Here is a 144,179-nt window from a genome sequence, read left to right as displayed (position 1 = left end):
CAAATTTCAGACAACTTTTTATATATTCTGTTATTAAAATTTAAAAGATCAGTAACTTTTTGCTATGACAAGGTAGTTCTTTTCCTTTGTCATTTCCTACTGGTTGAGCTCCACTCCATTGGTTAAGTGGTACTTTTTCATGAACATCTTTATGAACAAGAAGAGTTCAATGTCAACTTACAATGGGTTTTTATATTATATTCTTAGATATCAAAGTATACTGGACTGTTTTTTAAACAAATCAAATAAATCAAATGAGATTATAAGAGTCCTAGGTGTTTAGAGACGGACCAAATTAAAGTGAAAATAAAGTGATATTCCCATTTTATTTCCCACTTCTCTATAGAGAATATCAAGGTGATAATAGTGATAATTATCAAGTTTCTCAACATATCCAAACAGTACATAGGAACAGTATATTTAATGTTTATGAAGTGTCCATTTCTAAAACAAATATAGAAATACAGCCATTTTCATAAGCACTTTCCACCCTTGCACTGCAGAAGTGTATAGACTTAGTAAAAATAAAGAGAAACAATATACTGCTTAACAGCTGCCAACAAGACATGTTTACTCAATCCTCTGCTGATTCTAGTCCAATACAGCCTTTTCCCCCAGATCTCACATGGTCGGAATACCACAGAGCTCCTGGTATCATTTACATGCTGTAACTTCAGATTCTGCATACAAGCCATTTCTAAATTCCACACAATTACTTGAAAAAATTATTATTCCAGGGTTGTTCTTTGATGGTAGTGACATGTAATTCTCATATTCTCTAAATTTTTTCTTCATCTTATAAACAATGAAATGTTCTCATTTATGGAAGGAAGTGGAATTATTGGTGTTGCGGGTTCTGGAAAGACTACTCTCTCATCCTTTCCCCTCTAGGTTCCAATGAATTTGAAAAACAGATAAAGGATACTAGAAGGGTATCAAAATAAACCACCAAATGGTACTTAGCATTCTCTGGTATTGGCTATGTTAGAGCAGTAGTTAAGTTCCTAATACATGTCTCACTCTTTTCCCAAATCTAGACTTTGGGGCCTCTTTTGAGGAAGGCTCAATCTGCAGCGGTCTCTTAACCAAACTGCACGGAGCCTCAGGTACACCTCCTTGGAATGCCAGAGGGAGGGTGTGCGTGGTGACTTCCCCCCACTGGTCGTCACGAGCCAATGAAGGACTTCTGACCTCATCTCTCCTGTCAATTATGTCATTTTCCTTCACATAGAATAAAACTAGTAAGGGGTGCAGAGAAAATCGGACACTTTCCCTTCACTGCTGCCCTCCTTTCAGGGTGAAGGGCACAGTCCCCCTCGAGAAAATATAAGATGACTGTTCCCCAAAAAATTAATTTTGGGAAAATTTATTATACTTTAATTTGCTCATGTTCTTTTTTTAAAAAAATCTATTGTTTTGTCACAATACTTTCCAAAATTAATCAATTACACAAGACTGTCTGGCCAGTTTGTTTTTCTTCCCCAGTAAAAGGCACCTACAATTATGATAATAAAATCAGATGCCTGTTCTGCTGACTTGATGGAACGTCATCATAGGATGTGCAAATTTCATGAAGTGTATCACCTCACACATGCATTTGAGTATTTGTCTAGTGAGAGCCCTTGTTTGTTAAACAGCAGCTGATACGATCCTGAGGAATACTGGCCCGCAGAAAACGGCTGGAGGTAGCCCTCTTACAAGGTCACTTCATACACGCATTCACCCACCACACACCAGTCAGCATTCCAAGTACTGGGGCATCAAAGTTCTCATAGGCTTTTATTCTAAAAGGTGTCTAGAGTCAGTACGTAGAAGAAATACAGAAGCGAGATAATTTTATGGAGTGATAAGGATAACGAAAGACACAGAAACTACTTGATGTGATTGATTGTCACTGGAGATGCCCAACGAAAAACTGGAGAAGGGGAAGATTTTGGATGAAGTGGTCAAGAAAAGCTCTCTGAGGAGAAACCATCTGCTCTGAGACTTCAATTAGATGAAGGAGCCAGCCAGACCTGGACTAGAGCAAGTTAAAAATTATAAGACATACAGAAAAGCCTAGAAATGAGAAGCTACAGTCTCAGTTTTTAGAGAATCCAGCCTATTTTATGCCAAGAAAACTACTTCGTAGATGTTAACACAGAGTTAAACAGCTTACTCCGTTGTAAATAACACATGGTAAACCAGTGGGAAGTGGCATACGACGCCCGATGAACCCTGAGGTGTTGATCCAATGAGGGACGAATGAATGAACACGCACCCGGTGAGCCTACTAAATTCCAGGCACTGATCACGGTTCTTCCACATTCTGCTCACTTTGAACAAATGCTTCCATCGTTCATTCAGCGAATTTGTCTGGAGTTCCTCTACGTGCCGGGCACTGAACTTGGCATAAGATTCCATTATGAACCTGACACGGTACTCCCTGCCGGGCACTTATGCTCCGCTGAGGGAAGCTGACAGTTCAACAAACAATTGTGATATAGTTCAGTCAGAGCTTTCGAAGGAGTGAAACTGAAGTACCATAGGTTCACATGGAGTTGTTCTTAGGCTTCCTGGATAAAATGACATTCAAACAAGGTTTCACAGATGAGCAGGAAATAGCCAGGCCAGGCAGCTGAAAGAGAATTACAAGTGCTCCTCCATGTCTGGAGCCGCAGAAAGTGAGGAAAACTGTTAAGAGATAAGACTGAAGAGTCAGCAGCAGCAGATCACACAGAGCCCAGCATGCTGAGCTGAGAAATGTGGACTTTACGTAGAGGGAGTGAGAACTGATAAAGAGCTTTAAGCAGGGGGGCCACGCACAGGTTTGTGAGTTTTTGGAGAGTCTCTCTAGCTTCAATGAGGAGATTTCACGGTGGGAAGGCAAAAAGCGGTTGAACACGTAGTGAACAATCCATTCAAAAAGTTTGCTGAGAAAACTGGAAAGCCTCCACTGAGCTGGGTTTCCACCTGGATCTCACAGTACATTACTTTTAATGAGCTTAAACCTTACTTATAAACTTTTCTCACATTTTTAATACTCAGGTGCTGAATTTAATCACAGAAGGTTACATTGTATTACTTACTTCATGTGTTTTGAAATGTGAATTTTTCACTGAGTCAGCATGGCCGTATCGCTTAGCTCAGAAAAACATCTCAATCCTGTGCTCCGCAAAACTGCCATTAACACGCATGGCCTCAGATGATTCCAGGTGACGTGAAATTGAATCATGACTTTTTGCAACGTATTCTAATCAGCTACACCATTAACTGTTTTCAAATGGTAATCAACTCAGCTCCTAATGAATTCAGCTTGCTCCATGAATTCTATGAATGCATTTACCAATACAAGGTATAATTATATTACTTTCAGAAATCATTTCCAGCAATCGAACAAACTAAGAAAAATTCAGAGTCTTGTGTGACAAGGCAATTAAACAATATGAACTGCAAGACTCCCATTTCATATTCTGAAATTTAGTTATGAAGTTTTTTCTGAAAAATGATATACAGTGTCCAGCAGAAGTAATGCCTGCTTGAGTGTGGTTGGTAGTGTAATAATATGGGCGTAATAATTTATAGTTTTAATTTGAACATTTCTCCTAAAATGTCACATGGGGTGCTTGGGTGTGATATTGTTATGTTACAGAATTACATGTTTGTGATTTTGTAGTAAATGATTTTGTAACTAAAAGGGGGCATTATTTTTGCCAGAACATGTAATTGGAACAAATACAGATATGAGCATTATAACTTTAAACTATGGACCACCGAGCAAAATTGTCAGTCAGTACTTTACATCTTGTTATGTGCCATATTGCATACATTTCTCTAACAGAGAGAAGTCTTCTCCCTTTTGATAAGAAGGCAGGTAGCAATGTCTGCAGCAAAAAGACTACTTGGGAAAAGATAAGTAATACTTTTATAGCACCTACTGTGTGCCAGGCCCTGAGCTAAGGATTTTATGTATTTGACCTATGTCATCTATTTCATCCTGAATACTTGATGGAAGAACTCATCTTCCTCTAGTCAGAATCCTTTCATTTGGGGTAGGTAATTATAAACGGGACTACAGAGTTATTTCAGTTCTCCATTGCTGCATAACATACCACCCCCTAACTTTAGAAGCTCAAAATGAGCATCATTTGTTAACTTTCATGATTCTGTGGGTTGACAGGCAGTTCTGCTCTGAGGTCACTGCTGAGGCCCTGGGTTAGATGCAAGGTCTCCAGTGACCTTGCCCCTGGGCAGGGAGTTGGGGTTGGCTGCTGTGTGGCAGCACAGTTGAGAGTGTTGGCCAGAGGCCTGGGTTCTTCTATATGGAGGCCTCTCTACATGGCTGCTTAGATTTCCTCTTGGCATAGCAACTGGGGGCCAAGAAGCAACATTCTATCAGTGAGTATTCCAAGAGCATAAACTCAGCATCATTCAAACACTTATTGGGATAGGTAGAATGATGGCTCTCCCCAAAGATATCCCCCAAATCTGCAAATGTGTTATTGTACACGGCAGAAGAGATTGCATAGGTGTTACTAAGTTAAGGTGAGATGGGAATGTTAGCCTGGATTATCCAGGAGGAGCCAATATAATCACAAGAGTCCTTACAGGAGGGAAGCAAGTGTAAGAGAGATTTGAAGATGTTATACGAATGGCTTTGAGAAGTGGGGGAAGGGGCCATGAACCAGGGAATGCAGGCAGCCTCTAGAAGCTGGACGAGGCTAGGAAACAGATTATCCCCTAGAGCTTCCGGTAGGAATGTGGTCCTGCTGACACCTTGATTTTTAGCTCAGTGAGACATTTGACCTATATAACTGTAAGTTTGTTTTGTGTTAAGCCAGTAAATTTGTGAAATCTGTTTTTTAAAAAAAGCACCATAAAACGAATACATTTGTCAAGCTGCTGTTTTTACCCCATTTATTAACATCGCATGGCTAACATCCAGAGTCATTGGACTGTATTTACGGAGGCATGGTTTGTTGTAACAGTGCACCACCAAAGTAACAATCCGACACAATTGCCATTTCCTTCAAAATATTTCCTGTGATTTAGCTTTCTGCTGCTGCTGTAATCACCACAAACTTAGGGACTTAGAACAAACATATTTGTCACAGAGTTTCTGTAGGGCATATACAAGTGTGACATGGGTTTTATCGAGCTAAAATCACAGTGTTAGCCGTGAACCCTCACCTGAGGCTCTGGGGCAAGAATCTAAGTCTAAGCTCATGCATGTTGTTGGCCGAATTCAGTTCCTGGAGGTTGTAAGACTGAGGCCTCTATTTCCCTGCAGGTCCTCACCTGTGACCCCTTAGCTATCAGAACCACCAATGGCCCATCAAATCCTCCTCACTGGAATTCTCTGACTTCTTCTTCTGCTGCATCTTCCTTCAGTTGGACAAAGGATCATGTGATTAAATTAGATCCACCCATGATAATTTCCAAGTCTTCATATCTATCACCTTAATTACCTCTGCAGAGCTCCTTTTGCAATGTAACGCAACATTCACAGGTTCCAGGGACTAGGGCGACTTCAGGAGGCCATGATTCTGCCTACCACCGTTCTCCATAACTGGGACCTTCATGCCAAGGAGAGGAGAGAGGTACAGTGCCAATCTACTCTGTGCCTTGTGTAGGAATAAACCCTCAAAGGCACAATTAATTAGCTCAGATAAACTCATCATCATTTTGCTGTCCACTTGCTGCAATAGCATCTCCAGAATACAATTTATTTGAGATGTTACTCCTCCAAAATTAGTCACAGTTGGGTATTTCATAATGGGCTCTGCTCCCTCATTAAAGGGCCAGGCTTTCCAAAAGAGCAACAGTGCTGTTTTTGCAATAACCACATGACCTGCCTTCCTTGACATTGAAGGAGAACAATCTGAAAATCAATTCAAAATAATCTCACAACATAACATGGGGGACTGTATACACACAGTGGTGGTTGTATCTTCACATCCCTCTTAACTCTCCAAAGATTTGAGACTTTTTTCTGTTCTCAATCTACTAGTGGCCTCTTCACTGCCAAATGCAAGGTAATGAGAGCATTTGGGGTGAATGGTGATCATCCAATGTTTTGAACATGTCTCTTACTTATCAACACGTACATAGAGACTAAGATGGATAGGTAGGTAGACTACAACTTGTCGTGAGCAAGGGAGCATCCCCGGAAGGAGTCACTCACACACGTTTGTGCCTTTCCACAATGCCAGGTTTATTAGAAGAAACCTCCCCAATAAGCCAATAGAGCCACACACAAGTTACGCAAAAAGGGGGAGCTTACACAACAAAAGCGGGTGGCATGAGCTTCTGGCACGAAGTCCTGGTCACTGGCAGTGTCCACAAGTGGAGAGGTGGGCATCAATCTCAAGTCAGGTGGCTACAGTGGTGACAGGCGTCCAGTGGAGTGGAAGTCCGGCAGGGCTCCAAGCGTGACCAGTGGCACAGCCAACCTTGAGCATTGGGAACTCTGAGTCCTTATATCCCACAAGAGGTGGAGGTCCCACTCATCCTGGTGTCCAGACGGAATCCTTATCCAAGTGTATGAACTTGTGGCTTTGGGTGTTCTGGGCCCCTCGTGAGGATGTTCCTATTGCACTCCATCAGTCTTGACACAGCACTTGACATGACTGTCATGGCCAACAGGGACTCCATATTGGACTGTCGAAAGTGTCCAAAATCTGTTCTGCTCTTGCTCTATACACAAACATGCATACTTTTTAAAAAATACACATGCCTTATAAAATCATTTTAAAATATAATATTTTAAAAATGTTGTATTAGAGATTCAAGAACAATTCAGAAAACAAAGCCACAAGAATTAAGCTAAGAAATATTGAGAAATCCGAAGTTAATGAGGAGAATTTTATCCCAACATTGTTGTTAATTGTTATTCAACTAGGAGAGAAATACATGAATGAACTGGGGACTGGAAAGAACACATTATATTCAGTAAAACCTTCCTATCTGTGATGCAAATTTAAATTCTGTTCCCCCAGGGAAAATTTCAGACTGCTGACCCCAGCCCACCACTGATAGAGGAGGCTTGGGGACTATTAGGACTGCCTGGGAAGGAGTAAGTTTAGAAGCTTTTAGGATAACTTTACACAGTGAGGGGGAAGGGAGCCTCCTTCTGGTCAATTCCACAGAAGAGAATTTTGTCTTTTGCTGAAAGTTTTTCTTTGTCTATTTCACAACTGAAATTGCAACCAGATTCTCTTAATAAAAAAGACTGTGCAGTACCAACATACAAAAAGCAAAGAAAACACACTCTGAACTCCCTCAGCAGAGATGTGCCCCAACATACACACACTTCAAAGTGCAGAAAGTTCTGCACTGCTTCAATTACTAGAGAATCATTCTACACAACAGCTCACTTCCAAAGAACACACAGCCCACACATTAAATGTGTTCCCGAATTATGTGTAGACTTAGGACAAATCCTATAAGCTAAATAGCTTGAAAGTGAATTTTTTAAATGATCTTTATTAAAATATTCATTAATTCATTGTAGTCTAATATAGGTTTCTGTTAGCCTAATGTACCCTTCTAATACAATGTTTGAAATACGGAGCACTTCACAAATTTGCCTGCCATTCTTAAGCAACGGCTATACTAATCTTGAACGCATCATTCCAATTTCAGTCTGTGTGCTGCCAAAGCGAGCACTAGACTTCTAATATTTACAACAAGAAATGTACTATAGAAGCATAAATCCTGATTCACATATTTTAATTTACAAATACATCGATTTGATTAATGAAGTCATGTTTCTGTCCAAATCATGTTAAATTATATCCATAGCCAAATCCCTGAAATAAATTATGAGCTCATTCAGGAAACACCCTGCCAAGAGAGTATTTGGCACATAGTAGGCAGTCAATAAATATTGAAAATAATAAACACGTATTCTATCAAGGCACACATCAGATAGAGATTTTCAACAATGTGGTAACTGTTCAATTGAATGGTGACAACAGTCCAGTTAGTACCTTATCCAACACAATTAAGAGTTGCCTCCCTTTTATTAATTGAAATGCATTCTGGAGAGATACACCAATCAATGTTAATCAAGCTTACTATAAAAGGACAATAGTGCCATGGCAAATGTACTCTGAAGCCATATAATAATGATTTTAGAGTATAGTATCCCTTGTTCCCTCGGTTTATACTCATATTGAATTGTATGTCATAATGTAGGAATAATCATTTACCAAAAAGGATGAGGGTGGGTGGGGTTCAGACGCATCCTTTCCCATAACTGGAACAGCTTTCTAAATTCTCATTCACAGATGTTAAATGGGGAGTTTCCCTGTACGAGGCACTATGCTAGGCACTGGGTATACAAAAGTGAAAAGAGGTGTGATTCCTGTCCTCCATAAACTTCTATTTTAGTTGACAGAAGTTTAAAGTCATACATGCAACAAAGTATTATCAGTGCTGAGATACAAAATGAAAACACAAATGAGAAAGTTACCAGTTCAGAGTTAGGTCCAGAGAAGAAAAGCTGGTAAAAGTTCCCCCATTATACCTGGCTACATGGTTCCCTGCATTAAAAGGCATCTGAATGTCTCCAACTGCCACCGAGAACTGTAGGAAATGGTAAGGAAAATTAATGCAAGAAAAGAAGGCCCTCGAACATCTTGAGAAAGACTCATAATCATAGCCCTGTTTGCAATAGGCCAGGGGTGTCAAATTCATTTTCACTGGGGGCCACATCAGCCTTGAGGTTGCCTTCAAAGGGCCAAAATAATTTTAGGACTGTATAAATGTAACTACTCCTTAACTGCTAAGGAGATGAAATCATGTTCAGTCCTTTGAAGGCAACCGTGAGGCTGATGTGGCCCCTGGTGAAAATGAGTTTGACACCCTGGCAATAGGTCATTCCTTAACCACCAGGCAAACGCTTTCAGATACCAGAATGTAACACATGGGCACGCCTATACACACATGATACACTGCCTTACACTGCAGATATGTTTTCACTTTCGTTTTCAATCACCAGTCTCAGAAATAATCAAGGGCTTGGGACTCTGTATCACTAGGGCTGAAGCCCTCCTCTCTCCTACTCAGTTCTCCAAAGAAATGTGCTTGTCCCGTGTAAATAAGATCCCTGCAGATATGTTCTAAAATCTCAAATTATCTGAGTTCGAGGGGCCATGAGCTCCCTCTCTCAGCATTGCCTCCTTGAAGGCCACTCCCAGGCAGTTCTGACCATTACCAGCTGGGCATGTCGTCCACAGCAAGAATCCTGTCTCCTACTTGTTTCTTGGGATCTTCCATGGCTCCTGCCATAGTGCTGCACAGGGAGTTCATTAGGTGACTGGTGATAAACAGGATGAAACAACAAACAGAAACCCTCCAAAGATGTCCAGAATGGTAAAAGTCCCAAGATTTTGTCACAGGTTAGAAGTTCTGTGAAAAATCTGATTGGTAGACAAGATGGCCTATTAAATGTTATATACATTTCATATTCCCATTCTCTCTTTTTCATAGTACCTGAGGCAATGGAGGGTTGACTAGCTTGTATGCTCTCTATTTGTGCTCCCAGGAAGAAGTACAGAGACTCCTATTGGTGCCAAATAGGCATTTGATCTGATTAACATAAATCACTATATGGAGCAGGTTCTACCTGAGGCCTGACTGGGTGAAGTCCAAGTTTTTGTGAGACCTTATATGCAATTTATCCAGGGTTCTGATTTACCAATATCCCAAGGTGCAGCCATAGATGCCAGGTCTGGTAGGAGAACCAGGCACAAGAGCCCCAACTTCTGTTCACTAAACAGAGGGGAGCCTTTGATCTCAATGGGAGGTCACAATTCTGTTGCTCACACCCTATTCTGGATCCATAAAACTCATATTTGTTGCAAGAGTATTCAGATAATTAAGGGGCAAAGAGCTTATTTGCTTTAAGAAAAGCAAAGAACTTAATTTCAATGTCTCTGGTTATATGTCTCTGTTTGCTTTTTTCTTTTGTTGATTATGTTCCAGTTAAAGGTGAGATCATATGGTATTTGTCCCTCACCACCTGGCTTATTTCACTTAGCATAATGCTCTCCAGTTCCATCTATGCCATTGCAAAGGGTATAAGCTCATTCTTTCTCTCTGCTGCGTAGAATTCCATTGTGTAAATATACCATAGTTTTTGGATCCACTCATTTGCTGATGGGCACTTAGGTTGCTTCCAGTACTTGGCTATTGTAAATTGTGCTGCTATGAACATTGGGGTGCACAGGTTCTTTTGGATTGGTGTTTCAGGGTTCTTAGGGTATAATCCCAGCAGCGGAATTGCTGGGTCAAAGGCAGTTCCATTTTTAGTTTTCTGTAGAAACATTGAAATTAAGAACAATGTAACAATATCCAGAGGGAGTGGGGAGGGGATAGTGGGGAGAGGGGTCTATAGGAGCTACTATAAAGGACACAAGGACAAAATCAAGGGGGAGGGTAGAGGTGGGGGAGGAAGGTGGGACTGGCTGGGGTGGGATGGAGAGATGGGGTGAAAATGCAGATAATTGTAATTGAATAAAAATTAAAAAATAATTTTAAAAAATAAAATAAATAAATAAAATCTTTAAAAAAAGAAAAGCAAAGAGCAAGCTCAATTTATGGCAAGTTTTATTTGACTACTAGGTCAGTGGTTTAATTGTGCATGTTTTCAAAAATGTAACTGACAGTGTTTCCTGTGAGGATCATCTTGTAAACTAAATGTGCTGGCAGAGGAAAAGCAGTTTGTGGCACCCAAGACATTAGGGAAATTGGCAGCCACGGAAAACACCTGTAAAGCATCAGAAAAGGAATCCCCTTGCTCAAACGCTCTCCTGTCAAGTGGTCAGCTCTCTGTTGACCATGACCTTCTGGTAAATTTCAATATCAAGAAGTTGGAATAACAACAGCACTTATCCCAGTGCCATTTTGTTGAAGAAAAATATTATCTAACTCAGTAATCAGCCTTTGGTGTCTCGTGTACTCCCTGACAACAGCAACTTAAGGAAGAACAAAGTAGATGGGCAAACGCTTGGCACGGGGCGCAGGGGTTCACATGCCTTGTTTTCAAGTGGCCAAGACCTACACATCAAAGTGTGCTTGTGGGAACTGCAGAGCCTTGTGTGTTTACCTCCCCCCTTCAGGGATGGGACATCCAATGGTGCAGACGGTCCCCAGCTGAAGTTGCTGCTATTATGGTCCAAGTTGGTGCTGTCATTAAATTGACTCAAGACAACCTCTTCCCCTGGGATTCCCTAATGGGGCTATCAAGGTGCTCTGACAGGACTTCACAGCCGCAGCTACTGCTTGGCTGGGACCTACCCGGTAATGACATTGTACTTGGCATATTACCTCTAATCCCTTTCCCACACTGCTGAATTCTTGCAGGACATATATTCTTATCCTTATCTGTAGATCAGGAAACTGAACCTCAGAGAAGTTAAAAAGTGGGGGAAAAATGATTGGTAAAGCTAAATTAATCTGACTTGAAGATCAGTCTTTTTCCTCTATATGCATAGCCTCTGACTTTATACACTGCTAGGATTATAGCCAGGTACCCAACCTTCTTTTCAAAGAAACCCTGCTTTTCTGGATGGTTAATACTCTGGAGAGACAGTTGCTATACTAATGGTTTTTCCCAGCTAGAGGAAGACCCAATAAATTACCCACTCTGCTAAGCAAGGACCAGAGAGCATGGCATCTCCCTCAGACCTCAGGAGGGGAGGAACGAGGTTTGTGGAACACAGTAGAAATCAAACTTCTCTCAGACACCTCTAAGAGAAATCTGGTGTGCATCACTCATTCATTCATTCAACAAATACTTACTTAGCCGTTCCTCCATGCCAGGCACTCTATTATATGCTGGACTTAATTAGTAAGAGACAATGCCGGCTCTCAAAACACCATATCAGGAAGACAGACTAGCAAAAGCCCTCCGATGGGGGACTCCAAAAAAACACCCGGAATTATCTTCTGGAGGGCAGGCCCTTGTAGTACAGGCTTCTCCACTAGTTAAGTGTTCTAGGAACCCAGCTGTATCAATGTACTAGCTGGCATTGTTGTGAGAGGCTGAGTTCAGCTTCAGTGAGTTTTTTTTGAAGACTCTTTTAACACCTTTGCCCATTTCAATTATGGGTGATTTACAAGCCCACCTGCCCACACCGTGCTGAGTATTCAGCAGTTTTTGACCAAAAATGGCAAGAACCCCATGCCCTACCCTCCCTATTCACCTAATCTCACCCTGAACAACTTTTTTTTGTTTCCCTGAATGAAAAAAAGTCCTTAAAGGGAAACATTTTGCCAATGTGGAAAAGGTGAAACAAAAACGGCAGAAGCACTAAAAGACATCAAAATTGACGAGTTCAAAAACTGTTTGGGCAGTGGAAAAAAGTCTTGATAGGTGTACTGCATCAAATGGAGAGTGCCTTGAGGGTGACTGAAGTTTAAACATGTAAGAATAAATACACAACTTTTCATAAATAAATTCAGTTTTTGGGGTCCCCCCTTGTATTTCCACTCAGTGGCAAAGCTACTATTGGAACAAGCACGAGGTTATTGGACACAGAGCAGGGACAATCACTTGTCATGAGTGTTTAAAACAACTTCCAGGAGAAAAATAGCCCCTGGGCAGAGTCCTAAAGAACAAATTAGGGTGAGGCTGGCCATTGAAGGGTGGCAATTAGGAATTTTCTAGGCAGAAAAAAGAAACAAACCAATGTACAGAAATTTAGATGTAAGAGAGAACCTGCTTGATCCAAACCTACAAGCTCTCCTGTGTTACCAGAGCAGGTAAAGGGAGAAAATAATGACACAGGAAAATTATAAACAGCACAAGTCACAGAGGTCCTGGTGAGATGTGTTAGGTCTTTATCCTGGAGGGAACGTGCTCCTTCAACAAAAAGTTAAACTTTAGAACTTTTAGCCATCCAAGTAGATTGTCAGGGAGCTAGAACATTGCTCACCTGACCCATCTCAGGAGCAAAACACACTTGTACAGTTTGTCCCCCTGTGCTCCTCACTCAGCCCGAAGGAATGACTGTGCAGTTTCCCCCCTGGCAGGGATGTGATTCTCTGGCAGTCTCATGAATACTCAGGAGGGAACTGAGGAGAACAAAGCAAGGGAAAGCTGGTGCCAAAGAGGATTTCATTCATTCATTCATTCATTGGCGCATTCATTTGTAAAGTCATGCATGTAATCCAGGCAATACATAAATAATGGTTTAAAGCAGGGGTTGGCAGTCTACCACACGTAAAGTCAAATGTGGCCCGCCTGTTTTTGTAAACAAACTTTTATTGGAACACAGTTGTGTGTGTTCATTATATATTGTCTATGACTTTTTTCCAGTCCAAGAGCAAAGGTGAGTTGTTGCAACAGACGGTACAGGCCACAACGCTGAAAATATTTACCATCTGACCCTTTACAGAAAAAGTTCGCTAACCTCTGCTTAGTGGGTTTAAATACTGACTTTGTCACTTGGGTTCTGAATCTCAGCTTCATCTCCTGTAAAGCAGAGGTGATTATAATGGCATTACTTAATAGATTTGCTGTAAGGATTAAATAATTTTTATGTAAAAAGTACCCAGCACAAAGTAAGCACTGAATACATAGTTGTTTTTCTTTACTCTTTCACTAATGTTGCAGGAGTGGTGAGGAGATCGGGGCAAGGACTGTGCTGGGTATTGTATCCAGTCTCCATGGCTGCTGGGCTGTTTGAGATGCCTGTTACCTGGGCACATGGGCAGTAGGTATCCAGATGTGGTATACAGGTGGGAGTCAATCACATATGATATATTTAAAGCCACAGACCTGGATAGAATCACTGGGGGAAAAAGTATATGTGGAAAGTAGAGGAGGGTCAGACACCAAATCCACTGGAGGTTTGTGATCATAAATTTAGTTAGACTGGGTAAGCATTGTTGCATTTTTTTTTCAGCTACATTCAGTTGTGTTGATTCATGAGGTTGAATAGGAAGGAAGCTGAAATTACTGAGGGTTGGAATTTTTCCAGGCAAAACCAGTAAGAGAAATGGGGCAAGAGAGCTGAACATGTGCACATGGAAATTATTTAACAATAGACCGAGAAATCTTAACTAGGTAAAGACAGATGTTGGCCAGCGAGTGAGTAGTAAGGTTAATGGGCCGGGTTTCCTAATGGTGTTCAAGAATTACTGGAGCAGAGACACCAGAGTAAATGAACTAGAGAGATAAAAAGAGGTGGTCAAAGAATAGCATCCTTGACATGTAAATATTGGAGAACATAGAAGTAGTAATGGTGAGAAATTTAGTAAACTAATGGAGAAAATCCTTGGTGCATGGGGGAGTGATGGAGAGGGAAGTAGATGAATATGTATACATACAGGAAGTGGAGCCCGAAGTGGTATAGCCTAATTTCATGTGCTTCAAAAGACCAGGTGAACTGGGGAAGGGGTAGAAGTACTAGTATGGCAGGAGCCTTGAAGAAAAAGGTGGGCACCTACACTTCATAACTTCAGTCACACATAAGCAACTGACACAGAAAGCTTAACAGTAGCGGCTAAATGTAAATAATGTCAAGAGAGTATGATACTAAGATATCACTAGCTTAACTTAATAAAAGTTTATTTCTTGCTCAATAAACTCAATAGAAGTTTATCTCTTAAAAGAGGCAGGGCTTTTTCCATGTAGTTGTTCATAGACTCGAGTTGATGGGGTTCTCCCATCTTCAGTGCCTGGGTTCTAAGGCTGCTCTGAGTGTTGCTATCGAGACAGCAAGAGAGAAGGAAGAAGAGCACTGCATTATGGGTCATGCCTAGGAGTGGTTGGCATCAGTTTCTCCCATGTAATTAATATATATAAATATATATTTACATATTTACATATATACATATGTATGGTGGGGCAAAAGTAGGTTTACAATGGTGAGTATGCAAAACACAGTTTATTCTTGTATTATTATTAATTATTGTATTATTTCCCACATGAACAACTGTAAACCTACTTTGCCCAACCCTATATACATATAATTTTATTATATATATAAAACAAATGTAAATATATATAATTTTATATATTATAATATAATAATTTGGTGAGGAGTGGGGTTTGTATTTTGTGCCCAGATATAAAGGGAAATGAACTTGGTGACTTGCAGTAGAAGTCTAGGGAATACTCTAGTCAGCGTAATTTGGTAGAACTTTACCAGAAAAAAAACATAATACATTAAAAAAGTCATGAACTTAGAACAATTTGATTTCAAAATCAAGTTTTACCTATCATATGCTGCCCTATGACCTCGAGTAAGTCATGTAACTTATTCTTACTTATAAAATTGGGAAACATAACAGTTCTTCTGCCTCAAAGGTACCGTGTATTAAAAATGTCCTAAGCATTGCATAAATGTCAGCTATTATTATTATTATTACTACTGAGAACATAATTGACGTCTGCCCTCTTCTTGCTCCTTTAAAGTAACTACCCATCCCTGGACAAACTGGGATTATAATTCTGTAAAATGCTGCTTCAAATACCAACATTCCTGATCCAAATATCTGCATACAAGCATTCCACTTACTCACCCGAGTCTTGGCTCTGGGCAACCTCCCAGGTCCCCACTTTGGTAGCATACTTAGCTCTCATTTTCTGCCTATCTCATAATATTGAGACCCAAGTTCCAAGTTTCCATTTGTTTTGGCCCTCTGACACATCTGCTGCACACATCTACTTCTGTTAGTTCCTGTGCCTTTACAGTCAGTGACTCAGCTCACCGCCATTGTGCTTTTGAAGGATTTTGTGTACAGTTGTGCAGGTTGCGTACTGCATAACCCTAGAGGCCATCACTCACGGAGATGACCAAGTTATCACTGACCAAGTGTTTTGCTCTATCAGGACTATACACTGCCAGAGAGAAGTCATGTGTCCTAAGGAAGAGACCCCTTTCCCTCCATCACACTGAGGTGCCATGTGGAGTTGGTGTGGCGCCTCATGGGAGGTCTTCTCCTGCCTAAGCAGCAAAGAGAATCACGTAAACTGTTCAGTAAGATTAAGCACAAAACTCAAGAAACCAGAACTGGGTCAGGGCCTTGTCTCTTACAAACCATAGACACACAAAATATTTACTAATCCCTAATGACATGGAATTGTTGATTAAAAGAGCAACGCCACAGTAAAACACATATTGAAATTTCTTATACATGTCAGTGCATTCGTTATTATTCATTATTACATTATTACATAAACATGCATGTAGATTTCCCACTGTAATGCTTTGTTTCTTTAAAAACAACAACAGTGGGGTGGATTGACTGTGGTGGGGGGCAGGGTAGAGGTGAGCAATGGTGAAAAGGGAGGGGCAACTATAACTGAAAAACAATTTTTCTTAAAAAGAAAGAAAAATAAACCAAAGACAAACATTTTATAAAAAAAAGAAATCATACAGCTTATTTTGCTGAAAAATTTTAAAAGTTCATTTACTTAATATAGTTTAAGAAAAACAACAACAACAAACGGTGTTTCAAAGCCAAGTTAAAACACTCCATTCCGTTCCAGTTAGAGGAAAAACGAGTGAGCCCAAGTTCCTTCTGGGCCAGAGGCAGGTGCTGCTTTGTCCTGTGGACCACAGCTCACACTGATGAGTCCTACGTAACTGATGCCCAAAGATCCTCCTCGAGTTGAGAACTGCAGGTTGAGTCAGATGCAGACTTATAGCAGCCAAAATGCATATTACCTAAGAGGAAATTGCCCCTGAAGAGAATAAATAAGGAACGTAATGCCTGCGTTTCTGCCTATCTCAGTACAGGTAAGAAAACATACCCTTTCACAGTATGTTAACCCAGTTAGTTATGTAGCTACTTTCACCTCTGCCTAAAGACATGGTTGAACATCTACATTCTTCTTAAAAGGACAAACACTGTAGGACCCCACTTATGGCAGGGATCTAAAACAGTTAAATTTATAGAACCGGGAAGTACAATGGTGGCTACCAGGGGCTGGGATGAGGGGAAAAGGGGAGTTGTTTAATAGGTATAGAGTTTCTGTTTTGCAAGACAAAAGAGTTCTAGAGATTGGTTGCACGAAAGTGTGAGTACACTCACCAATACTGATGAACACTTAAAAATGATTAAGATGGTAATTTTCTTTTTGCCATCACATTGTCCATCTCAGAACAGCAAAGACTGGATCCGACTGTATCATTCATACCTGACTATTTCTGACTTAGTACTGTTTTCTTAGTACTGCTCAGCAATACATTGGATATGCCGCCCCAATCCACCCAGTGCAGGAAGAAGGAAAGAGCAAAGGGAAGGAATCCTCAGAATTTTATATGAATTTATAATATTCTGTGACTTTACTTAAGCATCTTGCTTTTTCCATCATTCGGTTATAATGGATAGTTTGTCATTTTTCACTTTCCAGCTTCTGAGCTACACCAGAAGGAACAATCTAGCAAAGAGGGGAAAATGATTGAGTGGTACGAGGCACTAATTTCTGAAGTGTAGCATTTCTCTTTGCCAAATCCTTTCCCTTGTCAAGTTTTTGCTGGAATCAATCAGTTATTTTTGGAATTGTTAAACATAGTACTAAAGCAAGGAAATTATGGCACAAATAATATCACGATACTATTCAGAAAGAAAATAATAGATGATTAAATTCCTCAATGCAGTCATCCTAGGATACTGTTTTCTAAAGAATTATATGATGTAGATGTTTAGGAAACCATCTTCTCTCCAGAGGAATGCTCCTCTATTAACTTAAAAAAAATCAGAATGATGCTCCACACAAATAGGACATGTTCTTGGTTTTCAAATAAGTGTTTTTCATTTGAATAACAAGAGTACAAGGAGAATAACATTCAATATCTAATTTCATATTTTTGAGGACTTCTCTCACTTTGATTCTCTTAAATCTTCAAAGAAAATCCAGTTCCTTCTTGCATCTTTATTTTAATCTTTATTGCTTTTTCTGATTATAAGAATAATGCAAGCTACCATATAAATTCAAATATCTCAGAAAGCAAAGAATCCTGCAGTTACTCAGAACTGCTATCCTCTTCTAAAATCTCTAACTACAGCTTCAAATTTTCTCAATCTATTAACGCTCTTCTGACCTCTCTCCTTCGAGATCAGCCCAGTGCCTTTTTCCACGCTACACCCCTACCTCTCCATGTGCAGGCAAACATGCCCCATAATGTTAAAAATGCCCTTTGGCCCCTCAGTCCCTTTTAGGACTATAAGTTTTCTCTCTTCTCTTTCTCATATAAATATCTCCAGAGTAAGGTGTATTCATGTCTTAGATCACTATGATCTGATTTCTTCCCCTTTTATTCAACTGAAGTCACGAGGTTCTAATGTCCAAATATAATGAATGCATTTATTATCTCAGAAAACTCTCCAAATTTAACACTGCTGATATCTCCCTCCTTAATCTGATTACTTTTCTCTGTCCTTGTTCTCTTTCTACATCCAACAATGCTTTCTTGATCTCTTTTATTAATTTCTCTTCCTCCGCTTGTCCTTTTTATGTTGATGCTTTGTCTTTGGCCCTCTTTCCTTCTCACTTTACGTAAGTTTTCTTATCTGATATCTAACTGGTCTCATGGTGTTTACAACCACCTATTACAGACTGGTAAGTCCCAGATCACATTCACCTCCAGGCCTTACCAAGATCTTCAGACTCCATACTCCTGCATGTACCCATATTTCCCAAAGGCACCTTGAAACCAACATTGTCCAGAATGAACCCATCATTGCCTCCCCCTTCCCCAAGAGACCTCCTCCTTCTGTGTTCCCGGCATCAGCCATTGGTGACATCACCCACCTGGTCACCCAAGCGAGAAACTGGGCAGTCATTTCTACTTTTCCTCTTCATTCTTCCCATAGACCTAACCATTCACGATATTAGAAATCCAGATGGTAGGGGTTTTTTTGTTGTTGTTCTTGTTTTGTTTTTGTAGAGAAAGGAGGGCATAATAATTGGACACTGGTAATATTGTAATTCTTGATATGAACAGGGCTTACATGGAAGTATTCATTTTAGGATCACTTGTCCAGCTGTATATCTATAATTGTGCAAATTTTGGTATGGTATGATATACCAAAAATATTGTATATTTCAATAAGAAAATCCTTTATAAAAAGGAAAACAACATCTACATCTTAATAGAATGTAGTATTGTATATAATTGAAAAGGGGATATCAATATACAGCTATATTTTAGAGAAGCAGTTCTGAGAAACTGGGTATCACAGCACATATGCCTTAAAAGCTATTACCACTAAATTACTGAAAAACTATCAACCACTGACAAGTGTCCAAGGCATACATATTTACTACCACAAAGAACTCATGCAGAAATTTTTATTTAGACACAATTGAAAAGCTTCTCTTTGTGTAGAATATGCTTTACTTTTCAAATAAAGCCAAAATCAGAAATGGTTCTAGGTCATTTTTTTTCCAGCTGACATTACTTGGGAGTTGCGATTCAATTTCATTTGTTTTAGAGCCTGGTGAATGCTTCGGTCCGAGGGTTCTGGAAGGCTCTTCCTGGACTTTGTTATAGACCTTTACAAAATTTCTCACTGTGTATGAGTACCTGGAAGACATTCTAAGGTTTTATCTTCATATTCTGATGCAGAATGAGAATGCATAAAAAATTCTGTGCCTTTCATAGGCCAGAAATGGTGTAGCAGCTTCCAGGTGTTTTTCTGTGTGTGTGTCTTGGGGTTCAGGATTTTATATTGAAAGAGCTTTACCTTTAAAAATAAGAACCATCAGCCCTGGCCAGTGTGGCTCAGTAGGTCGGGTGTCATCCCATAAACTGAGAGGTCATGGGTTCAATTCCTGGTCAGGGCACGTGCCTAGGTTATGGGTGTGGTCCCTGGTCAGGGCATATATGAAAGGCAACCACTTGATGTTTCTCTCTCATATCAATGCTTCTCTCCCTCTCTTTCTCCCTCTCTTCCCTGCTCTCTAAACCCCCTCTCCCTTCCTATCTCTCTAAAAGCAATGAATAAATGTCCTTGGGTGAGAATAAAACAAACAAAATTTTAAAGTACCATCAATATTAGATCAGTGCATTTTGATGGTAAGATTGGTATCCGAATGAGCCACATTCATCTGGTGGTCCAGCAGGAATAGCAAAAGAGATAAAAGTTGAACCACCTCTGGCTACCTGATGCCTCCACTTGTAGTTACACATGGCAGCAGCCAGTTGCTCCCCTATCTTCCTCACTCACAGCTACTGTACAGGTTTCTTGGGCAGCCATAGCAGGGTGGCCGCAGCTTGTGACAAAAGGCAGAGAGCCCATAGGTGCTTTTCTTCCCAGAGATGTATAAGCTCCCCACTCTGTCACCTCCTACAACCAAGTTTTAATATATTTATTAATATATCCATAGATACATTCTCCCTGACCTCATAGAATTCTAAGCCTAGGTAGGAACTCAGATATTGGAAAACCCCCTTACTCTGCAATTTTGATAAATTGGCCTTTGCCATATTCTCCCATATACAAGTTTCTACTTCAGGAAATTACTTAGATCCACAGTTCCTATAAAATGTTGTTTCTCCACTTACTCTTGTCAGTGCCCTTCCAGGAACCCAAATCTGCCCCTTAACCCCTGTCAAATGTTACTGAAACCTTTCCCTGAAGTTGGCTGTTTACCTACTAGCTTGATTTTCTGGCTGCCTGTCTGCCTGGCCGCCTGGAGTTATAACTGAGTTGTGCACTTCTCACTATTGTGTTTCACCTATCAGTTGGAATATGATTATTTTCTTCAACTGGACTCCCACGTTTATTTTTGCTTATTTTTTAAGTTACAGTTGACATACAACATCGTATTCGTTTTGGGAATACAACATAGTTATTAGACATGTATATATCTTACAAAGTGACCACTCCTGCTTTTGCAGCGTAAGCTCCCTGCCACAGGGACTGCGGTCAGGAAGAGAGGACTTGTCCATAGTTCCAGCAGTCCAGTCTAGAGTTTCCCTGAGGGACACACACTAAGACGGCCCGTTATCCTTGCCTCCGGGCATTCACACCTCTGTGTAATTCTCTCTTGGGTGTAATTAGAAACAGTGACTTGTTTGGCACCAGCAGCAATCAGCAAAGGTGATGTGCTGTCATACCCCTGATTTGCATATGATTGTAACTTCCACCTTGCTGGGAGACTCTGTTGACTGTCTCCCTCATTAGCTTTGGTGAGGCCAGCTGCCATATGGATGCCCATGTGGCAAAAACCTAAGGATGGCCTCTGGCAAACAGCTAGAATCTGCAACTCTTCGTCCAACAGCTCACAAGGAACTGAATCCTGACCGTGAACCCGGAAGAGACACCTTCCTCAGTCAAACGTCAGCTGAGACCCCAGTCCTGGCCAATAACCTTGGTTTGTGAAAGACCCCGATACAAAAGGCCCAGCCAATCCATGCCCAGACTCCTGAGTCATAGAAACTGTGAGATAATAAAGCTGCATGTTGTTTTAAGTTACTAAATTTCTGGTAACTTGTTACATAGCAGTAGATTATTAATATAGTTTCCAATACCTACCCAACTCCCAGAGGTCACTGAATTTAAGTGGGTTAGTCCCAGGACAGTCCCAAGTTGTCACATTTTTAATAATAAGCCTTAAACTTGATAGGCTTTTGAGTGTGAGGAAAAAGTAATATACCTACAAAGATCAATTTCTAATGCTTTTAAATTCTGCTCTTTTTGAGTTTCTAGGTTGAGTTAGTGAACAGTTAGTGAATTTCCAAACATTTCTTTCATTACAATTGGCAGAGACATTGTTCATTGTCATACATCACAGCAAACTGTATTTTCCAAAGATTGCTGCAATAGAATCCCACCCTGTATGCTCTTGTGCGATGGGACCTTGCCGCCGATCCATCAAAGATGGAGTCTAATTCCCCTCCTCTTGGATCTTGGCCAGGCTTCATGACATGCTCCCAATCAATAAAATGTGCAGACGTGCAGAAGCAATGCTGCATGATTTTTTTGTTTGTATTGTTGACACTATTACAGATGTCCCCATTTTCCCCCAATGCCACATGATTTTTGAGGCTAGGTAGGTCACAAAAAGCCACACAGCTGCTGCCTGGTTCTATTGTTACTCTTCCTCTCAGGACCCTTCCTTTCAGCTTGTTCCCTGTCAGAAGCCAGCTACCGTGCTGTGAGAAGCCACAGCCAGATGGAGAGGCCACATGTAGGGCTCCAGATGACAGGTTCAGCTGAGCCCAGCCTTTAAGTCAGGTAGAGTGAAGAAGCTCCCTGATGGTTCCCCCATGGTTCCCCCATGGTTTGGATCATTCCAGCCATTTGAGTTTCCCCAGACAAACTCCCAGACGTTGTGGAGCAGGGACAAACTGTGATGGTCAGTATTACAAATCAAACACTAATCTAGATGTTGCTATGAAAATAATTTTGTAGATATGATTAACATCCACAATCAGTTGACTTTATGTAAAGGAGATTATCCTAGCTAATCTGGGTTAGTCTGATCCAATTAGTTGAAAGGCTTTAAGAATAGAACAGACTGAGGCTTCCCTGAGGAAGAGGAAATTCTACCTCCAGAACGCCTCTCCTACAGCCTGCCCTGCAGATTTCAGACTAGCTCAGCCAGACTCACGAACCTGAAAGCTGATTCCTTGCAAAATGTTTCTTAATATACATGAAGAATATACACATCTCTTTCTCTGGTGGACCCTGATACTAAGCCGTGTGGCCATACCCTGTCTGAATTCTTTACCCACTGGATTAACATCATAATAAAATGGTTGTTTTTTATGTCAATAAGATTGAATTGTTTGTTATCCAGCAATCAACACCAGAAAACTTCCTGTTACTTAATTGTCTTTTAAAAAAATTATCTAAATCATGGGAGAGCACTGACTGTGTGTACCTTGAATCTCTTTCATACTTCAGGCAAAATAAATGGAAAGTGGAGTACAGTTCCTGAATCTAAATACATTTTCATTCATTATAACATTTAACTCTAAATCTAAAAGCATCTTTCTATCTTTACCCAAGACTGCATTAAAAACATGCAAGACAAAAAGCTTCCTAACTTATTCTTAGAGAAGGCAACTACATTTGTAACCCTTACTAATATTGGCCCTTACTAATAGATTTCCCTTACTAATATCAATGTGCCGGGACCACATAAATAATATTAATTATTATATCATATAAACAGTCATTAGCATGATCTAAGTTGTAGCCCTACCTTCTTTTACAGAACATCTATTCTATAAAACCACCCCTTCCCTATCACCAGCTTTTTTCCTCTGAGAATGCCCATTTGAGCTTCCTCTTGAATAAGCATAAACATCTTTCCACTTCCACCTGATACACACCACTTCCCCCCATATACCTTTAGCACTGTTTCGAGGTATCTAGTGCTGAACCTCTCATTGACTGTGAAACTTGGCAAGGGTGGTGCCCAAGCACAAGGCTGGAATCAGCTGTCCATGGTGCTGATTTCTGTGCCAAGGACACTGTAGTCCAATAACACAGCAAACTGTCTCATGCTACTAATGAAACCATTGACCCTGGCTATGGGAGCCAGAGACTCAGACACTAGATTGTTCAGGTACTGCCATGAAAGGTGTTGAGTGTTCCTATGGTGCCAGAGGCAGGGTTTGTTTAAATCTCCTAGTGACATTAATGCATGAGTGCCCTGACTGTATACATATTCCCTGTACGCACCCTATTCATCCCTTCACTTTTTGCAACATGCTCCTTTGAATGGGCACCAATGCAATGCTGCTCACTGACTTAATATAGTACTAAGTTTTTAGTGAAAATGGATTTTTTCCATTTTTATCATCAGCCCTTGGCCTCTTTGAGACGAATTCATGATCATCACTCTGAAAAGCAAATTTCAATAGCAGGCAGAATGTTACACTCAAAATTGGTCCTTAATTCCAATTCCCAAGCTTGCTTGTTAATTCTCTCTTCTCTTGGAATAAACTTGTCCTCAAGAGTTCTCTCAGACCTTTCTCCAAACAGACCCCAAGTGAACCTGCCCTGATGTGTTGGATTCTAAAGGGAGCAGCACTTAGGCCTCACCTGGAAATGCCCACCGCACCACATTTCTTTAATAATTTAGTTTATTTAAGGAAAGTTGTAAGTTCTTGTTTCATTCTGAGAAGTGAAAATCCAGAACTTCAATTTTAAATAAAATATTTTATTTTTGTGTGTTGGCTTATTTACTGATTCTAATCTTGCAAATAGTACAGTAGATAAGAAATGGACTTTGGAGCAAGACTATGTGAGTCCATCTTAGTTCTGCCAATTACTAAGCGTGAGATTGAAAAAGTCACTTGATCACTGCCTGCTCCTTAGTGTTCCTAGCTGTAAGATGAGCTTACTAATAATGCATACACCACAGGGCTCCAGTGGGGATTAGTTCACATTAATAAGTAACATTGGCCTACAACAGTTGATTGGTATATAGCAAGCACCATATAAAAATTTGCTAATATTATTGAACAATTGCTTAGTTGCTGTAACTACACCAATCAGCACCCATGCAAAGAGCTTCTCATTTCGTGACACTGCATGAGTAAGAATGGATGTGCCAGGAATTTTATTTATCTAACACTTCTGTGCATTCTGAATTGGGGAAGGGAGGTAATTATTGGAAATTGTGCAAACGTTTGTATTTATTTGCAATAAGGCATTCATTCTAACACATGTCACAATTGGAAGAGTATGTTGGTTAGGAGCTAGTTTACAAGCAAATGTGTTTTATTGGCATATAGACATTGTTCCTGTGTAAATACAGACATGCAGCTTAACCAGAAGCTGGCGCAGCGATACGGTGTTCATACATTAGCTTTATACGTACCCAATGTCAAGCTCCTGCGTGTCAGGCTACGTTATTTAATTATATTCCACTGGCATAAATGTCAAAATCACTCCTATTTTGACCAAGAGGAATATCTCCCACAAAGGATCTCCATTCACTTCTAATTTGTATATTTTCCTTATTCATTAGCTAAAAGTACTGAGTACCTCTAATGAATTAAGAAAATTTAAAACTAAAGTGTAAATGAAAACTTAAGATTTATACACATATATATATATACCTGAAAATTCACAGAAGTTTAATTTCTAAAAAGCCAAAAATTGGAAGTAACCAAAATTCTTTTCAATAAGTGAAAAGGCAAACAAACTGTAATACAGCCAAATCATTAAGTCTAACTTAGCAAAAAAAAAAGAAATGAACTACTGATATGCGCAACAAATAGGATGACTCTCAGGGGAGGTGTGCTGGGTGAAAGACAGTCAAGCTCACAGGCTTACATACTATATGATCCCTTTTACATAACATTCATGACAAGATGAAGTTACGGAGATGGAAAATTAACTAGTGGTTACCAGAGGCTGAAGACAGAAGGTAGACGTGTGGCTATAAGAGGAGGCACGAGGAACCCTTGTGATGACATCTTGGCTGCGATGGCTTCACAACGGATCTACACATGTGATGAAACTGCACAGAACTAAATGTGCACACGCGAGTGCATGGAGTGTTGACAAAATATGAGTAAGATTGATGGATTTTATCAGCATCCATCTCCCAGTTATGATACTGCACTATTATAAAAAAGAAGGCATACCTGAGATCCGGCCAAGATGGAGGTGTAGGTAGAAACCCTTCACTTCCTCGCACAACCAAAAGGAGGATAACAACCAATCTAAAATCAATAAACAACCAAAAGTGCCAGAAAATCACACTGCATGGAATTCCGACAACCAAGGAGTTAAAGAAAAAATCAACCAGAACAACCACACTGGTGAGCCAAGACAAAGAAATATGGCCCAAATGAAAGAACACAGCAAAACCTCAGAACTAAGCGATGAGGAAATTGCGAACCTATCTGATGGAGAATTTAAAGCCCTGGTAATCAAAACGCTCACAGAACTGATTGAGCTTGGTTGAAAAATGAAAGGACAAATGAAAGACACCCAAAATAAATGAAATAAAGCAAAATATTCAGGGAACAAACAGTGACAGGAAGGAAACCAGGATTCAAAGCAATGATTTGGAACAAAAGAAAGAAAGAAACATCTAACTGGATCAGAACGAAGAAATAAGAATCCAAAAAATTGAAGAGAGGCTAAGGATTCTCTGGGACAACCTGAAATGTTCCAACATCCAAATTATAGGGGTGCCAGAAGGAGAAGAACAACAGCAAGAAACTGAAAACTTATTTGAACAAATAATGAAGGAAAACTTTCCCACTCTGGTGAAGGAAATAGACTTCCAGGAAGTCCAGAAAGCCCAGAGAGTCCCAAAGAAGCTGGACCCAAAGAGGAACACACCAAAGCACATCATAATCAAGTTACCCAAGATTAAATATAAAGAGAGAATCCTAAAAGAGGCAAGAGGAAATGAGAGAATTACCTACAAAGGAGTTCCCATAAGACTATCAGCTGATTTCTCAAAAGAAACCTTGTAGGCAAGAAGGGGCTGGAAAGAAGCATTTGAAATCATGAAAGGCAAGGACCTACATCCAAGATTACTCTACCCACCTAAGCTCTCATTTAGAATGGAAGAGCAGATAAAGTGCTTCTCAGATAAGGTCAAGTTAAAGGAGTTCGTCATCATCAAGCCCTTATTATATGAAATGTTAAAGGGATTTATCTAAGAAAAAGAAGATAAAAAATATGAACAATAAAATGACAACAAACTCACGACGATGAACAAATGAACCTAAAAGAAAAGAAAAACAATGAAAACAAAAACTAAGCAAACAACAAGAACAGGAACAGAATCAGAGAAATGGACATCACACAGAGGGAGTTCAGTGAGGAGAGGGAAGGGAGGAATAGGGGGGGAAGGTACAGGGAAGAAGAAGCATAATTAGTAGGCATAAATTAGATGGGGAAAGATAAAAAAGGTGTAGGAAACAGAGGACTCAAAGAACTTATATGTATAACCCATGGACATGAACTAAGGGGGAGGGGATTGCTGAAGGGTTGGGGGGCAGGATGGAGGGGGTAAAGAGGGAAAATTGGGAAAACTGTAATAGCATAGTCAGTAAAAAATACTTTAAAAAAAGAAGGTATACCTAAGAATTTTTATAAGGTATTATATAAATATCAACTTAAAAATGAGAAATCTAAATCTAAAGGTAGTGTGATTTCATTACTTGAGACTCATAATGCTATTTTTAAAGCACAGGTCGATGATTCTAATTCAATAAGTATTTATCAGTACATACAGCCTACTGAGCTCTATGCACAATTATAGGCATTTCAGCATAGAAAATATATGATCTTCAAGAATTCTTTTGTAGTTACTACAATCCCCATTTTACAAATAAAGAAACAGATTCAGTGATGGAACTCGCCCAAAACCCCACCTTCAATATACAGCAGGTCTGGCATTTGCCTCTGGTACCGTGCTTTTCCCAGCACTAAATCCGAGTGCCCTCTGCCATATAGAAATGTCCTTTGTATAGAAACCAGCAACTATTTAAAATGAACTTAGAAACCTAAATGGTAAATCTTGTGTTTCATATCATTGTAAGTAGTTAACTAGTTTATTCTTGCTATAATCTGTGAGTTTGTTTTACTTTTGTCCCCTGGCCACAAGAAAAACTGGTCACTCTCTTCCAACATCTCTAAAGATCATCCTACTTCTTTCCCCACATCCATCCCTTCAAATATCAGCCTATATTCAATCATTAAACCCTCTTTGTCCACCCCAAGCACTGTCGTGCTGAGCTGTTGAAGACAGGACAATCGGAGACAGTGGTACCACAGTAAAGGCCTGACCTGCAGCCTGCTGAGCCTCACTGGGAGCCACAGTCTGCTTTCTGGCCAGATTGACCAGCTGGTCCCAGCCCGGCCTTTTGATACGTAAAGTGCAAATGTATTCCCCTTTTTCACGACATTACTCAAATATTTGAAGTGAGCTATCAAGTTGCCCAAGTCATCTTTTCTTCAAGCTGCTGAGCACAGTCCAGTTGACCCATGTCTCCTTTAAGGCATGGTAACCAGAAATGACTGTAATGGGACTGCAGATGGGGTCCGCCCAGAACAGACCAGTCTTACTCTCCTCATCACTCTAAACAGTGATTCTTACTAACGCAGACAGGTTTCCATTAGTCTCCTTGACATCCAGCCGCTACTTATAAAATGAAAATTTACATGCCACTCCCAAGCCATATTTCCCTGTTCCTGTAATTGTGTGAGTGTTGTTTGTTTCTTTGTTTCACCTTATTTTTTACCAAGGTATACGTCATTTCATACATTCAACAAGGATATTAAATACCTGTTTTTATTTGGCATTTTTATTAGTGCTAACATTATAGAAATGAACAATCACTACTTCAAAAAGCTCATTGTTGAGGAGGATGAGGGGAAAGGACAGCCGAACAACCTGATTTTCTCAGTGTGATGAGAGTTATAAAAGAAGTAAGTGTAAGAGTGTTACTGTATTTCAGCAAAGAATCCTCAGTCAGCCTGGGGGAGGGGGAGGTTGAGAAGTGGTTTACAGGTAACAGCAACTCTCAAGCTGGTCTCGGAGAACCAGAAGGTAGCAGAAGTGTCAGCGAGGAAGTGATCAAGAGGACATGCTGGTAGAGCCCCAGCGTGGGCCAATGTGAAGCTCAGGTTCTCGGTGTGATGGGAAGAGTTCCTGATGAAGTCCACCCTGTTCTGCCCAGGGCTCATTGCGTAATATGTTAGTTATCTTGCCAAACTTTACCCACAGATTTGATAAGCATGTCTTCTTTTTTGCCATCCAACTCTCTGATAAAAAGGCTGCTCGTCCTATTGTACAATTTAAAATACTACTCTCCGCCAAAAGGCGATTATGAGGGATGTTACCAAATGTCTGCCTTAAAGTCAGACCATTGTGACCATTGAGTTATTTTGATCAGTCACACCAAAAATTGTCAAAAACACTTGTTATTTTGGCGGGGGAGGACTGGTAGTGACCATCTTAATGGGCATAGTGTGGTATCTTCCTGTGGTTTTCTTTGCATTTCTCTAATTGCTAGTGACATTGCACATCTTCCCTGTGCTTATAGGTCAGCTGTATATCTCATTTGGAGAAATGCCTCCTCTAGTCATTTATCCATTTCTAATTGGGTTGGGTTTTTTTTTGTCATTGTTGTTGAGTTGTAGTAGTTCTTTATATATTCTGGATATTAATCCCTTATCTGTATACTGTAGGCAAAAACCAGGGTTTTCCCAACGAGGAGCTTATGCTTACCAGTTCTCATATAGTAGGTGTCCGGGCGTATTAGCTGTTTTGTAACTCTTTAAACTACGTCAGAAAGGTCTTCAGAAGACTGTGTGACTCATCCTCACTCTTTAAAGAGACGTCACTATTATTTGCAAAAGTTAGCACAGCTTAAATCTAATTTTAAATTCTTAAAATAGCAGAACAGGTCCACCAAAATTCTCTAGTCCAGCTCATAGTGAAAGAATGATGCACCCTTGGTGTAAAATAATAGATAATGGCAGTAATTAAGATAAGCCTAATAGAGTTTTTGACCATTATCAAGCACTGTTGCCAAATTCTCTAATTTTATCAAAAGAAGCCCCAAACATATATTTTATATATCTCCCAAATTTTTAAAATTTGGGAACTAATTTATTTTAAAAGAAACAAAAACACTGTGTAAGTCAAACTAAATACACCTATGGGTCAAATGAGACCTATAAACTGTTGGTTTCTTAAAAATCTCTCCTCTGGATTGGTTGTAATACTTTCCAGTCACTGAGGGCTTACTTTGAACAATGCCCTGTGCTACGAATGTTTCAATAACTATATGATTAAGTTTGCATTCTTATGATCTGGGTTCCATTGATTGGAATAACATTAAAACACCCACTTTACATTTAAATAAACTGAGACGCTGGGAGATTAGGTTACGCACATCATATGACTTTGTCAAACATACCACATTCTCAAACTCAAATTTTTAATGGCTGCAACATAGAAATGCCTTTAAGTCATGTGCAATTCCGAGCACGTTGTTATTTCACTTCTTTTCTCCCATTGGTCTCCAAAATACCAGGTCAAGAGAAAATCAAGGTTGGGAACTGCTGCTCTATAAGACAAAATTGAGTAAAATTGCGAACGTTTGCTATATACTCTGTGAAAATCCTACCTTAAGGTTACAACTTTTAGTCTTACAAACCCACTGCAATTTTTGAACAGAAAAAAGTCTTAAGTATCTTTATTTAAATATGAGATTGAAGCTGGGAAGAACAGAACAAGGTGGGGGGCAGGTAAGTAAGGTAGCACAGACACTTGGAAAAGATAAAAACCAATACTACACTCACCAAACTTTTCTGAGTATTGACTATATTAAAAGCTCTGTGCAAGAAGTTATTTTAATAGTCTAGCGACTATGATGATGTCAGATTTGAGGACATTTTAGATCTAGAATCAATAGGAATTGGTGACTGATATGAAGTGGATGGTATGTGAAAGAGAATAATCAGTGACAATGACTCAGAGGGCAAGAGGAGAATGGTGGAGTCATTAACCGAGATAAAGGAACACAGAGGAAAGAGCAAAACTTGGTGCAGAGTATATAATAGAGCGCACTGACAATTGGAGAGGGGTTCCAGGGGACAGTGCAGGGAACATATGCACAATCAGTAAAACAAGAGACAAGTAGGGTGAGGTCCAGATGGATAGAGATGAGATTTGGGAGAGGAAGCACTGGAGGCATCCTTACCTTCTGGGTGTTAATCATGAGTCCCAAGGAGAAGAGTGAGAAAATTACCAAGTTGCCTGGAGGGACATGGTAATAACAATGGAGTAGAAAGGACAATGCATAAGAGTCCAGTTCCAACATTCCAAATGGTACTTGGCTATCACAGTTCAATAACATCTTTCTAAAATAATATTTCCCTAGATTTCTCATATTGAGTGAGCTGTCATTGTGGTTCAACTTCATGGAATCATTGCTTGAAGTTTAAGATATAATCAAGGGCACTGGATTTTCAAATGGTACTATACAAAGTCCTAAAACTCTGACGGAGGGGCTTTGGGACCCACTGCAGGGAATGAGTCTGGGCCCTACCTTAATCTAATCAGTGAAATTCCCTCTTAATTTTTTGTATATGTTGGGCTTTTCAGATGCAGGTCACTGCTAAAACAATTCTACTGTTAAGATTTTTTTTAAAGAAAAAAAGCTTTAAAAATTCACTGAAATTTCTCAGTCAAGTAAGAATTAGGTAATTTGTTAGGCATCATAAAGTAATGAGGTTTATAAATTTCCATAAATTACAGCACATTTAAAGGCATCCCATTAATAATGTCACTCTCACTAACATTTCTAGTTGCATTCTTGAGTGAGTAGAAAAAGACTAATGATATTACTAGTGTGCTGGGAATTTCCCCAAATCCAGCTAGACTCATGAGAGTGTGTTGTTAATGTGAAAGGCATTCTTCATAAGTGTTGGTGGGAACAAAGGCTGAGAACTGCTGATCTTGATAATATCCAAAGTCCTTAACACTTACAAGATATCTAACCCTGCGTCTTCCATTCAGAACCAGGGAAGAATGATGGCTTACAAAAGGATCAGAGAGTGAGGTCCTTCCCAAGGGCCACAAGTCAGAGCTGGGATGCCCTTATACGACAAAGCCATTTAAGTGTTTCACCAAGATGAAGGGACAAACTAGGCTAAAACCTATTCAGAAAATCCAAACCAGAACAAGAACATCAAATTAGCAAGGAGAAAGCATGAAGTAAGTGGAAGTGAGGGTGAGGATGAGGGTGAGAGTGAGGGTGACGAGGAAGGAGACTGACTCAAAGCAAATGTAGGCCTTCAGATGTGTGAAGCATAGGGACACTGAACTGTCTTCAACACCTGAAGTAGGTAAATGGATGCTCACACAGCATTTATTTCTTTAAGCCTCAGCAACAATGGATTTTTAAAAACTATGTCTTATCTTAGTTGGTTGAAGCATCATCCCATAACCAAAGGGTGGCAGGTTCAATTCCAGGTCAGGGCACATACCTAGGTCGAGGGTTCGATCTCCAGTCCGGGCATGGATGATCCCCCTGTCTGGATGTGTAGGGGAGGCAATGAACGGATCAATGCGTGTCTTTCACATTGAAGTTTCTCTCTCACCCGTCCTCTCTCCTTTCCCCTGTCTCTAAAAGCAATGAAAAAGATGTCCTCAGGTGACAATAAAAAAGTAAAAATAAAAATAAATCAATAAAAGTTGGAACTTATGTAAGAACTCATGGGAAGTTATGAATAGGCATGAACAGGACAGAAATACACAGCGGGGGGAATGCTTGGGGTGGGGCGGATGAAATAGGTGAAGGGGATTAGAGGCACAAGCTTCCAGTTTAAAATTAAAAAGCCATGGGGACATAATGTACAGCATAGGGAATTTAATCAATAATATTGTAATGGCTTTGTATGGTGACAGATGGTAACTAGACTTATTGTGGAGGTCATTTTGCAAAATACATAAATATCGAATCACTGTGATATACCCCTGAAACTAACAGGATATTGTATGTTAATTATAGTTCAATAAAAGAAGATTTGATTAACAGTATGATTTCACTCTACCCTTAGCCACAGCCTTCTGTAAAAACCATAAAATACCTGTTATATCTATATTTAGGGCTGTGTTTCTGTGTGCATTGTCCCAGCCCTGTCACGTAGGCATGATGAGATTTGCAAAATAAATACAGACGGTGCAGTCTAGGGAGAAAAAGGGATGCCTGGCCACCAGGAGTTGGAACCGAACTTTGCTGACAGGACACAAATTTAAAAGTCAGCAGCAGCAGCATCTTTGGGGAGCAAGTCACTTCCCCTTACACACTACAAGGAGAGTTCCGCGGAAATGCAGTTGCAAGAGGGCATGACAGTAACAAAGCAAAGACTGAGCCAGCACTTTCAACCAGAGGCAGTAACCATAGGAGAGGAGTTCCCTGAGTGCTAAAGAAAGAGGGTTTAGTACAGTGAATAGACCAACACTCATTCAATTCCAGGTATGGAGTGAAAGTTTATTAAGCCTGTTGGTAAGAATCAATGTAGAGACACCAGGACTCATTTGTCATTTCAAGAAAGTCTTGTTCCTCCTGTCATACCTCCTCCACTCATATGCCTGATAATAAAAATATTATAATAATTTAATACCATCATTTAAAAATGTATGAAATATTTATTGCTAGGCATTATGGTAAACTTTTAAAATATATCATTTAATTAATGCTTATAATAAATCGACATTGTCCTAGGGATGATGGTGTCGATGAGTATCTTCACCACATACTCGTGCACACACACAGTCACCCTCAGCCACGCCCATTTGCTTTAAGGACAATTGACTTTCTTTGAAAAGTGCTATGTAAACTCAGCGTAAACTCCTCTTCCAATCAGATTGCAGTGCAAGCCATTTCTGACTAGAATTCAGAGTTCCCTGATTATGACCCTACAGACAAAGAGTAAGGCTGAGAAGCTCGGTGACAAGGCTGCAGGGCACACAGCAAGGGTTCAAACCCATGTGTTCCATCTGACCACAGGGGTTTTGTGAAGCTTTCTGCTTAAAACATATAACCAACAGGTTTTACACTTGATATTAATTGTTTATGACAATTAAACCTTCTACTATGTGAATAGAATATCCTTCAGGCTACAAGATACAGCACTCAGTTTAACCCAGTAGTGCGGTTGTTGTAAGGATGCCTAAGGAAATAGAAGACCCAGAAAAAGCTTTCATAGCCACTCAGTTTGACCTCATAAACCTGGTAAGTCATTCATTCTCAGTCAGCAAAACAGCAGTCATCCACAGCTCCAGCAACCCAGGAGTAGCCCTGTGTGTCAGCCCCTGGGTGCAGTCATTAGCTGTGGATTCATTCCTGTGATTCAGCTTTCCTTTTTCTCAGCGCCTGTTCAGTTTTGCTCCCCCTCCACCACTGCCACTACTCTTGCTGTGTCTCACCTCGAACAAAAGTGAAACAGATTCACAGACACAGTACAGTCTGATGGCTGCCAGAGGGGGTGGGGGGTGGGCTGGGAGAAAAAGGTGAAGGGAGTAAGAAGTATAAGTGGGTAGTTACAAAGTAGTCATGTGACGTAAAGTACAGCGTAGGGAATACAGTCCGTAATATTGTAATAACTGTCTGTGGTGCCAGGTGGGTTCTTGAAATATCGAGGGATCACTTTGTATACGATTGTCTAACCACCATGCCGTACACCTGAAACTAATGCAAAATAGCATTGAATGTAAACTGGAATTGAAAAATAAAACTTAAAGTTCTTTTTTAAAAAAAGCCCCCAAAAGAGAGGATCCAAGTTAAATGGTAGGTCACTATCCAAAATGGAACTTCCCTATGGTGCGTGATAAAGCGTTTGAGGAGAGCATCTGATGTGAAATGGACAAAAGAGGGAGAGGAGAGCACATTGGCGAGACTGAGCGGGGGAAAGGAGCCCCCAAAATGTATCACTATAGTCAGGGATTTAAAAAATTCACAAAGCAATAGCATGGTATAAAAAAAGGATACTTAGAAATTTATAAAAAGAACTCTTAAACATTATTAAAAGATGGTGGTACAGCAGTAGTAAATAAGCCAACAGTGGGAGCAAAATGAAACACTAGAAAATATTAAATTAATACCAAACTGGGCAGAAAAATATGAAAAATGAACAATGATTAATGGGACAAATAGAAAGTCAATAGCATAACTGTAGACTTAAACCCAACCAGATAATTACATTAAATGGAAACTGCCTAAACACTCCAATTAAAAGGCAGAGATTATCAATCTGTATTTAAAAAGACATAACAATATTCTATGTACAAGAAGGCACTTTAAATGTAAGAATAGGTTAAAAGTAAAAGGATGAAAAAATGTACCATGAAACCCTTCAAAGGAGCACAAGAAAATGTTTTTGGTATAATTGAAATGGTTCATACATGGATTGAGCAGGATTGTCAAAATGCATCAAACTGTACATTATATTGTTGATTATTAATCTGCCAAAAGTTTTCAATACAATATTATAAAGCCTTGTTGGGAGGATGGGAGAATGGATGGGTGGGAAGTATATATTGGTGCAGACAGGGAAGGAAGTGAAAGAGAGCTAAATCTTCACCCTTCATAAGAGAAAAGCAGCACATAATATCTAAAATGGGAAAATCAAGAAATAGCAATATATTCAGGCTCTTTAGAGGTGTACAGATATGGAACAACAACAAATTATCTGAAAATAAGTGACCGAGTTTGCCTTTCGGTAAAGGGGGATGTGGGAGGGAGGTGGGCAGTGCCATTGGTGGGGCTGGTGCTTTTCACAGTGAGCCTGATAGAACTATTTGACTCTCTAAACAATGGAAATGTAGTACTTTGAGATAAGGAAAAATGTGATTTAAAAAGTACTTAAAAGCCTAAAAACAGTTTTTAACAAATGGGTAGGAGTGACTACCCCATTGCCTCTCTCTGAACCCCTCACTCATCCTTTCACTGAGTAGAGGTAGCATGTAAAAACAGGACCAGCAGCAGTGAGGCCAGGTCCCCTCATAACTAGTTCCATTGCCTGTGGGACTGACATACTCTTTCCTCTGAAGAGTTCAGCTGCTGTACTGAACATATTAAGCATGGAATGTTAAAATTTATTTAAAATAATGGAAGTGCATGGAAAGAAAAATAAGAATGAGAAAATGCAAATAGCAAATGACATCAAGTGGTAATTAAGACCAAGCCCCTGAGTAGTTCTGTAGCTTCTCCAGGATGCTAATGATAGAAATTGGTAATGTAGTATTTTTTAATGAACCATTCCCACAATATGTCACTATTTATCACTTCTGCTTTTGTTTCCCTGAAAATACTCAAATACTCCTTCACCATCTGAAGTTATCAAAACACCAACTTATGCCAGTGCGGACTACCAGAATTACCTGCGTCTGATTTGGGGAACTGTGTAATCAGGACTGCCCACGGCTTAATCTCTCTTTGCTCTGTGCTTTCATTGTCCTTTGGAAGGATGAATATTAACTTAAAATAATCACTCAGTCCTGGATTCCTGGAACTTCTGATTCAACCTCTACTGGACATTAAGGCGTGGATTTGTGAAAAATTGGTAATACCTGATTATAATATTGACTCTTTGGGCTCAACACGTATCTACTATTGAACAGAAGTAACTAAAAATCATTAGCCAGAGCCAAGACTAAGTCCTCATTCTCATTATGAGCTGGCCTGCTGATCTGTTTTCAGGACTCCCTTTTCTGAGACTTAAAAAAAGTCTGGGCTTAGAGGAGAAAATAGTAGTAATTTTATTCTGACTTTAACTTTAAAATATGAGACCAGAAATAAATTTAATCAGAGAGGACCTGACATTAATTCTCTTTTATTGTGCACGTTCTCCACACTAGCCACCACAGTAGACCTTTTATATAATATTGTCTCTAATTTAACACAACTATGCAAGGTGGCTATTATTTCTTCCATTTACAGGTGAGCACTCGGACCTTTCAACACTGTGACTTTCCCTAGACCACGCAACAACCCACAGAAGCAATGTGACTGGCTGGGATCCCATCTTCCCATAATTATAACCTTGCACTGACTTTTAAGGGGGTGTGTCCTAGTAACAACAAATTATACCTACCCCAAAGTTGTCACAACAATTAAACAGATAAAATAATACAACTCAAGTACTAAGACCAGTGCTCTACACATATGCTTAACACATATGAATTCCTTTCATCCTCTCCCAATAAACACTGCCCAGTTACAGGTGTGTTTTCTTCCCTTTTTCTCCTCACATGAACACCTCCACAGCTGGACCTGGTTAAATGCCACTGCTTTTCTGAGCCAGTTCCTCACTTCCCTTGCCCAGGCTCTCTGTGGATGCACAGCTGCCATAGGCTGCCCATCTCCTCCTCCTCCTCCTCTTTAGGCCTCTCTTGGAGTTTGTTCTAACAACAGTGTGAGAAGGGAGTTCTTCCGTCCCCTCCTCAAGGGTCTGGGAAACAACACGTTGTTGCCACTCTGCACAACTATTTTCCGTAATCCTGGCAGCGCAATTCTTCTGATATTACAAAATAGCCCCATAAGATCCACATGTGTACACATTCATTCATCAATATATGAATCCATCCAATAAAAATACCCTAGTTACCTGCTATGTGTTACCCCCTGTGGTGAATGCCAGAGATACAAAGGTGAGTCATGTGGAAAATGGATTAAAGAGGAAGGTCCTAACTAGTTCAGACAGTTCATACAATATGGCAGGTAGTTTAGGCAAGAGATGACAAGGTCCTCATTGAACCAGAACAGTGACAGAGGAGCTAGGAAGCGGTGACTGAGACAGTCGTTGTAAGGAGGGTGTAGCAGGAGGAGGTGGGTATTTATCTGGCTTCACTTCTTCTACGGGATATTTTCTTTTCTCCCTTATTTTTCTTCATTTTTGTCTTTGTTTTTGCCGAATACTTCTTTTGTACTACTCAGTTGGACTTTCTTGTATCCTTTTTAGCAGTCTGAAATCATCCCTGAGACAAAATGTACGGTGTAGAGACATGAGTCCTCAGCCTATAAATGGAAGTCACAGAGGAGAGTGAGATGTCCACTGAGCACGTACAAAAGGAGAGAAAAATGGATGATTTTCATTTTAGGGTAGGAACAAAAGAAGGAACTGGCAAAGGAGACTGGAAGGAAATCATGAGATGACCCCGAGAGAACTGTGCCACAGGAGCCAAGCTGGCTGTGGGCCAACTGCTGCAGACAGATTAGCAACGAAGGAGTCTGAAAACAGCCCATTGCACTGGATGATTAGGAGATGATGGCCAGAAACGGCAACTTCATTGCCCTGGCGGAATCAGTTACCTGATTCCTAAAGAATGCGCCAAGGCAGAAAGTAAAGGTAATTCGCGTGAGGCATTTGGCTCAGAATAGAATAGGAGATATGAGGAGATAACTAGAGGTCACGGCTTATCAGGGATGAAGTTTTTCATATATATATGAAAAATATATATGAACATAAATATATAATAACTGGGTATGTTAAGATTGCAAGGAAGAACTGAAGTGAGAGAATAGAATAAAAAACAGGAAAGGCAGTAAGAAGCAGTGGGTCAGGTTCTGGGGGACTGAAGACTAGGGGTAAACACTGAATTAAAGGTTTCAGAGGCAGGCAGTTGGAATACGGAAGGTCAGGAAGCTTTGACACTAAAGTATTGAATTCATCATTCACATAGATAGTAGAGCCACCCAGGATCATGGCAGGACTTGGAAAACTGTGATCTAGATGACAAAACCCTCAACAAACGAGGAGTGACCTCAACTGTGTGACAACCAAAACAAGGTTAGATGGTAGTACGAACAGAAGGCAGAGTCCAAAATGCCTGGGGGTTTTGCTTAAGTGTGAAAGGGAGATGGTAGGCTGGGGATGATGGCAGCATTGAGGGCAGTCAGTGCTGCCTTGGAGCCCAGGGGCCTTGGAACCCAGGGGCCCAGGACGGTGGGAGGCAATGTGTAAGCGTCCCAGTGTGACCCCCGTGTGGGGAAGGCGTGGAGGAGGGATCCCGGCCAGAGGAAACCTGAGCTCCCGTTAGGGCAACAGGGTGGGAGGTTAACTGACACTCTGATGTTTACTGCTTGGAGGAAGGTTAGAGACGGAGGGTAGAGGAGAAAAGTTCACATCCATCCGTCCCTCGTTTCCTTGGAAAAGTGAAGATGACCACAACACACACAAGCCCCGGAATAAAGGCCTAGATACCGCGTTAAGGATGTCGAGCCTGGAAAGCAGATCTGAAATGTTCAGTGTTGGCCGATTCCAGGAAGGTTACTTGGCAGAGGAAGAAGGAAAGAGACCAGTGAATAAGATGACCACATCGCCAGTGAGTGTCTAAGGGGTCAGCATGGGGGATGGGTACAAAATAATGGGTAAAAAACCAATGTTTTTTAAGGCATTAATATATAATAAATTAACAATCAGAGACACAGGACACCCAATTCTTCCTTTTTTATTAAGAACTCATGGCAATGAACTGTGTGAAGAGCTCTACCATTGTCCCGGGGGAAGAAAATCTGAACTTGTTTGTATCATTTCATAAATCAAAGGATATCAAATATATTTCACTGTCTTGCTTTTTAACTTTTACTTTTTAAAAATTAGTTTCTTTCATGTGGTGCAGCTAAAGAAAATACCTGTTACTAGCTACAGTCACCTTGATGTTATAATAGTTCTCAGAGAATATTTTTAAGTGAAATATAGAAATCAATTAATGTTCCACATGGGATTCACCTGGGCATTTGGGGCAAAGGAGGAAATCCAAGTAATAAAATATTTCTTTAAAGATCATTTCATATTGCGTATTATCACACTTACATCTTAAAGAGTTTTAACTTGGACTTTTGAATATTGTACAATCTGAATAGCAGCCAGACTGATACAATTAATCTTAATGTTGCTAAATTAAAAAGTCAGTAGCTACTTGCCAGATAAATTTTTGATCGGTTACATCAATTTTTGCATAAAAACTATGCCCTCTAGAATTCTACACTTTTACAGCTCTTTCTTGTACTGAATAGTGTATAATCAATGCAATATTGAGTTCTGACCTTTTTGCTTTAATTTTTCACATTTGTATAATTTTCCAAGTGCATAATTTTCTAAAAAGCTAAGAAATGGACTATTGCAATGGTTATTTCCGTCAGATTAAATGTGCATTATAAAAACAATTATGATACTTAACACTGTTATCTTCCCTTCACCAAAATAACCCACTTTCTGTTTAGAATCTGGAAGAGGCAAACGGCTTTAATATTGCTATCTTATACATTTGATTTACAATAGTTATGTTTTCCCCATCATTAACATCTAACTTTTAAAAATATAAGCACCTATTGAATACATGGTTCAAAGTAGAGGCAATCCTTTAAAATGGCATCAATAATAGTTTACCCTTTTGCAGCAGGCAAAACATTGTTCTTAATACTTTTTGTAGCAACTCTATGCGGTGTTGACCACTTTATCACCATTGTATAGATGAGAAATTTGAAACAGATAAGAATTGTCCCAAGGTAGCACACTAACCTGCTCCCATCTGCAACATCCACCTTGTTCTGAACTCTGTCCTGTTATGAATCCCTCAGTTGAAATCACACTTCTAATTTCCGTAGTTTTCTGGGACATTTCAGCATTGACTAGGGAACTTGCCCCTCACTGTTCTGTTCCTCTTTTCTTCCTATTCTCAGTCAATCATAACATAATTTTCACCATTAATTTGAAAGTTAATATATATTTTTGAATGGAATTGTAAAAAATTTACAAATTTGGAGGACTTTACGACACTGAGTCTTCCCATCCAGGAACATGCCAAGATTCTTCATTTACCTGGATCTTATATTTATGGCTTTCAATAAAATGTTATGGTTTTCTTCGTATACATTTTACAAGCTTCTTGCTAAATTTATCCATAGGCATTATCTATTTTTTTCCATATTTTCCACTATATTTCCCATCTTTCACAGATTAAAACATCAATCAGAAAGCTCTTGGGTTTTGTATATTTCTCTCACATCTTACTGAATTCTCATATTCATTTCTAATGGATTTTCAACCGATTCAATTGTATTTTGAGGCATATATCTTCTGAAAAGAATAAATAATTGTGTTCATTTTTTTCAATATTTGTACTTCTTTCTTTTGCCTTTGATTAAAACCTGCAGCCCTGGCTGGGTAGCTCAGTTGGTTAGAGCATCATCCAGATACACCAGGGTTGCAGGTTCAACCTCAGGGCACATACAAGAAGCAACCAATGAATGCATAAATAAGTGAAACAACAAATCAATGTTTCTTTCTCTCTCTCTCTCTCTCTCTCTCTCTCTCTCTCTCTCTCTCTCTCTCTCTTCCTCCCCACCCCACCTCTCTCCCTCTTCCTTCTTCTCTCTCTAAAATCAATTTAAGGAAAATCTGCAGAACAATATTAAATAAGGTAATGAGGCAGGAAGTATTGGTTGTCCCCCAGGATACTTTCTTCATCCATAGGAAACCCTAGGTTTTAGATGAGCAACACAGCAACTTAGAATAAAGACTACTTTCCAACGTTCTTTGCAACAAAATAAGGCCTTGTGACCAATTACCGGCCAATATCAGAAGTACCATGTGGCAACTTCCATGGGCATTCTTTAAAAACAGCAGATACCACATCAGCCTTTTCCTTCTTTACCCATTGTCTGTTCCTCCATGTTTCTGCCTTAAACACAGATATGATATCTAAAACTTGAACTGTCATCTTAAAATCTGAGCATAAAGACCACACCCAAAGTGGCAGAATAAATCTTCGTACCTAAAGAGCCCATAGAGTCAACGCACTTGACCAGCCTTAACTGCCTTTCTACAGTTTGCTTGAGCAGAAGAGGGCCACACCTAATCCTAACAGACAAAATTGTGATAGTGATAATCACCCTTTTTCCTGAACCTACGGTAAATACTACTTGTGTTCACTACTTAGTATATTTACCACTGGCTTCTTATATATGCTATTTCTCAACTTAAGAAAGTTTCCTTCTAACTCTAATTAACAAAAGTTTGTAAATAAAAAATTACTATTTTAAAAAATGACTCAGGCATCTATTTAGATCAGCACTGTCCAATAGAACTTTCCACAATGATGAAAATGTTTATATCAGTGCTAATACCATATCCACAAGCCATATGTGGCTACTGAGTACTTGAATTGTGGCTACTGGAATAAAGAACACAATTTTTAAAAATCATTTAATTTTAATTGAATAACTACATGTGGCTAGTGTCTCCCATGTTAGAAAGAGCACACCCAGATGATCATAGAGGTATTATTTTTAAATCTATTATTATAAGATATTGAAATAAGAGATATTGTAATTCTAAACCATCTTTCATTTCTGGAACTAAACCTACTTAATAATGTTCCATTGGACTTGCAAATGTTGTTATTAATGTATTAAGATGGAGAAAATTGCATTCACTGGGTTTCTTAAAGAAAGCACTATATTTGTTCAGAAGAAATGCTTCATAAGGTCTCTTAGGATGGTATATAAGTCCTTGAGGGAATGTGAAAATAACAGGGATAATGAAATTTGCTCTCCATAATGAAGGAGTATAGAATTTTAAGTCCCAAACAGAAAAACTGAGAGTGATGGAGTGGAGCCAGTGAGGCTGAGAACTGCAGGAGGGAAGAAGGAAAGAGAAATGAAATATTAGTGACACTATAGAAAAGGAACTAGGAAAAAGAGGAATTTCAGAGGAGGATTTTCTGCAAGATTCTATATACCATGTAATATATTGAGTTGGCCAAAAAGTTCATTTGGTTTTTTTTTTTCCAGAAGATGGCTCTAGTAGAGCTTAGTTCTCTTTCACTTCATTCAAAACAATTTTTGTAGATTGTATTGTGACAGCTGTCATATCAGTATGCATTTTTAAAAAACATTAAAATTGGTGAATTTTTGTAGCCATTTTAATATTAAAGATGGAAGAAAATACAAAACATTTTCAGGATACTATGCTTTATTATTTCAAGAAAGATAAAAACGCAACTGAAACACACACACAAAAAAAAGATTTGTGCAGTGTGTGGAGAAGGTGCTGTGACTGATCGAATGTGTCAAAAGTGGTTTGCAAAGTTTCATGCTGGAGATTTCTTGCCAGATGCTGCTCCATGGCGGGGTAGACCAGTCGAGGTTGATAGTGATCAAATTGAGACATGAATTGAGAATAATCAATGTTATACCATGCAGGAGACAGCTGACATACTTAAAATATCCAAATCTATAAAGTCATTGGTGAAAATGAAAGATGTGTCTTTTATTTTATGGAAAAAACTAAACAGACTTTTTGGCCAATCCAATAATTCTTCCTTCCATCCCCACCAATTTCCAGTAAACTTCACCAAGATCATTAATATTGCAGTGTGTGTGGGCGGGGGTATTTATCAGATATGTTCACAGATACTTTATGTCACTGTCTTTCCAGACACACCAGGATTTAATATCCTCAATCACTTAAAACTAGTTGTGACTTGCATTGACCAATAAATGTAAGTGGAGGTAACACAGATTATTTCTAGACAGAAGCCTTCAGTGCCCATACATAGTTTTCTCCATTCCCTTTTCCCTCTCATGGCTACTGGCCACGTTCCACATAATGGATAATGGAACTACATAGAGCAGACCCATAGTCAACCTGTGATGAACACAGTGTAAGCGGGACATAAATCTTTGCTGTCTTAGGCCACTAAACTGTTTATATTGTCACTGAAGCATAACCTGGTCTACCCTAAGTCATACGAAAATTGATAGCTTGTAGTAGAGTGTTGCTGTATTAAAATATTTGGCATTGGATTAAGGAATGGGAAGTTCATGGTAAAGAAAATATTATTGAAGCTTGAAAAGGTTAAAATCTGTCATACAGTGAGAAATCATGTGGTACAAGGCAAAGCAAGTAAGGACAAATAGCAAATATGAGAATTGTTTCCAGAAAAGAATTGTGGTTACACCTCTTGGCACATGGAGCTGGCTGAAATCAAATAGGGAAGAAGCCATCGATGCTTCACAGAGACCTGTACTGCGATAATAACATCCCCCGGGACCAACGATGATTATGACTGTTCTAGACTTAAGACAACCATAGTTCCCAATCTTCTATGGAACAGGATGTGAGCCAATAAAGCTGCTTGCCCCAATAAAGGACATAGTTCCAGATGCTCCCTTCAGATATTACCAAAGAGCATAATGGAAAAGAAGGAATCTCTTAGGGGTAAAAACTAGGAACAATGAAGAATATACGTGATCAAGGAAGCCAAATCAGGACTTGATCAGGAATAATCCCAGACACGGGGATCTTTTCCTGTTACCCAACCCTTGTGTGTATTGAATATGTGAGGGGCAGATGTTTTAGTTCACAAGTTTCCAAATCAAAAGAAGCTACATTAAAGCCTGACAGAGACAATTAATATTTGACAAAGGAAGCAGGAGCATAAAATGGAGCAAAAACAGCCTCTTCAACAGATGGTGTTGGGAGATCTGGACAGCTACGTGCAAAAAAATGAAACTCTATCACCAACTTATGCCATACACAAAAATAAACTCAAGATGGATAAAAGACTTAAATATAAGTCGTAACACCATAAAAGTCCTAGAGGAAAACATTGGCAGGAAAATCTCAGACATTCCACACAGCAACATCCTCACAGACATGTCCCCTAAAGCAAGGGACATAAAGGAAAGAATAAACAAATGGGACCTCATCAAAATAAAAAGCTTCTGCATGGATAAAGAAAACAGCACCAAATTACAAAGAGAACCAACTGTATGGGAAAACATATTTGCCAATGATACCTCGGACAAGGGCCTGATCTCCAAAATATATAAAGAACTCACACGACTCCATTCCAGGAAGACAAACAACCCAATTAAAAAATGGGCAAAGGACTTGAACAGACACTTCTCCAAGGAAGACGTACAGAGGGCCCAGAGACATATGAAGAGATGCTCAGCATCACTAGCCATCAGAGAGATGCAAATTAAAACCACAATGAGGTACCATCTCACACCAGTCAGAGTGGCCAACATAAACAAATCCACAACCAAATGTTGGAGAGGATGCAGAGAAAAGGGAACCCTAGTACACTGTGGGTGGGAATGCAGACTGGTGAGGCCACTGTGGAAAACAGTATGGAATTTCCTCAGAAAACTAAAAATGGAACTGCCCAGCAATTCTGCTGCTGGGATTATACCCTAAGAACCCTGAAACACCAATCCAAAAGAACCTATGCACCCCAATGTTCATAGCAGCACAATTTACAATAGCCAAGTACTGGAAGCAACCTAAGTGCCCATCAGCAAACGAGTGGATCCAAAACCTATGGTATATTTACACAATGGAATTCTACGCAGCAGAGAGAAAGAAGGAGCTTATACCCTTTGCAACCACATGGATGGAACTAGAGAGCATTATGTTAAGTGAAATAAGCCAGACGGTGAGGGACAAATACCATATGATCTCACCTTTAACTGGAACATAATAATTGAAGAAAAAAGGAAACAAAATATAACCAGAGACATTGAAGTTAAGAACAATCTAACAATGGTCAGGGGGGAGTGGGGAGGGGACAGTGAGGAGAGGGGATTACAGGAACTACTATAAAGGACACATGGACAAAATCAAGGGGGAGGGTGGAGGTGGGGGAGGGAGGGGGGTTCAGCAGGGGTGGGGAGGAGGGATGGGGAGAAAAGGCACACAAGTGTAATTGAATAACAATACAAAGTTAAAATTAAAAAAAAAAAAAGTCTGACAGAGACTATTAGGTATTACCTCATTCTTACTGAAGAGACACCGTACATCACCCAGAGATGCTGGACTTTGAGTCTGGTATTGTTATACTATGGGAATTTCGAGTAGTCTCCAATGGGGACAATTGTACTTTTAATGTAGAAAACAGTGAGCCAAATAAATAACTGGGGTCCAGAAAGGAGTCTCTGGTAATCCTTAGGACTGTTCGCAAATGTTCCAGCCCTTCCTGCTTCCAGGATTAAGGTGGAATTGCTTTTAATCACACAGACATGTGATTTGCCTTAGCCAAAGATATCTAAGCAGAAATTACGTACATCATCTCTGCAACAGTGCACTAAGAGCCAGAATATGGTCCCCTAAGTCTCTTCCCACGGTAGCCATCACCACATAATTTCCAAATGCTTGACACTCTGAAAGCCTGCAGCCCTGGCTGAGGAAATCCCCAGCTGACCCTCAGTAGAGTAAGAAAGAAATGAGCTTTCATTGTTTTGAACCACTAAGAATTTGGGGTTATTTGTTACCATACAGAATCTCGTCTATCCTGGCAGATATCACGTGACTGGGTTTTCTGAGTAAATCAGAGAAAGGGGTAAGTTCTGCCCTGAACAGTGCAGGGAGAAATGGAGTCACCCTGTGCAGATAAGGAGACAGATATTTTCTGGGTTGCATTCAGGACGTATGCATCTATAGCCACATATATTGTTTTCTTTTTGTGCTATGTATTTTTTAGTTTTTAGATCAGAATTATGTCAGCTTTATCAAATGGATAGACAAATTTTGTGGGGTTATTTTTTTCTGTGCTTTGCAGTAGTGAAAGGAACAAAGGGATTATCTGTCTCTTAATTACTTTTTTAAGATCACCTATAAAACCATTTTCATCAGAAGTATTTCACTTGCAAATAAAAGATAAATTAAATTAGCTTTAGTAAAAATATTTAAAGAAATATTTTGTTCTACATACATGTATAGGGAGGACAGGTGAAGCACTAGCGACTCAACAATGTTAGAATCTACCTCTTTTGTTTTCTCTATTCATGTATATGTCTGTGTCTGAGTTCTGCCTGCTTGTCTGTATACATGAGCCTCTCTCTCAGCCAGAGAGTTTCTGTGTGCCTTTCTGTCATGGGCCAGTGTCCCTGCCTCCATCTTCGCTCTCCCTCTCCCACCACCACTCTCCCATCTCCCATTTCAGATGGGCCCTGTTCATGTGCGACAGGGCAGCTGTAACCATACCAGTTCCAGTCTTATATTACCTCCATTTAGCAACCCAGAAGAAGAGAACTTTTCCCACAGTATGAATACATAATCATAGGAAAGGAATCTGATTAACTCTATTTGGGTCATGTGCCCCACCTTGGGTCAATATATACAGGATATGCAAATATGGTCCAAAATTAAGGGTTACTCCTGTGGCCAGGAATCAGTGTGCTATGATTTCCTGCTACCACAGTATCATATAATTGGGGTGGGGGAGCATCCATCCCCAAAGGAAAGAATGATACTGACTAATAAGGAGAAAGAGTAAAATGTAAGGAGAGACATAATTACTAGGCCAATAAACTCACAAGATACCCACTCCCCCCAAAAAAGGTGGGGGTGCTTAGCTGTGGAAGGGAATGAATCTTTGGCAACCTTCTTCAATTACATCCATGGTCACATTCAGGTTTTCCACTTGAGTCCATTTAGATAATTTGTATGTTTTTAGAAAATCACCTATTTTCATCTAGATTTTCAAATTTATTGGCAAAAAGTTGAACAGGCTTTTCCTCATAATGTCCATCAAAATAAAAGCCAATTGCATAATGTCAAGGGCAACTCTGTAAAAGCAATTCTTTGGGGAACTAAAATAAAAGTATTTCAGGCTGCAGCTCTCTCTTGGTTCAGCTTAATCCAAGAATAAAATTGAGCGTGTCTGCAGAATGGATGGGCTGCATATCCTTCAGGCAATTCTCCATATATATTACTTTTTTACAATAGAGCTTTTGATAGGTACTGGGCAGCAGAGACTTCTAGGTTAAAACCCCTGACAAGAACTTGGAGTACAGATTATTTTACAGTGCTCAATTTCACATGTCTCCTTAGTCAGTCAAAGAAAGTTGCCATTCTCATACGGAAGTTGAGACAGCTAAATAGGACATATGTCTGCAGAAGAAGACACCTCAGGATCCCACAAAAGTAGGTCCATGGAATAAGTACACATGAACAGGGCCAAGCTGTTCTCAGAACAACGGCACAGCTGAACACCCCACAAGACAGAATGATAAAGAGCACTCTGTGAGAGCAGGAAGGAGCCGATGTACAGCCATCAGAGGCACGGATACAGCAGGTGAAAAGAAAACGTCAGGTAGGTTTTGTCGATGAAGTGCTAGCGGACTCGGTAAGATGAGAGGGATTCAATGGGCAGAGGGGCAAGAGAGCGCCATGTACATGTCTTGTGAAACATACTTCTTTAGAGTTCAGGGAATGCAGGAAGGGATAAAACAAAGGTTGGGTGAAAAAGATGAACCAGACTATTGTCCAGCCACTGTGATGTCAGGAAGTCCAAGCTAAACACTTGAGAGATGAAAACGTGGCCCTGAGAAACAAAAGGCTCCACATGTCCCAGCTCCAGCTGAGCTCCCAGTTGAATTCAGCCACATAAATGACCCCAGATAAAATCACAAAGGAAAAGTGCAGCTGAGCCCTGCCGAACTTAAATTAACACTGAGAAATAATAAACTGGTGTGGTTTTAAGCCACTGGCTTGGGAGTGGCTAGTTCTCTTAGGTATATGTCTAGGTCTGCAACTGCTTGCCTGGGCTCCTACCCTCCTTGTAACTAATGTGAGAAATGTAACGGTCAGAATTCCGATTCTAAACCATCCTTCAAAAAGGACTCATGAATGTTTTCTTCTTTGGGAAGGAGCACAGAGTTACGGGTATTGAATTTAAAAAGTAATCCGATGTCACTGTTAATTATACTGTCCTATTCACAGTCACCTAGTGTGCACTTTCTTTGGTTTCCCCCATGTTATAGAACGCTCCCCTTTACTATGATTTCAGCAACACTTTGAATGACTGTCTAGATGTTCTAAACCTCACATTTTGCATTTTTTCCATAAGATGCACATGGTGACTTGCATTTATAGGAGTGACCCTCACATGGGCTTCTCTCTGGGGCTCTGGCAACCCACTCCACTGCTATCTGTGATCCTCTTGCCTCTGTTCTTCAGGGCAGCCCCTTTGGAGGTGTGGATTTGTGACTATTTGTGAAAATCTAGAATACCATTTGAAAATATCATGGAAAGTTTGCTGGAATAACCTGTTCCTTGATTCAACATTCCCAGACAACAGGAGCAAAAGTAGCCTGATTCTTTGCTTACGCCATCCCCTCTATGTACACTGCCTTTCCTTCTCTTTCCCCTCGAGACTTCTCAGCCTTTGACAGCCACTCTCTCTCTCTAACCCTCCTCTCTCAAAAGGCAGAATCAAGTGTTCTTTCATCTGGTTCTCACAGTCTGGTCAACATAATTCTATGATGTGGGACTGCATTTTATTAAATCACTGCTCTACAAGCTCTTGTGCTGTGAGAACAGGTCCAGTTACCATCTCGACTCTTCCAGTCTCAGCATCAGTGCACAGCAAAGAGCGGGCACTTGTTAATTCTCAGCAGAATTAAAATTAAAGGTGAAAACCAAAGATAGCACCCATTTAACAAAATGGAAACAAACTCAAATGAAAGAAAATATTCTCATGATTAATTTTGGCAAGACCTTTTTAGAAATTATTTGTGAACATTATAACTAATTGTAAGTTAATCATAAAAGCAATGGTGGAAGATAAAGGAAAAACTCAAATAAAAATGTAATAACTGTGATTAATTCTAGAAAATCATTAATAGTGCAGTGATAAATATGTTGCTTTTTTAGTTTTATAATATCCTCTATTCTTCCTAGAACTGGAAGTCTGGTTTATAATTTGACCTGGAAATGATTACTGTATTCCAAGTCTGTAGGTTATCTGAGACTATATGGAATCCTTCTTCATCATTAATCTTAAATAGCAGGAGCAAGGAGAAAAGAGGGGAAACAACCCTGACCAGTTGGGGCTTCACTCCTTTTACTTATCCTTACAGCCTCAGAGGAAAGAGTGACAAATTAGACAACAGAGAGCACTATTATAAAATTCCAATTAGTATATTCAGATAATTTAGGAACTATTACATTCACTGAATCCAAAACAGATGGCGATAAAAAGAGCAATCAGAGAAATTTCTGGGAAGGGAGTAGCTTCACCAATCATTTCAAAGCCTCCCTGGCTGTAACCCCCAAATTAGCACCCTCATTTCCAGGAATACAGCCTCCACTGGTTGTGCAGAACAGCAGTGTTAACTAAGCTGGGGAGATCTGACATTGACCTTTCTGCCATCCGTCTTTTCATCAATTTTACTGAAGCATAATTTATATACAATAAACTACTTATTTTAAGATAACCATTAGAGGAGTTTCGACAATTTACGGCTATCACAATTTGTAACCATTGCCACCACAATCCAAATACAGAACATTGCCCCACCCAGAGATGTTCACTGTGGTTCTTTGAGGTCAATGTCATCTCACTCCTGGCTGTAGGAAACCATTTACCTGCTTTCCATCCTGTCCCAGTAGGTTAGTTTTCACTTTTTAGAACTCCAAGTAAATGAAATCACAGAGTATGTAATCTTCCTTGATTTGCTTCTTTGATGCATGTAATAGTTCTGCGATTCTTCCATGTTCTGTGTTCCTTTCTGGGCACTATTCCACTCTATGGTCATTCCAGTTTGTTTACTCACTCACTTGTCAATGGACCATTGATTTGTTTCCAGTTTGGCACTTTTATGAATAAAGTTGCCATGAATTTCATGAATAAGACTGTGTTGACATATATTTTCATTTATCTCAGGTATCTAATACCTATGCATGGAATTACTAGATAATATAACTCATGCTTAACTTCAATTGCAAAACTCTTTTTCCAAAGTGTGTGTACCATTTTACATCCCCTCCAGCAATGTATGAGTTGCAGATGCTCCACATTTTTGCCAACACTTGCTATTGTTAGCCTTTTTCATATTTTTAGGCATTTCAGAGGGTGACTAATGATGTAGTACTGCAGTTGTAGTTTGCATTTTCCTGACGACTAATAATGCTAAGCATCTTTTTTATGTGTTTATTGGCCATTTGTATATCTTTATTGCCAAATATCTGTCCAAATCTTATGCTCATTTACTATCAGGTTGTTTGCCTTCTTATTTTTGAGTTGTGAGAATTCTTCATATTTTCTGAATACAAGTACCTTTTTCATATATATACATTGAGAATAATTTCTCCTAATCTGTGGCATGCCTTTCATTTCCTGCATGGTTTCTTTCAAGGTTTTAATTTTGATGAAGTCTAATTTATCCTTTTAAAAAAAATAGGGTTTGTACTAAGAAATTAATGCCTGCTTCCAGGTCACATCAACTTTCTCCTATACTTTCTTCTGGAAGTTTTATAGTTCTGGCTTTTGCATTTATGTCTATGATCAATTTAAAAATAATTTCATTTATAGTGTAAAGAACATGCTGGGATTCATTGTGTTCCATGTAGATATTCGGTTATTCCAATACCCTTTGTTCAAAATATTACCATTTGACTCGCTGAGTTACCTTGAAATCTTTACCAAAAATCAGTTGTGTGTTTTTCTGAACTCTCTATTCCAGTTCACTCATCTATAGATCTATTTTATGCTAATATTCACTACCTTAAGCTCTGTAACTATAGCATCTTGAAATTAGATAGTATAATTTTCCACCTTGATTCTTAGTTTTCAAAATTGTATTGGATATCAGATTTTCTGTGTTTCCATACAAATTTTATAATAAGTGTGCCAATATCTACCAAAAAAAGGCTACAGGATTTTCGATTGAGATGTTACATCAGTAGAAAAATTTGGAGGACTTTGAAATTCTAATAGTTCTTATTCCTCCATTTCATGGACATGATACATATTCCCATTTGCTTAGATCTTTTTTAATTTTCGTAAGCAATATATGGCAATGTTCTATGTGTGGATATTAAACATATTTTGTTAAATTTAATGTTAGGTATTTTATTTTATGCTATGTAAATAATATTTGTTACTTTTAATTTGATTTTTAATTGTTACTAGTATAAAAAATTAAATAGAAAAAATTCAATAGAGTTTTACATACTTGAACTTGTATCATGTCATCTGGCTAAATTCACCTCTAAGTTCTAGAAGCTTTTTTGCAGATTCATTAGGAATTTTTACATATACTATCATATCTTTTACAAATACTAGAAATTTTTCCTTCTTTCTTTCCAATCTATATGCCTGTTATTTCTTGCCTGTTGCAACAGCTAGGATTTTCAGGAAAATGTTGAAAAAGAGTAGTGAAAGCGTATATCCTTACCTGTTCCCAGTCTTAGAGGGAGGCCAGCCAGTCTTTCACTATTAAATATGCTGTTAGTTGCCGGTTCTTAAGACTCCCTTTAGGATCCTTCCTCAAGGATTTTTTTTTAATCATTAATGAGTGTTGAATTTTTAAAAGTACTTTTACTGTACCTATGGAGATAATAATCTGTTTTCCCCCTTTATTATTCTTTCAATACGGTGAATCACACTAATTGTTGAACGCTAAGCCATCCTTGCATGTCCAGGACTAGCCTCATTTGGTCATGAGGTGTTATTCTTTTAATATATTGTTGAATTTGATTTGTTAATACTGTGTTAAGAATTTATCTGCCTGTGTTCCTGAAGGGTACTGGTCTTTAATGTTATTATCTTTTAATACCTAAGCTTCCAGGGAAATTCTGGCCATACAAGATTAACTTGCACAGTATTCCTTTCTCTTCTATTCTCTAGAAGGTCTTATATATGACCAGTCTTACTCTTCTTTAAATTTAACTTGAATTCACTAATAATTCCATCTGAGACTAGAGTTTTCTTTGTGGTAAGGCTTTTTATTATAAATTCAAATTATTTAAAAGGTGTAATGTTATTCACATTCTATTTCTTTTTGTGTAAGTTTTATTTGTGACTCACTTAGGTCCATTTTGTTTATCTCAAATTTGGTGACGTGTTACCATCATTTCTGTTTATTCCATCTGATGCACTTGAATAAGAACTTCTCTAGGATATATACTTACGTGTGGAAGTTAAGGCTCTGTTTATCCTCTCCATTGTATGTGCTCCTTTGCATTAATTTTTTTCTTATTTTAGTTTCTTCTACTTTCTTTGAGTTTGATTTTTTTCTAAATGTATGCCTAACTTCTCCTTTCCAGCCTACATTATTTTTCCTTTAAAAGCATTTATTACTACTATAAATTTCTCTCTAAATACCTTTTCCCCCAACTCTGAAATTTTGGTATTTAGTATATTTATCACCATTGAGTTCTAAGTCTATTTTCATCTTCATAATTATTACTTTTTGACTTAGAGTTATTTAGAAATAGATATTTCAAGTGTTCAAATATATGTGGTTTTGAACTTTTAAAATATTTTTGTTATTGATTTTATACTCACTTGCATTGTTGACAGAAAATATGAGCTGTATACCTCCTCTTTGAAATTTGTTGAGGCTGGTTTTATGATTTAGCAAACAATCAGGGTTATTTGCTTGCTTGTTTTTATTATTTTTATTTTTTTATTAAATCATTTTTGTTGTTATTCTATTGCAGTTGTCCTAATTTTCCCCCTTTGCCCTCCTCCACCCAGCCCACCCCTGCTCCCACAGTCAGTCCCCACACTGTTGTCCATGTCCATGGGTCACTCACACATGCTCTTTGTTTAGTCCCTCCCCCTTCTTTCCACCATTAACCCCCCCTCTTTAGTGTTCCTTATGTTTGTGAGAATATGTATCTTAATCATTGGTTCTACAAACATGACTCTCTCTCTCTCTCTCCATATGTATATAATTAACTCTGGTTGCTAAATGTGTGGTTCAAGCCTTCCATACATTCATTAAACTTTAGATCTACACCACAATCAATAATTGAGACGTGTTGAAGTCTTCCAGTCAATTATTGCACTTGTCCACGTCTCATATAGTCATATTAATTTTGCTATCTATATTTTGAGGTCTAATAAATTTCATAGTATATTTTATATTTTGTATTGAGTTCTAAAATTTTGAATTATTAAAACTTTCTGCTGAAGTAAACCTTTTATCATCACATTGTGTCTCTCTTTATCTTTAATGATATTTTTGTCTGAAAGTCTAATGTTAATACTGACACCCCAACTTTCTTTTGGCTAGCATTTTCCTGGTATGCTTTTTTTATCCCTTTACTTTCAAGCTTTCTTATTCCTTATGTTTCAGGTGCATCTCTTATAAACATGCAAATGAATTTTGCATTTTTATCTCTAGTAATTTCTTTGGCTATTGAGTTCAGCTGATTTACAGATATTGGTACCTCAACTTGTTTCTATCACCTTGCTTGTGTTTTTTCTCTTTGCTGTATCTTTTTATGTTTCTTTATTCTTTCTTCAGGAAAACTGCAGGTTTGCTTTTTATATTTTTAAGGTAAATATGTATAATGTACTATCTGTCATTTGACCATTTTTAAGTGTATGAATCAGTGGCACAGCATTGTAAAACCATCACCACTACTTATTTCCAAAACTTTTCATCACCTCAGACAGAAACTCTGTAACCATTAAGCAGTAACTTCCCTCATTCCTCCCTTGCTCCAGCTCCTGCTAACCTTAATTTACTTTCTGTCTCTATGAATTTGCCTATTCTTGATATTTCATGTAAGTGAAATCACACAACCTTTGTTATTTTGTGTCTAACTCGTTTCACCTAGCATAACGTCCTCAAGGTTCGTCCATGTTGTAGCATGTATCAGAATTTCACTTCTTTTTTATGGGTAAATAACATTCCATTGCACATAGACACCATATTTGGTTTATCCATTCATCTGTTAATGGATATTAGGGTTGTTTCCACTATCTGGCTATCAAATAACACTGTAATGAACCAGGGTGTACAAGTATCTGTTCGAGTCCAGCTTTCAATTATTCTGGTTATATAACTAGGAGTAGTATGTGGTTTATTCTATTTGATTTTTTCCTTCTACTGGTTGAAGATTACAAACTCTGTATCTACTCTTTATCACCTTTTAAATAATACCTTGCATACATAGAAACTAAGTCTACAGTTAATATTTTTAAAATATTTTATTTATTTATTTTTAGAGAGGGAGAGAAACATCACTGTGTTTCTTGCATGCCTCTTGCATGCCCCCTACTGGGGACCCGGCCTGCAACCCAGGCATATGTCCTGACTGGGAATCGAACCAGTGACCCTTTAGTTTGCAGGCCAGTATTAAATCCACAGAGTCACACCAGCCAGGGCTACATTTAATATTTTAACCCACTCCAAACAACACAAAAGTTTAGAAACTTAACTCTGATATCCTCCCTCCTGGCTTACTTACATTTGTTGTCAAGAATTAGGTTCTGTCTTTTTTTTTAATCCCCCAAAAGTATTTATTATCATTATTATCATTATTATGACTGGACGCTGATATGATACAAATTAAATACAACCACTAAGAAACTAAAGAATATATAACTTGACAAACAGGAGAATAAGAGAGTGAAATTATGATTTTTTTGATGTAAAAGCATTCAAAACTTTTTTAAGTTAGGCATTAATAAAAGTACACAAATAAAAAATAAAAATTCTGCATTCCCACCAATAGTGCACTAGGGTTCCCTTTTCTCCACAACCTCTCCCACATTTGTTGTTTGCTGACTTATTTATGATGGCCATTCTGACTGGTGTGAAGTGGTATATCATTGTAATTTTAATGTGCATCTCTTTGATGGCTAGTGATGCTGAGCATCCTTTCATATGTCTATGGGCCCTCTGTATGTCCTCCTTGGAAAAGTGTCTGTTAAGGTCCTTTGCCCATTTTTTAATTGGGTTGTTTGTCTTCTTAGAGTGGAGTAGTGTGAGTTCTTTATATATTTTGGAGATTAGACCCTTGTCTAAAGTATCATTGGTGAATATATTTTCCCATATGGTTGGTTCTCTTTTCATTTTAATGCTGTTTTCTTTAGCTGTGCAGAAGCTTTTTATTTTGATGAGATCCCATTTGTTTATTCTTTCCTTAATTTCCCTTACCCTAGGGGACATATCGGTGAAAATATTAATGCATGGAATATCTGAGATTTTCCTGCCTATGTTCTCCTCTAGGACTTTAATGGTGTCACAACTTATATTCAAGACTTTATCCACCTTGAACTTATTTTTATGTATGATGTAATCAGCAAATGAGTGGATCAAAAAACTGTGGTACATTTACACAATGGAACACTATGCAGCAAAAAGAAAGAAGGAGCAACAGCATGGATGGAACTAGAGAGCATTATGCTAAGTGATATAAGCCAGGCGGTGAAAGAGAAATACCATGTGATCTCACCTATAAGTGGAACCTAATCAACAAAACAAATAAGCAAGCAAAATAAAACCAGAGACATTGAAATAAAGAACAAACTGACAGTACCAGAGGGGAAGGGGAAGAGGAATAATGCGGGAAAATAGGGGAAGGGCCATCAAGTAGCATGTATAAAGGACACATGGACAAAGCCAAAGGGGGTAGGTTCAAGGGTGGGAGGAGGGGATGGCTGAGGCGGTGGTGGGGGGTGTGATGGGGTAAAAATGAGACAACTGGACTTGAACAACAATAAATAAGTAAATAAATAAATAAAAATTTAAAGAATTAAAATTCTACCCAAAAATTCTTTCAATACTCTGCAGAGCAATAAAAAACCCCACCAGGATGGAAATTTTGGGGTCAATTTAAAAAATCTGTGTTGTTAAGTTGACATTGATATTATGTCTAACTCTGGTTTACTCATACCTACATACGGATAGAATATGATATATTATTTACCTTGACTACATTAATGAGTTTCTGAACTATGTCATCAACTCAAGTATCCTAAATTCTTTCCTCAATGTGTAGCTTATGAGGCCAGTAAGTCTCCTTCATTAACGTGTTCAGTGTACAATCTTTGAGGGTTCAGACACCTGCAGCATGCTTCCAGGCACCAGGGCACAGCGTTGATCCACAGACAAGAGTGAATGCCTTCTCACTTGAATAGACACTTCTCCAAAGAAGATATACATATGGCAAATAAACACATGAAAAGATACTCATTATCATTAATCATCTGGGAAATGAAATCAAAACCACAATGAGATACCATCTCACTCTCGCTAGAATGGCTCCAGTAAAAAAAAGAAAACAGATAACAAATGTTGGCAAAATGTGGAAAAACTGGAACCCTGGGCACCATTGGTAGAAATGTAAAATGGTGCCCAGGGTTGTTCTCCACAGCTGCTACGGAGAACAGTTGGCTAATTATAATTAAAAATATAATCACCTTATGATCCAGCAATGCCACTTTGGGGACATACTCAAAAAACTCAGGGTCTCAAAGAGAGATTTGAACACCCATGTTCATAGCAGCATTATTCACAATAACCAAACTGTAGAATCAATCCAAGTGTCCATAGACAGATGAATACATAAGCAAAATGTAGTACATACATACAGTAAAATATTATTCAGCCTCAAAAAGGAAGAAAACTCTGACCCATGCTACCGCATGGATGAAACTTGAGGACTTTATGCCAAGTAAAATAAGCCAGTCACAAAAAGACAGAGATGATATGACTTCACTTATATGAGGTACTTCGACACATCAAAATCATACAGACAGAAAGTGGAATGGTAGTTGCCAGGGACCGAAAGGGGAAGAGAGAACAGGAGAGTCATTGTTTAGTGGGAACCAAGTTTCAGTTTCCGAAGATGAAAGAGCTGTGGAGATGGATGGCGATGATGCTGGCATGATGGTATGAATGTTCTTAGTGCCAATCAACTTTACATGTAAAAATGGTTAAAATGATAAATGCTATGTTATTCATATTTGACCACAATGAAAAAATTCCTTCAAGAAGATTACAAAAAGTGAGAAGGAAAGAAAAGGAACCAATAAAACACAGCATGCCAAAGGTGGAAGTGCTCTAGAGAAAACCAAAACAGGGAAGGAAGAAAGGGAATGCTGGTGGTGGGGCTGGGGATGGTTGCCGTGCTTGGGAAGCCTTCACCAAGGAGGTGATGTTTGAGCAAAGACCTGCATCGGAGAGGGCTAGCTGTCCGTGAACATCCATGGGTCCCCTTCTTAGAGTAGGTTGTTGCTAAGAGGTGGCCTCTGAGCCAGGACTATACTCCCTAGCCCTCTAGTGTAAGACACAGCCACGTAACTAATTCTCACCAGTGGATTTGGAATAGCTGTGCCTTATCTCACTTCTAAGCCACATGTTTTTCAGAATCTGATAGGGCTCCTCCACTGTCTCTTTCCCTTTCTGAGGCTTTAGGACAGTGCCGTCCAAGAGAAATATAATGTGAGCCATGTAGGTTATTTTAAATTTTCTAGTAGCCACATTATTATAATAATATTAAATATAATAATATTATTAATATAAACGTGAATTATTAATATAATTAAAGGTAACAGGTGAGCTTCATTAATAACTTCATTTTTGAACCAAATATTTCCAAAAAGCCCTTCAATGTTTATCCAATGTAAAAATAATTGAGGTACTTTATACTCTTTATTTCAAAATCCAGTATAAGTTTTCAACTTACAGTACATTTCAAGTGCTACTTCCCACTTATCAAGTCCTCAGGCGCCACATGTGACACCACATTGGACAGCACAGGTCTAGACTATGGTAGAGCCATAAGATGAAAGGACGGGGGAGCCCGAACGTCCGTATGGAGGGCAGCCACCCATAACCAGGCATATCTACATTTTATGATTATATAAGAGAAAAATAAGCTTTTAGTGTCCATCTTCCAAAGCTGAGGTCCGTTTGTTACAGAAACGGATTCCTTGAAGTGTTCTATTAAAAACAAAAAACTACAATATACAGCACTGGCTTAGCAACCAGGGAACAGGTAGCACTAGAGAGACATCAGAAGCTGCAAAGCAGAGACCTGTGATATGTGGTGGTAAAGCTGTTACCTGTGCATGCTCGTAAGACAGAAGACACACCTTGTGCTCCTGCGGCATTCGAGTAAGTAGTCTGAAAGATCCAGAATGCCTGTAGATGCTGTCTTAGTTTACTAGGGATGGCTTATACAACAGCAATTTATTTTCTCACAGTTCTAGAGACTGGAAGTCCAAGATCAAGGAGCCAGCATGGTTGGTTTCTGATGAGACCTCTCTCCTTGGCTTTCAGATAGCCTCCTCCTTTCAGAAAAGCCTCACATAGCCTTTTCTCTGTGTGTATTCACTCCTGGAATCTCTTCCTTCTCTTACGTGGACACCAGTCCTATTGGTTAGGGTTCCACCGTTACTACCTTATTTAACCTTAATTACCTCCTTAAAGGGCTTATCTCCAAATATAGTCACATTGAGGGTTAGGGCTTCCACATATGAATTTTGGAGGACACAATTCCATTCATAAGAGATATAGAATGCTCTTCTCTTCAGTGAACGAAGATGATAAATGGGTTCAAAAAAGAACTGGCTGATTTGCAAGCAGAAATAAAAGACAATGAAGGCAATCTAGAAATCAAGGTGGGTTTGGGGCACTGCAGGTTTGTGAAGCTGTCTGCTTCTAGGCAGCAAGCAGGAGGAGATGATACCTGCATGCTTTGAGCAAAAGCACCCAGCAAGTCATTTTGGTTAAGTAGAGATTTGCAAGGCCAAAGCACAGATTGGAATAACGTAGCCTCATCCCACCAAGCCTACTGCTTCAAAGGCCCTCAAGTTAGCCCCATCAAATTAAGAGAGAGAAATGTAAGGGAAAGAAAGAGAGCCAACTCAAGAATCATTTCTGGGAAAGAACTTTGGATGTGGTTACTGGCACATGGCACTGACGAGAAATCAAGAGAATAATGCTTCCAAAGAATAGTGATCTGGGCCTTAAAAAGCCTGTGACTGTAAAACATCCTCCCGGGGACCTCAGATATCCACCAGCAGGAAGCTGGCTGTGAGAGCTGTGCAAGCTTCCAAGGAAGTCCTGTTCTTACCACTGCTATCAGATACTGCCAGGAGGGATTAATGGACAGAGCATACCCCCAGGGCCAAGCCAAGGACCACAGAAAACAGTGAACCAGCATGTTCTGTCCACTGAGTAGGGCCACAGTGTAATGAGGGAATCTGCCCCACCCTCAGACAGAGCAGAGCCTTCCTAATCCTGCCCCATTGGGTCCCTCATTGCTGTGGACCAGTTACTGCACTGGGTCTCCCCATCTGCCCTTTTCCAAAGAAGGGTTTCCTCTGTGGATCCTGTCCTTGGTCCATACTTTTTATGGTTTTTTGGAGGGAGGGGGGCAGACACTTTGTCTTTGAATTCTTAGGACTCTGACCCAAAGGAACCCCTTACCCAGAGGGCATGGACTTCACCCGGGATGTGGCAGCTGGGTGGAACTTTGGGTTGTCTCCTTTAAGGAGGAGGCCACACAGATATTTGGTGGCCAGAGGGCAGTCTGTGGCAGAAATGGCTATTTGACCCATGAGTTCTTACTCCCTGTCCAATGTTAGGTTCTTGCTGGGATGTATGGGCTCCAGAGCCAGTGATTATGACCACAGCCCCTTTGTATCTACTGTGGCTGGGCGACTAGTTGTTCTCTCAAGAGAATGTGAGTAGAAGTGATGTACACCATGTGTCCGCTGACTGTTTCTCCTTCCACTAGCTAGAAACAGAGGACTCAGAGGCCTGTCTAAAGAGACTGCAAAGCCACACATGGAAGGAGCCTGGGCCCCGGAGTTGCCACACACAGGAAAGCCTCCTGCCATCCAGGAGCACCATTATCAGACTGTTAAATGAGCAACAGATAAACTTCTGTTATGTTAAGGGACTGCACATTTAAGGTTTCTTTGCTATAGAAGTTAATGGTACCCTAATTAATATGCTCCTGAAAGAAGTGAAGTAGAGAGCTATGCATCTCTCTGGATAAAAAGCATTCCAGGCAGAGGGAAGAGTAAATGCCTGGCCTTCAGGGAGGGGAATATGTGTCCAAGGATTAGCAAGGAGCCTAGCATGGCTGAAGCAAAGCAAACATGTGGGAAAGTTGAAGACGATAATATCACAACTGTAAAAAGACTGAATCCTGAAGACCTTGTAGGACATTGTAAGGACCTTGGCTTTTACTTTGAATGAACGGGGAAGACACTGGAATATTGGGAGGAGAAGGAGCACATGGTCTAACATTTTATGTGGATCACTGTAGCTAGTGCTTAAGAACAAATTACAGAGGAACAACACAATGAGAGACCAGTTTTGACACTATAACAATCCATGGCCCTGGAGCATCATCCCATACACAAAAAGGTCGCAGGTTCAATTCCTGATTGGGGCTCATACGAGAAGCAGCCGATTGGTGTTTTCCTCTCCTGTCCTCTCCTGTCCTCTCCTGTCCTCTCCTGTCCTCCCCTCCTCTCCCCTCCCCTCTCCTCTTCCCACCCCCACCCTTCCTCTCTAAAATCAATAAACATATCCTTGGATGAGGACTGAAAAAAAATACAATCCATGACAGCGATGGAAGTGTGGAATGAGGAGGTTGTAGTAGAGGTGGTAAGCAGGGTTTGGAGTCTAGACATATCTTTGAGGCAGTGCCGAAGCTCCTTGTCTGAAACTCGGGCACGTACAATCATGCTCTGGCTGGCTCCCGTCTGAGACCTGCACATGCCTGGAGAGCAGAAGCTGGCTCCTGAAGTGCTTGGTGTCCTCTGTCGTGAAAAGGACTCTGTTGTGCGCAATAGTATTGTTTCATTACAGGGATTAATAATTAGTGTGTAAAAATAAATGAACCTAACCTAAAGTCTTATGAATGCTTTCTGGGCTACTCAGCCCATAAAAACTTTTCATTGAGAATTAAAATATATTCATTTTCAAGGCATCTTTAGTATTAACCATGAGATTGCCATTGGCCTGAGACAAGATTGCTTTGTGTCCTTTCAAACGGCCACTGTGATTGCTCCAAAGCGAACAAAAATTGAGGCTTCCGTTTTAAATAGGAAAACTATCAAGATGTCAGTTTTACAGCCACGAAATTCGGAGATGCTGGCCTCATAGACTGTATGGAGGTTTCCTTCTCTTAATTTCAAATTGGATGTTTAACAAGAGGTCAATGAGAAGTGGTGAGAGCGAAATTATTTTCTTACTATTGTGAAAATTCATCTCTTGCAAAAGCAAGAGATTTGTAGCCCTGTAGTGAAAACATGGGGTATCTACCCCCCACTGGCAACGTTGTCTGCTTTCCTCTCCACAAAATATTAGATATTTTGCACACACAAAAAAAACCCACATAAGAAATAGGAAGATATTTGTACTTTACTTCCTTAAATGACATAAATAAAAGATAAAATAAAGGAAGCTATGCTCTCACAGATAAGGACTTACAACGTTTAAAAATAACATTAAACAAAAGAAACAGTTTTTTGGCACTCCTTTGGCCAAAACACAATCATTTTTGATGGGACTTTTATAACAGACATCTAGAGAAAAGAAAAAAACGCTTAAAGTATGTCAATAAAATGTAGACCAAAAGAATATGTGGGTCCCTGTGCTAACTGGTATCATTTTTTATGTATAACCATGTAGCTAAATATAAGGACAGATTCCTCTGTCCCTCTCTATCCACCATCTTAGAAGTAGCCGTTTACTTAATACGTATGTTCTATCTAGAGATTTCTCTACTGTAGATTTTATTCATACCCACCCAATCTTCGACAAGAATAAAAATCTAGGAACCCCTACCAGTACCACCGAGTTGATCACACAGGCCTCCATTTTCCACACTCTTTTCTAATCTTTCTCCTTTTACCAGGAGTAATCTTCCTGGTAAAATCTAATCTTCCCCTTCCCACCCCATTAGAAGTGCAGCGTGACCCCCCACTCAAACTCCCCTCCTGGAGGAACAACTCCAGTCTCCAAGTTTACCTGATTGCACTCACATCTGCCCCACTCAGCTAAGCCTGCCCTGAGCTCTCTCTCCCAGGCCTTGTGGCTGTGGTGTCCTCTTCTCTACAGCCACACTGATAAACTCATCTGAGTGCAGTGAGGTCGTTAGTGAATGCCTAAGAAGTGGCCATCTTAAGGAGCGGAGATGCAACTAAAGGAGTAGAGAGTAGCATCTTTGGGAAATAATTCATTCAAAGAGGTTAAAATTTGATCCAATTACAATGTCTCAGCAACTGGGGTAAGGGAGGAATTATAACATAGTGTCTGCTACCTAGACTTGGCCCCCAGCTCAGGCTCCATGACCGAATGTTTAGGAAAAGGGATAAGAAATGAAGAATAACCACCAATAGAGCAAGAATGTTCTCTGACTCCCTGTTTCAGCACAGAGAGGCACCGGCCCACTATGAGCTTGCTGGGGGGTTGGCGAAGCACAAGAAGGGGACCAAGACCATCTCTTATACTCTGTGGCAGCAGCGACTTACAGAACCAATAGCAGCAGGAACACCAGTCCTAGGGGCAGCAAAGATCAGGTTCGGCTTTACTCAATGGCAGCGGCAGTAGCTGGCACTCTTGAGGGAGGGCACAATGGCACCTCAGAGCATCCTCGACCTTCTGTGTGCCAACAGCTTTGCTGACAAGAGGTAGCCATGCTACATGGAGTCACCTGATGTCACGCATCACCAGTAGGAGCAAAAAGAAACCAACGCATGACAATGAAGGCCTCGGGCATCAGGGAGAATTGAAAGGACTGGTTCGAGAGTATGTGTGGCTGGGGATGCCCAAAATTCACTGGTGAGGTAGGGGTGTATTTGAACAAGGCTAGAAAGTCCAGTATGTTATGGAAAGTATTACAGAGAAGCAATGTTTCATACTTCAAGGTTAATCCCATTTTCACCCGCATGTATGGACTGAGGAAACATGTTTTAATGTTAAATGGGTGATGTTGGTTAAATGATTACTCTTTCCAAGAACCATGTGCATTTTAACAGGGACTTCTTGCAGACAATACCTTAACCTTTACCCATGAGCATTTCCCATTTGTTTAGTCAATGCCTGGGCTAATCTATCCCCATTTGGGCTCAGTACTCCACTTCTCTAGTTTTCCCAAGGTGTGAGGCCCCGCATAGTTGAGGAGACTCTGGGTTAGGAAAAGGTAGTATTTGCAGTATTTCAACTTAAGTTTCCAGTCTCTGAGTCCCTAACCCCAAACTCCTCTTTCCATTGCACACTGAAAATATTCTCATTTGGTCCTACAAAGTGTGATCATGAAAAAATGCTATTAAAATAATGCTATGATGTAGGAATAAAAAGTTACATTCAACAATTGAATTCTAAGCTTAGAAAAATTGAGGTGACAGAGGTCAGTCTTTGGTCTGATTTTTTTATCATTCTCAGTATGTATGTATGTACACATGTAATGTCATGAGTACATGTGTGTTCATTTCACCAAATATGGAATTTAAAAAGTGATTTAATTTTCAAGTTAAATAGTCAGCAATAGTCGTACATGGCCACACTAAGCGATTGGGAGTCAATAGCAAATACTTTTAAGAGGATATCCTTAGAATCCAATGAGTATTTACAATGACAGAATTGACAGGTTCTTCAGAAGTCTTCCAAATCAGCCCTACTACCACTTTAAAGAGAAAGTTTAAGCCTAGGTAAGCCAAACCTTGTGTTCTGGGTCGCCCAGCAAGTTCATAGCCAAGCTTAGCCTAGAACTATGTCTCTCTACTCCTTCAGCTAGCTCCCTCTCTTCGGGGTAAGGCTCTGGAGATTAAGGAGAAGCTTGTCCCCATTTTCTCCAGAATCTCAGTTCCAGAGCAGTGGTCCATCCTCATTTTTACTGTCCCAACCACTGCGGTTCTCCCCCAAAGCACGCCCAAACCTTCAGCATAAAAGTGGCACCATATAAAGGGTACCGATGGCACTCTCCTAATCATTCCATTATTCCAAGAAACACCCAACCCAGCTCAAAATCTGATCTATCCGTTGTGGTGGGGAATATTTATCTCCTCCCCACATCCTTGCCTTCACTATGCCCACACAAGCACACACAGGCACACCAAGTATGCTATCTTTTCTTCTAGTGAGAATGCAAATGACACGATCATTAAGGAAACTGAGCTGCTCCACAGTGCTAAGGATGAAAACGAGCCTATAAAGATAAAGAATGAATTCCCTCTGTTCCCTACGGGAGGTGGAATCACAGCCTAAGTACCTCCCTTTGAACAGCGGGACATCTGGATGTCATTAGAAATGGGAGCCACGACTGCCCTTTGGTATTAATCTGCTGTTGTTGTTGTTGCCAAGGCCATTGGCAGGAAACAACCATGGACTTATTCTCCACGTGACATTGGTTGGGACCAGTCATGAATACATTTTCTGCCCTCTCAAAAACAAAACAAAACAAGCAAATTTTTAAAAAGCCTCATAGACCCAAACAACAATATAGTGATTACCAGAGGGAAACAGGGGTGGGGATGGTAGAAGAGAGTAAACCGGGGGGGGGGGGGGGGGGGGGGGGGGCAATGGTGAAGGAGACTAGACTTTGAATGGTGAACACACAATATAATTTACAGATGATGTATTACAGAATTGTATACTTGAAACCTGTGTAATTTTATTAACCAATGTCACCCCAATAAACTCAATAGAAAAAACAACGTAAGAACAAATTTTTTTTAAGTTCTTGCAAAGAAAAAAAAATTCATTAAAAAAATGTTCTGCCTTCTCTGAACTTGCTAGCAGTTGGAGAAGCAAATGTGTCCTGCTCCCAGACTTGTGGATGACAGAAAACAAAGGCTCTTTTCAATGGCAGCCTGCGGTGTAAGAAGTACTGCTACACTGATCGACTCGGGGAGACTGAGAACTGCCCGGGTGTGAAGCCAAGATCCTTCTGTTCCCCACGTGGTAAAAACTCAGTTTCTAATTCCCTTCTGTGGCTGCACTTTTGTGGACATATGATACATCACGATGACTAGGCTTGCAGTAGTGGAAGGAAAGGAAACTCTCTGAGGAAGCTTATCCATTAACTGGACCACTCAGACTGTCTGACATGAATTATATTTCACGACAGTACATTCTTTCCGTAAAGTGACACAAGTCTTGGGACTTGGAACCCTGAAAGGGTAAAGGCTATTTGCAAGTTTGAGAGGTGGTAGAGTAAGTCTTTTGCACAGAGGGATGTCAGACATCACCAGTGTATATTCTCCTGAGCACAGCCCTTGTTGCTTATTCTTCTGTTATACCTCCATCACACACCCAGCTCGTTGGCTTTCTCATTCACAACCTCACCTCCTTCCAAAAACCAGAGGCACAGCATACATGCAAGACCTAGCCCTTTGAAACCTCTGCATCTATTCCGAAGCGTAACATACCTGCCCAACTCTTCCTGTCCTTAGTGATGGGACTTGAGGATCTCTTTCTTAAACCACTGAGTCAGAAGCATCCAAAGGAACCAATGAGCAGACATACAACCAGCACGATGCTAATGAGCAAGACGCTAAGCATTGAGAAAATACTTAATACCCAAGCCCGATTCCAGAACAAGTGAACTAGAAATCTACAGGTGTGGTGTTCAGACACTGGCACTTTTTAAAACCTCCCCAGGTGATTTTAAAGCCTAGACAGAGCTGAGAATGCAGAGCCATGGGTACTGTTGCCATAGAGGTAATAATATAGTGTGTCCAAGTCAATGATCTTCCAAGCAGAGACTGTTGAGGTAGAACTGAAAAATACTTTCAATAGTATGAAACCAGGTATGGCAGTTTCAAAAAATGGCCCCAAATTCTTCAACACTTCTCTCATTGAGAGGTAGGATGTATGTCCTTTCCTTGTTCCTTGTAAATATGTGTGGATCTTGACTGCTTCATTGAAAAAAAAAAAAGAAGTGATGCTACTTTCGTTCTGAGGCTACACAGCAAAAGGCAACATAATTTCCACCTCATGGGCTGGGACACTCTTGGAGCCCTGAGCCACCGTGCAGTAAGGAAGATCAGGCCACATGGAGAAGCCACATGCAGGAATTGATGCCCCACCTGAGTTCCACCATCAGTGTCAGTGGAATAACTGAGAGACTGACAGATCATTTGAAAATTCCAGAACTCGAAAGCATCAGTATAAACAAGTGTTGGGGTAATGTCTCTGAATTTTCCCATCAAATGTTCATTTTCTAGTTTTCCTCCAAATCTAAGATCAATCTTGCTTTTTAAACAATCAATGAAATTACAAGTGCCTGAAGCTATATACATATTGAGTTTTTCTTGTTTTGAATAGTGGCTGCATTTGAATTGAAATAGGAAAAAAAAACTCTGAAAATGATAGGAAAAGCTCTGTAACATAAAACTGCCTAACTTCAAAGAAACACTATTATTTTGAAATATTAGAAAAATGAATGAACTTCTAATAATTTTAATATAGGTCTAGAAGGCTGAATAGTGATCCCCCCCATAAAAGGGCACATCCCCATCCTAATCCCTGCAACCTGTAAATGTCACCTTATTTTGAAAAGGGGTCTTTGCAGATGTAATTAAGGATTCTGAGATAAAATCATGCTGGACTATATAGGTAGAACCTAAGTTCATTAACAAGTGTCCTTACAGGAGACCCAGGAGAGATTTAACAGACAGAAGAGAAAGAGGCAATGTGACTGCTGATGCCGAGATCTCAGAGACATGAGTGAGGCAGCCCTAAGTAAAGACTTGCTTATGGCCACCAGAAGCTGAAGAGGCAAAGAACAGATTCTCGTCTAACACCCCAGGAGTGTGGGGCTTGATTTTGGACTTCTGGCCTCCAGAACCATGAGAGAATAAATCTCTGTTGTTTTAAACCAACCAGTTTGTGATTTGTTACAGCAGCTACAGTGAATTAATACAATTGGAGAAAAAAAACAAAACATTTCTTCATCAAAATTTTCTGTTTCTGTGTATGTGCAAAATTTAATAAATTGCAATTTTATTCTTTACACTTGTCTCCTTATGCTTCTACCTACAAGATAGATTTCAGTTCAAAATATCACTTCTAATATAAAATGCCAAATTTTTATTACCATTGTTTTCCTTATGTTTAAGTTTTCCATACCTTTTTTGTCTTTTTAACATATGACCTAGCAGTGATTTTAGGCTGTTTCTATCGGTAATCTAAACAGTACAAAGTGAAGGGCTAGACTGAGTATTCTGAATTCTGCAGACAGTTCATATGTATCGGGGAGGTAAGGGGTGGAAAGTGAAGCACTTGGTACAGAAAAGATAGTACGAAGAAAGACATCCCTGCTACAAAGTATATGGTTTGTAGGGAAATGTCTGCAGATATGTTTTAAAGAAGGCTGTCTCAATTTCCAATAGTGAAGCATCCTATAAAATGACTTACCATACTTTTGAAGTCTCTCAAGGTCATCAAAAATGAGGAAATTACCATATGACAAATTGTACAGCCAAGACGAGCGTAAGGAGACATGAAAACTAAATGTAATGTGGTATCCTGGAAGAGAAAAAGGGCACTAGGTAACAAATCTGAAGATGGTAATGACTTTATCAATACTGGTTCGTTAATTTTAACAAAAGTACTGCACAAATGTAAAATGTTCATAAATAGGTGGGACTGGTTGCCGGATATATGCAAACTGTCTTGTCTTCTCAATTTTTCTGTAAATTTAAAAGTGTTCTAAACAATAATGTCTATTAAAACACACGCACACACAAGCAAGACTGTCTATATCAATAGTTATATTTCAAATAAGAAACTAAAGTTGAAGGAAGTGAAACAATATAAATCCGTAACGTTGAGGAAATTTTCTTGACTGTTTCCCAGAACGCTAGTTATTACAATTACTTAATAAAGCTTTTTTCTTCTAATTACTAGCGATGTTCTGAAATGGGAACACCACCAAGAAACTTTTCCAGATTTGCAAGGGGGAAAACCCCCAAACAGCTGGTTCGGCTGGCAGTCCAGTTTGCAGGGCTAACCGGCGTGCCATCTGCTCGCAGCACAGCGGTAACCATGGTTCGCGTGCCACACGGGCGTTCGGTGTTAGCAAGTGCCCCAACAAGCCTGGGCAACTTCGCTTCCGCGCAGGTTGCTGGGGTTAGAGGGTGGCGGCTGCAGCATCCGAAGTGTGTATATCGTTTTTCCAAACTCCATCTGCTTTCCCCTCCCCGGCGGTGCCCCGCGGTCTCCCCGCGCGGCAAGTTTAGAGGACCTGAGCGGGTCATCTATGCATAACAAAAGAGCCCTCCTCCCCCGAGCCGCCCCGCCCGCCCCCACCTTGGCTCCGCGCGGCAGCCCAGGCCCGCGTCCTCAGCTGGAATTGGCTCCAGGACCCGAAGTTTCCAGGTACCCGGAAGGGGGAGGGGGCCGAGGCGGCGACAATTGGGCGGGTGTGGGCAAAACGCGCGGTCCGCAGCGCCAAGACTGCGGGGGCGGAGAGCACTGGCCCTGCCGCAGCGCGATAGGCCAGGGCCGCCCCGCAGGCCAGCGCTGATTGGTGGGTTCTCAAATTCGGCCTCAAGGCGCCAGAGGAGGTGTTTTAGCGGGGACCGCAATCCTAGACTGCAGTCACCGTCGGCGTGTCGGGACGCTGGTGCTGTCCGGACGCCACGGGGTCTCCGCCAGCGCAGGGCATTCTGAGCTGGGGTCTGCGCACCTGGCTTTCCCCGCCCGATGGTCGCCGCCCCGCTGCTGATCGCCTCGCTTCGCTGATCACGCGCGGGTGTGGGGCCGTGGAGGTCCAAGTAGAAGCAGGGAACTTCCTTCGCAAAGCGGGAGTAAGTAGCTTGCAGCCCCGGCGCTAGCGGGCAGGCGGGACTTGGGGGGAACGGAACCCTCACGTCATGCTGCCAGCTTGCCACCTCTCCCCTCGTCGGCTGGCGGGGAATCGAGGAATTTATGCCGCCAGACAGGGCGAGCGTGGGGTGTCCTGGTTCCAGCTCTAACGCCGGCCGGGCAGTAGAGGGGACTTATCTTTGCTCACTATTTGGGGGCTTCATTGGGAGAGTTTCTCCTTGGAGTCTACTTGGGAGCCTGGAAAGGGGCTGCGCTAAGAACTGAATGGATTCGGTCTAGGGATCAGGTTTCCTTCCCTCCCGATTCAAACCTTCTCAAAGCCGAATTCCTCCCAGTTCTTTGCGCCAAAATTAACTGACCTAGGAGACCCTGTACTTTCTGACAGATTTGCCCTTCACTTTCATGACTTGGTAACTTTATTTTGTTCTGTTGCTTTTCATAAGAAATTACTATTTTTGTCGATATTTTCTTCCCAAGTTTCCAGTAATTAGTGTTTGTATTCGTTCTTGTGCATTCTAGAGAGTGGGGGGCGGGGGAGGAGATGGGTATGTTCCTGGAAATTCCCAGGATGAGTTTAGGGAGGGGAAGTTCATGTTCATGAGCAAGTAATAAATAGATATTTTTGTTGGAGGAGAAAGCATCTAATTATAAAATCATTTTCTAATGTAATTGTGCATTACAGATGGAAGTAAATTGTTTAACACTAAAAGACCTGATCAACCCCAGGCAGCCCAGACTAGATTTTGCCATTGAAGATGGGGAAAATGCACACAAGGTAGGTGCACTCAGGTCTAACGCTTTTAGGATGGTGATGCGTAATTCAGTTGTGTTTCAATATGCCACTTGTATTTGTTTTACAAACCTAATGATTATGATGAACATTATAGAAATATACTCTTTTAAATAAATGGAGGCATCCCAAATATTATTGAGTTTTTCAATAATATTTGGAAAGAGGCTAGGTTAGATGTAGTGTTGGAACCAGTTTATATGAATCAATGATATGCTGGACACCGGAATCAAAAGTATGTAATATTTCTAGTTGTCAAAATTGGAGTTAGCTAATGCTGTGCAGGAATGTTAAGCCTCAGTTCCCAGGAAAATAGACTCTTTGCTATAAAGACTGGATTATTTTTTAAAAGATTTTATTTATTTATTTTGAAAGAGAGAAAAAGAGGGAAGAAAGGAGAGAAACCGATCAGTTGTCTCTTGTATATGCCCCCAGCGGGGATGGAACCCACAACCCAGGCATGTGCCCTTACTAGGAATTGAACCAGTGACCCCCTCAGTTTGTGGGAAGATGCCCAACCAATGGAGCCACACCAGTCAGGGCTAATGCTGGATTATTAAAGTGCTGTGAAATGTTCTTTATACCCATTAATGAGCTCCGAGAGGCTGTTCCATTCACCCATATAGGGAGATAAGTGACTGAGCCCACCAATGTACTCTTTGAATATTTACAGTACTACTGCTGGTGTAGTTTTGCACTGAGTCATTGCTCCTTTTTTGCACCCCTGTGACTTTTAAAACCATGGTGGTGTCTTCAAGAAACATTACTAAGTAAACTGGCCATTGCAATACCACCATACCCGCATCAACACGGTTACATTCACCAACCAGTGCCCTACCAAAAAGCTGTAATAGCTTCTTAGTAGTAAATATCTAAGCATTTTTAGGCACAGGCAAATAGATATAATAAACCTGAATGTAGAAACTTTGCCTATAAATCTGAGCATAGCAACTTCCTGGGGCATTGAATCTGGTCTAAATTTTAGATTTAGCATCAACAATGAAACTGCCTGGTTGCAAAGAACCTGTTATATGGCCCTTTGAAGAATATTTAACAACCATTAATTTTAGACAGGCATGAAATTGTATGCTTTTCCATGTAGGAGTTTTTTTTCCCCCTAGCATTTGATGTATTTTTGTTAGGAAAACAAGTACACCAAAGCATAATTGTTTTAAAGAGGACTTTTCAAAAAAAAATTACCTAAGCTGTATGAGGGTGGAAATGCCCAGGGTTGCAGAGTTTTGGTTTTGAGAGTTTCAGAGCAAAACTTTGTCTTTAATTATTTGGATGGGACAGCCTTGAAAAAATACATATACATTTATATAAAGCTGAAGTCAGTGTCCACTTTTTTCCTTCTGGGTCAATAATTTTTTATCAAGTGCCTTCAGCAAGGGCACTTCTACTCTAGTTAGCATCAGTAACTGTCCAGTTGAGCTTTCGCATTCTAATAGATTGGGGGGGGGGGGGGCCGCACAAGTGCCGCAAAAGACAGTGGGGAAGTGGTTAAAATGTTTGAAATGGAATGTCTGAGCAAGAATTATCTTGCCTCTCTAAGAGAAGGCAAGAGATAAGAACAGAGAGCTTCTGCCTGGATATTTGGAGGGGCTGCTGTCTGTCTTTTCTTCCAGGGATAGCGAGAACATGGGATTTGGAGTCAGACCTGGGTTTGAGCTTCTATTCTGCCATTTATTAGCTCTGTCACCTCAAACAGATACATTTATTCAGTCTTTCAACAGATATGTATGTCAAAGGTGCTGGGGGTACAGTGATTTAATAAGTCGCCTAGCCTTGTTAAGCCTGTTTCTGTCTTCCATAAATTGCAGCTAATAAATAGCACCACCCCCTCTGGGTTTCTGTGAAGCACTCACATTGTTCACACTGTGCGCAAACCGACAGACAGCCCAAAGAGTAGGAAGCGGGCCCCACCCTCAGTCACCTGAGAGACTTTCAGGGACTCCTGTAAAACTAACCAATTGTACTGTGATTTGGTAAGTGCTGTAATAGGAGTGGCAATGAAGTGTCCCCCACAGAACAGGGGAGCAAGAAGTGAATTCATGGGGAGTCTAGGGAAAGTTGGAAGGCTTCAGAGGAACTAACATTAGTTGAGGATGTCCAACCTACAAGAAAATAGGAGTGAGATGGGACATTTTAGGCAGGAGAAACAACGTGAAGTATGCGCATTTAAGAAACATGGCCACAAACTATTGGTGCCGAGTTATTCCCTCTGAAAACCCTCTGAGGGATGCCTCAAAATTGGAATTAGCTAATACTGTGCAGGAATATTAAGCCCCAGTTCCCAGAAAAATAGACTCTTTGCTATAAAGACTGGATTCATGTTTTAAAGATTTTATGTATTTATTTTGAGAGAGAGAGAGAGGAAGGGAGGGAGAAAGAGAAACATTGATCAGTCGCCTCTTGTGTGTGCCCCCATGCCTGCTACAGGCTGCTATGGATCAGTTGGCCTGTAGAGCATTTATCTTTCTTGACTGGTCAAGAACTCTTATAAGTACTGTATTATACATGCATGTCTTTACTACTTTTGGAGAAACTTACTTTAAAACACAGGAATTTTCAACTTGATCACACAAATGTACTGTGCCCATTTGTGGGATTATAAACAACTCTCCTAAGTTGTTTACAGTGTGTTTAGGCATGACAAAAGTAGAAAATGGATGATTTGAGATGAAGAGGTAAGCAGTAAGGATCGAGCTGTTGGGAGGGCTTTGTGAAGGAGATAACACTTGCGTAGGGCTTGAAGGAATGAAGGCTAAGACTGAGGCAAGTAGAGAGGAAAGGAACTAGTAAAGAAGTCAAAATGAGTGGTATATTAGGGGACAATGCCTAGACTTAGTGGGCACAGGGTGTTTTTGATGGTCATTCATCTGTTTTGGGAGTGGTAAGAAAGAAGGGGAGTTCAATTTGAAATACATATACCTGTACCTGTGTATTACAGGCAAATAAGTATGTGCAGAAGGCAGCTGGTTGCCTGACTTTGGAATTCATGGAAGGTGCTAGCCAGACACAAATGTGGGGATTATCAGCGTACAGGTTGGTTTCAAAACCATGTATATGAAAGTGGTGAATTACCCCAGAAACAGCAGGTGGAGCAGAGTGGAGGGCTGAGGTTTGTAAGAGTGGAAAAACAGGAACCAGTGAAGGAGGCTGCAAGGGAACAGAGAAGTAGAAGATAACCAACAAGAAAGACCGCTGTCTCAGGAGGACTGACCAGCTTTCTAGAGCAGAGAACAGTCAGCAGTCGTAACCATTACAGTGAAGTCAAGTGAGGTAGGTGTCCTGCCATTGATCTGGCCCCTGAAAGGCAACGTAACTGAGAAGCAGTGGATCAGAACCCATTGTGATAATGTGAGGGGTCCCTCGGCTATGAGTAGGGGAAGTCCCCAGTGTGGATTACTCATTCTAGACAGTGTGCTCTTGAGGGAAGGAGAGTTTTTAGTCAGTATCTAGGTCAACTTCCTAGTGGGTCATCTTTGCCACAAGAGGTAAACAATAGGTAGGGTTTCAGCCGGCCAGGTTTAGCCCATGGCATGAAAGACAAAGTGACGGTGTGAACAGCAGGTCAGATGTGATAAAGTGCAAGGCAGGTTTAAGAAAAGCAAGTGGATCGTATGGTATTTGTCCCTCATCGTGTGGCTTATTTCACTTAGCATAATGCTCTCCAGTTCCATCCATGCTGTTGCAAAGGGTATAAGCTCCTTCTTTCTGCTGCATAGAATTCCATTATGTAAATATACCATGGTTTTTTGATCCACTCATTTGCTGATGGGCACTTAGGTTGCTTCCAGGGTTCAGCTGGGGTGGGGTGGAGGGATGGGGAGAAAAGGCATACAACTGTAATTGAATAACAATAAAATTTTTTTTTTAAAAAAGAAAGAAAACAATAAAAAAAGAAAGAAAAGCAAGTGGAGTATTGGGGCAAAATGTGGAATTTGCATAAGGTGGAACTGGAAAAGAGGTTAGCACAATATTGCAAAAGCCTTGACAAGGCTAATGACTGTATATTTTTTAAGGTTAACATGATCAAAACTGTATCTGAAACAGAAGCAAGACTGAAACCAAGATCTTTTAATCACCATGCCCTTTCTGTGGCAGCAGACAGCATAGTCGGAATGCTGATATAATTAATAATGATGATGAACATTTATATAGCACTTCACAGATTACAAACTGATTTCACCTTTATTATCTGATCTGATTCTCACGTATCTCTATGGCAGATAAACTAGTGTTACCTTCATTTGCAGATGAAAACTAGAGAATGTGTGTCCTGAGTACTTTCTCTAGGCTCTAAGGAAGGAAGCGATTTCCAGGGTGTTGCAGATTAGATTTCCTGACAAGCAGATGTGCCTTGGAGTTTAGTGTGCAGGAGGTTTATAGGGAGTGGCCTAGGGATCAGTGAGGGGGAGAAGGGAGGCAAAAGGGAGGGTAGGCAGCAGAAATGGACAGAGGAAGAGGCAGATCTGCAACACCGTTTCAATGGAAGTCTGAATTTCCCCTATGGGGAGTTCTGGGATGACCCTCAGGGTAGTCCTGAGCCACGCAAGGGGCCAGGCTTTTACCTATCAGTGCTGTCTCTACCAGCCAGGCAGGTACAGACCTCCTGGGGAGGGGCATGATCCCAGATGAGTCAGCCTGCTTCAGCCAAGGCATTGCAGTTAAGGGCTTCCTGTTGGCATTGCTTTCAGCAGCTAGGGGAATGAATCATTCATTTCTGAGGAGTTCTGGTTGCATCTCAGTGTCCGCCACTCAGCTGAGCAGCCTTGCTGGAAAGCCTTGGAGCTAGAGACTTTAGTTTGAACTCTTTGTTTTATGGATCAGGAAACTTGGTCTCAGACAGAACGAACAATTTGTTCAATCAGTATCAAAAAGATACTTAGCTGAGACAAAAACCAGGTTTCCAAATTCTTGTTTCAGTCCCCTTTCCACTGCCTTACACAATGTCAGGATTGCAGGATAAACAGATAGATGGAGCAGGGTGTGGCTAGGTAGCAGTTGACTTTCTGCCCACCTGAGACCCAGTGAAACAATTTGGTAAGCTTTTTTTCCCCTTCTTTTGATGTAACGGTGTGATAAAGTCACAACCTACCAGGTAACCTAATTCCCTCCTACTTTAAGTACAGATTGTCCTGACCTAAGATGGTTCAACTACAATTACTCAACTTCACAATGGTGTGAAAGTGATGCGCATTTGGTAGGAAATGTACTTGAGATCTTGAATTCTGCTCTTTTCCTGGTTAAGGATTTGCGGCACAATAGTCTCTCAGGGATGCCAGGCAGCGGCAGCGAGCCGCGGCTCCAGTCAGCCCTGCACTCATAGGCTAAACAAGCCGTACTCTATGGCCAGTGTTTTTGGATGTTGTATTTCGTGTTTTAACATTCCATCATGTCTACAAAATGCCCATTTGGGTCTCCTGCTTCTGGTGAGAAGGAGAGGAAAGCAATTACAAAAGCTTCTCAACTTAGAACAGGGCTACATCCCTGTAATGTGAGTGCCATAGCTCATTTCAGGTACGGTAGGCAAGGCTGTGATTGTCAGTAGTCTAGGTATAGTAAATGCATTTTCAACTGATGATATTTTTCAACTTATCAGTTAATCAGGACATGACTTCATAAGTCAAGGTGCACCTCTAATACTCAAACTGTAGTGAAAACATGTCAAAGCGTTGGAGGAAATGCTCTATGCGAATTGCTCCCCCGTGGGAGCAAAGTGGGAGCGCATCTTTCCTGTGGCCGCAGGTTCCTTGGGACGTAGAGAAGGAGGGTGAATCTGCCTCGGCAAACCTGGGCCACACCCTGTGCTGTAGAGGTACCTTTTTGAATAACTCGATAATCAAGGCACAGTGTTCCCTGAGCACCTGTATGGGGCTAGGCATTGTGCCAAACATTGTGAGGAATGAGACACGTGGAACTCACTCCCTGACCTCCAGAAGTGCATGGTCTCATTAATGAGACAAGACATATACCCAGGAAGTAAAATGTGTTAACTCCGAGTGTCAGAATGAATGGTAATAAAGAATGGGAAAGCAGGAAAAGATAATGGCTAAGTTTTACTGCGTGCTCACTCTGTGCCAGAAACTATTCTCATAACCCTTGCAGTTGGTATTTTTATGAACTTCATTTTCAGTTGAGCGAATGAAAGCCTGGGGAGGAGAAGGAACTTGCCCATCCTCACACTGCTCAATAGCTGGCCCCGGAGCCTGCATGCAGAACTGCTCCCCCATTCTGCCTTTCTGTGGCAGAATGCTCTCCGTAGAAACTAGTGGGGCCTGCTGGGTGCTGAATGTTGGAGCTGTGACAAAGATAACTGCCTCCCGACTGGCACCCAGGACAAGCTTATTTCTAGATGCAGAATTTCAGAAACTCCTGCTTTCAGTTCTTTCTTGCATACCAATGACTTACCTGTATACCGAATGCAGTTATATGTAACCTTGAGCAAGTTATTTAACCTTCTCTGTTCCTCAGCTTCTTCATCTGTAGACTGGAAAAATAATAGTACCTAGGACATAGGATTAGCTGAGGAGTTAATATACATAAAGTACGTGGAACATGATGTGGCACATAGTAAACACTCAATAATTTCCCTGGAGGGCTCCCTTTCGGAAGACTTCATCAGAATTGCATACCAGCAGGAAATTGTAAAGAGATGTGGGTGGATGTGGGGCCCCCAGCTGGATGCTTACTGCTGCTGTGGCGGGAGAAACCGTCCCTCCCATCGCCACCCACTTCCTTCCTGTTACTGGAGGACGACAGAACCTCACCATGGCTAGCTGGCAGCTCCTGCCAATCCAAGGAACAAGAGTTGGGTTGCTAACACAAACTCTAGTTTCTCCCAGTCTTTTCCCTCGTCACATGTTGCTCATTTCTAAGAAAGTAGTTCTTTTTAAACCACTGTTCAGCCACAATCCAAGCATGCAGTAGCTATAGAGTGATGCCTGTATAGGGAATGAATGACAGATATTTACCTGCCCCATCTGCAGAATGATGTAAGACACTCTTGCCTGGAGATGAATTCTGCTATAAGAAGAGCAGGACTTTGTGGGTTCTCTCTATGCAGTCCTGTTTTACAATGGACATAATGGGCCCATCATTAATCTTATAATTATCTAAGGCATTCTACTCAAAGTGTGGTCTGAGGGTAGGTTCTGCTCCACAAACTATTACCAAGCTGCAAAAAATTAAGAGTAGAACTTGAGAGTTAAGCACTTAGAATCAATTACAGCAATTTGATATTGTCCCCATGACATCAAAGCCTGTGATCAGTGGTCTTGTCTTACTGAACAAGCTGTAGGTCAGTTTGATTGGCAGACTCAGGTGGAGAATCACATGGTGTGGGAGATGCACACGAGTCCTGTGAAGTACGACCACATATCATGTACGCGGGAGGTAGAAAATTAAAAACTCCGGTCCTTCGCCACGGTGGTTTGAGAAGAAGGGCTCTGAGGGAACAGCATTGGACAGCTCTCCGGGTTTGCCTGAAATGTACATTTTGTTGGATGCACTTCCATTAATTGGTCTTACTAACTGCTGTATCAGCACTGGTGAACACTGAGCTACAAAAGCATCGTTGCTCTTCATTGGTCAGTGCAAACTCATAAAATGGTGTTTTAAAAATATGGCACTTCGGAACATATGGACTGAACTCACATTTGCCCTTCTCATCCCCAACTATTATAACAAGCATCAGGTACGCTCATGACTTCTTGCACAAGATGCCATGAAAATTATGTGTGAAAGGAGGAGCAGATTGTAATCAGTTTCTCATCGGAGCCTCTCCTTGATTCCCATGAACCCTTCTGTCTGTTTTCATTAGTCCTACCCTAACATTTTCCAGCCCTGAACATATGTTCTGTTTGTATCTTCATGGTGAAAACTAATTGTTCTCCTAGCTGATAGCTGACCTTTCTCATTCTTGCTAAAAGGTATCTTTTTTTAAAATAGGAAAATGTATTTGTTGATCGATCAAGGATGGCCCCGAAGACTCCAATAAAAAATGAACCAATTGACTTATCGAAGCAAAAAATCTTCACTCCAGAAAGAAATCCCATCACTCCAGTTAAGCTTGTCGACAGACAGCAGACAGAACCCTGGACACCCACAGCTAACCTGAAGATGCTCATCAGCGCTGCCAGCCCGGACATAAGAGATTGGGAGAAGAAAAAGGGACTGTTCAGACCCATTGAGAACAAGGATGAAGCATTCGCAGACTCTCTGCAGGTAAACAGGCTGTGCTCCCAAGGGCTTTTATAGAATTTACATTTTTTACTTGATTATTAAAAAATCAGAGTTCTAAATTTTTAGCTACTATTGAGGCAAAAGCAGTATTAAACTTAATATCCTTTTTTTAGATAGCTGAAGTGGAATTCTCACTCTATCTCATTTTTCACAATGAATGCTTTCTTTTTATGATAGTCCCTTGACCAGTACACATTTAAAAATAAGTTTTAAGCAGTGATATTTAATAATTCAGATTTAATGAGAAAATTTGGGGTTTTTTTAATGCTGCTGTGGATTTAACTTTACTCCAATTATAAAAATAACATTAGTCTAAATACTTTTGGCTTGGGAAATTTTATTATCCTCATTTATGTTGCGGTGTTGGTTTGGGGCTTTAAAGTTATTTTTAAGTTACATGTCCAATGGCAAACCAGAGCTACTGAATAAGCAGCATATCTATACTTTTAAAAAATCAGTTGTCAATAATTTTACTCCCCCATCAGACAGTTTCCCAGACTTGCTCAGAAAGGTTACCCACAGATTTGAATGTTACTTCTCTTCCACTTTCCTCATTTTCGTGGATATTTTTAATCTGTAAAAATTGCCAGAATAAATACATTGGGACTAGAGAAGAGAAAAAGATGCCCCGAATTAGAACTTGAACTTTATAGACCAAAATGAATTGAATCTGCTTATACGCTTTATTGCAGGGGTAGAAGTAGTAGATTCTTTCATGTAACTGAATACAAATTAGGTCACACACTGAGAACCACCGCCCCAGAGAAACTCCTGTGCACATTCACCAGGAGACATGAACGAGAACATCTTAGCAGGATAGTTCCTGTTAGCACAGTTGGGGAAACCACCCTGACCGTTATAAACAGGGAATGGATAAATAATTGCGGTTTATTCATGCAATGGGTTATCACACAGCGACAAAAACGAGAGAACTGCCGCTACAGGCGAGAACCTGAACGAATCTTAGGAAACACAGTAAATCTTCACTTAACACTGTCAATAGGTTCTGCAACTTGAAGCAAAATGACATTAAAAAAAAAACAACACAACAATTTTACCATAGGCTAATTTATACAAACCAGAGTTAAGTTCCTATAGCATCTCATCAACATAATAGCAAAACAATGTTGAACTAATGATGTTGAGATGAGGACTTGTTTTATGGATGGAAAAAAGCAAGTCCCAGAAGACTAAAACCCAGGCAAAACAAGCCTAAGCAACATATTATGTAGGAATATACATGTATAGGATAGAGTCCTATGTCAAGGACGTGATAAATACAAATTCAAGAGGGAGGTTACTCTGTGAGGTAGGCAAATGTAAATTAATAGATCGCTCTGGTTAGGGAGTCGGTTGAGAGAAAGATTTGTGGGTATTAAGGACATTACATACATGATAAGTATACTTTATATGACCAAATATTCTATCAAAAGGTAATAAAGAACCAATGTTTTATAAAGATATTCCCTCGGTAATTTTTAAGAATATAAAGGGATTCTGTGAGCAAAAAAGTTTCTAGGTTATATACCTAATAGTGGAATTACTAGGTTATTGGATGTTCAAAACCAAGATAATGCTGTTTGCTTCCATCCGTAATATATAAACATACATTCATCCACATCTTCTCTGACACTTGAAATTCTCAAACTTACTAATATTTGCCAAGGCTGTGTGTGTACAGTTGTATATTTTTGTGGTATCCATTTGTTCTTTTTCTGGGTCACTAATGAGGTTAAGCTTTATCTTTGCTGGCCACCATGTATATTCCTCTTCTTGAAATACCTGTTTGTAGGGGCCTAGAGTGTGCACAAGCCCACCCACTCGGGAACCAGCACCAGAGGGGCCCAATTTGATTGTGGGTAGTGGAGGGAGTGACTGAAATCCAGTGGAGACTGGAGCAGGCGCCATTGCTCCCTCTTGGCCCCTCCCCCACATACAGCGTCACAGCCCAACCACCAGCGTTACCCCGCCCTGGTGAACACCTAAGGCTCCGCCCCTTTAAGTAACAGATGCAGATGCGCCAAGACAAAAAAAAAAAAAAAAATGGCCCAAATGACAGAACACTTCAAAGCTCCAGAAAAAAAACAACTAAGCGAGAAAGAGATAGCCAACCTATCAGATGCACAATTCAAAACACTGGTTATTAAGACGCTCACAGAATTGGTTGAATTTCATCGAAAACTAGATGAAAAAATGAAGGCTATGCTAAGAGAAACAAAGGAAAATGTACAGGGAACCAATAGTGATGCGAAGGAAACTGGGACTCAAATCAACGGTGTGAACCAGAAGGAAGAAAGAAACATCCAACTAGAAAAGAAAAGAAACAAGAATTCGGAAAAATGAGGAGAGGCTTAGGAACCTCCAGGACATCTTGAAACGTTCCAACATCCAAATTATAGGGGTGCCAGAAGGAGAAGAGGAAGAACAAAAAATTGAAAACTTATTTGAACAAATAATGAAGGAGAACTTCCCCAGTCTGGCAAAGGAAATAGACTTCCAGGAAGTCCAGGAAGCTCAGAGAGTCCCAAAGAAGCTGGACCCAAGGAGGAACACACCAAGGCACATCATAATTACATTAACCAAGATTCAGCAGAAGGAGAGAATCTTAGAAGCATCAAGAGAAAAGGACACAGTTCCCTACAAAGGGGTTCCCATAAGACTGCCTGCTGATTTCTCAAAAGAGACCTTACAGGCAAGAATGGGATGGAAAGAAGTATTTGAAGTCATGAAAGGCAAGGACCTACATTAAGATGACTCTATCCAGCAAAGCTATCGTTTAGAATGGAAAGGAAGATAAAGTGCTTCTCAGATAAGGTCGAGTTAAAGAAGTTCATCACCACCAAGCCCTTATTATATGAAATGTTAAAGGGAGTTACCTAAGAAAAAGAAGATAAAAAATATGAACAGTAAAAATGACAGCAAACTCACAGTTATAAACAACCACACCTAAAACCAAAAACAAAAGAAAACTAAGCAAACAACTAGAACAGAAACAGAACCACAGAAATGGAGATCACATGGAGGGTTATCAATAGGGGACTGGGAGGGGGAGAGAGGGGAGAAAGGTACAGAGAATAAATAGCATAAATGATAGGTGGAAAATAGACAGGGGGAGGGTAAGAATAGTGTATGAAATGTAGAAGCCAAAGAACTTATAAGTATGACCCATGGACATGAACTATAGGGGGGGAATGTGGGAGGGAGCAGGTGGGCAGGATGGAGTTGAGTGAAGGAGCGGAAATGGGACAACTATAATAGCATAATCAATAAATATATGAAAAGAAAAATACCTATTTGTGTTCTTTGCTGATTTTTACTGATTTGTAGCGTTTGTTGTGTGTTTGTTTTGTATTTGTGAAACTAAACCTTTATCAGTTACACATGTTACATTTCTGTTTGGTGTCGGTCTTTTCCCTTTTTGTTGCTTCTTATAACCACTTGTCCTTGAACCATTTACTCAGTTCTTCCTCCTCCCTGGAGTGAGTGGTACTCTGTCATGTGTCAAAGGTCCACTGGGGTGTGCATCCGTTGTTCTGGGCTCCCTTCAGTTCCGTTGGCCAGTGTGGCCCACACCATATTGCAGTAAGCCTTCACATCAGGTAAAGCAAGAACCTCAATGTGTTTTCCTTCAGCATATGTGAGCTATGTATGCTTTGCCCTTTTTTCATCCCTATGTACTTTATATTGGGTTTTAATTGTACTTGCATTGCATGTAGATTAATTTGAGAACTAACCTGTTTATAATATTGAATCCATTTATCAATGAATATGTTTATCTAGGTTTTAAGTCTGTTTAAGTTGTAAGTTTTAATATTTTACACAAATATTTGCCAGCTAAAAACAATATCATTCTTTTTGCTAATATAAATCATATCTTTTTAATTCATTTTCTGTTTCTATTGTGTAGAAACGCAGCTGACTTTAAAGTGCAGTCTTGTCTTTTCAGCTGCGTTGCTAAATTCTCTTACTTTTTTAATAATTTGTCAGAGTCTTGAGTTTTTCATGTAAACAGGCATGTGTTCTGCAGAATGGAAGATTGGCTTATTTATTCCTCTCCAATTCCTGTGTCTTGGTTTCTTTTTCTTGTCCTCGTGTGCAGGCTCGGATCTCCAATGTGAGGTAGCGCGGGAGCATCCTTACCATTTTCCTGATGTTAAGGGAGTACGTCCAAGGTTTTCTCTTTAAGGCAGATGTCTGCAGTTGGGTTTTTATGGTCATACTTTATAAAGTTGTCCATTCCCAGATTTCTAAGGGCCTTTTTGAAAATCATGAATGGATGTTAAATGTGTTAAATTAATTTTTTTCTGCAGCTATTGAGATAATCATATTGCTTTTCTCCTTGAATTTGCTTATTGCAAAGTCTTTTACTTTCTTGGGACTGAATTCAGCACTTTTCAGATGTGGGTTGATGAGACAAGGACACTAGTTTTGTGTACTTGCAATAAGAAAGAAGAAGGAAGAATAAAATGTAGCTGCTCTGGTTCGGTTCCATCAACCCTTGGTCAGTTGTAAACATACAAAACCAGTTTAATGACACAGTGGAGCCCAGTGCGTCTCAACTTTCATATCAGTAGAAATCACCCAGGATCTTATGAACAGACAGATTCTGAAAGATCAAGTCTGGGATGAGGCCTGAGACTCTGCATCTCTAACAGGTTCCTAGTGATGCTGATCTACAGTCCAACACACACACTATCTGCAAGACTAGCAGCCTATAAACGACTGCCTTGTTCATTGTTTAAGCTTTTAACCAATAGAGTTGGCCTCAAATTGCAAAGGAGGAAAAATTTAGTCCAGGGAAGGCAGTCAGTAAAACGTTAAGAAAATTAGTTTAGGAAATGTATTTTGAGTGGAATCTAGGATGGTATGGATTGGAATGTCTCCCCAGCTTGCCAGGACTGCCCATTGCAATTTGTCCTTTAGAATGTTAACCGTGACCTCTTCCCCCTCCCTTCTGTCTGCCCTCTGTAGCTTCACATTGTTGGGAACGGCGCTGTGGACAAATTTGAAAAGCGAAGGCCAAGCAGAAAACAGAAAAGTTTAGGACTCCTGTGCCAGAAGTTTCTAGCTCGCTATCCAAGCTACCCCTTGTCAACTGAGAAAACTACCATCTCCCTAGATGAAGTTGCCGTCAGCCTTGGTATGTATTATCCGGTTACTGGAGGTCTGTCTCTGGTTATAGGGGAAACTGCTTCCCTGGGGCAGGCTTTAGGCCCCAGGTTGCTTCATCTGTTAAGCAGTGGGTCTTCCAAAGGAGTGAGGACAGAGGAGCAGGTAGAGCCTCCTCCTGCCATTATCATGATGTGTAGGATTCCAGAGAGCCTTCTAGGCTGGAGGGTCAGACAAAAATTTGGTTTTCTTAACCTTAAAAAATAATTTTACAAGACTCACATTATAAAGTAATGTCCTATATTTTAATTTCGTCTTATTTCATACAGAGTCAAAATTTTTTGAAATACCCTGCTGTTTATTTTTAATAATGTTTCTAAGGATTCAGAACTGGTGTTATTTCTACTATAAAGCAAGATTTGAAAGCAAGGGCATTATGTTTCAAGTCCTGTGCTGTGATACTCGCAGCAAGCCTGCCGAACTAGAAACAGCACATCTGGACATAACTGAAGCAGCTAACCCTTATAACAAAGAGGAATACACGTGTCACATGGAGGGGTGTGTATAATGTGCACGGGTGTATGTGCTGTAAGTGTGTACAGCAGCTTCCGAATAGAGACCCCTAGTGGACATGGATTGCAGTTGGTTTGTGGATGAACATGTTACAATCACTAAATAAGCAGAAATCACAAAGATTTGGAGGTGTGGGGTGTCTCCTTTAAAAATAAGGCTTTATAAACAAGGTTTACACACATAATTTTGATAGATTATATTTTTAGTTTGTTTACTGGTTCAATTTCTTCCCACAGCCCAGAGGAATATGCGCCAATAGGGGATTGTCAGTCTGAATTATTCAAACTGATGGCTAAAAAGATTGTATTTGCTGGAAATGGAAATAATGAGGAGGCAGTGTGTTGTAATGGGAAAAGCAGGGGCTGGGCTTTGGGTCAGATAAGGGTGGATTTGAAGCCCAGCTCTCCAATTTACAGGCTACAAGAGCTTTAAAAAGTTAATTAACATTTTCTCATAGGGACCACAGCACTGCCTGGCAAAAACTTAACAAAGTTGGAATAATGTCAGCAGCGTGCCTAACTCAGGGCCTGGCATGGGTGACTTATTGTAACATGGAAGTTTCACTCAGCTCTTACTAGATGAAGGCCCCCCTAACCCTCAGTTGTCCTTTCAACCTCTGCAACTAGGAAGAGGAACTAGAGTGCTTTGATTGGGGACCATTCTGCAACCCAGAAGTAGAACGCAGTCTTTCACACTGATGACAGCAAGACAAGACGGGGAAAGTGACCCAGCTAGAGAGAGGCCTGGTGTAGACCCATTGGAAGCACAGCATCCTGGAAACCAGTCTTAGAGAGGATGAGGGTAAAACAACAAATCATAGTGTCCTTCTCATCGGGCTCATACAGCCAGGACCTTGCATGGATGTCAGTGCAGAGGACAAACCGTTAGATGTTGGAAGGCCATGTTCCAGTGCAGAAAGTGGGCTCCTGCCCATGGGCTGCAGGTCATTCTGCGGATCCCCATGTTCTGACCGCCTGCAGCAGAACTCCAGAGATTTCTGCAAGAGCTTCCTAATGCCTCACTTCACCCAGACCTGCCCAATGAACTCACCATCTCTCTTCATGTGAGGTTGAAAAATGAGGTCCCTTCCCAGAAGTTAATTTGCCAGTGCCCGTCTCCTTGGGTTGAGTCTGAACTGCCTGCTAGTCCCTGGTCACAAGCTGTAAGGCCATATTTTAACCAAAAATGTGCAGAGCATTCACATTGCACAGTTTCCCAGATTCTGGTCCCATGTAACAGATTTGACATGGATATTTTAGGTATGAAGTTAAAGAACTGGGAGTGGCTAAATGGAAGGTAGCACAGTCTAAGAAACTACTGAATGGGGCTGAGAGACGTTCTTGATCAGCTCCATCAGGGACTAAGGGAAGCCTGGTAAGAACTGTTAAATCCTTGCGGGCATAGCTCATACCGTGAATAGGATCAATAGGATTGCCTTGATACAAAAGGCAGAGAAGGCCGAGTACCAGGGAAACCTTCCTGGCAGAGCAGGGCCCGGAGTAACTCGCACGCCTTGAGCCCTGTGAAACGGCACTTTCCAGTGCACCAGCCAGAGGACCGTTAAACTCAGTCCAGGTAGAAAACGCGAGTGATTATGCAGGCAAGCAGCTGCTCATGCTTTTACCAGCACCACCTACTAGACACCTACTGTGCACATTAAATATCCTCTTACTCCCCAGGTGGTCAGAACCTTCCCTTATTTTCCCTTCTTGGGGTGTCTAGCCACTAGATGGAGACTTAACAGCTTCTACTTAACACAAAAGAACAAAACGGCCTGGCATATGGTGGGCCCTGGGGTGTCTCGGTTGCATTCACATGACTTTTCTAGTGGGAAGGTTTATAGAATGTTACACTCAAATAAGATGTGTTAATATATGAGAACAGACTGGAGTGAGGAACCAGATGGGTCTGGACAAGCTGCTGCTACTGCCCCTGCCACCACCTCCCAGCAGACACCTGGCATGGAAGCAGGAGCCTCGGAGGGCGAAGAGCCTTTCAGGGTCACGAGCTGCAGTGTTCTGATTGACTGTGAGATGCCTCTCCGTGCTGTGGTAGAGCTTCCTCTCAGCTCCGAGTGCATCGTAATTTGGTCTATTTCTCTTGTTAAATTTTCAAAGGGACAAAAGCTACACTCGCAAAGTCTGCCCTGATTATATAACAACTCCTGGCAAGTGAACAGAAAGAGGGCTGGTTTTCTGGGAGATGCCTGGAGGCTATGTTAGGGATGCTTGGACGGAGCAGAGGGGGCCAGTGTGTTCCAAAAGCCTAAGGCCTGTTGCACAACAGTATGAGTCACCGACAGGGGACTTTTAAAATCTGTTTCTGCTAATCCTCTTATGCTAGCAAGGATCTTACGGATCCCCAGTGCCACGCAGGAAGTATTTGCAAAATAACATAAAGGAAACATCTATTGGAGACCCTTTATTTTTGTGGTTGCATTTGATCCTCATCATTTTAGGAGATAAATACTAAGGCATAGACAGGTTAATTAACTTCCCAGGATTACCTAGTTGGTAAGGGACAGCACAGGGATTCAGATCCAGGCAATCTGACCCAAAAGTCCCCATAAATATTTTTTGTAAATTCAGTAGATAGCTCATAATCCTAGCTATTTGGGGAGTGTTGGGAAAGGGGGTAGGGAATTGATGAACTTGATGGTCCATCTGTACTGTAGGTGAAGTCCGTTTCACCATTGGGCTGTTGGGCAGGTTACGGTGAATGAGAGCACTGGGAACGTTAATAGCCATGACGAACCAGAGGATACTCACAAGTTGTTCCAGCCCTGGCTGTAGCTTCCTCCATCCACCCAAGAAAGGTGCCTGAGCTCTTGACTCCTGAGTTTCCACTGTAAAGTAGGACACAAAATATTGATCATGTTTCCTTATTGCACCATTAAGAGAGTTAACAAGATAATTCTTCCACATCATTCAAACTCCAGGAAAGGATAGTATTGTCCAAACAGGGTGTCAGTTATTAGACACACTTTACAGTCTGCATAATTAGGAATATAAGTCAAAATCAGTCACCCAGCATTCATCAAGTGTCCCTCGGGCATACTGGCACTTGTGTTGCTCAGTCCACCCATTTTAACAGGCTGAAATGTTCGTGTGGTTCGCCTAAAGGTCTGAAGAAAAGACATGCCACTGTATGTAATACCGAAGGAGCGTCATCCATCTCTAGGTGGATGTTTATCCTAGGTCTTACTGGGGGCTGGATCCCAAGAAAGGAAAGAAAACCATTTCCATTACTTGCATCTTTATGGGATGAATTTGTGGCACATCCACCCTTGCTGGGCCTTCCACTGGGCATCGTGCAAAGTAGTTCACAGTCATGTCCAGGCTTTCAAGGAATTTATACTCAAATAAAGTCTGCGTGATGATGGTTGGCTTCTGCTTTCCAAACAGGCGTTGAAAGGAGACGCATCTATGACATTGTAAATGTGCTGGAGTCGCTGCATCTGGTCAGCCGGGTGGCCAAGAATCAGTACGGCTGGCATGGACGGCACAGCCTGCCAAAAACCCTGAGGAGCCTCCAGCGACTGGGAGAGGAGCAGAAATATGAGGAGCAGATGGCATACCTCCAGCAGAAGGAGCTAGACCTGATGGATTTTAAATTTGGAGAACGTAAAAAAGATGGCTTCCCAGATTCCCAAGACCAACAGTTACTGGATTTCTCTGAGCCCGACTATCCCTCTTGTGAGTTCACTGTAACCAGTGAGTAATAGAGAAACAGTGAGGGTCTCTTCTGAAGAGATTCACTGCTGAGGTGGGAAGTGCCAGATTGACAACCTGGAGGGGCGTGTCCTCTTATTCCCTCCACTGAAGAAAGGGAGACAGATGGCTCCCCAACTGGGCTGCCCACTCAACCTCACTGGAAACCTGTCCAGTGGCCAGTCACTTGGTATTTGGTGTTTGGACCGTAGATCGCTCACAGCTCCCATTTCAGGTTGACAGCCCCATGCTTATTTCTATTTGTGAGCCTTTAAGGAAAATTTATTTTGAAAGAAGTTATCGTTACAATGAATTCAATTTTTCAAATTACATAGTGGGGTAGATTACTTAGAGAAGACCCAATTAGTGGAAAATGTTGACTAGAAGGGTAGACAACCCCTGCTTTCGTTTGATGCAGAATTGTTTTCACTTACGTCTCCATTGTTCTTCCCCTCCAGACTCACTTATCCTCTTCCTGTTTTGCCCATTGATTTTCATCCTTCTCGCCCTACCCCGCCCCCTTGCTAAGATGACAAAGTGCAAGTGTCACTCACATTTCACTTGCAAATTTAAGAAACAGGAATGGAAAGGTAGCCCTGGTTTTCATTCAGTTTATTGCCTCATGCCTTTTAGTTCCACCCCGTGAGCCAGTTCCTGATAACCAGAGGAGACAGCCATCTGCTGGGGTTGGCTTGCCTGTCATCCAGGGCGACACACATCTCATCGGTGTCTCCTGTTTAGTTGTAGGTTATTTCTTCACCTATTTCTGAAAAGAGGTGAAAGAGGTGGGCACCACGTGTTCAGAGTATATTCTAGATAAAGACATAGCTCAGAGCTGGTGTCCAGACCACCACAATAAAGCGAGCCGTACTCTTTGCTGGTGGGGGGTCCGTGCCTTCAGTTTGTAAAAAGAAAAATGCCACTTCTGTGAAGCACAGTAAAGTGAAGTGCAATAAAACTAGGTCTGCAGTACTGTGGCACAGAGAAGTTACAGTGGAGTCCTTGCCTTTGAGGGGAGAGCTGACCTTCTGAAAACAGTTCTTAGTCCCCACCCTACCCTTTTCTCCTTCCTGGCAAAAAGCTGCTTTGGGAAAACTACCTCGTGGATTCTGTTCCATGAAGTATGAGGAGTATAAAGCACGAAGAGTGGTTTAACATACTCATCTCAGAGTTCATGCCTGCTGAACGTTTATGAGCAACAAGAAAAGCCGTCTCTTTTCTTTGTGAGCCATCTCTTGTGACGTGTGTCCAGAAGGGTTCTCCCTGCCACAAAAGCGGTCCTTCCGTCTACTCACAGAGTTAGAGAGTTCTGGCAAACTGTAAGTGCAGTCTTGCTTGTGGTAAATTATCTCTTTTGATGCCTTTGTTTTGTTCCCTTTGTAGCCTCTGCAAACAGAAAAGACAAGTCTCTGAGAATCATGAGCCAGAAGTTTGTCATGCTGTTCCTCGTCTCCAAAACCAAGATTGTTACTCTTGATGTGGCTGCCAAAATACTGATAGAAGAAAGCCAAGACACGCCGGACCACAGTAAATTTAAAAGTAAGCCTCTTCACCTAGAGCCACCTAGCACTGAAATGAAAGGCTGGGGTTTTGTAGGTTGATGTTTTCTGCCTCTGAAAGTACAAGAATTATTTATTTTGGAGAAGTGCACTCCGCCCTGCATTCAGAGGTTCTTGGTACTGTGAGAGGTAAGTCAGTCACGTACCAGAATCCCCATGGCAGGCCTGTCAGCTGCGTTTTCCTCTGCGGTTCGCGTGGACGGAGGAAGCAGAATGCCACCCCACACAGGCAGGCCAGGGAGGGTGTACGGTGCTGTGCATTTCTCTTTAGTATCGCTGCATCCAAGACAGAATGTCTGAGTTTTGTTTCCCCTTTTTTCCTCACCCTCTGCTTACCCTTCTGATGGGTGGAGATGAAAGTTGTCTGCAGGTAAGAACCAGAGGAATGAACAGGGAAGGGGAAGGGTGGTGGGACACGGCTGCCAAATCAGTGTCTTTCCGAGTGTCCTACTTAGTGCATCTTCCTCTCTATCACGCAGAGGTCCTGAGCCACATGCCACATGCCCTTGGCTGCTGGTCGCCCTTTCAACACTGGGAAGCCATGAGCTCAGCATACTCTAGTTTTTTGTTTGTTTGACTGGAATTATAGGCCCCCTGTGGGAGAAATGACTAAGTACTTCTAGCTCTACCATGATCGAGAAGAAAATTGCATCTGGGATGAATGCTTGATGTTTCTAGACGATAATCAAAGCTCCTTTGCTTGATCTCAGCTCTGAAGTCAAGTGGGTTTCCTACCTGCACACTGATTTCTTAAATAGAAATTACTTTGTGGGCATGATTCTGCCTATTTAATATGTTACCACCCCTTCTGAATTTCTCCTATAGTGCATGCATTTTCAAATGTGTCTCCCAAAACCTCTTAAGACTCAGGGATTGTGCATTCCACCCCTCCCCCACTGGGCGGCCCGAAGGCCAGGATTTGAGGTGAGGAACTGCCTGTCTTTAGCACAGTTGTACCTCATAACCTTGAGCCCTGAACACCTTATGTACTCAGGACTGCCGCCTTGCAGGAAGCTCTGGGGAATCCCTGTCATTTTCACAGCCCAGCTGCCTGGTGCAGCTCCTGCTGGGAGAAACTGGGGCGAGCTTTTGACATGCCAAGCATCAGAATTACATTCACTCAGCCTCTAATTACAGCCTGTTTCCCTCCCTCAGGGGCTTTTGCAATCATGGCACTCCCTGCTTATCTTGTACAGGTGTGAAGCTGTGGAAATGGAAGGACACACTGACCTTAGTATGTGTCTGCAGGTACATCAGATACATAAATCCCAGGTGATTTCATGACAGGGCCATTGGTCAGTTCATCCCACCCCACTGCTCTCCCCCTGCGGTTTACATGGCATCCAAGAAAAGCGACCTGTCACATAAACTAAAATGTAATGGTGTCACAGGCAGCAGAACCGTAACTGTGTTTTATATCTTCAAGCAAAGGTACGACGCCTCTATGACATAGCCAATGTCCTGACCAGCTTGGCTCTGATCAAGAAAGTGCACGTGACAGAAGAGCGGGGCCGGAAACCAGCCTTCAAGTGGATCGGGCCCGTGGACTTCAGTTGCAGTGGTAAGGCCTGGCTTGGCTAGGGGCCTGTTCTACTTGTACTCCCCAGTTCCTGTGTTAAACCGTACATCTGCTACAGAGTGAGGCTGAGCTTCTCCTTCATTTTCCGTTCCCCAAGTCACATTCCAGGCTAGACTGGCGATGTCACTCCTGGAACACTGAGTGTTAGTCTACAAATGCTGGGTGCTGGCTGGCTCACACAGGAGGAGGGGCGCTAAGAGCTTACAATGTGGGCGTTTCTGTAGCTGTTAGATGACAGCTCTTTATCATTTTCTATTTTATTCACAAGGTTTTCTTTTTCCCTGGAAGTTCGGAACTAAGGATTAAAAATGACACTTATAAACTTGGGTTATGTCTACATTAATGGAATAAAATATTGAAATTTCAGATAATGTAAAAATTAAATCAATTAATGTCACAAAACTACTATGTGGTTAAATGGCTTCTAAATATAGTATGGATGTAATGAACACCTTTTTTGTAATGTATTGAAAAGGCTGCAAATGTCGTAATTTTACTAAACCAGAACAAAAAAGGTATTATCTCCTACCTATTTCACAGGTAATATCTGAGCAATTGGGGACTGGATTCTACTGTACCAGCCACTTTCCATCTAACTAGGCTGCCTGGAAAAAAGCCATTAAGTTATTTTTAAATTACCCTTCCAATTTTGATGTTAGTGGTATAAATTCCTGCCACTTAACCCAGGCTTATAAAAGATATCGCTCTCTACCTCATTGTAACACATTATTCACTTAGGATCTAGATGAAACCACTTATCATCTAGTGTAACTAACGTAGCCCAGCACGTATGTACTGAATGTGGACCGTGCGTGATTACGATACCCTATGCCATGAGAGAGTCAACGACGTGTGTGACACAGTCCCTGCCTACATGAAATGGACAATTTTCCCATTTTCTATGCCTCTGCCTTTGACTTCTCTTAATCTTTTCCCCTCCGAAGCCCTCTTTTTTGACGTGAAATATTCTGTTCAACTTTCAACATGTGTTGCAAATGTCAACTCTTCCATAAAGCTTTCCCTGATCTCCCAGAGCAGAAAGTGTCTCATCTGAACTATTGCAACTTAGTATCGTGCTGTCGTACTTGCTGATGTTGACATTATGCTCTTGTTCCTGCTCTGTGCATTTGAGGGCAGAAGAGGTCTTCGTTCACCTTTGATGCCTATAGTGCCCAGGTCAGTGGCCTGCTCACTTTAGTTGGTTAATGAGCTCCTATTGAAGGTGTATAACTAGCACACATTTGCAAATTATAAAACAATTAAGGACTATACCTGGCAGTAGTGACTCTGTAAGAAATCAGGGAGGATATGGGTTAAGTTCTGCTGGACTGTTAGGTTTTGGAGGGATGGAGAACTTTTAGTTGAAGGAACTGATACCTAAGAACAAATCTAGTTTGTGCTTCAGAGATCAGCCATCCTGATTTAAGTGGAGGGCGCAGGGTAGAGAATGATGAGAAACGAAATGTAATCAGTTGGAACAACATTTTGGGAGGGCCTCTAAAGTTAAGCCAAGAAATGTATAATAGATGTAATAGACTGAAGTGACAAGAGGTCTTTAGACAGAGGGATTGAAAAGAGGAGGGACTGGAAGGTGGCGGAGTCACTGCGGGAAAATGAGACAGTTGGGGAAATGGGCTGGAGCTGAGAAACGGAGTGCGTGTATTTGCATAGCCAGGGAGACAGCAGCTGGGGGAGCTCTGATCTGAGGAGGGAAAGAGGGCTTGGAACCAAGTCGGTGACCTCAAAGTGAGCTTGCCCACCCGTCAGAAGTGTCATCCTCTTTCTGCATTCCCTAGTTTCTACTGACACCACCATCAACATCAACTGAGCAATCAGATTTGGGAGGCCAAGTCGCCTTTGATTCCTTAATTCACTCTCCTTCGCTCCTTGATTAGGTAGCAATTTCTCACAGTTAAACTTCATAGATGTCCCTTTCCTCTTCTCCCTTCCCACCATCATGGCCTTTCTTCCCTTTAATAGCTTTATCGAAACTTCATGACATACAACAGATGGCACGTGATCGAAGAGAAAATTTGATAAGTTTTTGCATCGTATGCACCTGTGCAACAACCACCGCAGTCGAGATGATGAACCCATCACCCTCCAGAGTCACCCCCTGCCCTTTCATAATTCCGTCCCTCCTGCCCCCAGCCCCGTCCCCAGGGGGGCACCGTTGGTCTGCTCTTTCTCTCTAGATCTATTGATATTTCCTAAAAATTTTTATCCGTGAGTCACATATAGTTGATGTTCATTATTCACAGATTCCGTATTTGCAAATTTACCTACTAAAATCTGTTTGTACTCCAAAGTTAATACTCGCGTTTTCTCACTTGTTCGCAGACATGGAAATAGTGGTGAGAAAATTGAGTTGCCAAACGCATTTCCAGCTGCGGTCAAACAAGGCAATGCCCTTGTTGCAGCTCTCCTGCCATAAACAAGTGTCCTTTTAGTGGTCTTTTTAATGCCGTGCTTTCACATTTGTGTGCTCTCGGTTGGTGGTTTCACTGTTTAAAGTGGTTCCCAAGTGTTGTAGTGGATGAAGCATCGTCTAGTGTCTCTATGTGATGGACCTTACAGAAAAAGAGCGTAGGTATGTTAGAGGAGCTTCGTGTGCACATGACTTCTAGTGCTGTTGGCTATGGGTTCAGGGCTGACGGATCAACGATATGTATTAAATAAGGTGTCTCGAAACAGAAGCCCATAAAACAGGGTTGTGGATCAGTTGACAAAAATGCTGTAGCTCACAGGAAGCTGACCCTGTATGTCCTCTAGGACCGGTGGCTCGGTGTTTGCTAATTCATGGCTCATGCTGACTTCGAAGAGCAAGACAAGTAACAGGAATGGACTGCACTCCTTATCATGCTTCTTTCTCTCAGCGTAACTGTTTTGAGATTAATCATGTTGTAGGCGAGTACCAATAGTTTATTCCTTTTATTGCTGAGGAGTATTCCTGTATAGATACAGCATTCTTTACTCATTTCCTTGTTGATGAACATTGGGATCATTTCCAGTTTTTGGCTATTACAAATAAAGCTGCGATGAATATTCATGAACATGTCTTTACATGGTAGATGTGGACCAGCAGTCCCCTATGTGAGGTTTTTAACAGTAGATTCAGTTTCTTTAATAGCTGCAGGGATATTCAGGTTCTCTCTTTATTATTGTAGTTCCTTTCTTCTACTTTGAGTTCCATTTGCTCTTTTTCTGGTTTCTTAAGGTAGAAGTGGAGGTCATTAATTAGAGGCCTTGTTTCTTTTCTAAAGGCTATTTAGTACTGTAAATTGCCCTCATTATCGGTGTCCCACAATTCCTTTGAGTATATTTGGTCCCCTCTCCTGCCCTTCGGAGTCCCCAGTTATGCTTCTATTTGGCTGCTTAAAGTTGTCCCACCGTTCACTGACATTTTGTTCATTTATTTCCCTCTCTTTTCTCTCTTTTTCATTTGGGATGGTTTCTTTTGCCGTGTCTTCAAGTTCACTGTTTTTTCTGCAACATGTAATCTTCCATTAATCCCACTCGCTGTTATTTTCATCTCCAACAGTGTCATTTTCATCACTTGCAGTTTGGCTCAGGTCTTCATATTTTCAATGTACAGTCTTTACTTAACGTGTTTAGTCTTTCCTCCACCTTCTTGAATTTCTGGCATACAATAATAGTAACTTTTAACGTGCTTGTTTACTAATTCTATCATCTGTGTCACTTTTCATTTCATTGATTTCTTTTCTTTTAATTGATTTCTTATCATCACTGTGGGTTATATTTCCTGGCTTCTTTGTATACCTGGTAATTTTTAATTACATGCCAGACACTGAGAATTAAATACATTGTTAAGTGCTACATAGTTCTGTGTTTTTAAAAATGTCCGTTAGCTTTGTTCTGGGAAACAGTGAAGCTACTTAAACGGTGATCCTTCCAGGTCTTGCTTTTAAGCTTTGGTAGGCAGGATCCCAACAGCATTTAGTGATAAGGACATTGTCCCCACCATTGAAACAACACACTTTTTAATATTCCAACCAGCGATCCATGAATTATGAGATTTTCCACTTTGGCTATTGGCAACAAGCAATTCCCAGCCCTGTTTGAGCTGCAGACTAGTCCCGCGGCTCCTGTGGAGGGGTTCCTTCCCCCCCGGGCCTTGGGGCGTTTTCTGACCTTTGTGAGTACTCCACTGAACCCTGGAGGGGCACCTGCTGCCATCTTCAGCACCCTCTTTCTCTGTGGCTCTCCTCTCCAGTAGTTTGCCAAACAAACTCTAGCTGCCTTGGCTCTCCTGGCCTCTCAGCTCCATTCTCAACTTGAGGAGACTTCCATGCTCTCTCTAGGTCCCCCTCACTGCACCCCTGCCTGGAAACATTCTCCAGGCAGGAAACTGAGGCAATCACAGAGCTCATCTCACTTGGTTCCTGTCTCTGAGGGATCATTGTCTTTCCCGTCCTGATGTTCAATGTCTTGAGAGCCATTATTTTACATATTTTGTCCAGTGTTTTATTTCAGGAAGGAGGGGAACTATGAGCCCTAATACTGTCTTGACCCATTTTCTCCTTTTCGATTCTGCAATTTCTGGTTTTCTAAAAAGAACATTTATTGGGTTTTTGTTATAAGCACTAGAAAACCATAAAGGTGATTTTATTTTTCAATTTTTGTGTGTTTTAGAGAGTGTAAGTGTAGCTGGACCTTTCAGTTCACTTAATCAGTCATTAAAATATGCATGCTTTGAGCTTAAAAAAAATAGCACAGATGAACAGGGTAGGAATAACTGTCTGAGCAACAGGGGCTATTTCTGTGTAGAAATACTGGCCTGGTTCTCTGCAGAAATTCTGTCCTGGCTTCATACAGGCTCCTTCAAGCATGAAATGGGCCTCTAAGGCCCAGCCTTTTATTACCCTTACTGTTCTGCAGCATTTTCAACCACGAGGTTTCTGCTGACCTTATTCCTTCGGTCACTTAGTAACAGAGCCTCCTACTGCATAAGAAAGAAATAATAAAGCAATAGAAAATAGAAATTTTATATTCATTGCCCTAGAGATAGGGCTTGAGAAGCTGATTGCAACTAATGTTAAAATCTCAAAATTCACATCTTGGGCTCAGTATAGCTGGGTTTTTCTTTGCTACTCTCTGCCCAGAGAGAGTATCGGAAATGTCAGGTCCATTTTAATTTGGGGTGAAGAACTTCTTGCTCTACTTTTGTGGCAGTTTAGATAATTTTAGTATATAGATTCAGTCTCGCTTTATAATCATCCACTAACTTAAAATTCTACATCGAAAGAAATTGGGGTTTGAGACAAGGCTCATAAAATTCCTTTGCGTGTATTAGTTTTTAATTTATAGGGTAGTTCCATTACAATTATAGGCTCTCAAAGCCGTATCTTAAAAAGGGTAAAATCCTGAATAAGTATCCTGTATAACACCACTACCAAATCTCTCATTTATTTAGATGACGAACTCGTGGATGTTTCCGCATCTGTCTTACCAGAAATGAAGAGAGAAACATATAGCCAGGTTCAAGTCTGTGCAAAACAGAAGCTGGCTCGACATAGTTCTTTTAACACTGTGCAGGCTTCTGAGAGGATCCGCAGGAGAGTGAGCTCAGAACCCAGCAGCCCTTCCAGAGAAGATCAAGGTATTGCCTTTGCCCGTTCACGGAACCGCCAGTCCCAGGGGATTGCAGCCTCCCCGGTGCACTGGCACTTTAAATTGAGCTGACTCTCTCTCTCTAGGCCCTGCCTGTTTTTCCACTTCCCTGAAGTGAAACAATTATTGGGGGTGGAAGAGTCGGTGACTTCCAGGCTATAAACATGGCTCCATTCCCTGAAATTGATCCCCGTCAGCCTCAGTGATCAGTTAGCTTGCCACGGTTCACCTACTTGACGCATCTCAAAAACTCATCCAACTTACAAAGCAACGCTTGTTATGTTTTTCTGTCACTAATTCATGATGAGACCTGAATTTACTATTAACAGCCAGCTTCTAAAAATTTCTCTTTGAATCCAAACCGGCATGGATTTGAGATAGTCTTATAATCCCTGAGCTACGAATAATGAGCCCTGCTGTATGTAATTGTTATGTGTGAGTCTCTTGCTGTATTTGTTAGACCTTCATTTTCCTCCATAGGATCAGGCAGCTTCTCCCTAGAAATTGGAAGTCTGGCAGCTATTTACCGACAGAAAATAGAAGACAGTTCACAGTAAGTAGTCTTTTAAAAACCCTGGGTGTATTCTTTTCTATTTCCGAGTGTTGGACTAAATTGAAATGCCACCCAGTAAGAGGTAAATTTTAGCAGTCTTACTCCTAAGTCAGCCATTTGTTTATTACAAATTTTATAAGTCTTTCCTTTGTGCAAAACACTGTGGTGCAATGTAGCATCAGGGCCACAAAAGCACAGAAAAGTGTGTCCTCAAAGCTATAAAATCTTATAGGGAAGAAACTGTAAAAAAGCAAATACACTGAAAAAAGACAAATCACTCCTGATGCGACACTGGAAAATAACGCATCACAGTCCCAGGAGTCGCTTCGTCATCACTGTGACCTGCACTACCAGGTAGTGTTCCAAAAGTTCTATGCGTATGAACTCATCTAATCATAAAACAGTCTTTTGAGGTTGGTACTATGATCCCCGTTTTACAGAAATCCCATTATCAGAGGAAGCAGAGGAAATGCTAAAGAAGGAAAAAGACGTTTTTAATGACAGGTGTGGGAAGGAACAGTTCTGAGCCAGGGTCAGGAAGGAGGGGGACAGCAAGCTGATTAGCGACAATGATTCACCCAAAGGGGACAGTAGAGCATTTGCAGTCATTCTGGTCTGCGGTGCAAGCCGGAGCCAGGTTGGCCGGAGATGGAAATTAGTGTAAGACAGTGAGTCAGCAAGACCTACCACAGGTGGGAGAGGCATCTGAAGAACCCCTGGGTCTCTGGTGGTGATGATAATGCTGGAGATGGAGAGGTTGAAGGTGGATGGCTGGAGGTAGGATGGTGGGTGATGTACTCAGTGTGGACACACTGAGTTTCCCAGAGTGGGATAATTGTGACCACTCATTCAGAGGGGACTGTGGTTGGAGAGGTTTGCTCCTCGCTGCAGCCCAGTGTGCTCCGTTTTACTCCCAGCAGCACAGAGCACAGTGACATTGTGGGCAGCACAGGCCTCAGCAATTGCATTCGAAAGGGTGCGAGGAACCCCTGCCTCTGTTGACTGGTTCCTAAAGGATCGTAAAAGGGTTTTCGCTTCTGTTTCCAAAACTACTGAACACATAAACACTTTTTTAATTATTTGGAATCTCTTTTGTATAAAAGGCCAGACATTGTTTATAATCTCTCATGCTTATGGACCTTAATTTTGAATGTGTTGACTAAAAGTTCTATAGTAATACTGAGCGGAATGGGACAAGAATGACGGAAAATAGTAATTGTGTAGATAAGTCTGTCTCCTCACTCACTGCCACTTCGTTCATCTCACAGTGGGTGTGAGACACACAAACGTGCCCTTTAGATCAGTCTGGTCCCGTCTCTCAGGCACCTAGGATCTCTCACCGTGAGGCCCAGTGGGTGGGTGACCTTCAGCAGGTTGCTTAGCCTTTGAACTTCAGTTTTGCTCCCTAGTAAACTGGGGGGAATGAGAGTGGCTATCAATATTATAATAACCATGTAAATTATGATAATGTTATTCTAATTATTATAGAATCTATGTGCCTGAGAAGGGGTACGTGCTGAGTAACTGATACCTGTTAGTTGTGGAAGAGGCAGATGAGGAGCAGTATTAGCTCAAACCTGAGATCCTCCCAGAGCGACTCTCATGTCAGCTCCCCCATTCCTAACTGTCCATCCCGGTTGCACCTAGTCATCTGCCTCTGCAGTTAGGTTAGCTAATGTGTGTTCAGGGAGGACACTTTATGGTAACTCGGTGGTCTATCTGTGTTCCTTTTTTAACAGGAGAAAAGCCTTTGACAGTAAGAAAGTGATGCCTCCCTCAAGCAGCCTGGACCCCCCTGCTGCATTCCCTGTCCACTCTGTGGACCCAGAATACTGTGTTAATCCTTTAGCCCACCAGGTATTTTCTGTGCCTCAAACAGACTTGCAGGCCTTCTCCATACACAATGGTCTGAATGGACAAGTGGGTGTCTCACCGGCTTCTGCGGCCTCAGACGTGGAGGGCCTGAAGCCAGCCCTGCTGGCGGGCCAGCCCTTGCTGTACGTGCCCTCAGCCTCTCTGTTCATGCTGTATGGAGGCCTGCAGGGGGGGCCCTCTCCAGCGACAGGGTTGGAGAGGGGCAGCAGTGGCTCAGACGTCTCAGCAGCAGCCGAGCTGTCGTGTACACCCACAGCACAGAAGCGCTTCGGTGAGGACAGGCAGCCCCAGGAGGAGGGGGAGCCGGCCACTAAAAGACCGAGTACGGACGACGAAGTCGGCCCTCTCTCTCTTGTCATGCCCAAGGTAAGGGAGTTCGGGTGGACATGTTTAGTGTCCTCCCGTCAACCAAGAGCTTCCTGCTAGTAAAGAAACACATATTAATAAGCTGTTGAGTCTGGAAATAAGGTATTTCATGTATCACTTGTAAAATTGAGCCCTGAACTAGTTTTTCAAAAAAATCTTGCCATAAAGTAGTACTGTAAGAAAAGTGATTTTTATAAAAGTCATATTTTGTTTAAAATGATCAAAACTTTAAAGAAAACAAAACCCTACCATAATGCCACCACATAGAAGCAATCACTCTTAACACATTTGTATATTTCCTCCCAGTCGTTTTGATGTACTTTTGTTATAAATACATTGAGATCACTGAAATGATCCAGAGTGCATCTGAGTTCCACAGTCAGGAGCGTGGATGCTATTTGACTTTCAGAGTCTGTGCTTAGTCAGTTATCATCTCTGCTCAGAGATCCTGCTTCCTTGGGCACAAAATGAAAAGAACAAAAATATGAGCTGTCCACATCCCCCACACAGTAGCCACTCAGAGGTGAATGAGACGTGGCCAGTGAAACTCTCTGAAGGCGGAAGCGCTGTCATCGCAGCGGTTTACAGCGGGTCCGCGAGGCACCCTTCGTGGAAGTCAGTTCATTCATTGAGACCCTTTTCCCTCTATTCCTTTCTCTTGCCAAGTGAGCTTTCCTAAGTTTGTATGCAGCTTGGGTTGCAGAACAGAAGTGAAAGGCTGACTGGTAGATGCCTTAGATCAGCGGTCCCCAACCTTTTTGGCACCAGGGACTGGGCACAGTGACTGGTTTTGTGGAAGGCAATTTTTCTACAGACCCGGGGTATGGGGAGGATGACTTTATAGCCTACCACTAGATGCATCTTAGTTGTCACTTGCCACTAATTGATAAGGTTTTGATATTGAGTCCGCAAACAACTGATTTATCATGGTCTCTGTGCAGTCACACCTCTCTGCTAATGATAATCTGTATTTGCAGCTGCTCCCCAGCACTAGCATCACTGCCTCAGCTCCACCTCAGATCACCAGGCATTAGATTCTCGTAAGGAGTGAGCACCCTCGACCCCTCGCATGCACAGTTCATAGTAGGGTTCATGCTCCTTTGAGAATCTAATGCCCCTGATCTGACAGGAGGTGGAGCTCAGGAGGTAATGTGAGTGAAAGGGGGGGGTTGTAAATACAGATGAAGCTTGGCTGGCTCACCTGCCGCTCACCTCCTGCTGTGCGTCTGGATTCCTAACAGGCCACAGACCAGTACCAGATTGTGGCCCAGGGGTTGGGGACGCCTGCTTTAGATAACCAAGATAGCTTTGGGCTTCTCCACAGTTCTTAACAGGCCACTAAAAGACTGGTATCAACACCCTTTCTGGGTTAGCAGCTCAGAAATTTATTTCACAGTCTGAACACTGTGCCCAGTTTTGCATCATTAAATCTCTGCCATTTCTATGCTTGAGACATGACATTGATTTTCAGAGCATTCCTATAAATGTGACTGCGACGACTGACAGACACAAATCACTGTGGTTCACAGCTATGTTTGACCTTTCTGTTTATGCGTTAGCTGTATTGATAAAGCTGTTACTAAGATCCACTACTGGGATTTTGACTTGCTTTTCTGTTCCTGGTTTGGCTGTGCTTAGAAACCCCCAGATTCCACAGACGTTGCCTCTCCCAAGACGCTGGACAACAGGGAGCCCGTGCCCCTCGAAGACATGCACCTGAACAGCCAACTCCCTGTTGCAGAGGAAGTTTGGGGAAAGGCTACAGCAAACAGCTTCGTTTCTTCTGAGTGGGGAAATCTTTCAAGAAATACAGAGACCGAAAAGCCCTCAAAAGAAAATGAAGGCACCAAAGAGCCCTCTTTGCTGCAGTGTCTTTATCTGCAGTCACCAGCTGGTAAGGGATGTCATCGTGTCTTAAAGTAGTCGGACCATAAACTGGCTTTTTAAATCTTTGTTCGCGTCACCTGACCGATGCCGTTCTTTGCTGAGCTGCTGTCTGCAGCCCGAGTCACTTTACTCTCAGCCCTTGTTTCCTCTTCGATGGAATGAAGGGAGAGGATGCCTTCATGTTCCCAACTTCACGAATAATGGGAAAATAATTAAGGCGGGTGATATTTCTTTAAAAATCGCACTAAACTTTATTTGCTATAAAGATACAACAAATTCAAAAGATGCTTCTGTTTCCATAATTCGGCCGAGCCTGGCATTGGTGCAGACTGACGATGTGACCAAGGTGGCCACTGTGCACCTGCTGCGCTGATGTCAGCGTCCCGGGCTGGAGGGAGGGGTGGGCGCTGAAACCGCTTTTTCTCTGTGTGAGCTGAAGGCGTTGGCTCAGCCATTCTCATCGGTAAACTGGCAATAACAACAACCCTCTTCATGGGGCTGGGGGTGTGAAAACTAAATTAAATGTAATAAGAGTACATCTAAAGCACTTAGAATACTAGTGCCTGGCACTTGGTAAGACTCGATAAATGCTGTTATTATTTTGAAGTAAAGTTGAGATATAATAGAAACCTAATTTTTAAGATACACACAGTGTGCTGCAGCGGCTCTTGATGCAAAGAGGTAGGTTATTGGTTATCATTCACTCATCTAGAAAATACTCTGTATTCCTTTAGCAGTTTTCTTTTTTTGAGAGTTAATCTAAGCATGATTCTCAGTGTCACAGATACTCTGAACGAGAGAACAGACGGAGCCCTGCCGAATGAATGACAGGGACCGCAGCCTTCTCTGGGCGGCCGCGGTGTAGCCCACGGGTTCCCTCAGTGTGTTTCCAAGTGCACGGAACACAGGGATTGCGAAGCAAGCCAATCATATTGAAATACAGCTAGAAAAGTATTTGTTCAATTACACTAACACAAGCTGCGACAGAGAATCCAGTACTCTCATAATTCCAAAGTTGTGATGAGCCAACAGTCTATTCAGCATTCTGCCATAGCTGTCATGTTCTGTGAGCACATCTGTGCTTTGTCCTAGTGACAAGATCAAGGGGCTCTTAAAAAAACTGTTGTGACTTGTTGCCTGTGATCTCACCTGAGGGAAATACAAATTTTGGCTAGAAGTTTGTAGAAGTAAAGATACATTTTTTCCCATTCAAGTTAGCTTTCCTCCTCAATTTGGATGCAGTTGAGCTCACCTTTAAAAACCCTCCCAGGAGACACAGGCATCCTCCAAAGTCCCACACGGGAATATGTGAGGTTTCAGTCGGAGCCGCTGCTGGGGAGAAGCGGTGTGTGACTGGGAGAGCAGGGAAGGGGGGCCCACCTGCTCAGGTGGGGTTGCATGGCTGTGGGCAGCTCTCTGCCAGGGCCCTGGGGAGTGTGAGCTTGAATGCCATCTCCATGTGGTGCTGACTTTCGCCTGCTCTCCTTCCGTTGCAGGATTAAATGGTCTGGGTGTGCTCTTACCAGGCAGTCAGACCCCTCATGCCGCGGGACCACCTTCAGGCCCACAGCCACCCCTCAGTGTCCCTTGCATGGTCTTACCGCCTTCGCCACTGGGCCCATTTCCTCTTCTCTACTCTCCTACGATAGCTAGGCCAGTTTCCTCAGCTCCTGGCACTCTCCCACACCCTGGACCTGTGAATTTCGGCTTGCCAGGCCTCGGATCAACACCTCATCTTCTCATCGGCCCTGCCGCCATGGTTAATCCAAACTCCTCGACACTCCTTTCTGCAGACCCTCAGCTTCAGGGTCCTCACTCACTTACCCAGAGTCCAGTGATGCCCAGATCGCACAACGCCCTCCAGCCCGAATCCCCGGTTCCCGAGGGACACCCAGGCTCTGTGGTAAAGTGGCAGCAGGTGAGTCCTGAGGTTTCACTTCACTTTGTTGTAAGGAGGCTCGTCACACTGTGACAGGAGTGCCTGCACTTAATTAGCGTTGGTTTCGGTCACCTGACCGCGGGGCAGAGGCTCCAGGTCAGGTTCTGCCAGCTTCCGTTATAGACCCTGAGTTGTCTGCTTGGTCTATAAAGCACAAAGGCTGAAGGCAGGAGATCCATGCTTTAAAGACAAAAATATTTTTTAGTTTTTTAAACTTAGAGGGATTTATTTTAGACTTAGTTCAGGTAAGTTTTTGATGAATGCTGAATATTCAGATTCTCCAAGATTTCATTTCATTAGGTTCAACAAGGGAAATTAAAAGCCTTGATTCTGACACAAAGATTTTTAGCATCTGTCATTTCTTAAAACGCAGTGTTTAGGAGGCAGTGGATAAATGTATATATACATGCACATATACGAGGGGGGAAAAACAAACTATCTTCTGGAGGGCGAGCCCCTTGTCGTACAGGCTTCCCTCACTAGGCGAGTGTTGTAGGAGCCCATCTGTGTCAGTGTAGCAGCTGGCGTTGTTGTGAGAGGCTGTGTTTGGCCTCAGTGAGTTGTTTTGAAGACTCTTTCAGTGTGTTGCCCATCTCATGATGGGTGATTTAGTAGCGCACCTGCCTACATCACACTGAATGTTACAGAGTTTTTGACCAAAAACGGCATGACCCCCATGTCCCATCCTCCCACTCTCCCCATCTCTCCCCAAGTGACTTTTTTTTTGTTTCTCCGGATGAAAAAAATCCTCAAAGGGAAATGTTTTGCCGCTGTGGAAGAGGTGAAACAAAAAACAGAAGAAGCACTAATAGGCATCAAAATCGATGAGTTCAAAAACTGTTTTGAGCAGTGGAAAAAAAGCCTCTTGATAGGTGTATTGCATCAAATGGAGAGTACTTTGAAGGGAACTGAAGTTTAAACATGTAAGAATAAATGCACAATTCTTTATAAATAAATTCTGAGTTTTTTGGGTCCCCCCCTTGTATATACACACACTCATGAAGTATATGCAAACATTGTATGTAAATATATGTGATCAATATAAATTAATCACTATTGTATTCCCCCCCAAATTCCATTTGTACTTCAGTCAATAAACATGTTAGTTTTTAAACAAGGTGATTATAACATAACATGTTCTGTGATCACCAGTTACGTGCCAGGCACTGATCTAGGCAGTGAGGGTATTACAGTAAACAGAACAATAGTCCCTGCCCTTTTAGACACATTAAGGGGATAAATATTTAAAATTTAACAGGAGACAGTAAATATTAATAAACAAAAAGACCCAATACACATATACTATTTGCGTAGATGCTCTGAAATGCTTTATAAATATTATATTATTCAATTTTTACAACCCTCTGAAGTCGGTACTTACCACCCCTGTTGTGTGGACGAAGAAACTGAGGGACATAAACTGAGGGATTAAGTCCTGTGCCCCAGGTCACACAGCTCGTCGTGGCAGAGCCCAGACCTGGCTCCTGGTGCCACACTTATGAACTCTTTGCAGGCTGCCTGTCTGTACACAAATAAGTGAATTTCCAATTGTGATAAGTGTTGAGGAGGAGATTAATTGGATGAATGTGATAGAAAAGCAAAGAGGAGGGAACACCTGCCTAGGAATCAGAACGACACAGGTCTGGGTTTCAGTTCAGAGACTGAGAACTATTTGACTTTGCTTCTGTTTTTATTTACTTTTTTTTTTTTCCTCTTGTAGTCACCAGCTCCAGTGACCCCCAAGAGCATCCGACACACACATTGTGAGACATTCTTCAAGACACCTGGCAGCCTCGGAGACCACATCCTCAGGAGAAGAGAAAGCAAACAGTTGCAAAACACCAGCTCCGCGCAGAGGAGACTCGAAATACCCAGCAGCGGGGCTGACTAACCTGACACTTTGCCAGATGGGGTGGCGTCCAGCCACCCGAGTTTCCCTGTCACCAGCCTTGCCCTAACGCTGGAGCGGAAAGCAGAACGCACACCAGCACGCCTCCTTCCTCTCTTTCCTCCACCGGTTCTAATGTTAACTTCCCATCACCATCATTTTCCTCAGCGTAATTGTTACTGATTGTGCGTTTCATACCAGTTAGAATCCAGACTCCGTGCCTGGTGTCACAGTGAAAGCACCGACTGACTTGTGATTTTGCTTCAAGAATTATGTTATCGCTGGAAGTAGATCTGAACAGGCTACTGGAGCCTTGTGGTTTTCCTAAAGGTAGGGCCTACCTAGCACTTATCTAGGGTGAGCATTCTTGACGGTATCTCCACTCGCCCTGGGTAGACCTGTGGTGAGAGAAGCTTCCTTTCTGCAGTTTAAAAAAGCTACTGCTTCCTTAGGCTTCCTCAGGAAGACAGCTTCAGTTGTGAATCCTATGGTATTATTTATTTTGTCCCTGAGATGGGATTTAGTGCAAAAAGTTTACAACTACAGCAAAACATGTTTTTCAGGGTATGACGACTTGAATGTTTGTACTTTTTTCCCTACAATTTGCCCTGCACTTACTTCACAGCCTAGTGATAATGTGGGTGAATATGTACACATGACCGAATGTCAAGACCAAAATCACTGTGAATGGCACACACTGCGGTAATGGACTGTACTAACCCTCTCTGGGCATGAGGACTCAGATCAACTTCGGCAGCCTGATAGCTGCTTCTCAGATAACTGTGTGGACAAGTAATCGACCAAGTACACTACCCTTCACTACAAGCCCCTGTGTTTTCGTTTTTTGTTTTTCTTTTCTTTTTTTTTTTTTAATTTAAATGTGAACTGTAGACTCAGAAGAGGTGTCCAACCTTTTGGCGTCTCTGGGCCACACTGGAAAAGAAGAGTTGTCTTGGGCCACAGATTTAATACATTGTGACATGTAATCACAAAAACATCTCAGTGTTTTAAGTAAACTTACCACTTCGTGTTGGGCCGCATTCACAGCCATCCTGGGCCACATGCAGCCCACGGGTTGCGGGTTGGACACCTCTGCTAGAGTATCAGGTATGGATGCCTTCTAACAATTGCTGTTTATTGAGTAAATCCAGATGATGGAAAGTAATTGCATGGGAAATTGGAATCTGGGTAGGGCCTTTTTGTAGAATTCTGAAGAGTTAATATAGAAATTGATAATAGGGCAATAGGTGATTATTTCTTCTTTTTTTTTTTTCTTCAGTTTGGAAGGGTAAGAGGAAAATGAACACATTATATTCGGTATCCAAGAATATTCAAACCAGAGTTATTTTTCAGAGTACTTCAGAAAAAGGAGAACGGGGAATGTAGGAGTTTATTGTTCTCCAGTATGACTACAGTCCTGGAAGCTGTTAGGCGGTATTCCTTTGTTGAACCATATTACTTTAGGGTGTCAGTAAGTAGCCAGACTAGGTCTTTGTATGCATGGATTAATTGGTACTTCCTTCCTTCCTGTCTCTTCAGAATAAATAAGTGGCTTTCTCCCTCCCTCCCTCCCTTCCTGCTTCCCTTCCCTCCTTCCTTCCTTTATTCCCTTCTCTTTTTTAAAATTTCTATCTTAGATTTGGAATCTTGATATAGGGTTTTATTTTATTTTTATTTTTGGACCCAATAAAACGTATGAAAGAATAAAAATATTAATTTAAGAGACTCTAGGAGTCTATGCAAAGTAGCTTTATATTAACAACAGAATAATATTAGTCTTTATTATCCCCACAAGATCTTTTGAAACTTGAGGTAGGTAGCCAGATTAAGTAAATTTGTTACTATATAAAAATTTAATTAACACTAAACTTTTGAAGTTTATAAGGTGATATTTTTCCCCTTTTTACAATATTCTCTAGAGTTAAACAGATAAGAGTGTTCAGGCATCAACAATTGCATGGTGATGATCACCTTGAACTAATGCTGGGTTTCCTGTTGGAGCCAATGAGAATACGCCCTTGTCGGGACACGTGGTGTATAAATCTGCACCGGGTAACACATTTAAATTTACCAGGCTTAAGACTTTCCCCAAAACATTTTCTCTGGACAGGTCTCCATTTAGATTGGAACATAAACTAATTTTCATTGTCCCCGGGTGTTCTTCACTTTGCTAACCTTTTTAAAAAATTCTGTTCATGATATGACCACATAAACCTCAGAGAATTGACGGTTCTTGAGAGGTGTCAGGAAGCAACCCTGTAAATGAGAATATTATGTCTCTGTGACCGTACTTAGCAATAGACAACTCAGAACAGATTCCTTTTGTAGTCAGTACGCACTTAACCTGGCCGTGTGTTATGTAAAAATAATGCAATGGTTGTTCCTGGTGGGATGATGACCCTGTTTCTTACAGAGCAACTGATGATAGTGAAGCTGCTGAGCTAGACCTGGGTGTTGGGGCAGTGGCGCAGCAATGCCCATCTTGAGCCTATCATTGTGTAACTTAGTAAAAGAAAAAAATCATTGCTGGTGATCGTGTTAAGGAAATGCAGCTCTGCGCTGGCACTGAGGAGTGTGTGCCCTACACGGTCCAGGGTTTGTGAAGCCCTTTCATTCTGGTACAAGAGTTGAGGGTGTAACTTTTATACTTGAATCTACCTACCAAGTTTACATTTCTCAATTCCTTCTTTGTAAGGTGCTGTTTCTATATTTAAATAACTTTCTTTCAGTGTAAAGCTGCTTTCTGCTTGTCTGTTGCACTGCTAGTTTTATGTAGGTATTTTATTGCTGCTTAACTGCTTTTGTTTTCATATTTAGTTCTCTTTTTCTAATGGCTATATTATCTATAGCTATTTACTTGTAACTACTACATGTAAACTGATTCTTTTAGAAAAATATTAAACGTTATAAAACAGCAATAAAAATTAAGAGATGTTGGTTATGTTTGTTGGCGGACTTTTTGTGTGTGCCGTTTTCAGGAAAAGCATTCCCAGCTGCAGCACGGCCAGCAGACCCTCATCAACCCAAGCAGACTCTTCTGCTGAGAGCCCCCGCGCTTCCCGAATGCGGAAACGTGCTGCATCAGAATGACACGGAGGGTTGACGGACCGTGCCGTTAAGCATCTGAAGTTTTGAGTTGGAATCTCCGGACATCTTGAGCTTCCAGATGATTCTGATGCTTATGCAATGTAAGAATCACGGGTGAATGCGGACCACCTCCCCAACTTCTCGTGATGTCTACCAGGTTAAATGCTTCTCAGCCTAGCAAATGCCTACCTTTAGTTCAAAGCCAAATCCCATTAACCCTCACTTTTAAATGAACCTCCAAGCAGACAGTCTGATTGACACTAGCTCATTGTATCCCCAGAGTCCATTACGTTGCATTGTTGTTAGTCTCCCCTGGTAAATTGTGAGGTGCTAGGGAAAACGGCTTTGACATTCCAATATCAAGCCCAGTGCTTGGTGCCCAGTTAGAAGCCCCCCAAATGGTGAACAGAGGGACCATAGGACCCACAGTCAGGCTTGGCCCTTGGCCAGGATTCAGTTAGATTCAGCTTGTGGCTCTCTTATTTTACTGTAGCCTCTTCTAACATGTCACTTCTTGCCCCAGTCCCTAGTATCACAAGACAAAATAAAGGAAGGTCAGTTTGTCCTACACAGCGCCAGGGTTAGAATTTTACTAGCATATGTATATATATATTCAGTGGCATGTTATAACAGGATCTTGCTGTATTGCAGGCATTGGCCAGTATCATATGCCCTGTCTTGGTTGTAAGGGGCTAAACTGTGCGTTGAACAAGCAGGACTCATGGAGCAATCATGAAAGCAGCTTTGATATGTCTCCCAGAGTCTCTCTAAGCCCGGTCAATGGGGCTGACCCACTCGCCTTTGTATGAACACCAGGTTAGGTGCTATGAACTCCGATGACTAGAAATGCTATAGTCACTTCAAGCTACAAGACAGTCTTGATTCATTGTATGGAAGGAGCAGCATTCTACTTCTCTGCCTCTCTTTAATAACGGTAGAGAATTAAAGAAGTGTAATTCCCAAAGGAGCCTGAAAAGTCATCTTATTTGCTCACCTATTTTACAGACGGAAAGTGAAGCAAGGGTGACTCATCCTGGATCATACAGCTGCTTAACCAGAAAGCTGAGACCAGGACACAAGACTCCCAAATCCCCGTTCAGCACACTTGTCCCCAAGCCATGCCACTTACCAAGCTAAGGCAAAATCTTTTAACAAAATGATGAAGTCCTCCACAGAAACCTATCCTATTTTCAGGATGTATGATTTTTTTAGACTACCAGCTTGGGTGTGCACAAAGTTGTGACTTCATTACCCACGCATGCCTCTCTTTGCACAGCCAGCTGAAACTGCTCAAAGTAACCTTAGCATTTGAACTGGTTTGGGAAGATGTGCAGGAGAGCGTCAGGTAGAGCACCAGAAATGGGCGTGGGAGGAGGGCATCTGGGGCAGAGGGAATGGCTGGTGCAAAGGGAAGGATGCAAAATTGCAATTGCGCCGTGATCTTTAAAATGTATCCAAACATTAAAAATGCTTACTGTTGACTAAAAATATTTTGGGAAATGAAAAAAATAGTGAAACCAGTATGTATTTAGTACATAATTTAAAACATTAGAAACATTCAGAATTAAAATGTTTTATTTCTTTTTAAGAGACTTATACCAAGAACAGCTTAAACAGTGCTTATTCTCATTGTATAAATTAGATAAGTAGTGACCTTCATTTCTATGTTATGGGTGAATTGTTATACTCTTTCCTAAGTTTGCCACAGCTCCCGAATTTTATCCTTTCAATCCCATGAGATAGCTCCAAGAGCTCATTTGAAGTTTTTGCAGACATCGCTTTCTCTGGGGCATCGTCACCCTTTTCCTACAATTACTTTCCTCACTTTCGTTGATTAATTCACCTGCATTCAGTCCCTCCAACTGCATATGTGGAGTCTTGAGTCTCTCAAGTGGTGGCCACGTCCACATCCCCTCTGCCAACTATTCCTCCCTCACTCCATTTATGGTCTCGTACTGTCCACCTCTAGTATGATCACCTTTTGATTCTTTGCTTCACTTCATCTTGCTTGGCTAATCCTTTCTTCCAAGTACAGTTAATTCTTGACCGTGAGCTGTAGGGGTGCCAAACACCCTTGCAGTCGGAAACCCAAGTCTAACTTTAGTCTTACTTAAGTTGGCTCTCCACACAGGCGGATTGCAACCACAGATTGCAATAGAGTATTCATTTTATTACAGTGCCGTGGGTTTTATCATTGGGGAGCACAGAGACCACACAAGTACATGCTTGGCTGTCTGCATGAAAAGACCTTGTGCACAAAGAAGCTTTAAAAGGAGGGACGCGACTGGCCATTGGTCACAATTGGCACCTGTTTTTATTGTAGTGGTTTGTGGACTGAAGGAGCAAAGTTTCTTCTTTTATGCAATTACAATTAATATACAAGGGAGGCCCCCCCAAAAGTGGAATTATCTTCTGGAGGGTGGGCCCCTTGTAGTACAGGCTTCCCTTGCTAGGAGGTGAGTGTTCTAGGAACCCATCTGTATCAGTGTACCAGCTGGCATTGTTGTGAGAGGGTGTGTTCACTTCAGGGAATTTTTTTTGAAGACTCAACGCCTTTGCCCCTTTCATGGTGGGTGATTTACAGGTGCACCTGCCTGCACCGCACTGAGTGTTAAGCAGTTTTTGACCAAAAACAGCCTGTCCCCCATGTCCAACCCTCCCTATTCACTGGATCTCACCCCCAGAGACCCTTTTTTTTGTTTACCTGGATGAAAAAAGCCCTCAAAGGGAAACATTTTTGCCAAGTTGGAAGAAGTGAAACAAAAACCAGCACTAAAAGGCATCAAAATCAACAAGTTCACAAATTGTTTTGAGCAGTGGAGAAAAGGTCTTGAGAGATGTTTTGCATCAAATGGAGAGTACTTTGAAGGTGACTGGAGTTTAAACATGTAAGAATAAGTACACAATTTTTAATAAATAAATTATTTGAGAGTCCTCCTTGTATCATGTCATACTAACTGAAATCTGAACCATGTTATTTGGGGACTGGTGTAATTTAACTAAACCATGGTATCTGACACGCATGCTTCCCAGAACTGTGCAAAGGAAGGACTGCTTGAATATATTCTGTGCTTGAAATGAATTCCTATATTAAGCCTCTATTCAACATTGTGGCAGAAATTAATTTCAGTCAATTCAGAATAGTATCAGCCAACTAAGCCTGCTTCTGTCCACCCCCACCTTCCTGCCCCGCCCACTTCCCACCTCTTGAGAAGCAGTACTTTTAGCAGCAAGTATTTAAAAACATAATTCAAATAAGCTTAAACAGGCAGAGCCCTCCTTGGCTTACATCACTAGAGACACAGACGCAGGACAACGACTCCAGCCTGTTTTCAGTCCAGCGGCTCTGTCCTGCCTCACTCCACAGGCCAGCTTTATCCACAGGCCGCAGCAGTGATGGCCCCACACAAGCCACCATCAGAGAGAAAACACCCCTTTTTTTCCTTGCTTTACACAAGCGCAGGGGCCCAGGAAAGTCTTCTGAAGCTGTCTCTTACTCTCTCTGCCAACACAGTTTCAGGTAAGACTGCATCAGGCCATAACACTGAAACCAGACCCTGATGGGTTTTTCCTCCTTTCTATATTTTGTTTGTTTGTTGGTGGTGGTGGGTTTTTTTAAAGTGTTTTTCAGCAGATAAAACCAGGGGACCTTACAGTGCTGCGGAGACCACCAGACCTAGTCAAACCAAACCAGTCCCAGAGGCTTGAGCAGGTGCGGTTAGCAGCCTAATGACCCTGAACTGACCTCCAGAGCACAGCAAAACCAAAGGTCACGGAATTCAAGTAACAGAGGTGCCACTGTAGCCCTTCAAAGCCCTTTAAAATGCAAGAGATCCACCGATAAGGATGATTGGCGACTAGACCAAACACTGACTCACTGAGGCAAGCAAACTCTGCCAGACTGAAATTACTCACCCCACCCCCGCAACCTCTTCCACATTCCTCCCCTTAGATGGCCTCTTTCCAAGAGAGTATCCCCCTGAATTAGAATTCATGAATACGCATAGTCCCTCCTTAACACTATTCTTTAAATGTGATTCAAATCTTTATTCCAAGGGGCGAATTTGAACTTTCTCTTCATTTCCTCATTGGGCTGTCTCATGAGAACCTGTTTCCTCAGAACCTAGCTTCTCTGTACGGAACAGGCCAAAGACCCACCAACTTTGGTTGGTAACAGGACTGGGCCATGGTCCCTTTCCCTGCTAAGCCTGCCGCTTCGGAGCTGCCATTTGTACAACTTCAGTCTGATATGCAAAAGCAATTAGCTTTCTCAACACTGCAAGGCCACCTGGTGAAGTGTTTCCATCATTTCTAGGGCATAAATCCTAGAGAAATTCCCATCTTACATACAGACAAACATGTCAAGGGGTTTATCGTTCCATTTTCATAACAAAAAAAAAGCTATAAACAAAGGTACAACATGGATAAATTGTGATCTATTCATATCACATATTACTATCCAATACTTTAGCCAACATGCATATGTCTAAAGTATGTAACACTGAATGGAAAAAGTGAGTTGTCAAAAGATATGTACACTTTGCATTATGCACATTTTAAAGCACTTTTGTAATAGCTATGTAAAAGAATAGACACCAAGAAAACACAATAGCAGCAAAACAGGGTGACGTCTAGAAAGGCAGGGGTTGGAAAAGGGGATAAGATGGGATTGGTGAGGGCGCTTTGACTGCATCCACAATGTTTTAGTTCTTTTTTAACAGAGGGATTTGAGGTCAACATGGCAGATGTTAAATTAACAGTTGGTAATTCTGGGATACAAGTACCTATGTCTTTGTTATATTAGTCTCTGTACTATTCTCCATAGTGGAAATATTTTGTAATTGTAAAATTAAAATAAATATTTTTAGTATAATAATTTTAGAAATTGATAACCCTTTGTTTATGATAAATCAGTGGTTCCTGGGTTGGGGGTTTCCATGGGTGTGGGAAGTTGCGATGTCAGTCAGAATATCCGCTGTCCCTGCCTGGAGGGAGTTTGTCACCACGCTAAACTCGGCAAAGGTCGTGAACTTACTTTTTCCAGTGAGACGTAGACTCAGTGATGCCTGCTCCTTTGGAGCAGAAGTGTTAAGAGACTGCTCAGGTATGTTCTCCGTGTCTGGTTTTTCCTCTGCTGTGAAACCAGGTGTCCCAGAGAGGGGCTGCTCTGTCACTGTCTTAAGCAAGGAGTGGAGACATGGCCAACCTACATTGAACACGTGACCTGAGCATAAATAAAACTTGTTCTCAAATCACTGAGATCCGGGGTATTTACTACGTCAACCTAATTTAGACTATCTTAACTGACACAACTTTAAAATCATAACAAATGAGGGCCAACATGGCATGGGTTTTCAAAGTCGCTATTAGCACCGTATTTTTCTCCTGTGCAGAAGACATTACAGCAAAATAAGAAAGAGTTATGGTATTTTGTCATGTATAATGCACACTTTTTGCCCAAATTTTTAAGTGAAAAATAAGGATGTCCATTATGCATGGGTAGTACCTGAAATACCTTGTATCTATTCTTGTGTTTTGTAATTATTTGTTATGTAAAATATTTTGTACCGTAATATGTTCAAAAATAAATGCTAAAATTCCTTTATGATAAAAAAGTATCTCAATATAAACAAATAAGTAACTGAATTAAAACATTAAAATGAAAGATTGTTTTCCTGAAAGTTTGGGCCAAAACTGTGGGTGTGCATTACACACTGCAAAATACAGTATTTCAACTCAGTACATTCAATAGGTTGGAAACCTAACTGAGCCCCCTTAAGCACTCCTGCCACCACCCTGCTGGCGTCAGGCTAGTGGAAAACTTCACCATGAACTGGCTTTGGGGATAAACCAGGGATTTCAACCCGTGGTATAAAAGACTATTCAAGGGATATGTGTTTATTAGAATAACTTTGAGGGAACCAACTTTCCTTGTACCTTCAAATTCTATTTGTATTCATTTGTAAAACTGCTCATTTTAGTAAAGACTAAAACAGATGAACTTGCTAGCCGTGGTGATCTCTGGCCAACTTCATGCCAGAATATCTGCAGTGCTGTGTTGTACAGTTCTTTGCTCCTATCTCCTACTTTTTAAAGGTCTTCCACCCATTAAAAAAGCAGAGCGTATCTCCTACATAACTGAAGGTCACACAGGCGCACTGCGTGGGTCGTAGAAATCTATGGGATGTCCATCACAGGACAATTTTAAACACTGGTATTTGCTGAGAAAGGAAATGATTCTAATGACTGGTTAGGAAATCCTTTGCGAGGTGAGGTAGCTTCCAATTATTTGCTGTCGATACCATTGAAGCAAAACTAAGCAGTTGTTCACTGATCACTAAATATATATATATATATATATATTTGTATATATATATACACATATACACATACATATACACATAAAAAGAGTACTAGGTCATATTTGGCAAGTAACTCAGAAACAATTCAAAGCATTGAGTTATGTTACCTGTAAAATTTCTTCAGTCCCATTGCTTATTTCCATGAATGAAGTTTCTTCAGGCTTATAACTAGAAAAAAAATGATATAGACAGTATCAATATGTACTCTTTTCTCATTCTAGCCATAATAAATATTCATCACAGATAAGTGAACTAATATTTTAAAAAGCTCTATCTATCTCACTAAGAGGTAAATGCCCAAATAAAACTCTACTTTTTCAATGTTTAAAAATGATTAATATTTGTGTTTTTAATCAATTGTGTACTAAAAAAGTTAGATAACTACAGCCTTATAGCCAAAGAAACATTTTGTAATTTTTAAATTACAAAAAGTTTTTAAATTTTTAAATTTAGTTCATGTATTTATTCTTGTTACAGGGAAATATACATACATAAAATATAATATGTATAACATTATAAACTTATATAAGTAAGATATACATGTATAAAACATTAGGATATGTCTAATGTGGAAGTGGAATTCAAATATAAACTTAAAATGAAAAGGAATTATGTAAAAAAATTACTTATTTAAGAGCATTCTCATGTAATTAAAAAATAACTGGGTATATACTAAATCCTTTAGATTCCATTTGTATTCCTTTGTATACATTTAAAGGAGTGACATGGCAGTTTTAGGAGATTATATTTTTTACAGTTATTTAAACTTATAATTTAAATTTTTATGCAGCAACTTAAAAATGTACCAGAAATTTTCAAATTCTAAAGGACAGGAGCAACCCTGTCTGCAGAGCGAGCACTCTATTCCCCCGACGGACCCTCTGACGCCCATCCCTCACCCTCCAGCTCCCCGTAGGCTCCCAGCCTCGTCCACACGGTGGCAGTAGTGTCTGTGCAGAAGGATGAGTTTCCAAATCTAGGAGACTGTTCAATCACTCCCATATTTCATTTGCAATCAACATGTTAAATACATAGTCTACATATTGCATTAGAACAATAAATGCCCACTGTGACTGACCACTGCTGAATTTCAAACTATTTCATTAAATTTTCCAGTCATGTAACAAATAGACGATGGCTATAAATATTAGCACTACATAAATCTCTTTTCACCCACCTGGGAATGACCCGGACATTAAATTCATTTTTTACACTCCTCTCTGCTTTTCTCCGCTGCTTACAGTCTCTGCCCACCCCACCTCCAGCTTCAGTTGCTAAGCAACTAAAAGAGCTTTGTTGTTCTTCAACACTAACCATTAACTGCCCTCAATATCTCTACTGAGAACATGGCTGCAGCCCAAATTACCTCCTTTTCCTGAAAAACAGAGCAGAATGCATATGACTTATGCTAACAGGAAGGCAAATTGCATTCCGATAGATAAATGCAAGAAAAGAAAATCCAAACTTCTCAAGCGGTTCTGAACACAATACCCAAACACAGAGTTCACTTTGCCTTATTAAAAAGATGATATTATTGAGCACCTATTAAATGGTAGGCACTTCACATATATGCTAGGGGCTTCACATTTATTATTTCCTCCAATATTCAAAATATTATTTCTCTTAATATGCACCCTATTTTTTAAGGTTTTCATACCATAGGACAGAGTAATTTTATAAGATTCCCCTGGGTGCAAGGTATGCTTTTTTTTTTTTGAGAAAGGGTTATTGACACAAGGAAGTGGAAAAAGAAAACTTGAAAAGATAACCATTCATCAGTGATTCCTAGGCAAATTTTTTTAATTTGAATTTTTACTTTAATTTTCCAGATCAGAAAGCTGAGACCAGTAGAAGTTAAATGATATGCCTCGATCGCAAACAGCAGCTTTAGATTCTGTCGGATGCTAATGCCATCAGGGCACATTGCCTCTTGCTCATACTGGATTCAGAGCGTTGTAAGAATTGCTTTCTTAGCTCACTGACTTATAAAAAGGCATTTTTTTATTGTTGTTCAGTTACAGTTGTCTGCACTTTCTCCCCACCCCTCTACCCCACCCCAGCCAAACCCACCTCCCTCCCCCACCTCCACCCTCCCTCTTGGTTTTGTCCATGTGTCCTTTATAGTAGTTCCTGAAAACCCTTCTCCCCACTATCCTTTCCCCCCTTCCCTCTGCCTATTGTTAGATTGTTCTTAACTTCAATGTCTCTGGTTATATTTTGTTTGCTTTTTTCTTTTGCTGATTAGTTTCCAGTTAAAGGTGAGATCATATGGTATTTGTCCCTCACCGCAAAAAGGCATTCTTTTGCCAGACGTGTAAAAGTATGGTGAGAATTTCTGCAGAACAACTCTGGTAGGCTCTTCTCTCTGCATGGAGGGAATGTTTGCAGTCTCTTTATGAGCAGAGCTGGACTGGCTCCGGTTCAAACCTTGCTTTGCCATTTGTATAATCAGAGAAAGTCACCTCCTCACTTCGGGCTTCAGTTTCTCCCTTATAAAAATAAAAATAAATAGTATCTACCTCATGAGATGATTTGAAAATTAATGTGTGTATAAAGCAGGATATGTTAAACTGTTGTAACAAGTGGACTCCTGACCGTATATAATGGCTCCAATGTTATACAAGTTTCCTCTCACTCACAGTGTAGCTTCAGGCAGGCATGGCACATTGGCAGCACCTCTCTGCTTCAGGGTTAACAGGCTGACAGCAGTTCCACCGCCTTCAACAAATGGCTTTTAAGATCACCCTGGCATCATCGCCACCCAGGTAAGCTAGAAGGGGAAGGAGTGGAAGGAGTATGTGTGAAGGCTTTTTAAAGTCATACCCAGAACTGGGCATCACTTCCACTCACACTCTGTTAGCTGGGACTCAGGTACATAGATGCAGCCATCTGTAAGAGGCTGGAAGATGTAATGTGGCTGAGTTCCCAAGAAAAGGACCTAGAATTTGGAGAACATCTAACAATTTCTGCCAAGAATCATGTTTCTGTAATCATTTCTTACCACACACATTGTAAGAGTTCAGGCAATGTTAGTTTCTCCCCTCCCTCCCTCCTTTCTTCCTCATTTTTCTTTCTTTCCATCGTCTAGTCCTCTGTGGAGAAAAATGTCTTGAATCAGATATAACTATTGATTACACTATAACAATTCTTCAATTGACATTAAAAGGATAAAATAGAGATGAGATGGTTTTTATAGCAAAAACCTTCTTGTCAAGTAGGAATTTAAGCCTACTCAATAAACATTAGCTATTTTAATTAAAATTTCCTCTTTTCTATCAGTGGCTACAAAATATTTAATTTATTAAACCACAAAATAAAAAATATTCAAAATCACAGTGCATTCTCCACATTTTACTTCATAATATTATTGAATATTATGATGTGATTACTTAAGAAAGAGCCTTCAAGGTCAATTTGTCAAATTTCCTCAGTTTGGACGTGAGAAAAATAAAGTGTAAAGTGAAGTGATGTACCCAAAATCACACCGCTAATCAATGGCAGGGCTGGGGCTCTTGAAATCTATCAAGATGAGAGGAAAAATGTATCCAAAGCCCCTGTCGAGTGCTCGACCAATGCCCATGACTGCTGAAGGGGAACATACTAACTGCTTTGAGAGCCCAACCAGGAAAATGACTCTGGCGAACTTTCCGATTTGACTTCAAGGAGAATTTTAAGGTGATTGATAAGAGGGAGAAAAAACGGGCTTTGTTTCTAGATAGCAGCTTCGAGATGACTCCCTAAGGCAGCTGGCTTGAAACAGTGTGTGTGTGTGTGTGTGTGTGTGTGTGTGTGTGTGTGTGTGAGAGAGAGAGAGAGAGAGAGAGAGAGAGAGAGAGAACTTGTTTCCTCAGAAAATGAAACGGAAGGTTCAACAGAACAGAAGACAGTGTTATCACTATTGAGGGAAGGATTCAATCATGTTTGGTGGCTGTTTTCTGGTTACTTGCATGCTACCTTTGTTAGATCTGATCTCACTACTTCCTTTTCTATAGTAGATAATATGGTCATTCCCTTCTGTTCACTGGCCACAAGTATTACTGCCACTATAAACCTTAACTCTAAAGTCACTTCTTGTTTCGTTCAAGTCAACGGGGAAGACAAAGTACTCAGCAAGGTTGTATTTGACCCAGAAAAGCAAACGCCTTCCACTTCCTCTGAGTCTCACAGCAATGAGTCGGAAGCTTTTGGTAAAGGGTGGAAGCCCATTCACTGATGAATGGGTGGGGAGTCAGGCACCACTCTCCAGGAGGCAGGTTTCACGACGGCCGGGTTTTCAAGGCCCGTCTGTTGTGCTGCTGCACGTCCAGTACCTGGCACAGTGCTTCGCTCACATTAGATGCTCAGTACGCATTTTTGGAGTAAATGCCCTGTCCCGTTTTTGTGAGCTGATGTTTCTGCTGAGTTCCATTCTGCAAGGAAAACATTACAACAACAAAAATTTTTATTTCCTCTCTCTCTCTCTCTCTCTCTCACACACACACACACACACACATACATTCTCAGCTGCTATAAAACGGGGATGGTACTATGGCTTTGTTTATCTAGAACCCAGAATCACTTTTCTGCCTTTTTGACAGGGAAATACATAAAGTCTTAAAAAGAATAATAATCATGATGAATTAAGAGATGCCATGGAAGGGAGGACCAAAGGAATAACATCTAAGAAAAAAACCTGTAGTCTCTTTCTCTAAATGGCTATTATTTACTATTGCAAGGAAATACTGCCTTGAATATTTAGAAATCAGTTTCTAATCAAAGTTTCTTGATAATGAGAGGAGAGGGATGGCGGATACTTGGACCACCCAGCATTTTTATAACCTAAACTTAAGCATTCTTATATGCCACCAACTTTTCATTCCTCTTCCATTTTTCCAGCAATTATGAACCCCTGGGCTGGACATTGTGTAAGTCTTTAAGGGGAATATAGCTGCCAGCTCTGACAATGACCCAAAGTCCCCTTTCTTTCCAGGCTGGTCTCAGATCTTCCTTGTTTCTCCCTACTATTTGTTCAGTCATTTTATTTCTACAAGAACTGAGCAGCAGAAATTGTGCCATTATAGGATAAAGGTAGGAACATGTGAGGGCATACATAGAAAATGAGGCTTCCATGAGACTATTAATCATCACCCAAGAGTCTACAGGTACATTGTCTGAGAGAGAAAACCCACTCTGTGTCTACTGTGAGCCTGAATGAGTAATCCTTACTTGCCCCTCTAATGCCAGTAAATGATATAATCCCTATTGAAGCTTAAAAGAAAGCCTCTGGGTAAGTCGAGGATTCAGCCAGGTGATCCAGGTATAAAGTTGAAGTTGTCATATTTCAGATTGCAATGCTGATCTGAACATCCCCGCGTTCCTGAGCTGAGCAGGTTGGATCACAGGGAAACTCACAAGAGACATTTTACTAGGAGAAGTCTGGGCTGACAGAGTCCTGAGCATCTTCTCTGCTGGCCAAGAAGCCAGTTCCCACAGGAAACCTAATCACAGCCAGAGGCTGCTTGGTAAGCAAAGGGTCTGCTGAAGTGATCTGATCCAAGCAAGAGAGGAATCTCATGTCTTCTCTTTTCTCAGACATTCCTGTAACCCTATGTTACCTTCCCACTCAGTTGATGATGTACCATAACCCATTGAAGAAGAGTAGCCATTACGTGGGAAACACATCATCCTCCTATCATGGACACATACATCCGCTACCCTGGCTCCTTACCACCCCGCTAGTGAAGGTGAAGGTCATATCCTTTCCTGTCTCCACCAGTATCAATAATCTCTCCCCTTCTACTTACTCTCCTCAGAACATGAACATGTTTTAGTATCTCCTTTCACACACACACACGAACCACCTCCATTGTCCACATATTCCCTGCCATTTCTGCCCCATTTTTCATCGGTGCTCTGATGGGTAGTCTCAAAAACACATCTTTAAAAAGTTGTGCAAGAATTTCCGTGGGGTAACCTCCTAGGGTGAGCACTGCCCAGTGAAGGTGAGCACCTGTGGAGCTTCAACAAGTCCTGCACACTGCTCTCCCACAGGAGGGCCTTCCCCTTTTCTCTCCAGGGGATCTGCTGGGGCCTCTGCTCCCTCACTCTGTCCCCAGGGCTGGTTGCCACGAGACCACAGCCTGCCAGCCTGATGGTGACAGTGCTCTCTCCCCAGTGTCGACACTACACATGTCCCCATCGGCGAGGCCGGCATCTCTGACATGTGGTGGTGTGTGTACTGCCTCTTTGCTGGAAGGGCATGTGCTTCCCCCTCTCCCTTTCGAGGCTTTGCTGCACCACAGGGATGCTCAGCCTTCCTGTGGCCTTGGGTTGAGGAGAGTGCTTTCCAGTGTGTGGTCTGTCTTTTTGGATTTCTGCATTTTTCTTGTTTTTGTTTTGGGCACAGAATGAGCCAGCCATTGCCTGACTGGCTTCTGTCCCTGGGGTCACCCTTAGTACAGTGCTCTCTACCCCAAGATTAAACACACACTTCCCAAAGGGGCTTCTTTTTTTGCATCTGATCTCTAATCCAACCAGGATTTTCCTCTCAAATAACAAAAACGCTATTTCAGATAAAGTATGTGAGCAGACACAGAAAAGCACCTATTGTAAGATTCCATTTACAGGAAATATCCAGGAGAGGCAAAGGAGCAGAGACGAAGCAGATCAGGAGTTGCCAGGGGCAGGGGAGTGGGGAGGGAGCACTTCTGGCGCGGGGTTCCTTTGGGGGTGCTGGAACGTCGGCAAGTAGGTAGTGCTGATGCTTGCCCAGCATGGCGAATGTGTGCCATCCTCGAGAACGGCACAATTTACAATAAAAACAGTAACTTCTATTTATCACTTAAAATGAATTACACCTGTGAAAAGTGAAGAATAAAAATGAAAAAAGAAAACATAAAATCCCCAAAATGCTCAAATAAAAAATATAAATTGAATCATGCCATAAAGGAAAGAAAAACACAACCATAAAAGAAAATAAAAGAAAAGGGTCAAAGAATGAAGGTAAACAAATTCTTCTGATGAGAGGGGGAGAGCAGATTCAACACATAGCTCTAGAGCTGGCCTCGATGTATTTTCCAGAGGCAGCTCCTCCTCTGTGGCGGGATCCAGGGCAGGTTCAGGGAGGGCTCTTCGGGTAGGGGTGGTGGGGCCTGGTCATGTCAGGAGATGCTGCACAGGCCAGCCCGGCTCCGGAGCTGCAGCTGGAGTGGCTGCGGGAGACCGCACGACCGCTGGAGGCAGACAGCCCTCCAGGTCTGCAGCGGCCTGCTGGTGTGCCCCAGCATGGGGCTGCTTGGGGTGTGTGACAGGCATTGGAGCAGAAGCCAGCTCTGCCTCCTGGGCCGGTGCCAGAGTCATGAGAGGACAAAAGATCACCTATGTGCTTTTCCACGTGCATTTCCATGTGCCCCCCAAAGACAGAACACAGCCAGACACTTACAGAGAAGCTGGAGCCCAGACCCCACCCCAGGATGCCTTCCCCCACAGCAGTCCAGCACACAGGGCGGTCTGAGGCCGGTCTCACTCCCGGCCAACCTCTGCGGGTGCTCTCTGTGTGTCTGGCACTGACCCCTCCCCAAAAGCGCCACTGCATATCGACCTGGCATCCAACCCCCTACCTCCCCAAATTGAAACCCCAAAATGAGGAGTCCAAGGGGGAGATGGTGCAGGAGGTGGAGGGCCTGGAGAAGGTGGGGGAGGTGGGAGTGGTGGTGAAGGTGCAGGAAAGCTTGGGAGGGGTCGGGGCCAGACACACAGGGAGCACCCGCAGTGGTCGGCCAGGAGCAAAGACCAGACTCAGACCACCCATCTCCTGGGCCATCCGTGGGGAGGATGTGCTGGGGTCCTGGGCTGTGGCTTCTCTGGAAGGCTCTGGCCGTGCACAGTCTGTGAGAGGCACCTGGAAATGCAGGCCTATCGGTGACTGTTTCTCCTTTTGCAACTTCACTACCAAGCCAAGAGGAGCAGCTGGTCAACAGAGAAACTGGCTGTGACTCCAACAGTGAGGAGAAGATTTGCCACACCACCAAGAGCCAGAGAAGGCCCAAAGTGACTTTGGCCACCCAGGGATCTGAAGAACCAGGGCCTGTGAATAAATGGAGAAGGCCACCTACCCTGAACAACCCAGACTAAACAGGAAGCTGATGATTTTTGTCTCTAATCTGGAGCATGGTGCCTGTGTTAAAACAAACTGGGCCAGATGACCTGGAGCCCAAGAAGTCAGAGCCCAAGGGTGAGATGGTAGGGGAGGTGGGCATGGAATGGGAGTGGAGCTGCAGGTGAGCGTGTAAGGAGAAGTTGTTGCCAAACACACAGGGAGCACCCTCAGAGGTCGTCCAAGAGCATAGACTGGTCTCAGATCACCTACCACTGGTCTCAGACTGGACTGTCTGTGGGGAGGGCATCCTGGTGTGGGTTGTGGGCTGTAGCTTCTCCAAAACGCTGTGTCTATGTTGTGTGTAGGGGACCATTGAAAAGTAAGGGGTGTAGGTCATCTTTCTCTTCTTGCAACTCCAGCAGTCCAGGAAAAACACCTGGTCGACAGAGAACCCAACCCTGTCTCCAGCAGTGAGGGGCAGGCGGGCCCCACCACCAATGGCTAAAGCAATCCCGGAGTCACTGTCGCCTCTCTGAGGTCTGGGGAACCAGGTTCTGTGGGTGGCCAGTAAAGGACACCTCCCTAGAAGCCACTGAGGTACCAATAGAAACTGAAGACTTCTGACTCCCACATGGAGCACAGTACCCATGTCTGTGGAACTGGGCCAGATGACCTGGAGCCCAAGGAATTAGAGCCCATAGGCAAGAAGCTGGAAAGACAAGGTGGGATGGAGGAGGAGTTGCAGAAAGCTTATGTCGGGAGGAGTCAGTGGCCAGAAGAAAAGCAGGCCTCAGACCTGCTGCACTGTCGAAGAGTGGGGTACAGGGAGAGGGGGTCCTGGGGTGTGTCTTGAGCTCTGGCTTCTCGGGAAGGCTCTGGCTGTGTTGTGTCTGTGGGGAGCCTTTGGAAATGCAGGCACTGAGTGATCTTTTCTCATCTCATAACTTTAGCAGGAGCCCAGGAGGCTGAGCAGGCTCCTGCTACAGCACCTGAATGTTGTACATCTCGAGGGGCTTGTTGCAGGGGGTTTGTTGCAGGGGCCGCTCCAGGCCTGAAGGGGTGTCCACCTCTAGCGGCAGCTCCACTGCAGCTCTGGAGCCGGGGGCAGCCTGTGCAGCATCTCCTGACCTGATGGAGGCCCTACCACACCCGCCTGAAGAATCCTCCCTGGATCTCCGCCCTGTTTCATGCCACAGAGGAGCTGCCACCTCTGGGAAATGCACCAGATCAGTTCTGGAGTTGATTATTATTCAACTGGCTCTCCCACTCCCACCAGAAGTTGTTTCACTGCCCCTCTGTGATCTTTTTATTTTCTTTTATTGTTATGTTTTCCTTTCTTCCAGGGCATGATGAAGTTTAAGTATTAAACGAAAGTTACTGTTTATATTTTAAATCGTGCTGTTCCTGAGCATGAGGTACCTTCGCCATGCTGGGCAAGCGCCAGCGCTATCTTAGTTGCTGACATTCCAGCACCCCCAAAAGAAACCCCACACCAGAAGTGCTCCCTCCCTGCTCCTCCTGCCCTTGGCAGCCCCTGATCTGCCTCTTTTCTCCTCCTTTTCCTTTTCTGGATGATTCCTATAAATGGAATCTTACAATAGGTGCCTTTCTGTGTTTGCACACATATTTGTTATTTGAGAGGAAAATCCTGGTTGGATTAGAGATCAGACGCAAAAAAAGAAGCCCCTTTGGGAAGTGTGTGTTTAATCTTGGGGTAGAGAGCACTGTACTAAGGGTGACCCCAGGGACAGAAGCCAGTCAGGCAATGGCTGGCTCATTCTGTGCCCAAAACAAAAACAAGAAAAATGCAGAAATCCAAAAAGACAGACCACACACTGGAAAGCACTCTCCTCAACCCAAGGCCACAGGAAGGCTGAGCATCCCTGTGGTGCAGCAAAGCCTCGAAAGGGAGAGGGGGAAGCATGTGCACTTCCAGCAAAGAGGCAGTGCACACACCACCACATGTCAGAGATGCCGGCCTCGCCGATGGGGACATGTGTAGTGTCGACACTGGGGAGAGAGCACTGTCACCATCAGGCTGGCAGGCTGTGCTCTCGTGGCAACCAGCCCTGGGGACAGAGTGAGGGAGCAGAGGCCCCAGCAGATCCCCTGGAGAGAAAAGGGGAAGGCCCTCCTGTGGGAGAGCAGTGTGCAGGACCTGTTGAAGCTCCACAGGTGCTCACCTTCACTGGGCAGTGCTCACCCTAGGAGGTTACCCCACAGAAATTCTTGCACAACTTTTTAAAGATGTGTTTTTGAGACTACCCATCAGAGCACTGATGAAACGGGAATTAGAAAAAGCATTAATGTCCATGGAGAAGGGATGAGATCCACCAATCCTGGTCCCCATGGACGAGGGAAGCTGAGCAGCTGCTAAAGTGGGTGCAGGGGTCTCTACCTCCCTACAGATAAAGACCTCAGGGATCTTTTCACATGATACATGTGGAGCAGCTGTCTGCATCCAGGATTCCACCTGTTAGACCACTCACGTGTCATCTCAACAGGCAGACAAGCGTATGTGAAAATGACACGTACACAGAAAACCCTAAAAGTTCTACAAATAAACTACTAGAACTGATAACTGAATTCAGTAAAGTAGTAGGATACAAAATAAATATCTAGAAATCCATTGCGTTTGTATACACCAATAATGAACTATTGAATGGAAAACAAAGAAAACAGTGTCATTTACAATTGCATCAAAATAAATAAAATACCTAGGAATAAATTTAACCAAGGATGTAAAGAACTATACTCAGAAAATTATAAGACACTGAAGAAATAAATTGAAGAAGACACAAATAAGTGGAAGCATATATTATATTCATGGGTAGGAAGAATTAACATCATTAAAATGTCCATACTACCCAGAGGAATATATGAATCTACTAAGTCTATTAGGTTCATGGGAATTTAATGCAATTCCTATGAAGGTACCGATAACATATTTCATAGAACTGGAACAAATATTCCAAAAATTATTTGGAACCCCAAAAGACCCCAAACGGCCACAGCAATCTTGAGAAAGAATGAAGTTGGAGGGATCATGCTACCTGATATCAAACTATACTACCCGGCCAAATTAATCAAAGCATTATGGTATTGTCATTAAAATAGACACATAAATCAATGGAATGGAATAGAGAGCCCAGAAATAAATACACACTTTTATAGCCAATTAATATTTGACAAAAGGGGTAAGAATATACAATGGATTAAAGACAGTCTATTCAACAAATGGTGCTGGGAAAATTGGACACATACATGCAAAAACAAATTAGACCACCTTCTCACACCACACACAAGAATAAAATGAAAAGGGACTAAAGATTTAAATGTAAGTCTAAAACTATTATAACCCTAGAAGAAAATATAGGCAGTAAGATCTCAAACATTTCTCATTTCAATATTTTTTCTGATATATCTTCTTGGGCAAGGGAAACGAAAGAAAAAATAGACAAATGGGACTACATGAAACTGAATGTACAGGATTTGTACAGGAAAGGAAACCATCAAAAAATAAAAATAAAAACGTAACCCACTGCATGGGAGAACGTATTTGCCAATGATACATCTGATAAGGGGTTAATGTCAAGAATTTATAAAGACCTCAAACAACTCAACACCAAACGCCTCAAACAACCCAATTTTTAAAAAATATCAAAAGACCCTGAATGGACACTTCTCCTCGTACACTGCTGGTGAACATGCAGACTGGTGCAGCCACTGTGGAAATCAGTGAGGAGTTTCCTCACAAAATTAGAAATGAAACTGCCTTATGACCCAGTGATTTCATTTTTCAGAAAATACCCAAAGAAAACCCAAACACTGATTTGAAAGAACATAAGCACTCCTATGTTCATTGCAGCATTATTTACAGTCGCCAATAGTTGGAAGCAGCCCAATTGCCCGTCAGGAGATGAGCAGATAAAACGACTGTGGGACATTTACACAATGGCATACAACTGGGCCGTAAAAAGGAGGAAATCTTACCTTTCACAGTAGCATAGCTTGACCTGGAGTGTATGATGCTAAGTGAAATAAGCCTGTCAAAGAAAAACAAATACCACGTGATTTCACGTATATGTGGAACCTAATCAACAAAATAAATAAACAAAATAGAAATAAATTCATAGATACAGAGAACAGACTTACAGCTGTCAAAGGGGAAGAGGTTTTGGGGGCTGGGTGAAATCGGGTGAAGAGATTATGCAAAAAAGAAAAGAAATCATCTCGTAGACACAGATATCAGGACAACAGCATGGTGATTAGATCGCCAGAGGCAAAGGGCGGTTGGGCAGGTAGAGGGGTGGGGAGCAGGGAGTAAATAGTGACTGAAGGAGATTTAACTTGAGTGGTGAACACACAATGCAATATATAGACCTAGTATCATAGAAACGTATACTTGAAACTATACAATTTTATTAGCCAATGTAACTTCAATAAATTCAACCTAAAAAAGATTATTCTGCTGCTCTATGTGAAATGCATTAGAGGCAGGGCTAGAATCAGGCCTTTAGATTTGCTATCTCTAAAAAATATATTCCCCAACTGACCGCCCACCAACACACACACACACAGACACACACACACACAGACACACACACACACACCATGCTGCCGTGCAAAAGAAAAGCAATCATATAACATAATTTTAAAATTCTTTAAATGGTCCAAATGTAAATGGGTATGGATATTAAGGTTTTACCCCAATTACTTTCACTCCCTTCTATATGTTTATGTGGGTATGGAAGGAAATGTGTCCCCATCTTGCTGGTATCCTCAGCACCTTATCAGCCCCCCTATTGGGTAACCCATTGTTAGAGAGAGGGTTTAACTGAGAGATGCTGGAGGCTTAGATGAAGACGGTAGTAATGATCTATTTAGCAGGTAAATAGACAGAGTTTGCTGGCGAATTGCTAATGGGAGGATGAGGGAGGGGAGGGGGTCGAGGATAATTCCTCAGGCTGAGGGCTGGACAAATAGGTGAATAATGCCATCCAGTGAGGTGGGAACAGTGGAGGAAGACTATATTTAGGGAGGACCCTTATTGACGGTCTAGTCCCAGTTCAAGAGATGGGTGGCGCTAAGTGCTCCTCTTCCCCATGTAGACGCTGATCGTCAGCCACGCAAGCGTTCTTTCCTGCTGGTCCTTGGAGTCAGTACCTCAGATACGGCATTCTTACCGCCCCAGACCAAACGCAAGCCTTTTATTTAGAAGGTAAGTAAATTGAGACCCAATTTTTTAAAAGTATAGTTTTACAGAAAAAGTATTTTAAACAAAAGCACTCCATTAAATTATGTTTTAACTAAAAATTTTAATTCAAGCATTTAATCTTAATTCTATATGTCTTCACTATGCTCTACTATTTTTTTATATGTATAACCTAAGAAACTAACCTGAACTCACATCCAGGAGAGCATTAGCAAAACATTGGGAAGACAATGATAAATCAACAGTAAATGCAAAGGTGTTGCTGAGTGTGTATAAATGTCAACCAGGAGACGTCAGTGAACGGCGCCCTGCTCCCATCCGAAGTCCTTGCTGGACATAGGGTGTGCGTCCCTGCTGGAAAGAAACTGAGAGATCATCTAGTCCGTAACTTTCAAAATGAGAATTCAGTTTCAGAGAGGTGAACATTCCAGGTTAGGGTCACAAAGCCTGTCGGTGACAGAGGCCAGACAGAAACCAGGGCCTCCTGGTTTCCAGATCACCACCCTTTCCTGTGGGCTCCACTGTCTCCACAAACACGTGGGCACAAATGCACCCTCTAACCCTAACTGACGGATAAGTATAAAAAACTCAGGAGCAGTCAGCTGGGTTGGGTGTAAGTATTATACCAAACATCGTCTGAAATTCCCAAAACAACACTATCTTACCCAAGACCTTCCTCAGTCTTCCTAGTACCCTGCCAGCATGCTCATCGACTCCTCCCGCCCTCCGCCCCTCCTGGAGTGGTGGGTGTGCACCTCCACCTCCCTGCAGTTTGTAAGTGGGGTGGAGGAATAGAGCAAAACGATGGGTGAGGATAAAACTTCATCTAAAAACATTCAATACTCATGTATCCAAACTTCCAAAGAGAGAAATTAAGGGAGATTTCTCTTATAAACCAGACTTTCTTATAGGTTTGTTTTAATAATATTCTCCATTAGAACTTTCTAAATACTTACAGATCACTAGGTGTTTGACATGAAGATTGGCGCTGGAAACAGAGAGCCTTATAATTAGAGTGTTAAAATAGTCAACTAACTGATGAAGAGGAATTTTTTAAAAATAAAAACTACTTAAATTACGTTGTCAAACAACAAGAAATGTCATCTTAAGCATCAAAATAATCTTGTAAGAGCTGAAAACACTGATTTCTTTGGAGAGAAGTGGATGCACACGGGATGGTCCGATCCTTGCTTTACGTCCACGTCTAATTCGATGGCTTTAAATGTAAACAATGCTTCGAAGGAGCTCTGGAATACATGTTTTAGGAAATTACTGCAATAGCCTTGTTGCTCACTTTAAGAATTTTTTTTTTTTTGGCTTTTGTCTTAACTGCTTTAAAATTAGAAGACAATGTTGTTTCAAATACAGTTATATTAGATTCAGAGATGTGCTGATTTGGTGATATCTTTTAAGATTTTTCTCCAAAGTGTGACATATATTTACTCTCAGAACCTGAAACTCTAAAACACTCCTGCTGCTACCCGGAGCATACCTGGTCTTCAAATTCACCCCTATGCTTTTGGCTGTGTTCATCTCACACAGCTTTTGGGCACTGGCAATCCAATTTCATCGGTAACAGACTTCAGCAAATTTTCCATGGAAAAGGTAAGGAGAACAAAAACTAACTTTGACTTGTTGATGCATGTTTTGTCTGCTGATTTCGAAATGTTTGGAAGTGATAGAGTGCAGCAACTTTAAGAAACCAGATAGGCAAGGTGGATCCTTCTGCAGGAAGGAGAAGCCTGGAGGAACACCTGCAGCCCGCCCACACTTCCTTGTGAAACACTTGGAGGCAAGGAAAGGAAAGGAAAAGCGGCTTGGAACTCCAAAGTAGAGGAGAGTTGGCCTAGGTGGAAAAGAAAGTGAAAGTTGGAAGACATTTAATGTTCAAGGAGCAAGCCATGGCAACTGAACGCAAAACATAATCCTAAACTAAATCCTAGATAGGAGAGAGGGGGAGAATCGAGAGAAAGAAAGAAACTAAAGGAAGGTGAAAAGAAAGAAAGAGGTAAGGGGGGAGGGAAATGCAAAGAGGGAAGGAAGAAAAAGGGAAGAAAGAGACAAACACTATAAAGGATATTGGAGTAACTGGAAAAATTTGAATAGCCCTGTATCCACGCCAAGTGCCTTGAATTCAATAATCGGTATAAAAGTATGTCTTTGTTCTTTGGAAATTCATGACATAGTCAATGGTGAAGGATTAAGATGTCTACAACTTACTATCAGTTTAGAAAATAATAATGATGATAATATAAATGTAAAAAGTGATAAAGCAAATATAATGAAAATCTTTTTCTAAATAATCTAAAAAAAATTGATGAATCTAAGTGAAAAATATCTAACATTTCGTTGCATTATTCTTGCAACTCTTCCGTAAGCTTAAATTTGTTTAAAATAAAAAGTTCATTGAAAAAAAAAACACATAGCAGAGAGATATTAAGGGGTTACACAGTCCTTGTAGTTTAAATATAAATTTAGGCCCTGGTTGGTGTGGCTCTGGATTGAGTGCCAGCCTGCAAACTGAAAGGTTGCCAGTTCAATTCCCAGTCAGGGCACATGCCTGGGTTGTGGGCCAGGCTCCCAGTTGAGGCTGTGCCAAAGGCAACCTATCAATGTACCTTTTGCACATTGGATGTTTCTTTCCCTCTTTCCACCCCCCTTCTCTAAAAATAAATTTTAAAAATATATTAATAAATTTAGGGAAGATAAAAAATAAAAATAAAACATACATGGATCTCTTTCCTCACAGTACTTGAAATGGTTTATATGAACATATAGAAATGGGTATATTAATACATTCAAAGGTCACACAGATATTGGTTAAAAATGCAGGCCTAGGAGTAAGACTGTTGGTGTTCAACTTGTGGCTCTATCGTTGCTGGTTACGTGACCTTGGGCAAATTATTTAACTACTCCATGCCTCAGTTTCTTCCTCTGTGGAATTGGGGTAATAAGTTGGTAGAATTGTTGTAAGGATTAAATGGAATAACCTTCATAGAAGTTTATGAAGATACCTGTCACGTGGTTCGCACTCATAAATATAAAGTAAAATGGATAATTGTGACTAAAAAACATGAAGAAAAGTCAAAAATCAATTCCAAGGTAAAAAATAAGGTAAAAAGCCAGACTGCTATGGCAATGTCTGTCATATCCACATGGTGAAATCCCAACCCTCAAAGTGATGGTGTTAGGAGACGGGGCCTCTGGGAGCCGATTCGGCCTTGACGGCAGAGTCCTCATGAATGGGGTCGGCGCCCTTATGGAAGATGTCCCACAGAGCCTTCCTATCCCTTCTGCCCTGTGAGGTTATGGCAAAAAGACAACTGTCTTGGAAGCCAGTGCCTTGATCTTGGACTTCTCAGGCTCCAGAAGGAATAAATATTTGTTGTTAATAAGCCATGCAGTTTATGGTGTTTGTTAGCAGCCCAAATAGGCTAAGACGCAGACAAACTGTGGTTAGCACAGATGTTAGGGATATGCCTCAAATTTCGATCTCAGCATCCTGACCACCAAAATAAGTAGAGGATGTAGAAAATACATGACATTAATCATCAGAAAAGATGTGCATTAGGTTTCTCCAGAGGAACAGAACCAATAGAATATTTAATATAGAGATAGAATATTTATATGTAGAGATTTATTATTACAAATTAGATCACATGATTATGGAGACTGAGAAGTCCCAAAATCCACAGTTCCAGAGCTGGAGAGCCAGGAGAACGAGTAATGTAAGTTTCTGTCTGAGTACCAGGGCAAGAGAAGCTGATAGCTCAGCTCGAAGACCATCGGGCACAGAGTGAATTCCCTCTTGCTGGGCCTTTTGTTCTATTGGAGCCTTCACAGATTAAACGAGGCCCACCCACACTGGGGAGGGCAATCTGCTCTACTGTCAAGCAACTCAAATGTTAACCTCATCCAGAAACACCCTCCCAGACACACACAGAATACTGTTTAACCAGATGTCTGGGCACTCCATGGCCCAGTCCAGTTGACACATAAAATTAACCAGGACAAGGCAATTCCTAACTGCTCCTCAAGGGAGGTGAAACTTTTCCTAGCACTAAATAATAAAAATTAATTTAGCAAACACAGAATATTCAAGAGAAAATATCCTAAGCAAGTTTTTTAAAATAGCTATACCTATGGATTGGATTTGGCTTTTAAAAACTACTATTTTTGGATAAAAGCTAAGGGAATGCCATCAAACGAAAACCCAATGAGATATAATTATGAAAGCAGTGAAGGTAAAAAGAGTTCAACTGTGTATTGTTCTCAGAGCAACTGGGTCCAACATTAAAACTTGGAGTCTCTAGAGCAGCAATTTTCGACTGGTGTGCTGTAAGAATTTTTAAAACATGCAATATCTGACTATTTAGTCAGGGGCACTGACTTCTCTTCCCTTCGATTATCAAATAAAAAGAATGACAATAGTCATCCGTTATGAATGCCCTGTGCTGAAACATAAATTTGTAGGTCATATAATAGAGTTGCATCTTATTGGTCACATTGCATAATAATGTATCTGACTGGTTAATTTTTGGTACCAGAAATCCTTATATACAAGTATAGGAATCTTATTTTTTAAAAGTCACTTTGGAGCAAAAGGGGTAGGTAATTACTATGATTTTTTTTTTTTTTGTAAATCAATCAAAGTTATACCTATTTTTGTCAGATTGGCAAAAAGAAATAATGTATTTCTTGGCATGCGGCAGAATTTTAGTAATTAGTTTCTGTGCGCCATAAGATGGAAAAGACTGAAAATCACCAGTCCGGAGGACCGGGCGAGCAGCAGGGCCTTTGAATGGTGCTGCATGAATCTCGCTTCTCTGCTCAGGGCCATGCTAGCGATCCAGTGGCAGACAGATTCCACTCTGTCCAAGGTCCATGGACATGTTTGGGCGGCTGCTGGATAGTGAGCAGGACCTTGCAGTTGGGAGCAGGGCTGGGACCTGCACGACCCTAAGAGTGAGTATTGCCTTAAGTTTTGTGCCCCACGTGCCGCTTTTGAGTCACCCCAGTCCCCATTCTGTGTAAGAAAAGCAAAGAGTTCAAGAACAAAAACAACACATAAGTTAGTGCCACCACATTTTACACGTGTGACAGTCGTTAGGAGGGGACATAAAATGCCCCTCCTTTCCCTCCACCAAAAAACAAATGAAATCCGGAGCACAGATGGGGCTGATCAAGAATATCACTTTCTATTTAATTATTATATTACAATAACGATTAACTTCCCGGTCAAAGATCAAGCAGTCAGATCACCGTTACTCCTGCAGACAGGAACTCAGAAGGTCTGGCGTTCTGCTTGTGAAGAGGTTGCATCTCCCTAAACAACACGGATGTGTGTGTACATGCTGCACTTACAATAACACTTTGTAAGTGCCAATACTTTTAATGCGGAGATCACAAGTTGGTGGGTTCATTTTCAAAAGTCACCTTTAAGTGTAAAAAGAAGAAATCTTACCAGCCTATCACCTCACTATTCTCGTCCAAAGTCCTGAAACAGAGACACTTTGCAGCCACCCTAACTACCATCCTGGCTCACGCAGTTCATTCAGGGGCAGCAGCGTTCAATGATCTGAGCTACCTGATGAGCTGATGCTTAGAGTCTAGCCTGGGAAGTGCAGGCTACTGGGCCTGTCTCCTGGTTCACAGGGCTTGCATCTAAGACCCACAGGTTCTCCAGACATGCTGAAGCAGCACTCCAGTGGGAAGCAAATTCTGGTTTGTGGTTTCGTGGTCCTAGTGCAAAAAAAGAAAATCAAGCACCCTTGCAGAAAGTAATTAGGTTTTCACAACTTAGGAAGAAAAAGAACTTTTATGAAAATAGAGTAGTTTAAACTCTCAGTGTGCTCTGGAGTGGGATGTGGTAAAGGTGGTTTCTTTAATACTTTGTATTTATTTCAGATTGCATTAGGAGGGATGTTAATGGTATCAGGAAATGTGTAACCACGTACCATCCTCACCTTCCTGGGTGGCAGGAAGGAACTATGAGTTTAGAGTTACATTTCCAATAGATCAGCTTTTTAGGTAGAAATTACATGAGTGTGTGTGTAGATGTTTGGTTGTTTTCATCTATTCAGATCATTTCTAAATATTGCCACATGGTACCTGAGTTGTAACGCTGCAGCCTCTCTGAAAGGAAGATGGAGTATGAAATGGTCTGTAAACAATTCAGCCCAGCCAGGGTCGGCCATGAAGGGGAGGGAAGAGGAGGGAAATACTCGATGTACCATCTTGCCCTTGGACAAATGCTGTTTCCAGGGAGGTCCAAATCCTACACTGCAGTGTCAGTCAGAATTAGAACAGTCTACTCAAATGTCCTTTATGAACCCAGAACAACTGTTGGAGCTCTGTTGAAATTATGTGGGTCAGGAAGTATTTGGAATAAAACATCTGTGCCCGGTGGTGCCTTTACTCTGTTAACACTGTGAATGGCTCCAACACAGAGAAAATAGGAGCCTAGGAAACCCCTTCTTCCCCTCACTTGAAAGCCTCTCCAGCCCTCAGCCTTGAGGTAGCCTCTTTTCTGTCACAGGTTTATCAGGGGCCTGAGTGCATTGGAGGAATACACTGGGGGTGGGAGTAGGGGCTGTGAGTACTTTTATATCCCTTTCCTCTCTATATACTCTCCTATTCCCTCCCCAGGAAAATCAGAGAAGACATGATGCCATTTGTTTAGCAAAAAGGATGGGCAAAAGAAGAGAAGACATTATAATATCCTGCTGTTTCCTTCTTGTACGTTCCTTATATCTCACAGTGGGGCCAGCGAGTTCCCCAAAGGCTGATGGGATTCAAAAGTTCCAGTCAACTCAAAACAAGACAAGACAAAACCAAGCACAGAGGAGTCTCAGTGCTTTCAAAACAGCAGCCACAACCAAGCAGGGAAATCAACAATCCAAGAACAACAGCTGGGGGCTAGGGAGGGATGTAGATGTGGTGGAGGTGATGGTGGTGGTGGTGGAGGTGGTAGGGTAGTGGGGGTGGTGGTGGCACAGGTGGTGATGGCAGGAGAGGTGGTGGGATGTAGGGCAGTGCTGGAGGTAGTGATGGGGTGGGAGGGTGGGGATGGTGGTAGAGGTAGAGGTGGTGCAGGTGATAGAGGTTGTGGTGGGGGTGGGATTGGAGTAGGGGGACGCTGGTGGGAGTATGGGGTAGTGGGGGTGTTGGTGGGGTGGAAGTGGTATAGGTAGTAGAAGATATGGTGGAGGTGGTGGGGGAGCAGGAGTGGGGTAGTGGGGGTGGTGGTGGTGGAGGTGGTAGTGGTGGAGGTGGTACAGGTGGTGGAGGTGGTGTTGGGGGTGGGGTTGAGGTAGGGGGATTGGATATTGGGGGTGGTGGTGGAGGTGGAGTCAGTGTAAGTGGTGGGGGTTACTGTGGAGGTGGTGTTGGGGGTGGGGGAGGGGGTGGTACAGGTGGTGGAAGTAGAGGTGGAGCTGTTTCAGGTGGAGGATTTGTGGTGGAGGTGAGGTTGGATGTGGTGTTGCGGGGGCAGGTGGTTCAGGTAGCAGGGGTGGTGGAGGAATGGCCTCATAGGCCAAGACTTTGAATTAGTGGGAAAGAGGTTTTTTTAAACCTTATTTATTAAACACTTGAGAGCTTATATAGCAAAAAAAGAAACTCAAAAAGGTGGGCGGTGTCATCATATCATTTTAAAGACAGTACAATAATTCTAAGAGAACAAAATAACTTGTCAAAAGAAATAACACAATGGAGACTCGAACCTGCTGTTTTGACTTCAAATCAACTTAAGCTTCCAACTAACATGCTATAGGCAAGATATCAGTGAATTATCAAAAACAAATTTTATTTACTTCTTGATTTTACTCTTATAGGCCATCACAGATAGATTGTAAATATGGTGCCAATGCTTCACCCACACTTACTCACCTTTGCTCATTGCAATGTGACTTTGCAGTTCTTCCTATCAGCTGATAGAGTCCATTGCCCCATCCTTTAAATCTGGTTGACCTTGTGACTTGCTCTGGCTAATAGAATGAAGCAGAAATGATGACCTCCCAATCCGAAGCCAGACCATAAGTGACCTCATGTATTTCATTCTCTACTTTGGACTCCTGCCTCCACCATGAGAAGAAAATGTCTGGACTAGCAAGCTGAAAGAAAGAGACCATTTGGTGTAGAGCTGATTCTTGCCAGCAGAAACCCTCCTAAACAAGGTAGCTCCCAACAAACCCACCAGCCCACAGAAAATACATGAACAAGGCCAGCCAACGTCAGCCAAGCTCAGCCCAGGTCAGCAGACCTGTTCAGTGGTCCCACAGACAAATGAATGATAATAAATGGTTGTTTTAACCCATTTGGGGTAATTTGTTACCAAGCAGTTGCTAACTGATACAAGGGGAGTCCTGCATCAGAACTATAGTGAGGATTAGGCTAGCCCAACAATCCATAAAGATTTACCCCAACATTACAGAAATATATTGGAAAAGTGCCAATCACCTCTAGTTTCTGCGGCTTTCTGCAGGCAAAATGTATATTGCTTCTGCGTCTTCCAAATATCCTTAACTGAAAAATAAAAATTATTTTACTCAGTCACAACCACATACTCATTAAATAAATACAGAACAATACTTTAAAAAATATTAATCTAAAGGACATTAAATAATTACATTGCCAAGGAGCCTCTGTTTTTGTTCAACTTTGCCTGCTTTTTATATAGATCATGGCATTAAAAATGTTCTCAAATCAGTGTACTAATCATCCTCATTTCCTTGGGCAATGTCAAAAAAAAAAAAAAGAGAGACAAGTGGAGTACTGTTTTAGTCCAAAAGTAGAAAAATTAATAGGGCTTTGAGGGTAAGATCAGGTCAAAATTTGATGGCTGAAAAAGACGTCTCATTCCTCTTAATCTATGTCTCCTTTCCTTCCTGAACAGCTCCTGCTGTGTAGCTAACTACAGGCTAGCCTTTAGTATATCAGTTCCAGACACCGAGTCATCTTGAGACTTTGCTGAGCTTGGAGTTTGGAAGATCAAGTTTCCAGAAAACCAGGAAAAGTCATTTATGAACTATGTGAGCGTGGAAATTCCATATGGTTTCTGACTTGTAAAAGTATAATAATATTTTTTAAAAACTCTATCTTCTCCATCCAAACTTGTATCCTTAAAGTATAACCTTGTCTGGTGGTTACTCTCTAAAAGGAATGACTTTAAAAGGTCTCCCTTGGAAATAAAAAGTTATTCAAGTTCACGTTTGGTCTGCGTCAGCAACTGTTTCCACATGCTGTTTGCCTCAGGCTGGTGGTACGTAAGATTTCCTGACGGCTGCCTGCCTTTCCTGAGAGCCAGGGTAGACAGAAAAAGAAATATGGTTTAACCATTACATTTTAGATCTTGTTAATACTGAAAATATTTAAATAGTGTAAGGAACTCAGTTCTCTTATGCCAGAGGCCAATTAATCCCACACTTGACTTAAGAGAAAGTATCATTCAATGGTTAGGAGAACAGGGTTTTCGGTTCCAGTCCCTGCTCTGCCACTTACTTGCTATGTGACCTCTTTCATCCTCTGTAAAATGGGAATAATACTAATGTCACAGAGCAGTTTTTAGGAAAGTATGCCAGGTATGTGATAAAAAATAGCTGATATGTATTGAGCTGAGCATTGCATAAACATGTGACATCTCATTTAAACCTCAAATGAGGAATGGAGGCTGAGAGGGTCCATGCATAGGCAATAGCTTGCAGATAGCGGAGCTCACATTTGAGCTCGAGTGTGTCTGATTTGAAGCCTCCTCCATGCTCTTCCTCTCCCCTTCTGCCAGCTTGTTACAGGTGAAAACAGGACTCTAGGGAGTGGTCAGGACAGAAGAGGGAAGAACTGGAACTGCTGATTCACTTGCTACTTTGCTCTGGTTGTCGATCAAGAGAGAAATAAACTTCTGTTGTGTTTGAGCCCCTGCATTTTGGGGTCTTGTTTGTTGCAGCAGTTTGGTCTACCCCAATCGATATAGTTAACAAGTACAGAATTTAAAAACAAATGTTAGTTGAATTATGTTAAAAGCCAGTAGGAGCAATCTGTCCCGGCCTAACATCCCCACCTCCCAGAAGAAAACGGCCCTGAGAGGCAGAAGAGCAGGAAGTTAACAGCTTGTTCATCTGTCTCAGACTGACTGAACTGGAGACCCAGCCCCGCCACTAACTCACTGTGAGACAGCGGGCAGATCACTTCTCTCAGCCTTGCTGAGCCCAGGTGCAATGTGAGGGTCAGGATCACCTAAGTTTTGTAGGATGAAATGGTGTTGTGACCTAGAGCATTCAGCACAACTAATAAACCCTGTGACAATCATCGTATCAATATTGCAGCCAATTGGGTGGGGAAAGTTCCTACCTGCTTGGTCAGAGCACCCTTGCTAAAGGGCAGAGCTGGGGACACAGTGACAGACAATTCTTACTCTTTGGTGCCTCCTTTTTGTCTTCACTTATCTCCTTCATCCCCCTTGTTCCCAGAGTAGTTCTTCACATGTAATAGAAACATCCACTAGGATACCACTTTCTCTCGCCTTCCCTCCAGATTTGATTTAATTTCCACTCCTTGCCATGCTTCCTTTTAACCTATGACACTTCATTGTTTTTTTTTTAAGGCATCCATCCATCACATGTTATTTGTGTTATTTTACTCACTTAATTCTAAAAGAGTAGCATTATTTGCCTGTTTCCCATCAGCCCCAAGTACTAATCACAGGTATTAAATTCCAGGCTCATACTGCCACTCACCAGTGGGCAGAGGAAAAGCAGATGAGAGAAGAGTATCTCCACAGCCAGCTTGGGTAGCCCACAGAGTGAACAGAACTCTCTGGTCCACTCATGACTCACAAGTAGTGCCCATCACCGGAGGGTAGCCCCATTCAAATTTTCCAAATCAGCCAACACAGTGACACCCTCTGTGTGGCCCTGCATCATGTGAGGAGGAATGTAAAGTCGCCATTCGCCTTGCTTTATCCCGATGAGGTGGAGTCTGGGCGTCCACCCTCAAACTGGAGCGGCAGCTTCAAAGGGGCCTGTCCCCTCACCGAGGTGGCGGCTGCCATGAGAATGAATGTCCCTGGATCTTGAAAAGTTCCCTGTTCCTAAATTCCACTTTTTGCAAGAATCTTGGGGACCAGCAGTTGTATAGCAATCTGCACAGTAGCCCAGGAAGGCTCACTCTTATACATCCCCTTTCCATCGCCTTCCTCACCCCCGTACATATTCCACTGGGGCCACACCTCTTCAGGGTGTTTGGTCTTGTTTGCTATTCTCCACAGGCAAAAGTTCTTGCTGTTTAATGTTAAGCATTCCCACTTTGCTTTGTCCTAATATTTCTTGAAATAAACTAAATAGCCCCCCCAAAAAAAATCCTAAATAGCCCAATAAATAGGAGTGCTGATTATTCCTAAGGCAACCTTGCTCTTACTCTATATTTTCAAGTACCCAGTAAAATTCCTTTGGCTTCTCTTGGGTCTAGTCACCTTGCTCGTAAGCAGACTTCCAAGTTCATGAAAATCTTCCACAACACATTAAATTGCCCCCCAATGCACCATTTTTTACTTGACTACATTGGCACTACTTGGTTACAGTTGCATGATAGTATAGTATTTCCTGGAATAACTTCAACATGTATTTTATTGCACAATACTAAAAACCACATTGTGTTCACAGTCATATTCAGCTAGCACTTTAACTCTAGTATGCCTGGCACACCTACACTTTTTCCTTCTTTTCTTCTACTCTACTGTTCTTCAATATCTGAGGTAGAAGGAAAAGTAGAAGTTATTTAAAGATATGGGTAAAATTCTTTGGAAAATGTTATTACTGTGATTTAATTTTTTCTGAACCACACATTAAACCACAGTGACTGGAATGTCCACCAACGTTTATAGGAATTCAGGTAGCTGTATATATTTCTATCACGTTTAGTAGTTTCTCAATGCTGTAAATCAGGAACTGGCAAACCCTAATCCCAGCATATCGAGCCTGCAGCCTGTTTTTGTAAATAAAATTTTATTGGAACACCTCCACGCTCCTTGGTTTATGTATTATCTATGGCGGCTTCCACACCACAAAAGCAAAAGTAATGGCCCACACAGGCCAAGATATTTACTGTATGGTCCTTTACAGAAGGTTTTCTGACTCCTGCTATAGTTGAAAGACTTTAAGTGAATCAGTTTGTATTTGTGAGGCTGGGGCAGGGTGAAAGAATTTCCTCTTCCTTAAATGGCAACACATACTTAGGATTTCCCCTCTGTACTGGGTTCAATAGTGTCTCCCCCAAATTCATGTCTATCAAGAACCCGTGTATGACCTTACTTAGAAGCCAGGCCTTTGCAGATTTAATCAAGTTAAGATGAAGTCTTATTGAATTAGGGTAGACCCTCAACCCTGTGAATATAAAGGGGCTACCGGACAAGCTCAGGGGCTACCTGGCAGGCCTGATAAGCTCCGTGACCAAAAGTAACTACACGGGACAGTCTGATCACTCATTCCTAACTGGGAAGGCATAGTGGGTAATCACGTCCCAGGCTAAAGCTTCCTCAGCACAGGTCAATCTTTACCTTAAGGGAGCCCTGTCCTTGGTTCTTCAGCATCAAAGATAATGTACTTTTGTATGTCACAGTGATTTTCTTTTCCACCCCCGCAGAGGCACAGTAGACAACGCCAGATCATGAGACCATGGAACCCCTCCTTTTTAGCTTGTCGCACACATACCATCTCTATGTATTATAAATGTTAATGTTAACTGTCCTATACCCACCAATGTAGAAGAAGCATGTGTCTCTCCATTTTACTTTTCATTCCATCCTAGAAATCTCTTGGTCTCTTTCACTACCTTAATCTACCACCGATGGATTTCATGTAACCCCCTTGCGTCTTCTCCTTTGATTCTCAAAACATGAAAAATTGCAAAACTGCTATTCTCTGGAACATTTTCTCAATCTTCTAAGATTATGCTCTAGTTCCATCCATGATGTTACAAAAGGTAGGAGCTCCTTCTTTCTTTCTACTGCATAGTATTCCACCGTGTAAATGTACCACATTTTTTGATCCACTCATTTAGTGATGGGCCCTTTGGTTGCTTCCAAGCACTTGGCTATTGCAATTATGCTGCTATGAACATTTGGGTGCATAGGCTCTTTTGGATTGGAGAGCATTATGCTAAGTGAAATAAGTCAGGTGTTGAAAGACAAATACCATGTGATCTTGCCTATAAGTGGAAACTAATCAACAAAACAACCAAGCAAAATACAACCAGAGATATTGGAATAAAGAACAGACTGACAGTGACCAGAGGGGAGCAGGGAGGAGGATAATGGGGGAAAGAAGGGGAAGGGTTGTCAAGGAACATATATAATGGACCCATGGACAAAGCCAAAGAAGGGAAGGATTGAGGGTGGGAGGTAGGGGAGAGTGGGAGGTAGGGGTGGGTAGGGTGGGGGAAAGTGGTGGCAGGAAAATAGATACAACTGTACTTGAACACTAAAAAAAAAAAAGACTTTGCTCTAGGTCATCTGTCATATTTGGCTCAAATGAACTCTCAGAAAATTTGTGTATAGGTTTGAACTTTCTTTTGTAGACAATCCAATGGCTGGTGTCCTTACAAGGACAGGGAGATTTGGAGACCCAGAGGAGACACACACACACAAAATAAGGCTGTGTGGCGACAGAGGCACAGCCAGAGTGGTGCTGCCATAGCCAAGGAATGCCAAGGGTTTCCATAGCCACTAGAGCCTAGGAGGAGGCCAGGAGAGAATTTTTCCTAGAACCTTTAGAAGGAATCTGTCCTTACTGACATCTTGGTTTCAGGTTTTGCGCCTCCAGAAATGTGAAAAAATAAATTTCTGTTGTGTTAAGCCACCTAGCTGTCAGTAATTTGTTACAGCAGCCCTGGGAAACTAATATACCCTCTATTCAAATGGTAGCTGTGAAGTCCGTGAATTAGTTTTCAGAAAGGAAGGCCAAGTAGCTAATGCAGTTGCAGGTCAAAATACACATACAGATGACATAAAATATTTTTTAACTTTGTAAGCTAGGGTCGGGATGGAGTAGGGATAAGAAAGTGGTCAAGAATTCTAAAATTAAGTTGGGGGGGAATGAGATAACTAAGAAAGTATGTGTTCTCATGATGCCCACATTCTTTTACTGTAGCAAGCAGAAAAAGTTTACTTCTATCCTCTGCCAGAACCGCACATTGAACACTTTTTCCTCCAGGGGCTACTCCCTCTACTTAGAGCACTTTGTTCTGATATCCACATTCTTCATCCCTCGCCTCCTTCAGGTCTATGCTCAAGTGACAGTTTATCAAAGAAGCCTTCTCCTGCCTCCCATCTCTCTCTCTCCCTCTGTCTCCCTCACGCACACACACCCTTGCCCAGCCTCTGTAGCCTCTTCAACCTGACTTTTTGGCCTAGCATTTATATGCGTTCATCTGTTTATTGTTATTGACCTGCACTAGAATGTAAGCTCCATGAGGTCAGGAACTTTGTTCTGCTTTATTCACTTATGTTTCTCCAGTGTTTGTATTTGTGAAGCAGGAACATGTAGAAAAAGAGTTGACGGCCTGAAGTTCATATTTTGGAGCTAGCATCTACTAGCCACGTGACCTTGGATATATTATTCATCTCTCCAAGCCTAAGTGGCCTCACCTATTAAGCAGAAATCATAAGATTAGTAACAATATGTACCAAAACATTGTAGCCTGTGATGCAATATCATTGTAGAAGTAGAAAAATGAAACTTAAAAGTACAGTATCTCCAGGTCCATTCTCCAGTTTCTAGAATGGTGGGGGTGCCCAACCTTTTGGCGTCTCTGGGCCACACTGGAAGAAGAAGAGTTGTCTTGGGCCACACAGTAAATACACAAGCAATAATGAAAACCAAAAAAACCCTCAATGTTTTAAGTAAGTTTACAATTTTGTGTTGGGTGCATTCACAGCCATCCTGGGCCACATGGGGCCTGCGGGCTGCAGGTGGGACACCCTGGTAGGGGCAGTAGTGGCTTCACAATTGGGATGTACATATAAAACTGACCTTTCAAAAACAACTTCTTATACCCAGATACATAACCAAAGTGTCTTCATTGGATTCTAACAGTTTTTAAGACTCATAAGAATTGATTAACCATTTTATCTTTCATAACATTAATTTAAAAAGAAAACTGTTAAATCAGCTTAATTTAAACAGATAAAGTCATGTGCTGCTTAACGACAGGGGTAGTTCGGCATCAGGTGACTCTGTCACTGTGTGAACATCAGAGAGGGCACTAACAAAGACCCACGTGTGCAGCCTACTGCACAGCTGGCCTGCAGGATGTCGCCTCTCTCTCCCAGGCTACAAGCCTGCAGAGCATGTTCGTGTACACAACAAAATGAGATTAACTCAAGCACAAGAGAAAATGATGCAATCAAGAGACACGGTAAACACAAGATGTAGGAGGCTGCTGCCAGCACAGCATGGCATGCTGTTTTCAAAGTAAAATGTCTTTCTTGTAAGTAGAAAGAGTACACTAGAAAATAATGGTTAAGAGTATAGTAGACTTTAAACCAGTAACATAGTCATTTATTATTATTAAGTATGAGGGAGCACCCCGCAAAAAACCAGGAATTATTTTCTTGAGATCAGGCCCCTTGTAGTACAGGCTTACCCTGGTAGGCGAGTATTCTAGGAACCCATCTGTATCAGTGAACCAGCTGGTGTTGTTGTGAGAGGCTGTGTTGAGCTTCAGTGAATTTTTTTTGAAGACTCTTTCAACGTGTTGGCCCCTTTCATGGTGGGTGATTTATGAGCGCACCTGCCCACACCACGCTGGCCAAAAACAGCATGACCCCCTGCGCCCCATGCTCCCTATTTACTACCTGGATGGAAAAGTACTCAAAGGGAAACGTTTTGCTGATGTGGAAGAGGTGAAACAAATAATGGCAAAAGCACTAAAGGCTTCAAACTCGACAAAAACCTGTTTTGAGCAGTGAAAAAAACATCTTGAGAGGTGCACTGCATCAAATGGAGGGCACTTTGAAGGTGAGTGCAGTTTAACATGTAAGCATAAGTTTTTATAAATAAATTCCGGGGTCTGGGGGTTCCCCCTCATATTACGTAAATGATACCGTACATAGTGGCACCTGGCACTGCTTTATGGGATGGCAGTGCAGGTTTGTTCACACTGGCATCTCCGTAAGCACAGGACTGTCACTCTGCTGTGCTTTCCTGATGGCTACAGTGTCACTAAGTGATAGGAACGTTTTGGCCTATTATAATCTTATGGCACCACTGTCACATGCAGCCCGTTGTTGACCAAAACATCATTAGGCGGCCCGTGACTGTATTTAAAAACTAGGTAATAAATAACATGGTATCCAAGCTCAGGATGTATAGTCAGGACTAGAAGGATCTCCTGCAGAACCAGAGTGATCAAGAACCAAGGCACCTCCTCTCTGCTCTTCCTCTCTGTCCTTCATTTTCTTTCCCTCTCTCCCTCCAGTCCTCTCTCTCTGCCTCTTTTTTCTTTGTTCCCCTCATGCCAGCTTGCTAACATTGTAGGCTCACTTTTCTCTGCTTCCACAGGCAGGCAGGGGTTGCTGTAGATGGACCCTATCAGCCGACTGGTCCGACAACCAACTAGAGCCACGTCTCGAATCACGATCTGCACCGGAGTCTCATGGAGGTACTTGTTGAAAATGGACATTTCTGGGACCCACTAGAAACGGAGCACTGAATTCTTCCTTTTTTAGAAGC

The 144,179-nt window shown here is 41.6% G+C and overlaps 1 protein-coding gene and 1 non-coding gene across 3 annotated transcripts; one reads left to right on the top strand and one right to left on the bottom strand.

Annotated features, from left to right (window-relative positions):
* Window positions 1-7,540: 7,540 nt before the first annotated feature.
* Window positions 7,541-7,647, bottom strand: LOC112322172 (U6 spliceosomal RNA). The gene has a single exon (XR_002976616.2). It is a non-coding gene; the product is annotated as a U6 spliceosomal RNA (small nuclear RNA).
* A 61,152-nt stretch (window positions 7,648-68,799) lies between these two features.
* E2F7 (E2F transcription factor 7) lies at window positions 68,800-108,054 on the top strand. 2 transcript variants are annotated; one of them, XR_008426525.1, is made up of 14 exons: window positions 68,800-68,986; window positions 69,688-69,780; window positions 77,752-78,027; window positions 83,017-83,185; window positions 87,132-87,422; window positions 88,821-88,976; window positions 90,423-90,557; window positions 96,010-96,195; window positions 96,687-96,759; window positions 98,499-99,000; window positions 100,639-100,894; window positions 102,384-102,805; window positions 104,547-105,821; window positions 107,693-108,054. XR_008426525.1 is itself a non-coding variant. In XM_024579734.3 (13 exons), exons 2-13 carry the CDS (start codon window positions 69,688-69,690, stop codon window positions 104,715-104,717), a joined length of 2,730 nt encoding a protein of 909 aa, XP_024435502.2. In that variant the 5' UTR covers window positions 68,800-68,986; the 3' UTR covers window positions 104,718-107,621. The 2 variants fall into 2 exon arrangements, 1 of the variants encoding a protein (XP_024435502.2); XM_024579734.3 differs by lacking the exon at window positions 107,693-108,054 and having other exon boundaries at window positions 104,547-107,621.
* The last annotated feature ends 36,125 nt before the right edge of the window (window positions 108,055-144,179 follow it).

The sequence above is a fragment of the Desmodus rotundus genome, chromosome 3 (genome assembly GCF_022682495.2).
Source record: "Desmodus rotundus isolate HL8 chromosome 3, HLdesRot8A.1, whole genome shotgun sequence".
Lineage (NCBI taxonomy): Eukaryota > Metazoa > Chordata > Mammalia > Chiroptera > Phyllostomidae > Desmodus > Desmodus rotundus.
This window is presented reverse-complemented; position numbering and strand designations above follow the sequence as displayed.

Excerpts from the sequence above, each read along its gene's own strand:
- E2F7 (XM_024579734.3), top strand. The coding sequence starts at position 69,688 with ATGGAAGTAAATTGTTTAACACTAAAAGACCTGATCAACCCCAGGCAG. Across the intron at positions 99,001-100,638 it reads TCTCTCTTGTCATGCCCAAG|AAACCCCCAGATTCCACAGA; the intron begins GTAAGGGAGTTC and ends GGCTGTGCTTAG. Across the intron at positions 100,895-102,383 it reads TTATCTGCAGTCACCAGCTG|GATTAAATGGTCTGGGTGTG; the intron begins GTAAGGGATGTC and ends CTTCCGTTGCAG.